The 144179-nt window shown below is 38.3% G+C and overlaps 1 long non-coding RNA gene across 6 annotated transcripts; it reads right to left on the bottom strand.

The window, feature by feature from the left end:
- Window positions 1–29037: 29037 nt before the first annotated feature.
- LOC140641247 (uncharacterized) lies at window positions 29038–133325 on the bottom strand. 6 transcript variants are annotated; one of them, XR_012037793.1, is made up of 10 exons: window positions 132996–133321; window positions 130079–130218; window positions 119893–119946; window positions 96101–96225; window positions 83735–83804; window positions 83328–83626; window positions 81625–81804; window positions 63087–63146; window positions 62764–62892; window positions 58249–60999 (listed from the first exon to the last, which is right to left on the bottom strand). It is a non-coding gene; the product is annotated as an uncharacterized lncRNA (long non-coding RNA). The 6 variants fall into 6 exon arrangements; XR_012037792.1 differs by lacking the exons at window positions 58249–60999; window positions 62764–62892; window positions 63087–63146 and adding exons at window positions 29038–29560; window positions 131330–131487 and having other exon boundaries at window positions 132996–133325; XR_012037794.1 differs by lacking the exons at window positions 58249–60999; window positions 62764–62892; window positions 63087–63146 and adding exons at window positions 29038–29560; window positions 115529–115728 and having other exon boundaries at window positions 132996–133325.
- Window positions 133326–144179: the final 10854 nt, after the last annotated feature.

The following is a 144179-nucleotide window of genomic DNA, read 5'->3' as shown; positions in this document are numbered from 1 at the left end:
AAACTAAAGTTACTTCCGAATGAACGTTCTCCACTGGATTCCGCTTCTGGTTTTGAATAAAGATCACACGCAAGAACTTCCTGTTGATGCTACGGCTCCTGGAGTGGAATCTAAACTTTCCCAAACTGATCCTTTTCTGCCTCCACGTTGTTTCTCTTATAATTTCAGGCTGAGAACCAGCTGGAGAAACAGATGCTATGTGTACTGAGAGGTTTCTGTTCTAAGTCCTGACATATACTGACAGTCCGCCTGTTAGAGTGGTCTACGCTGCTCCCATCTGCAGGCTCCCCCCACCCAAAAGGCTGTCCCCAGGCTTTCTCCGGAAAGGTTAGTTCTGTGCTCTGAGGCGCTCTGTCTTTCATGTCCTGGCTCATCTCTCCCTGCTAGTAGGAACAGATATGTGAAACTCATGGTTCAGCACTGTTCTAAACTTAAAACCACAGTTGCTTTGCACGAAAGACTTATGACTTTTCCCTATTTCTCTTATGCTCGAGATCAACACTTGTGGGTTTATGTTGCTGTGTCTCTGAAATTCTGATTTCATTTTAAGGAGGTATTATTGTGGTTAGTACTCTCAAATAGCATCTGCTTCTTTTATAACTGGTTTTGACTTTACAAGGTGTAACATTGTCAGAGAAAAATTAATATTCCCAGTGTTGTGAAGTTTGTATATGTCTTTCATGTCCACTGTTATGTTCTTGATGATCTCCTTAATAATTAGCAGGAGACAATAGTATTACAGTTACATGAGGCAGTTGAGACTCAGAGGGTCTCAGTGAACTGTCCAGTGTTATTCAGCTAGAAAATGTCTTCTCCAGTCTTAAATTCACCACCGACTGTGATGTCCTTATTTCTGGTTTTGTTACAACAACTCATTTACTGTAGAAGGTGAAGGCAGTATATTTGAAGATATTCGGCTCCATTCTATTTGGATATAAAGTTTTTGTTTCTTTTTTTATCAAGGCCTCCAGAAGTATTTATAGCAAGTGCTCTATTATTTCCAGCAGAACATTCAGGGCATTAGAAAAGACAAAGAGTTGCAGAAAAGGGTTCGTTTGTCTTGCAGGAAGAAGACTTCTCCTTCCTAAGTAGCAGTCTCAGCTCTTTAGGTAATTTATAAATTGGTTTCTTAACTTACTACAAAAAAAAAAAAAAAAAAAGGAAAAGAATGTAGGCTGTCTAATCCTGGGAGCAAAATTCAGAGAATAAACTTTGCAGCCAGTAGGTCACAGTTTTATTTAGCAAAGGCAACAGTTTCCATACCAAATGTCATGACCATGACCTCAACTTAAGGGTACACCATACCCATTAGAACAGCTCCTGCTGTTGAATACAGAACATGGCTCCAGGAAAAATCTCATCTACCTTCTTCCAATGGGAGTCTAAATCTTTTGTTGTTGTTAACTCATGTTTTTGAAAGCAGGTTTGTGAAAACAAACTCAGGAAATGAAGCAACATTTTGTTTTGTGGCATATCCATACATTTGCATTGTTATTTCAAGGTTTGAAAATTATTTCATGTTACAATGCCAGTAACAGAGAAATGCAGAAATGAGGGTCTGACTCTGGGATTGTGGAGATGAAGTAATCTGCCTGAGGAAGAAGCTGTGCTCAAACTTGAATCCAGGCATTCTGCACTCCCCTTGAGCTGCTCGGAAGGGTTAGAGTGTCCGACAGAGAAGACACTGTTAATGAAAGCACAACGTATATTAGCTCCTCACCTAGCAAATGGACAAATCTGAGTGATCTCTTAACTTCATGACTTGCTTTTAAAGATTTTATGTATCATTATAATTCAGTTTAGATCCTCCCCTGAAGTGTCCACATTAGATTGAGGTGAGATCTTTTTAGGATAATCAGGACGTCCTCAGGAAACTTTGCCCTAGGCCAGACTCAAGCATAATATTCTAATAAAAGCTACTACTGGTTGTCGCTTGTTGTGATGGTTACTTATTATGTGTCAATTTGACTAGGCTGTAACAGCCAGTTGTGTAATCAAATGCTAATCTAAGTATTTCTGTGATGGTATTTTGTAGATTTAGTTAACATCTACCTACCTTTCATTCTACCTGTCTACCTAACTATCCTATTGGTTCTGTTTCTCTGGAAACATTGATTTATAAAGATTTTGGTACTAAGAATGGTTCTAGAAGAGCAGAGTGTTAGAGATGAGTTTTCAATAATGGTTATCCAGTTTCTGGAATTGGTTCTCTAATTTGATTAGTTTTGAGAAAGGTATTGACTATTTCCAGTGGTAGAGAGGACACTGATGGCCCATGGTGTAATATAGTAGAGATACACAAAATATCAGTTAGACACTCCTAATCAAACACTCATAAAAAGCAAGGTTCTAAGTGACTGCTGATCTCCTCAGGACCTATCCCCACCAACACCTCCACTCCCACTTTTAGACTTATAATTTGAGTCAAGTCTCAGGAGGTCCCGAAGGGTGAGATGCAATGAGTAGCCCATGAGGCAGTATACTGCACTCCAGAAGAACTGTGTGTGGTTCCAGGTTATGCAGACAGAAATCTGGGGACTATATGAGAAAGGATATGAAGGGTGTAGGATAATGGTGGAAGGAACATAAAGTTGGATCAGGCTGACCTGCTTGCTGTGGGAGCATTAAGCAGAGATTGCATTTAATGTTGCAGCTTGGGAATGCAACATTAGGTCTCTAATTGGTTGGTTGGTTTGTTGTCTAAAACATGCACCAAAAAGTGGCCTCTGGTCAATTGGAGTTGAAAAACTGACTTGCCTTAGTATATTATAGAGAAAGGAATTCAAAGGCTTAGGAAAATTGAATGTTAGAGTGGGATTTATCAGTTTAGGACCTGATCATTCACCATGGGAGAGTCCAAAGGGCACACCTTTCACTTTGTGAGAAATAAATTTATTAAGGGAGTTCACTGTCTTTTGAAGTGCTTGGTGATCACTCTTTTCCACATATAGGAAATTACAGTGGGAGCTGCTGCATTTGATTTGGAAAACCTAAATGCAGTGGGGATAATGGTATCCCAGGGTGGCAGGGCCAGGTGGCAACATTTGATAGCCAGAGGCCAGGTGGGCACAGTGTCTAACTGGAGAGCAAAGTCAAAGCAGCAATGAGAATAGGTCTCACTGACAAAGGCTATGGTATTAGCTAGTTGATCATGGTATTCCTAGAAGCAAAACTGATAACAAGCCTGGTAAATTTTTACTTGATCTTTATCAGTGGAACAGTTCTAGGTCAGGGGAACAAAAGTCTAATGTGAATCACAAAAATGGATTCAGGGTTCTTCAGCCCATCTCCTGACTTGAGCCAGTTCTGAGGTCCAGGCCCCTTGAATGAAGGACAGGGCAGGTCCCCTTGAGGAAGGATCTTGGTGCACTAGTAAAAGTCTTTATCCCAGCCTTCCTGCAGCCTTTTACGAGTGCCTGTGTACTGGGAGAAAGGAAAATAATAATAATCAAACCTCTGAGGTATGACTAATTTGGCTCTGAATGGTCACTAAAAACTGTCACAGTGATCTACCAGTCAGAGGGAGCGTCATGGAGGTCAGGTGCTCAGTGGAGTTTTGGCTCAGGTCCATCTCTCGGTGGGTCCAATGGCTCCTTGAGCCCATCTTGTAGTTACTTCCTCTGTTCTGGAAGGCATCATTGGAAAAGACATACTTAGCAAGAGACAGGATCCCCACCTCGGCTACCTAACCTGTCAGATTAGGGCTGTTAGGTTGGTGAAGGCCAAATGTAAGCCATTTGAGTGTTTAATGTACATTTATAGGTTACTTTTATGAAGGTTATAGCATTTTATTGTTCTTGCCAGCAGAGGATGTAGCCCCATATCCTCACCAGCACTCGATGTTAGTTTTCAGTGGTATGTGTGTAAAAATGAGCTCTCATGTATATTCTATTTCAAATTGTTGCTGAAATGACTGAGCACATTTTCATGTGGTGAAGAGCCAGCTGACATTTCTTTTTGTATCACTTGTTTCTTCATTTCCTGTGTCCATTTTTTAAAATAGCATTACATGCCTTTTTGCACCAAACAGACTCTTTACAAGACTTCGATCATCAGTCTACATAATGTGGCCAGAAGCATGAAGGAGTCAGGTCACTGTGTATATAGATCACTGCAGCTTAATTGCACTGATACGTCCTCCCACCCCCAGGGAAAAACCAAAGGACCGACAGGATGGTGAGGATGTGGTGGACCTTGAAACTTCTGTGGCTGGCATGGCCGCTAAAGAAATTCTAAAGAAAAATCATCTTGTCAGCTTCCTCAAACTAGAAATGCATTTAGGCAGCAATATAGATCTAATGCCCAGCTTGCAGAATAGCAGAATTTTCCAATTTGGTGTTGCTCCAGGTTAAAAAACATACCAGCTGAAAAATGGGAATTGGAATCATTTGCCATCCGTCCGTAATGTAATGACTGATTTCCCACTCCAGATTCAGTGAGCTGCAGGCGGTGGGTTTGAATCGAGTCCAGGTGGAAGGGGGCCAGACATATTAAATTTAAGGCCTCTATTGCACAACTCCCTACAGAAATTGTGCAAATAATGTAGCTGAAGTGCTCTCTGCATGCTGTGTAACCCAGCTCTTTTGGCAAACTGATTAATTCCTTGCCCTTTTCTATAGGATGCACAGTTAGCAAATATACTAAAAGGCGACAGAATCCATAATAGAATCTGTCAACGTCATCCTCTTCATTTTCAGTTGAGAAAGATTTTTTTTTTTTTTAAAGTAGCCCTCGTGAAGGTAGGATAGCACCTGCCAGTACTATTTGCCTTTGGTTAACCCTGTGGATGTCAGTAATATCTAAGTCCAGCCCCAGAGTAGGTGGTCATTCTCCATCCATGTTGCATCCTACAGCGTGCAAGATAAGTAGATACCCAAGCTTATTAAAAACTGGTTTTGTCAATACAAAACAGCTTTTAATGGTACCGCCTGAAATTGGACCATCATGTCAATGTGGATTCCTCAGTTTTGTATAAGTGTGTACACACAGTCTTCAGAGACGGAACTTCCATGGACCCTTCCTCTGCTCTTGGTACCTTTTCTCAAAAGGAGGCTGTGAGGGGATCCCTGGGTGGCGCAGCGGTTTGGCGCCTGCCTTTGGCCCAGGGCGCGATCCTGGAGACCCGGGATCGAGTCCCACGTCGGGCTCCCGGTACATGGAGCCTGCTTCTCCCTCTGCCTGTGTCTCTGCCTCTCTCTCTCTCTCTCTCTCTCTGTGACTATCATAAATAAATAAAAATTAAAAAAAAAAATTTTAAAAAAAAAAAAGGAGGCTGTGAGAGAGAGGTCACTTGTGGGCATGAATAATGAGATAACGTTTAATCCAAGAATTGCGGGAACTCCAGTGTTAGTCTTTACAAAGATGGAGGTGTTGATGTTGTCATGGTTCCAGTGAGAAAGTAAGGCCAAGCTCTATTCAAGTCAGCCAAAGCTAAGGCGTGTCCAAAGTATCTACACGTGTTACGTGGATACTATTTTTTTTCCAAATGGAAACATTTCAGAGGTGACTTCTATACTATTCCTTTTTCACTTGTAAATTCTTCTCTAATTGCACACTATTGGATAACCAAGGGATATCCAATATTTGGCGTACGAATTCTAGCATATGACTTGGAAGTCAATTTGGCAAAAACAGGGGTGCAGTGACTTGGTGCATTGGTGATCAGGGGTAATGAGTGTCTCGGCAGCTTAAGTGAGGATTGTGTTACAAGTGCTGGGAGGATTTAGCACCGTTGGGAGCTGAAGAAATGAGGCAAAATGGATCTTATTAAGGCAACCTAGAGTTAGAGTCCAATTTTGCTTTTGTTTTCTGGATTTGGGTTTCTACATCTTTGCTACAGGCAGATACTTAGGTTTAAATGGGAGTGAACAAACAGCCTCAGCAATTAGTCACCAATTTGCTTTTAAGTGTCATGTTTCATGTTACACTTAACAGGTATCACGTGTTTTTGCTGGTCTTTTCTGTATGCAGACATTGCTTAGGGGGAAAAGGAATGCTAAATACTAAAGCACCGCCATCCTTTGAGATCATATGCATAAATTGTGCTTTGCTGTAACATCACTGTATGTTTGGGATATAACCATATAGCGTGCCATGAAATATTTGTGTGTACCTGTGTATTATGTGTGTACGTGCGTGTGTGTTTCATGTCTGAAAGTTCTTTTTGTGCAGCCGTCTAGCTTTGGCCTGCTGACCTAAGGAAAAACATCTGGCAATTAAATGGAAAAAAATTGTAGGGTTAATTGATAGGGGAAGACTAATAGGATTCTGACTGTGCTTGGGGTCAAAATGTGACCCCTGAGATATCATGAATAAGAAACTAGAAAACATTTTAGTTCTTGCACTTGAAAAAATATTTGACACAGCCTGACATGCCACAGTTAATCAACATCAAAATGTATTGTTCCACATCTTACTCTTAGAGGCAAAAGGTAAAGGAGTGAAAATAAGTCTGGTCTTTTGTTACAGATGGAGTTGTGTCACCCAACACTCCCCCCCTCTTCGCCACCCAGCATTGCTGATACCCAAACTGCCAGTATGATTGTATTTAGAGATAGGACTTTTAAGGTGATATGATGGTCAAATGAGGTCATGAGGGTGGGACCCTATTCAAATAGAACTGGTATCTTCCTAAAAAAAAAAAAAAAAAAAAAAAAAAGAGAGAGAGAGAGAGATGCCAGGGACATACACACATAGAATAATCCATGTGGGCACAGAGAGAGGAGGCAGCCCTGTGTAAGCCAAGGAGAGAAGCCTCAGGAGAACCTAACCCAGCCAACACCTTGATCTTGTGTTCTAGCCTCCAGAACTGTGAAAACAAATTTCTGTCACGTAAGCTACCCAGTCTTATATTTTGTCATGAGAACCCTAGCAGACTAAGCAGACTAATAAACTTTATGTAGTTGCCTGAAAATAGAGGCTAAGGCACTGTGGGTAAAAATACATTCAAGTATCTCTGGTGCCAAAATGATCATCTTGTATTGTTGTGAAATATCTGGGAGCAGGAACAGCTCTAGCATCCAGCTGGAAGTTCTCATTGTGTCTGAAGTGTCTGTAAATGTTGTCAGAGTAGGTTGAGTGGACAGCTCTGGTTTTTGCTTGCTCGCATTTACTCTTCCTTCCCCAATAACACCACCACAGGTTCCCCATGAGGAATGGCTCCTTTTCTCTTAATCCACATGGTTACAGTGCAGGTGCGGCCCACCCCACGTCACCAAGTTGGGCAGATGACTCAGACAAGGGCAGGAATACAGTAGCCTCTTGCCAGGATGATTTTTCAGGAGTGGCTGTATGACAGTCACAGCCATCTCCCATCTACTGGAACGCCTGCAGAAGAGACGTGCACAATCTGCTGGATTTACTGACCTGATGTGTTACCAGCCTGGCCCTGCTGGTGGCCGTTTCTCAGAGAATCAAATCAGGATAGAGGAAGCCCAAGCCAAGGGGAGGAGAAAGATATTTTGGATAGCATTCTTGAAGAAACATTAAGTCATTCCTGACTTAATGGGATTTTCCCATTATTGGAACTGATAAATCAATCTGTTTGTGCACAACCTGCTTGAGTCAGGTTCCTGGCTCTCACCAATTTCTCAGAAAAAAAGAGAACTTTCTGGTCCCCATTAGAGCTGTAGAGTAAAAGAGAGATTTAAAGCTTTTGCCTTAAATGTCCTTGCCCTTTATCCACCTCCTCCAAACATCTCTTGAGCTCCTCGTAAGGTGGAGTTCAGGTTCCATACTTTCTTCGGATGGCCTCTTCTGGTCTTTTATCTCCTGGTCCAACTCCTGAGGTGTCCAGCATATACTCCTTTGCTCAGTTCTTTTGTGTGCATAGAAGTCCTAAAATCTAGAGTCTTAGAAGATAGCCTGGAAAATTAGTAATGAGGCAATTCTCTGTAGTTTAGTGAGTTGGATGGTGGAGGACAGATGGAAAGGGAAAGTCATCCCTGGGCATCCTCAGAGCCTACGCGAACTATCTGGAAGCAAAGGCATTAGAGGCAGATATCCATAAGTGTTGCAGAAAATAAACGGGGTGGAAGTGATGGTGTTGGTAGAATGCATGTAGTCAGCCACCTGGATTTGTGGGGTATAGGAGACAGCAGGAGCTGAAGGACTACTCTTTAGGAATAGACATGTTTACTCATTGTAGGGGGTTGAACGGTGACCCCTCCCAAATTCATGCCTCTTTTGGAACCTCAGAATGTGACCTTAAATGGAAACGAGGTCTTGGTAGAACTAACATGAAGAGTTTCAAGATGAAATCATGCTGGATTTCATTGGGCTCTAAACCCAAGGACTGGTGTCCTTATAAGAGATGAGAAGATGCAGAGACCTGGGGAGAGGGCTGTATGAGGACAGGCGGAGATTGGAGAGATGCCGCCACAAGCAGTGCCAAGAGCCACCAGGAATTGGGAGAGGCAGGGAAGGATTCTCCCCCACAGCTTCTGGAGGAAGCATGACCCTAAACCCCCACCCCCCCTGGATTTTGGACTTGTGGCCTCCAATACTAAGGGACTATAAGTTGCTATCGTTTGAAGACCCCATTTTTTGGTGATTTGCTATGGAATCCGTTGGAAGCGGGTGCACTAATGAACCTATGAGTATGGGAAAGTGGGAAGAAAGTGGAAAATGCTAAGAGGTGGCTTTGCTAGAGAAGTGAGTTTTCGTGTGAAATTTCATTGGGTTGAGATCACAAAGAAAGGAGCTATTCCTCATGTACATTCCACCTCGTGCTTTTAATCCTAATTAATCAGATACCAACTAAGCCTGGTATGTTACCTGCTGGCCATTCCTTGTCCAGAAACGCAGAGATTTTGCTGAGCTTTTTGCACTTTTCTGAGAAGGGGGAGCGATCCAGTGAAAGGGAGCACGGCGATTTTGCCACGGATGTTCTGCAGTGTGCTCTGGCATCGTGACAGTTTGGCCATCTGCTTGGTGGAGGTAGCCCAGCTCCATCAAAGAGACAATATAATTTCTGTCAACTTCTTAGAAAAGCATCCTTGTAACACGACAGTCATTTAGGGGGTTCATTGTCTGGCAGTGTCAATGTGCATGACTCGGGTCACTGTCCCGTTTGCTCCAGACCGTCTCAGTTTACAGGTGTCGTCTCTGCCTAATTAATTACAGCCCTCCTCCCCCTTTCACTGCCCTCTTTGGGGCATAAGCCATCTAGCAACCTGATGTAGGACTCAGTCTTTTATTTCTTTAAAAGCTCTAAAACTTTACAAACTCCTTTGCTTTTGTTTTCTTGCCAACCGCACTAGATTACTGAGTTACGGTGGTTAGAAAGTAGAGCTGGATTTTTATTTTATTTTTTTAATTAAGGGACTCCCGCTCGAGAATGAGGAAAGGGAAGTTTGTGACCGATTTGTTTCCTAAAGGCTGATGGGGGCCCCCAGCCTCCTCCCTTACCTGCTGTTGGCTCTGCAGTCAGAGGAAATTTGGCTGCTTCAGCCTTGTGTCCAAGGACACACAGCCATGTCTGCAGAGCAGGTGTAAGCTGGCATCCTGCCCAAGCTTGGCCAGACAGCTTCATAAATCCTGCCCTTACTGCAGCCCCGAATTACTTTTCATGACACAAAGCCAAGCTGTGTTATTCACCTAATGCCCCGATTTACAGTTCCCAAGACAAAAGAACGTACAGATAGAGTTTCAGGGCTCTGTTTGCCTTCACGTTTATCTAGAGGTTAGTTTCAGGTCAAGCTCAAGGAACCTGACAAATGGTGGTGAATAAACCTAAAAATAAATTAAGTGCAAGTGGGAAACTTATGCATTCCTTGTTCTCGTGCCAAAAGCAAACTCAACCCAATTTACGTTCTTTTAATATCTGAAACAAGCAGCTGTTCTCTTATTTGTGGCATGCTGGGGAATTATTATGCTCCCCGTCAGCTCTCACCAATGTGCTTATGTGCTAATGCATAAGGCACACGTGTGTACACACACACACACACACACACGCACGCACACACACATACCTGCCTGGTCTCCATTTAGGTGGGTGTGCCTGTGTCTTCAAGGAGCAAATGGTTGCCTTAAGTAGTTCAAACCTAGTGAGAAAAGCACCTCTCTGGAAGGGTGCTTTGGGGTCCTGGGGTGCCACCCGCCAACCCGCCAGGTCCAAGAATACTAGGGCTTCAAGTGGGAAACCTCATCACTTTAAACATAAGGGAACCAGACCTAGGTATGCAAGTCCTTGGAGGGAGACACCTGCTCGTCTGTTAGACCCGCATGAAGGTAGAAGCTGATGGGTGAACCTGAAGAATCGGTGAAGAGGCTCAGGCCTGCAGAGCACAACTGCGCTGGGGACAGTCACAGCTCACTGGCCAAACCGAGTTTGCAAATGAATTTCTTTGCTTTTGTTTTGAGTGGTATCTGCATTTGCAGCCACTGTGGGCACTCTCTCACGCCTCACCTTAGTCTCCCTGTATCCCCTTCCTCCTCACCAGCCCTGCTCTCAGGAAGCATTCAGGTGAGAGGATAATGAGAAATAGGATGTGATTATCAATATGGTATTAATTACTGCTTTCTCTGGGCAGGGCTTCTGATTTTATAAAAGTAAATAGATGGGGGATGTCTGGGTGGCTCAGCGGTGGAGTGTCTGCCTTTGGCTCAGGGCGTGATCCCAGGGTCCTGGGATCGAGTCCTGCATCAGTCTCCCCACAGGGAGCCTGCTTCTCCCTCTGCCTGTGTCTCTGCCTCTCTCTGTGTGTCCCTCATAAATAAATAAATAAAATATTTTTTAAAAATGCAAATAGACGGAGACCAGGCAGTGAGTGAGTCTCTTAACACCTGGCCAAGAGCAGCATCGATTGAAAATGTCTCTGCAGTAACCCCAGGATGCCAACAGTATCCTTGACCAGGATGGTCACCCCTGAGAGGGGCTGCCAGGACAGCCCTTAGTTCTCCAGACCTGGGGTAAGGGTATTTCTAAGAAAAACAGCTGCTGGCAAGGAAAGTCCACCTTTCCTCCTTCAGAAACCTACAACCAACTTTGAGATTTACGCTACTCCTGCTAATTTTTTCTAGACACATATTTTCTCTAGGATGTAAAATTCCCCTTATTCCTCTACCACACCCCCCAGCCTGCTTCATTTTTCTATTCATGGGATTGGGATAGAAATCTCACTGAGAGAAATAACATTCCTAAGGGGATAAATACATTGATCCCATCCAAAATTTACAGTGGGTTTGTAGGGTCTAGTGTTCTTTGTTAAAGGGGTTACAGAATAAGCCCAAGATGTTTGCTAAAGACAGAGTCAGGAAACAACAACAACAACAACAACAAACCCACCAAGGTCAATCTTCTGAAGGTCAAGAGGAAATGTGGCAGATAAAGGTGATTCAGTGACCAATCTATAGTATGGCTCATGGAGAGTAGCATTTGGATAATTGAGGTAAAAGGAGCTTGTTGAGTGAAAGATGTGGGGGACAGACATGTCCTATGTCACCATTAATAGCCACATGTGTTCTACTCCTATCTTGTCAGCGCTCACACTCCTACACCTGCTGATGGGGTTCTGCTGCAAGCCCTCCCGTCTGTCCTCCTGACAGCTTTCCTTGATCCACAAATGATACAGTCAATGAAATCCCAGGGGACAGCTTTTGGCCTCTGGCTCATGGGAGTTGGAGGGTAAGTGCCCCAATTGTGGACAACCAAGATACGCTTGCCACGGGCTCCCAACAGACCCCAGTGGGAGTGCATCCTCATTGCCCATGACACAAACTTGCTTTCTTATCTACCTTTGAATGACTTCTCTGCCTTCCCTGTCTTACTCCCCCTCCTTATTTCAGGGACCCCCCCTCACAAATAAAGTTCTGGTACTCAAACCCTTGCCTAGGAGGATCCCAACCTATGAAAACCCAACACAAGGATATTTGTGAAAGGGTGAGGTGAGACCATGGGACTTAGGTGACTTGTTTGTGAAGAGTGATCCTCGTAGTAGATTTGGAAATAGCTCAGAGGACATGGCCCAGAAGCATTCAAATACATGTGTGGGGGTTGTAGCCTTAATTTCCAAATCCAAACGTGTGTGTGTGTGTGTGTGTGTGCACACGCACGTGTGTGTATGTGCAAGCAGGAGTAGGGGGCATCCTTCGGGGAGGAGGGGAGACTAGGTAAGGATTTCTAGTCTTCTGCTATTAGCGTCATGACGGGAAAGACAAAGCATCGCTTTGAGATTTGTCTTTGTGTTTGAAAAGGCAGTTGAACATTATTAATGTATTCCAGGAAGTAGTGAACACCAACTTGAAGCTTTTATCAGCTTTTCTTTGCTCTAATTTCTAAAGCAAAAATGCCTTCCCTCCAAATACTCTATTAAAAGAACATATGAAATTAATGAAACATATCATTACTTTTACAATGGCCAAATTGTAGATTTGTCACAGTACAGAGACAGAAACTCATTAAGTCATTGTGCTTCTGCTTCACATTTTATAGTGTATTAAAAGAAAAAGAATTTTCGAAACCTACCAAACCTTCTTTTTTTCCTATTGTTTCTCTGAAACTTCTTTTTATCGTTGGAGCTGCAAATCATCCAACTTGTCTCTCTGCCTCTCGTGCTGGTGGAACAGAAATTAAGGATGGCCATGCCTGAAAACGAGAATCTCAATTTGGGGTTGTGAATTTCATGGTTTATTTGAGAAGTAGGCTAGAGTTGACAATCCTTTGCCTCCTTTGAAAGCAGATGAGGAGAGCAGCATTCTTCTCTATCAGCCCGTGAGAGCCTTCCCTCACATCCTTCAGGGAAACTGAATTATTTATCCCATCGGGTTTGGGCAATTTTAGCAAACGTCAGCACAGTTGCAGTGGAGCCGAGCTGATCGTTCAGTTCCCCTCTACGTTATATTGAACATTGCTGCATCTTTGGAGTGGATGTTATGAATACCGGGAAGAATGATATGAGAAATCAAGTGTGAATCAAGGTGGAACCAGTCCGTTTTCCTCGGAGACTCCATCCTTACACTTAACTGCCATCCAGCAATTTGGAAGAATGTGAAAAGCCTCTAATACCTATGCAAACCAGTGCTTCTTAGCGACCTTTTATTTGTCACGGTCGATCTGCATTTAGGAAAGTGTATCACAGGAATAGTTTGACATGAATTACTTGTAAATATCCACACATTCTTTTCACTTTGGGGGAAAAAAGGAAGCAAGCAAAATTTCTCAGGAGGCACCTGACAGAAAAAGTATTTTTATGACCCTGGTCATGGAGCTTTGTCCTTCTTGTCTTATTCTAGAAAGTCACCAAGAAAATGATCTGTTGAAGGGAAGAAAGAAATGAACTTTGGTCCTTTCCCAGGTACTCTGGGTGGCCTTGGGTTACTTTTGTATCAGTGAGGGTTCTCCAGATAAACAGTATAAAGACAGATATATAGATATAGTGAAAAAATATATATATGCAGAGATAAATAGAATATATATAGATATGCAGGATATGTCTCTATATATCTTTCTCTCTGGAGAGAGAGATTTAATGCAAATTACTCATATGATTATAGGGGCTGACAAGTCCAAAATCCATAGAGCAGACCAGCAAGTTGAAAACCCAGGCAGGATTTCCATGTAATAGTCTTGGGACAAAGTCCCTTCTCCAGGAAACCTCAGTTTTTGTTTTTGAAGGCCTTCCACTGATTAGATGAGGCCCACCATACACATTAATGCAGGATTATTTACTTTACTCCAAGTCACCTGATTGTAAATGTTAATCATATCCACGAGATACCTTTACATCAGCAACCAGACTAGTACCATAGGCCTGTAGCCTAACCTATTGAAATTAACACATAAAAGTCACCATCACATCTTTCATAAAAAGACTATTGCCTTCACATTTCATGTTGAATTGGAAGAATATGGTATGTTGACTGAGAGAGAGACTTGGATTCAAAAATCCAGATCTGCCACTTACTGTATGTCCTTGAGCAAGTGTAAAATTATCTGGAGCCTTAGTTTTCTAACTTATAAAATCAAGCATTTCAATTAAGGTCCCTTCTTTTGCAAGTTGCAGCAAACCCAGTCTACTCAAACATAAGAAAGGGAGAATGGATTGGGTCAGGTGACTACAGATTTGAGTCAGCATGAATTCAGGATTTAGTTTGATCCAGCCCACATGTGTCATGGTGACTCACTTAGGATCTGGTTCTTCTCTCTTAGATCTCAGCTCCCTTTGCTCTGTGTTAGTTTCCTTCTCGTATAGTTCTCCTGCTCTGGAGGCAAGCCATTACTGGCAGCTTCGATATACAGCCCTTAACGATAAAGATCATTTAAAGAGCACACTTCTGCTCTCCCAAGTCATGCCTGTCCCCAGCCACTTTCTGTGTCCTGTGGCATGAATTGTTTAGCATAGCAGGGCTTGGCTGTGATGTCTATTTCCTGGAGCTGAGTATAGAGCCTTATCCAAACAGATGGACTGAGCATAGGAGATGCGTGGAGACCCGTGAAATTTCAGATCGTGCATGTTCACAAAGGGGGAATAGATGCTAGAAAGTAAAAGCACATGTCTTCTTCATGATGATTGTAGTGCTTAACTCACAGGGTGGTTATCAGAATTTGATGTGTGTTTATACAGCCTAAGGAGTGTAGTAAGAATTAAATGAATGGTTGTTTCAGTTGTTGGTATACTTCTGATAGTATAAGCACGAGGGAACTCTGAACTGTACCTCTCAACGTTTACACTCCCATATCTTTGTCTTCCTTACTCACTGAATGTCTTTCTGTCTTTCAAAGGTCTGGCCTTTGAAGTTCAGACTCTTTCCAGTCAAATCAGCTCTGATTGGTCTACATAAGCCCCTAACTAAATATTCTCAAACATTAGGGCACACTGTGTTAGGACAGGAATGGATTTAAAAAAATATATATCTTAGATGCATTTTTTAAATGATAAGCTATTAGGGGATTTGTCTTAGAGAGTCTTATCTAAAGATGGCCAACATCGTCTTGGTATATCATTTGTGTGTAATCAACCTGTCCTAAAGAGAATGAATAGAACTGATTGGAAGTGAAATTTTGGCAAATTGAAGTGACAGTAGAGGATAATTTTTAGTTGAAATTGAAAGGAAGAGAGTTCAGAGCAAGAAAAAAAAAGAACCATAATGGGATTTCTGAAAGGTTCTGTAATCAGCTTATCTTGAGCAAAAGAATTAAAAGCAATTAATGGAACAGATTGGCTCCTGGGGTAGACTTAAACACAACGCCCACTGCTCTCAGCTCTGTCTTTCGTTCTTTTAGATCTGTGCCCAAAGTTTCTCCCTTCCTCTCCTCTGCAACTTTTTTTTTTTTTTTTTGGCATTTTTCTCTATATTTCACTTCCAGTAACATTTTTGGGCTTGTCAAGTGGCATCTGTGCTTGTGACTTAATCTCATTTTGCCTCAAGGAGAAATGAAGGGTGTGTGTTTGTGTGTGTTTGTTGATGGTGGTGGGGTGATAGTAGACTTGCTGGAACTAGAGATTCTGAAAATAAAAAAATTATTCCTTTGACAGTATTATTTTGAGCACATCGGAATGGGAAAAGATGGGAGCTAAGAGTAATCCTGAAAATCAACTGTTGGCAGGGCAAGCACCCAGTGAAAACCTTAGACCCTAAGATTGACAGAGACCCAGAGGTGTTACTGTTAATGGGAAACAAAACAAGTATCCACTTTTAACAGCCACATCTAAAGGAAAAGAAGGAGGAAGTCACCTTGAGAAGTTAGGGAACAAGATGAGGTGGCAAAAGACAGTTGACTCATGGGAAGAGTTTTACTATAGATACAGAAATTCTTTGCCAAAGTATTTCTGAATACTTTGTCAAATCATTCTTTGTCCCCCCCCCCCTTTTTTTTTTTGCCAGTTTTTGAGACTTGAGGGTATTTGCATAATCAAATGTTTTTCTCTGCTGTGCCAACAGCCTGGTTAGGTAGTCAAGGACTACTCTTGCTTCCTGAGCTGCTGGCATCAGCCTTCAGAGGGTAGGGGCGCAAGTGCACTGAAATACTGACTTGGAAAAACACTGGAGTTTTATGAAGAAATATTTAAAAGTAGATCACATTTCAGTCCTCCCAACCTTGGCAGACTTCCTTATACATGCAACTAAATGAAAACCGAGAATAAATCAAATGAGGGGAAAAGGAAGAAAAAGGTTTCAAGGAAAGAACTGTGTAGCTGCTAGACAAGTCATATTTACTGTGTCGTGTACATCTTGAATCATTAGTAAACAATGATTAGTTCAAATTACGATCTCAAAGTGTTAGTCGGCTAGCAAGCACTTGCAATATTTTATTTTTTTCTAAATCTCTCAGCAGTACTTTTTGTTGACCCATGCTCTTACAGGGCAGCATTATGAACTTGCGCCACCTTGGCCTGGGCACCTTTCATTGGAACAAAGCAGAGAGATTGGTGCTTTGGCAATAATTGAATTTTACCATGATCACAGTGGCCATCCAGGTGGAAAGGCAGAGAAATGGTTTCTTTATACCAGCAGTGACAATATTCATGGTGTGCTTCCTAAGGGCTGTTTTTGTAAATTATTACAATCTATATTTATATCAGCTATCCGAAGTTAGTAGAACTATCCTTATTGTTTTGAGTGAAGAATCTGAGGCTCTGCTGGATGAGGGTGAGCTGGCTCCTAACAGAATTTCATCCCATGACCTTCTGAGTCCAAAGCTCATCTTTTTAACCACTCATGTTATACTTAAGAGTAGACCTTGGCTAATACTTTTTTTTTTTTAAATGTTATTTATTTAATCATGAGAGACACACAGAGAGAGGCAGAGACATAGGCAGAGGGAGAAGCAGGCTCTCCACAGTGAGCCAGATGTAGGACTTGATCCCAGGACCCCAGGATTACACCCTGAGTCAAAGGGAGACACTCAACCCAGGTGTCCCCCAAAAAAGACTTTAAAGTGCCTCTCTGACTCCCATAAATTTTAGCCCTACTCACTAGTGCTATTTTTAGAGGATACCTAGATACAGTCCTCAGGCATAGTTATATATGTACCTAAAATTGGTACGTTCTTTATTATATTCAACTGCAACTAAGGACCCCCCAAAACATGTGAAAGACAGAGCACTACAGCTGTGATGGCTTTCTCATTAGGTTTTCTCAATTATCAGTATAAAGCAACTTACCATGAAGTTTACAAGACTTTAGAAATGGTTTCCACCATGCCTTTCAAGTTACCTAACACTGCTATTCAACTGCCTTGTTTTTATCTTAGGCCATAGGTATGTTTTCCTCTACTCTGTTTAAACTCTGGCTTTCCATTAAGACACATGTCTTAATGGAAAGGCCACAGAGGTGGTCACTATCTCTGCATGGTTAATAGAAACCACCTCTCTAAAGGGAACCCTCTTACACTGTTGGTGGGAATGTGAACTGGTGCAGCCACTCTGGAAAACTGTGGAGGTTCCTCAGAGTTAAAAATAGACCTGCCCTACGACCCAGCAATTGCACTGTTGGGGATTTACCCCAAAGATACAGATGCATGAAACGCCGGGACACCTGCACCCCGATGTTTCTAGCAGCAATGTCCACAATAGCCAAACTGTGGAAGGAGCCGCGGTGTCCATTGAAAGATGAGTGGATAAAGAAGATGTGGTTTATGTATACAATGGAATGTTACTCAGCCGTCAGAAACGACAAATACCCACCATTTGCTTCGACGTGGATGGAACTGGAGGGTATTATGCTGAGTGAAGTAAGTCAATCGGAGAAGGACAAACAGTGTATGTTCTCATTCATTTGGGGATTATAAATAATAGTGAAAGGGAATATAAGGGAAGGGAGAAGAAATGTGTGGGAATATCGGAAAGGGAGACAGAACATAAAGACTCCTAACTCTGGGAAACGAACTAGGGGTGGTGGAAGGGGAGGAGGGTGGGGTGTGGGGGTGACTGGGTGACGGGCACTGAGGGGGGCACTTGACAGGAGCACTGGGTGCTATTCTGTATGTTGGTAAATTGAACACCAATAAAAAATAAATTTATTATTAAAAAAAAAGAAACCACTTCTCTGATGGGGTTAGTGACGTGTAAGTGGAAGAAAAAGTGTAGAATATTTGTTGAAAAATGTCCTTGATCGTGGGAGTCACTGAAGTTCTGTTTAAAGAAAAGCGAACATATATATATATTTTTTGTCCTGGCATTTTGGTCCTATTTTGGATGATTTTTTTAAACATTGCTTTGTAAAGGAAAGAATGATGTGGTACAAAGCAACGCATCAGAGTTCATAAAGGCTTCTGGAAAAGAGACAAGAAAGGAATAAACTGATCAAAAGATAGGAAGGAGGACTAAAAGAAAGGAAGGAAACATGAAATGACAGAAATTACAAAGAAAGGAGAACTATTAATTTTTCTATAAATTGAGAAAAAGGTTCCCATAGCTGATCAAAAAGATAGAGGTGCTAGACAAAGCTGAGTTTGATAGGAAAAAAAAAAAGAGGGGAAAGGAACTTACTGGATTTAATCAAATGCTATTAAAAAATGAAGCTAAAATATTTGGAAATTTAAGATTTATAAATTCAGAGTTTTGTGACTACGGAGTAAACAAGCAGTTAGTAAAAATCTTGTCAAGTAATTTGTTTTAAAGATTTTATTTATTTATTCATGAGAATACACAGAGAGAAGAGAGAGAAGTAGAGACATAGGCAGAGGGAGAAGCAGGCTCCATGCAGGGAGCCCGACGTGGGACTCGATCCAGGGTCTCCAGGATCACACCCTGGGCTGCAGGCGGCTCTACCGCTGAGCCACCAGGGCTGCCCGCCAAGTAATTTTTTTTTAATTCACAGAAAATCAGAGGTTTAATCACATCTAGGCAGGTAACAAAAAAGATGCTGGAATGCAAAATTCAGGGAAAAAGAGAGCAACTCAGACTATTTGGGGGCACTTGGATAGGGGTTCAGGGAAGTCTGCTGATGTCTGCAAACGTATCAGACCCTTGTCTTTGGGAATCCACAAGGTTGCCTTGTGTTGTGATTCTCTTTTGAAATCCATGACTAATGGGACGCCTGGGTGGCTCAGCGGTTGAGCTCAGGGCCTGAATCCCAGGGTCCTGGGATCGAGTCCCACATCAGGCTTCCCATAGGGAGCCTGCTTCTCCCTCTGCCTGTGTCTCTACCTCTCTCTGTGTGTCTCTCATGAATAAATAAATAAAATCTTTTTTTTAAAAGAAATCCACCACTAATACAAGGCATATGAAGGAACCAAATCTGTAACTTAAGAACACAATGGGATTATTGTCAAATGATGGACAACAGTGAGCCAGAATCTCCAAAATGTCAACTGGAAACATACATACAAAATTCATTAATGTTGTAACAGAAGGAGGAGGAAGAGGAGAAAGAGAGTGCTTACTTTTGGCAGGCAACTTTCTTAACCCGGAGGGAGTATTTTTTTTAAATATCTTTCTTTCTTAATATTGATTATTTTGTTAGAAAAAATATTTATATGTCTGTTAGAGAAAACCTAGAAATACCATTTTCTCTCATATGAAAAGAATCCTTTCTAAAAGGTCTGCCTCTTGCCTGATTTTCAAATAACATCTTTAATTGACATGCTCTTAAATATTCTGTAAAATTTAATTGAATTATCTTCCCCTCCTGTTCTTAGGAAATCAGATAATTTTCACTCTGATTTTTTTTTTAATACTATCATGAGCATCTTTTACTAAGATTTTTGTTTTCTTCCTGGATTCTTTCTCAAAGTAGAATTAGTCAAAAATAAGGGCTTAAATGTCCTTAAGACTCTGATTTTTAGTGTGCCTTCAGTTTGCAATCTTAATTTGGGGCCTGATTTAGAAAAGTTCGATTCTTTGTTGACAATTTTCCAAGTAATTTGGACAACATAAAATAACTGGATTATTCAAGTAGTCCATACATCCAACTACACTCCCTCTGCCTCATCTTTATTTCTCTTCCCTCAGATATAGATGGGTTGATTAAGACCTTTTTGTCCATCAGAAAGCATTCCTTCCCAGACAACGAGGGGCTGGTGGGTAAATTTTACTTGGGAATACTATACACACACACACACACACACACACACACACCACCTGTATCTCAGTATTTTGACTTTATTTTACCCATTGGATTCGAGGCTTACCGCAGGTTTTACTCCCCACTTTTAAAAATAGGTTTGTGATCATTTAAATGTAAATCTTGGAAATTGTACTCAAACTCATTAACTTCCTGTAATTTTCTCTAAAAGAAGGTACTCAGAAACACAGGGAATTCAGTGATGTCAATAAAGAATTATGCTATAAAAGGCATGTCCAAAAGCATAGTTACATAACCAGATTGTGGGATATGGGTGATTTAAAATTGTCCGTATCTGTCGCTTGCATCCTGACTTAGACACTTAGGAGAAAAAAAAAGCCAAAAAACAGCATGTGTTTTGGAACTTAGTGTTTCCTAAAATCTGAATTCAAAGATGACTTTGTAGACGGAAGCTTCCATTACCTCCTCCTCTTTGACATATAAAACGCTGGCAGGAAGGCAGGACATTCTAGGATCCATTTTGTTAACTTTGCACGTCTGTTGTCCAGAAGGCTCCTGTCCTCCAGTCTGCTGCCTCTTACTGGGGCTTCTTTTAACCAGTTTGGTTTCCTGCCCTGCTCTCGGCCTTTTCCTACTGTTCAGCTTCTGACCCATGCAACAGGCCCACCTGCACATTCTTCCAGACTCCCCCCTTTGTCCACTCTTCTTTGGAAAGCAGTATGTTTTTCCACTTTGAGTCCTTGTATGTGTCATGGTCTTCCTGGTCTGTGTGAATCTCAAGATTCTTGCAAAAACACTGTACGTTTTTCTGTAAGTGGAGGCAATCATCATTGAGGTGGATGATGTTTGACCTGTCCAGGAGCAATCTAACTCAGGGCAAGAAAAAAAAAAAAATCTCTGAATGCTCTGTCCTTTATTGGTAACTGCATAAGCAATTGTCTGATTTTGGGTTAAAATTAAGTTGTGAATTTACAAGGATGTAGACATAGTGAGTTACAAAAAACAAGATTTCTGCTAAAATTAAAAGAGCATTCCAGCCTGACCTGCTTCTATCAGAAGAGTTGCAGTTGAGCTGGATGTAGTACCGTGGAGCTCTGAGAGCATATTTTCATAGAACACTTTGCATTTTTTATGTCCACCATGGGGGAACTCTTTCAAGAAAGTTGGCTCATGAGGTTACCTCAGTGCTTTTGAAATTCAAGATGCGGAGCAAGCTTTGCCAAATAGAGCAGTATCTAGTTCAGTGATCAAACACTGTGTGTTTGGAAAGCAGAACTGAAAGTCTGCTAATTGTTTGCCTACATTCATGACAACTAGATAGAGTAGGAGCAGAGCCTTTTTTTTCCATATGATTTGTTGCTTTCATTTCTTCTTTTTGAATAATTAATTCTCTGCATATTTACCTATAACATTTATTCCACCAAAAAATGCTTTGATGAAAGTCTTCACAAGCACAAATCCAAAAATTTTAAGTGATTGTGAATTTCAGGGCAAACTCCTTTGGTGATGTTCTGTTCCATGGAAAGCACAGGAGGCCTAGGAAAGGTACATATATTGATTTATTGATTTTATGCCTGACTAGCAATCCCTTTTTGCAAATTAGTTACTATTAATTCCCAGTTCCACTTAATTTACATTCTTTCCCCTGGTTGCTAAGTAGGCATGCAGTTGTCATATTTAAGAAGTAAATAATAAGACTACAGGTCACAAACTGGCAGCCTGTAGGATGAACCCAGCAGATAGATTTGGTTTAATTTGTAACATGTTCAAAATAGGAAATCTCCCAGCTTTCTCTTGAAAAACCCAAAGGTGTATCATTACTCTCCACACTTCTGCACACTGAGTGACAGATGCTTGCAACAGATAGAGGCTGGATTCTACTGGTGACCGTCGTGAGCCCTCACCCTGTTATCCCCAGCCATTAATTGTCCATCTGTCCCTTGAAGTCTTTTTGTTTTTGTTTTGTTTTTTAAGATTTTTAAAAATGTATTTATACATGTTTTGTTTTTTAAGATTTTTTAAAATGTATTTATAAATGGATACATTTATATACACAGAGATATAGGCATAGACATAGGCAGAGGGAGAAGCGGGCTCCCTACAAGGAGGCTGATGCAGGACTTGATCCCAGGACCCCAGGATCATGCCCCCAGCCAAAGACAAATACTCAACTGCTGTGAGCTACCCAGGAGCCCCTGAAGGCTTTGCATAAACTATTTTGATTTTTTTTTTTTAGTTTTGATTTTAAATACTTGAAGAGGCTTGGGTAGAAGCCCAAGCCTTACCCCACAAGGTAAATCCTGGTCTTTTAAATAGTCCAGCCTTTCCCAATACAATAATGCTGATTGAGATCTTCATTTAGGTTAGTTACTGCAGTCGATACCTACAATTCTCTGACCTAAATTTTAAAAACATTACTTACTATTGGTGATTTGCATTACCAGCATTCATAAATACATGGTGTTCAGAGTCATACTTTTTTATACATCGGTTTTCTACAATTAGAAATCAATTTTGTAGGATGGGATACCCACAAAGTTTTAAAACTTTTTCAGATCAGTAAAGAGAAAATTATAAGCCTGTGAAATATGATAATCAGGTAGGTCAAATAGAGCCTCTGGGACCATAGGAAAAAAAATCCCTATTCCCTGTTAAACTGAATCTCAAGTGTGTTTCGTGTGGAATGCTTTACAAAATACATCTGTTTGCTTTGGATAATAAATTGCTAGGGAGCCTATGGAGCATAAATAATTTTGTACTCAGATATCCCCAGTTCATTCAGCAAACTTTCATCTGGCACACCAGCCGTTATTCACGTTAATAATCCTTAGGCAGCCCTATGGCTTTAGTCAGTACATAGTGCTTTTGTTATTTTTTAAATCAGTTTGTGAGTCCTGGAGGATACCCATCAGCAACCAGGAAATATGTGTCTGAGTGATCATATTGGAATGTACTGTATACCTTTAAAAAGGTAAAATAAATGCACCCCAGATCTTATTTTAATAAAAAATTTGCATGTTGAAGTCATTCCAGACTTATTTATAAAAATGTTAAGATTAGGGCAGTCCCGGTAGCCCAGCGGTTTAGAGCCACCTTCAGTCCAGAGTGTGATCCTGGAGACCCGGGATCGAGTCCCATGTCAGGCTCCCTGCATGGAGCTTGCTTCTTCCTCTCTCTCTCTCTCTCTCTTTCTCTCTCTCGTAAATAAATAAATAAAATCTTTTAAAAAAATGTTAAGATTATAAAATAAGCTAAGTGTGCAATAAGAGTTTGGGCACATAAACCATAGTGTATTCATAAGGTGAAACACTTTGTGTGTATTTCTATGTAGCAATATCACTACCAAGTTAATGGCTTAAAACGGCATACTCATAGGGTCTCACAGTTTGTGTGAATCAGAAATCTTGGAATAGCTTGGCTGGGTCTTTCACTTGGGATATCACAAGGCTACTTTCAAGGTGTCCATAGGGTCTACAGTGTCATCTGAGGCTTCACTGGGCAAGGATCTGCTTCCAACCTCACTCAGGCTATTGGCCAAATTCCGGTTGTACTACTGAGAGCCTCAAGTTCTTGCTGGGTGTCACCTGGAATTCCATCCTCAGCCACGAGTATCCACCTGTGGTTCCTTGCCACATGGGACCCCCAGCATGGCCAAGTACTCCCTCAAAGCTAGCAAGGGAGAGAGACCCGGAATGATGGGTGCTACGAACCCAGATTGCTATCTGGGTATAATAGCACACATGTACAAGTAACCTTATACATACACCCTGTCGATTTCACTATATTTTGTGGATTAGAAGCAAATCACAGGTCCCACACAGAGAGCACATGGAGTGTGAGCACCAAGAGATGAAAATAATGTGGGCTATTGTTAGAGTCTGTCCACCACACTCTGCAACATTAAAGTTATGCTTGGGCAGCCCTGGTGGCCCAGTGGTTTAGCGTTGCCTTCGGCCCGGGCTGTGATCCTGAAGACTCGGGATTGAGTCCCGCATTGGGCTCCCTGCATGGAGCCTGCTTCTCCCTCTGCCTGTGTCTCTGCCTCTCTCTCTCTCTCTGTGTCTGTCATGAATAAATAAATAAAATATTTTTAATAATAAAATTATGTTTTTGGGGGGATCCCTGGGTGGCTCTGTGGTTTAGAGCCTGCCTTCGGCCCAGGGCATGATCCTGGAGTCCTGGGATGAGTCCCACATCAGGCTCCCTGCATGGGGCCTGCTTCTCCCTCTGCCTGTGTCTCTGCCTCTCTCTCTCTCTCTCTCTCTCTCTCTCTCTGTCTCTCATGAATAAATAAATAAAATCTTTTTAAAAAAATTATGCTTTTGGAAATTATGATTGAGATTTGGAAAATTGCTCCAAGTATGATGTTAGGATGAAAATCAGACAAAAAGTAGTATGAGTTTTATGTTAAATATATGCATGATTTGTATTAAGTATAAAAATACAAGAAAAGAAAATATACATGCATACATAGCAAAAGCTCTTAATAACACTGCTGATTATTGGATTATAAACACTCTACTTATTTCATATGTTTCAGTGTGTTCCAACTTATCCACAGTCAACATAAATTTCTCTTAGAAATAAATACACTATTTTAAACTCAAGATTTTGAGAATTCAAAATTAAGTTCATTTAATTATAACTTTTCCTTATTTTCATTGCCAAAATGGGCCAAGATTTTTTGTTTTTAAAAGTTCTGGGTTTTTTTAGTTTGCAATAAAACCCAAGGACGTCTTTTAAATGGAATGCTTGCTTGATGGTTGCCATGTGGTTCGTCCGTGAACTGGAGCTGGTTCATCATCAAATCTAGAAGGCTTTATTTGTGACTAACTTTCTAAAAAAAATTTTTAAGAAATAATTTTTTAAAGGAAATTATTTTTTTTTAAAGATTTTATTTATTCATGAGAGACATAGAGAGAGAGACAGAGACACAGGCAAAGGGAGAAGCAGACTCCATGCAGGGAGCCCGATGTGGGACTCGATCCCAGGATCTGGGATCACGCCCTGAGCCAAGGCAGATGCTCAACCACTGAGCCACCCAGGCGTCCCAGGAAATTATTTTCTTTAATATACAATTATGTGTGGATGCTATTATCTCTTCATTCCTTTGGGGGTTTCATCCTTAAAACAGTAATGCTGCCTAACATGAACAGGGTCATGGGTTCCTCAGGTCCCTGTATATGGGACTCAAGTTTTGCTTTGGAGAATATGGTGTCAGGCAGATAAAAACCCCAAGTCATTTTATTTAGCTCGTCTCAGAAAAGATCAGTACTTTTTTAAAAAATTATTTGTTTGTTTGTTTGTTTATGAGAGTACAAGTGAGCAAGAAGAGAAGCAGAAGGAGGGGGTGGGGAAGGGAGAGGATCTCAAGCAGAGTCCCGACTGAGCACAAAACCCTTTGGAGGGCTTGATCCCATAACCTTGAGATCATGACCTGATTCAAAACCAAGAGTGGGATACTTAACCCTCTGATCCACTGAGGTGCCCCAGTACTCTTCTGATAAGCTAATAACCTCAACAAAACCATAAAGCACCGATATAAACAGTGTGTCCTGGGGAAGAGATATTTCAACATCCATGCTGTCTACAATAGACTCTTATCATGTGATAGTGCTTGAGATTAGCTGACTAATACACATGAGCCATAAATATATACCATGATATTTTTATTCACGTTACTACATTTTTTTTAGTGAAAACTTCAGTGTTCTCACTGATAGTTTTGTTTTTGTTTTGTTTTTGTTTTTGTTTTGTTTTTGGTTTTTTTTTTGTCCCTCTAATTGCAAAGACAAAATAACATGTGGTCTTTATTAGGTAATCCTCGTAATCACTCTGAAAATCTTGCAAAGCAAAGAAATTTTCTCTCCATTTTTCAAATTCATTGTTATGGTCCTTAAATCTCAAAATTATTGTCTCATTTCCTGAACCATTAGATTATTCTTTCTGTGCAAATGTGTGGAAAATATAATTGGGTTCCCAAATCAAGACTTTGTAGAAGAAACAGTATTAAGAAAACTTAGAAAATTGGGACACCTGGGTGGTTCAGTGGGTTGAGTGTTTGCTTTTGGCTCAGGTCATGATCCTGGGGTCTTGGGATGGAGTCTCGCATCGGGCTCCCTTTGGGAAGCCTGCTTCTCCCTCTGCCTGTGTCTCTGCCTCTCCCTGTCTCTCATAAATAGATAAATAAAATCTTTTTTTTTAAGAAAACTAAAAAAATTAATAAAGACAAATTCCTCCAATTTTATAGAAGTTTTTAAAAGCCAACTAAAGAAACTCTTTTTTTGGTGATGTGTTGTTTTTGAGATATTAAGTCAAAGGTTGTTATTTTTCCCCATAAGAACCTTATTAGAATGTCTGACCACAGCCCTTAGGAGATGTATTTGGTATTGTTTGGGAACGAATACTTGAGTGTCAGAGCTTTCTGCCAAGTCTAGTTATTCTTGGCAGTAAAACAAACAAAAATCACTTAGGTGTGAATTCAGTTTGAAGCTGGTGTCCTAGGTCAATGGCCAGCATCTTAAAGAGACCTTGTAAAGGAATGAGAGCCCCTCACCAGTAGATCCTGAATCCTATCATTTCCTTTTGAAACTGCAGGCTATTCAAAGAATTGTCCTTGTCGATTTTCCCTATTTTCATAGAGTTCCAATTTTCTGAAATTTGTCACAGCCACTGTACAGGATACTGAATTTCAAAGTGCTCCCATATTGATGTTAAAAGGAAATTATCTCTTTGGTTTAAATAAATTTCCCTATATAATTTTCATCTTATCATGTCTGACTGATGCTCAAGTAATTATCCTTTGCATGTGGTTCACTAGTTTAGTAATTTAGTTTTATGAATTTGAGCAGGGTGTGGGGGAGGGAGGGTGCTAAACAGTAATATTTTGGTAATACATTTGAAAATAAGGGGCACTTTTTTTCTGTTTGACTATCATGTGTTTGTGTTTAACACATAGTAGGCATTCAATAAATATTTGTTAAATGAATTTTGAAAAATGAAGGAATGAATGCAATTGCTGTTTTTGTAGGTCAAAATTTCATATGGTTCTACTCCACAGGGGTATTAGAGGAATTAAATAATATATGAGTTGGAAATTAGATTGGCAACAGAAATTCAAGTGATGGTGGCCTGACAGTTAGGTATTCATTTCTCACAACATGATAAGCGTGGCATTTGGCAGCACAGGACTGGGGCTTCTACTAACATGTTTTTCATGTTTATTGTTGTGAAGTTGCTGTCACTCCTGCTAGTTGAACGAGAAGGAGGTAGCAACTCCTTTTTCAAAAATCTTTTGCGTACGTTCCTACTATGTCTCAGAGACTATTACTGCATCTCATGGCAACCACTTGCTGCAGTGGAAGCTAGAAAATTAGGGGATTTTTGGTTGGTCACATTTCCACTCCGAACAAAATTAGAGAATCCTTACTGAATGGGCACGAGAAATGTTTGCCAGCATGTGAAATGCTCAGTGTCTGCCACGGAATCATCCCTGAGTAAATTGTAGCTCTTATTGCTTATTTATCAACTAATACTATTTCTTTCTTGTGATTCTTTCAGTAACCAAAAAATGGAAGTCTACGGAGAGGTGAACTTTAACGGTTTTGTCTTCTATCCGTGAACTTCTGTGAAACAAATTCTATTTCTTCATTTAGCAAATCTTGATATCTTTCTTTTTTCATTTTAACATTCCAAAGTATTCAAGGTGTTCAATCTTGTCATCATTTCCTTTAAAAAAATGATCATACCCTTATTATGATCCAGACATCACATGAGGTACTAACATGCTTTCATTGTCAAACAAGATGCAGCCCATGTCTTGTGACTATAGTAATCCTGTAATTTATTATCCAAACCAGGACCCTTTGACAGTGAAAGAGGGAATTAAAATAATTATCCACTGTTAACTGTTGTGACCTGGTGTGAAACCATACTCAGTCAAATCTGGAAGTAAAGTCACCCTCCTTAAGGAGTTCGCCGTCTTGGGGAGAGACAGACTTATAAATAATTAATTATGATCCAGTGGGTTAAAATAACAGTATTGGCATATATCAGATGCTACAGAAACACAAGGGAGGAAGTAACTAATCCTCCCTGGGATGATAGGCTTTCTCAGTTTAGATTTCCTCTTTGTCTTGGGTCATTTTGTACACTTTTTGAGATGCCCACATTTGCTTGTCATGCTGGTGCAACCCTGGTGATAACTTGCACTATTTTTGAAGATGTGGATGCAGGTTTAGAAACCCCACACATGTGCATTGGCCAAACTAGAGCCCTGGGACCTCTAGCTCAGGCAATTGTTACCCAGAGCAGCCCAGAGACAGATAAATGTGAGAATATTAACATTCCAAAGGGCCATCTTGGATCAGAGAGATTCAGTGAATGAAAAGGAGCCATCAGATTCCTTCTTTGTCTTCCTTTCCCACAGACAGACAATCTTGAGACACCCTAGTGTGTAAGTCTTCTCAGAGTACCTCTGTCTTGTTTGGGAAATCACCTACATCTGTTATAAGGGTAGACTAGTAATTCTTCCAACACTCCTATCCTTTCCCTCTGCTCCTGTCTCCTTCTCCAAGCCTCTTTGCTTTTGTTCCTTTCCTCTAGTATTGTACCAAAGCTAAAATAAGCTTCTCTATCTTATTCTTTCCATTCTGTCCCTCAGCAGGATAACCCATCTTCACTTTTAAGTCTGCCCAGTACCTGTTTCTCACAGAGGACCTTTGAGAAGTGGTACAAGTATTTCTAGTAAATGAACACATTCTCTTTGCATAATTGGGATAGAGAACTCACCATTCCCGCCCCCCCCCCCCCTTTCCATGGAAACACCAAGCCTGGATATAGGAGTCTCATAATGACATAGATGTACATGTAAAGGCTGCCCACCCAAATGGGTCTGCTCTTATCCTACAATTTTTGATTTTGCAAGCAGAAGAACCCCCAAAACTGGGAAGATATTCTTAAGTCAGTGCATGTTGTTCTGAAGTGTGGTTGATGAAGTTTTAGAATATAAGTAAGGTTTGGTGTGGTGAGGTCTGGAGCTGATGACCAAGAAAGAATTCTTGAGGCATCTTTGGTGCAAAATGGTGGTTTTATTAAAGTACCGGGACAGGACCCATGGGTAGGAAGAGCGGCTGCCCCAGGCCTGTGAGCGGTAGCTGATTATATACCTTGGGGTTGGGAGGGGTTTGGGGATAGTGTACTCTAAGGAATTTTGGAAGCAAGGTTTCTAGGACCTTGAGGAGGCTAGCTGTTGTTGGGAAAAGGTCACTTATTACCATCTAATAAAATCTTAGTCATGAGACTCATCAGATGTGTATCAGTGGCCCTTGTGCTTGGGGGATGATTGCCAACACCTATCTTGGGGGGTAAAGATAAAGGAAATTTCTAAAGGAATCTTTATATGTTAAAGTAGGCTCACAGGACCCTGAGGGTCAGGCTAAGATTGGCTTTTGCCCTTAGCAAAGTACGAACATCGAGGGAGATGAGTCTGTAGAAGAATGTCCTTCTGCCTGTTTCAAGGACTTGTCAATGTGATGCTCCAGGTTTGTGCTTTGTCCTCAGCTAGTCCTCTGTTCCCTCATCATGGTCAGCTCTGGAAGAAGCAAATTCAGGAAGTACCCTTTGACTATTGAAATGTTAATAATGGAGATAGTTTAGTGTCCCCCCACCCCCAGCTCAGCCATAACATTCTTCTTGTTCATAACAAACAGTAGTACTGGCTGAAATGTATTTCAGGGATTGGTAATAATGTAGGACAGCAAGATTATGAAAAGCAGATGTCTAGTGGCTATGTCGATTCAGTGAACATTTCTAAAAATTGTTTTACTCTGTTGGCAAAGATGTCATTACTAGTAATAAATAGCAAACATTCAACATGGGCAGATGATACAAAGGTTATGCAATATTTCATTGCTTTATAGGACATGAAATATATGCTATTTATAGAACTTCAAATGATTTCCATTTTTTAAAAAACAGGATATGGCTTTGAATTATAAGGTTTGATTCCTTGTTTAATGTGTTGTTGAAAGAACCTGTTAAATTTCGAGTTGTAAATCTATTTCCTTTTCTATGAAATATGAATATAGTAGCCCCAAAGCATTTTAAAATTTTAATCGGGAACAATATCATTGGTATAATGTAATCCTCCAAAAACCAGTATGTTGTAGACTTAACACAGGCAAAATTTCTTATCAAATATTTGAGAAGCAGGGAGTTGGTTGATTTTTCTAATGGAGCTAAGCTTTTTTCAGTAGATTCTAAACTCGTGACAACCTGTCTGAAAAAGAGGGAGAAAAAAAAGAGAAGAAATCTTAACGGAAAGAATCAGAAAATTACTTTGAAACTCTAGCTGAGTGAAGAGACAAAGAAATGTAGGAAAAGGAAACTGGGTATTTGCTTTTAATTATGCCTGGATCTTCTTCTTTCTCATTTGGTGTACCTTTTAGATTAGTCACTTAGCTGAACTCTTTTCCTGGTCTTCAGATCTATTTCATTGCTCACCACAAATTTCAAGGTGATTTTAATATGATTTTATATATCTGACATTTCAGGGGTTAACGGTCTCCTCAATTAAATTCCTGAAAGAAGAAAAGAGTCCTTTCAGGGGGCACCTGGGTGGCTCAGTGGTTGAGCATCTGCCTTTGGCTCAGAGCATGATCCTGGGGTCTTGGAATCGAGTCCTGGATCAGGCTCCCCACAAGGAACGTGCTTCTCCCTCTGCCTATATCTCTGCCTCTCTCTATATATATCTCTCCTAAATAAATAAAAATATTAAAAAGAAAAAATAGAGTCCTTTCAGGTAAAATTTGATTTCATTTAAGTGAAACAACTCAGTTTACCTTTTTTTTTTTAAAGGGAAATCTTTGATTCTACAAGGTTCCAGGACTATAGAAACAAAGGTAATAGAAAAATTACCTTCTCTGTGGTTTCTTCCCAATATCCTCTGCCAGAAGTATTTCTATTTTCAGGTGTAATCTAGGATTTGCCCTAGGCTTAGAGTTTCTGTTTTTCATTTACAGTGGTTTACAAGCTAGAAAAAAAGTAGTTCGGGTTCTTTAATGTATAATTTTCATAATGGGAAGGTTTTTTTCCCCCACAAAATATTTGGGAAACTTACCCTAAGAAGGTAGGTGTGGCTTTCCTAAACAGAATTTAGAAGACTTTGGGTCATCAGTGGGTAGAGAAAAAGAATGTATTTGAAATTCTTTCTAGAATTTTCAGTTTCCTTCTCAAGGACATAGAAGCATCACTGATTCTAAGGCAGTACCTGGCACATAAGGGATTCTTCATAAATGCCATATGCCTAGCATAGATACTCAGGAAATATTTATTGAACATATGTCCAATGAATAATAGACGATGAGCAAACATTTAGTAAGTGAATGCCTACAGCTTATTTCTTGCCGCTGTCTCCTAGAGATCTAGTCTCTTGATCAGGGAAAAGAGGGAACTAGACATTCCTGTGGAGGACATTCTTTCTTACTGAAGTAAGGAGTCTCTGATGAACTTTAGTGGGTCCTTCTGTACATGCCCATGATGCTCTGTCTTTGTCTTTATCAAGGCATTTTAGCTTCTGTCTTTGCTGGAATATACAAGGAGGAATAACTTGGAATGAGATATAACCATAAAACCTGGATGGTATAGCGACTCCTCTCTCTTAAAGGCTATTTAATTTTTTTAAAGATTTTTTTATTCCTTAGGGAAAAAGAGAGAGAGGGAGAGAGAACACGTGCATAGGGTACAATTAGCAGGAGAGGGAGAAACAGACCCCTTGCTGAGCAGGGAGCCCAGTGTAGGGCTCTGTCCCAGGACCCCGGGGATCATGATCAGAGCTTACCAAGTGTCATATAGTCATAAACTTTGAATCTATTTTTCTCCCTTGAAAAGTGTACATGCTTTTACACTTAGCTAAAGACCTCATGAGTGTATTTCATAATTTATGTAGCTTCCTATATTTTTCATGGAGGTATAACCATTTCACTGGTACAGTTTGGTAAGTGGATAGGGGATGAGGAGAGGCAAGGGATTGAATTCACTCTGAATCTCCATTTCCAGAACTTCTTGAGGGTGTTTTTATCCTCTGAGTATCTAAAAGCCTGTAACACATTAAGCACTGATAAAATATTTGTTGGATTAATATTAAAAAAAAACAAATTGAAAAGGATTAAAGAAAGAATTTTCTTAATTGAAGACAAGGCCATGTGGCAGCTTTGACCATATTTTTCTACATGCTTGTCTTTGTGAATGAAACCTGATTGATAATTTCCCAGCTTTCTCCATAATTTTACCTGTGAAGACAGAACCAGAATACCCAGGAATATTACAGTGATTATTAATATTTGCTTAAGTCTTTCCACGAAGTATGACATAGGCAATATAGTGGAAATACATGGACGTACTTTTGGTTGGGAAATAGAAAACTGATTCTGCTTTCATGATTTCCCGTGCTGCTGAACTAACCTGTTTTTCTTCTCTCACTGTGAAAATTTTGGGAGTTTGCTTATCAGGGTCAGGTTAAAAGGAAAAGGCATTGCCAGGTTTTTATGCAGGCTAAAAAAAAAAATCATGAAACACTGATGTATTTTTCCACTGCGAGTGGAAAAGTGAATGCAAAACAGAGAAATTCAGTAACTAACATGATAAAGTGGTGAAAACATGAAAAACACCAGATTGGAAAAAATAGCTGAGCTGATGTTTTCAGCTCCCTTAACAACCGAGTAGGCAAGTTGATTAATGGTGCAGATTGCAGGCAATTCAGTGGCCACCTGAATGGAGATAAGCAGATTATAATCACCTGACAAATTGTGGGCCAAACGCTCTGCTTGTGAAATGGGAACAAGAGACATTAGACACCCTGGCTGAACCAAAGCACCCATTAACCTCAAATTAGACACATAGAGAAAGCAGTTTTAAAAACCTCTGTGACACAATCTGGTTAAAATATAGTCCTGATCCACTGCATTATCAGAAGGTAAATTAAGAATATAAATTGACTTATAAATCTGAAACCCCAAGCTGGAAAACATGGATTCTCGTCAAATTGTTGCCTTCTTCCCCAGAAACAGGCAAAGGACTACACTCGTAATTATGAATCGCTAGTTGCATAGTCTGTGGTTGTTGTTGGGTTTGTTCCATTTTTATATTCCCACCCATTCATCAGAAGCTAAGGAGACCTATAAATCATTTTCTCTAACTACCAAATTACATCATGTATCAATTGTAGTCTTGAAATAAAAATAAGATAAATGATTTGACATGAATCGTGGCCCGATGAACCAAGAACAAAGATCGGATACATGGTAGATCTAAAAATGCCAGCCTTGTTTAAAAGGCACATTTACCAGACTCTTCCGATTTGCCATTTCCTTCATATTGGCGGTCTGAAAGAACTACAGATTACTGAATGGAGAAGTTAAATCCAAATTAAATTGCATATTTCTTGTAAAACAAGAATAAAAGTGCTGGGTAACAGTAATACTATTCTTTTTACAGTCTTTTAGTCTTTCATGAAGGAAGTACCCAATCTTGCCTGTACAGAGTACATTACAGTTATTATTGATCTTCTGTTTGAGGCAGGCTCCTCACAAGGTTGCTCAGCACCATGGGATGAATGACACATTTGACTGAGTGACCAAGGACTTTTAGTAAAAGCCTGTGTTTTGTCTGAGTAAGCCCAGAAAAGAACACGTTACTATAAATACCTTTTAGAAGAAAGGTTATTTACCCACTTAGGGTTTATTATAATTGAATGGGCAATAAAAAATGATTGGGAGAGCTTTAAAAATATGAAAGTAAAACATAATGATAAAGCTAATTTACAGCGTCAAACACAAGAACGACATCTTTAATCCCGGTTTGTGCAAAGGGCTCAATAGTTCTCCAATGAAAGTATGACTTTCTAGAAGACCAACCTGGGTCACTGAGGGCTAAACCAGAGTTGTCATTTTATCATTCCCTTAATATTTGAGTACATGACTGATAAATACATTTGCCACTACCTCCTGCTTCTGTACCCTCACACCGTTAATGATACTGCTAGGAGCTTATGACCTTGTTTCTCACTGAGCCTCAGAATTTTCCCCCAGATGCTTCTCCAGTTTAAGCAGAATCAGCATACACTTGAGGGATCAACCCCTGGTCATTTATTGTGATCTAGAGCCACAATTTTTTATGCCTCCATTTTTTCATCTGGTACAAGATTTAGAGAGGTTGTCATAAAATAAAATATCACAGGCAAAGTGCATGTATTCGGGGGATGCTTGGGTGGCTCAGTGGCTGAGCTCTGCCTTCGGCTCAGGGCATGATCCCAGGGTCCTGGGATCGAGTCCTGCATTGGGCTCCCCGCATGGAGCCTGCTTCTTTCTGTACTTATGTCTCTGCCTCTCTCTCTCTCTCTCTGTGTGTGTGTGTGTGTGTGTGTCTCATAAATAAATAAATAAATAAATAAATAAATAAATAAATAAATAAATAAGTAAAATATTTTTTAAAATGCATGTATTCAGGATTTGATCAGGAACTAAGCACCCACTCCATGTGCTCCGGGTATGAAGGGCTTTAATATAACAGTTGCAGGGTTATATTGGAAGAGCCAGGGAAGCAAAGATCAGAAGAGCCACCTCTGATCTCAGTTATAAAGTTTTTTTTAATGTAAAGTTATATATAGAGAGGTTTTTTTATAAAGTTATAAAGCAGTTGGTTCTCAACAGCTCCCTGGTAAGCTCCTGTGAGTCCCATCACTGTCTGTATGTCTGGTTGCGGGTGTCTCAGGAAAGGATGCCCATCCTTCCCTCTCCTGCTCTCTGATTTGAATTTGAATAGGAAGATCAGTGTGGTAGAAGAGGCACTGAATTTCAAGTCAAATAGGACTCTTTTACTATATTGATTTTACTACTCACTACCTCAATAGCTTTGAACAACTGGCATTATCTTTCTAAGTTTCATTTTTCCATTGATTATACTTTTCTGAGGACTAAATGAGATAGTAAATGGAATGCATCTTGATTTTGCTGTGTAAATATGGCCCATTGCTTTTCCATATAGTTGACAATATCATGGTACTTAACATTTACAAAGGCTATTCAAATACTCTATTAGTTTATGGTACTATTCAAATAAACATTTCAGAAAATACTTGGTCACAGAGGTCACTACTACCGTTATTTCTCTTTTGTTTATTCTTCCATTCACTCCACAAGAATCAGCTGAATTTCTTTATGAGGCTTAGGTCAAAGAGGCTATACTGTCATGTGGTGACAAATAAAAGAGGGGCTATTGCAAATCAACTTGCCACCTTTTCCCTGGCTTCTAACTTCTGAAAAGGCAATATTTGAACAGACTTGAATGAAACAAAAACCATGAGGAAATTTATGTGGATCCATTTCCAATCGAGGAGAACAAGTGCAAAGATCCTTAGTGAGTATGAATGTGGAGTGCTTACAGCATCATGACCAGAAATATGAAATATTTAGGATGTTTACTCTAGATATTTATATTCTCTTTGGATAATACATAAATAAATATATACTTTTGTAATTCTTATTATTGGATAAAGCTTACTTTTATATGCTAGAGCTTAGTTTTACCTTTTAAAAATAGTTCTCATTTTAAGTGTCGATAGTTCAATTAACTGATGGATTTTTATCAATTTCAGCTTAACATTTTCTTTTTCACCCAGTAATTTTTCACTTTACTTCTTCTTGCTAAAGTACATTCTTTACAGCCTCTTTAGTTAACTCTTGTTCTCCTTGCTGTTTTTGTTCTGTTTATTTTTTTCTTAAGTGATAGGTTAGCTAGGTATAAAATCTGAAGTTAGTAGTTATTTTCTCTCAGCATTTGGAAGATAGCATTGAATATTATTATATTGTTTTCTTGCTTCAGCTATCACTGCATAAAGATTTTCCCAGTTTAAGGATTATTCTTGGTAGATGCATAGTCTTTTCTCTTTGGCAGTTTAACACTTTTCTTTTTTCACTAATAATCTTCAATTTTGCAGTACATTTCTAGATTTGGAACTTACTGGTATGTATCTTTTTTGGTATTCAGAATACATCCTCCTTCCTTTTCATTTAGAAATCAATTTTGACTTCCAATAGAGCCTCTCAGATTATCCTCCACCTCTTAATGGACCTTCATTTTATTTATCTCTCTGTGATGCACTTGAAGTGAATTCATCAGTTCTTAAAATTCTCTAGTTCTGGGGAGCCTGGGTGGCTTAGTTGGTTAAACATCCGACTTCATTTCAGGTCATGATTTTAGGGTCCTGGGATCAGGCCCTGAATCAGGCTCTTCACTTAGCATGAAGATTCTTTCTCTCTTTCTCTGCCTCTAACCTTTTTTCTCTCTCTCTGTCTCTCTGAAATAAAATCTAAAAAAATTATTTATCTAGTTTTGGTTTTGTGATGATTCAGCATTTATACAATTTATTGAGACTTTTAAGATCATGTTTTTATTCTGAAGGCTTCTAAGAAGCTTTTTACATAGCCACTTTTTTTGTTCTTTATTTCTCCGCATTTTATTGTGTAATTTCTTTTCCATTTTGAAAAAGATGACCGGAGCATAATAAGTATCCTCATTTTAAAGACTGCCAATTGAAATCCCCCAAATTAATTTTACTTGTAATAAGTCAGTGTTCTAGTTGTTGATTTTCTTGGTTGTCAGCAGTGGTTTTCTTTGGCCTCTTTTTGTGATAGGTTTGGAGAGAGTCCTTCCTTCAGTTTCTGGCTTTAGATATTAAGATTGGCTTCTGCCTGCCATTTCACCTAAAGTATTTCCAGCCCTGTTAACCTTGAAGGAGCCACAGTTCTGTCTAACCTGTCCAAGAATACAGTAGGCACTGGGTTTCAGCTCTTCTATTCCTTTGTATTTCTGTACTTGTAGTACATGGAGATATTTATATTGTTCTTTGAGCTGTGTTATTTCTAATTGATTTTATCTGCCATTGCCTTACTTTTTGGAAAAGAGGTTATGTGCTTAAGTGTGAATTTTCAGAGCCATCTTAATGAGACATCTTATTAAAACTTATTTAAATGTCCTATGTTTCCATAATTCATCTTTTTCTTTAGAGATTTTAATAATTTATGTGCTTAGGCTTCCTGTTGAATATATAAGTGAGCTATGCATATTCTGGCACAAGCTTGACTTTAACTCCTTTAGTTCAATAAGAAATACACATGTAGGAATTAAAATTTGTTTATCATGCTTTGTTCCCCCAAAGATTTTAAGTATCATTCAAATATGACTTAAGCTCCATTTCTTTCTTGGAATTTTTCAAATTGCCTCAATTAGTTAAATGCCCAAGTCTTGATTTTTGTCTTAGGTTGTAATCTCAAGGTCTTGGGATCAAGCTCTGTGTCAGGTTCCATGCTCAACCCAGTCTGTTTCTCCTACTTCCTCTGCTCTTCCCCTAGCTCTCTTTCTCTCTCAAATTAACTAAGTAAATTAAAAATTTACTTAATTAAATTAAAAAAAATAATTCAGATATTAGCTATTCTTCTTGGCAGAAAATTAAAAAATATAATTCAGATATTAGCTATTCTTCTTGGCAGAAAATGTAGTATAGTTTTTGGGTTCTGTAAAAAATAACTTTATTTAAAATCCAAAGCCACACTCCAGAGCTCTCCTGCCCCAGACAATTATTTTCTCGTTCATCACTGAAGCTTCAGTCCTTTCCACACCAAAATAACCCATTAAATTGATAATTGGAGTGTCTGTACTTGTAACCTGACTACACTGAAGTCTGCCAATCTTCTCTTTCACCAGCACTGAAGGATTCACCACCATGAATCATGTAATCAGCCAAACATGGCTATAGTATCTGAGTTTGAAGACCTATTTAGGAAAAAATTATTTTCAAAGCAAACCAGGAATTTTTCATACTTAAATTGGGGCATGTAAAGAGGTACTACTTGGGACCTCTTAGTTATTCCCATGTCAGTGTCCTGAAAGAAGCAGATAACACAAACACCTTTAATTTGTGCTAACAAGATGTCTACCTCATTTGGAACAAATCCTCTGCTTTATTTTTTTTTCTATCCTAAATTATTTCAGCTGTTCACAATTTTAAAAAGATAAAAGGTTTTAAAGGCATTGGTATTATTTGGGAGTAAAAAATGGCTACATCAGCAGTTGATTGTGTAGCTGACTTTGACAAGCAAATGCATTGATCTAAAGAGAGGGATGAGTAGATCCTTGAAGTTAATGTGTAATTTAAATTTTTTTTTAAATTGCTGAAAGTCATGATAAATGGAAACATAAGATCTTAATGAGAGAGAGTCAGAGAATATTACCTTGAATTTCTTATAATAAACATTCATCTCAGAACTTTTGGCTTCATTCTTTGGTGTGTAAAATGATTGTGTTGAATATTTTGCCTTTTGAATATGTATTTACGATTCATGAGGGCTTAGGATTTATTATAGGAAACCTAGCTCAAGGCCCTGGATTATATAGAATTTTTTATTTTTTCAGGATGCCTGGGTGGCTCAGCGGTTAAGTATCTGCCTTTAGCTCAGGGTGATCCTGGAGTGCCAGGATCGAGTCCCACATTGGGCTCCCTGCATGGAGCCTGCTTCACTCTCTGCCTATGTCTCTGCCTCTCTCTCTGTGTCTCTCATGAAGAAATAAATAAAACCTTTTAAAAAAAGAATTTTTCATATCTAATTGGTTTGAGTATCTTCAATGTTGAATGAGAGTAGGATCTGCAGTAGAGCAAAACTCTAGGAATCTTGTAGTGTGCATCCATAGACCGTTTCTGACAGTCTGACAGTCCATCATTTATAGGACGAGGGATCCTCATCACTCGACTCAGCAGGCCATAGGAAGCTGCCTGGCTGATAGCATTTCTGTTATCTCTTTTAATAAAAACTTAATTTCCTTTCTTCCTTCTTACACTGTCAGATATCAGCCTGTTATTTATTTTCCTGACAGCTACCGGTCAGCTCGCAAGCACCCAAGACTTGCTGTCCTGAATCTCCCATTTCTTCTCTCCGCCTTCCCATCCTTCTGTCCTGGCCAAGCCATGGGAGGATGTGAGTCTAGGGCTGCTCCCTGGCAGGGCCAGCAGAGTTTCCATAAACATATCACAGCTTGGCACAAAGAAAATGCTGAAGGAGCAGCCACAGCATGTACAGCCAAAAGCACTTGTGGAAATCCTAGGAATGTTAACCAAAAGAATTGCCCCGAGTCCCCAAACACTTTTCTCCCAGAACACTTCACATACTGTGTGGCTGGACAAACAGCTCTTTCAGCTGCGTGGGGCTTTCAGCCTAGGGTTTGAAGCCTGACAGGATGTGGCAGCCCTGACTCTGGATAATGTAGTGCGATGCAACAAAATGCATCAAATTAGAAAATGGAAACTTTTCTTTCCCCGAACTGTAATTTAGCTGTCACTTGGCTTTAAAGCAGCTGAAAACAATTTTTTGGAAGTGAATGTTTATTTCCTGAAGTTTTGTGAATAATTATAGGCCATTCTCTACATGTTCGACATTCCACCCGCCTTTCCCATAACGCTGTTGGCAATGGAGGCTCCTAGCAATGCATATGGCGGTCCTTTGCATTGAGGGGCTGCCATTAAATGTGTGGCACCTTTGATCTGAGGCATGTGGCATGCTTTACCTACAACTCTCTCATCAAACCCAACACGCTCTGTCAACATGTCTATGTATGTAGGTGTGTGTGGGTGTGTGTCTGTGTGTGTGTGTCTGTGTGTGTTCCCAAGTTCATTTTCTCAGCACTGTGAGAAGGATCTACTGGGAAAATTCATGATTTTACATCTGTCTTACCACAGGAAGAGAAGGGCAATATAATGAATTTTTTATGAGCCATGTTTCCAAGTGTTCACTGTGAGAAACCTTTGCCTTTCTGGGGGAAGCTTTTGACCCCACGCGGTGAGGGAGTTTGTAACCCATTGCTATTGTTAGAATAATTATAGTCTAAGATGTTCCTGTCAGCACCCAAGTTAGCTCAAGAAGGTTATATATTTTGAAATTCTTGTACCTTGTCCTCTTAAAATCCATGCTTTGCAAAATCAGGTGCTTGAAGGCCAATGAGGTGGTCATAAAGCAGCTTTTATGTTCCCGAAAGGAAAGACTTAGAGGTATATGTTTGTATCAAGATTTGCAGAGACAAGGGATATATACATTTAATAGAATTATTGAAAGGACATTTATCAGGGTTTCCTGATACAGGAATTCAGTTGAATATTATTTCTGTTGAGTATTAAATTAATATTGGGAAATGAGATTATTATAATTAATAAAACTATTCTTACCTTGGCATTGCATGGCATTTCAGGGAAGGTACACTTTATCAGGATTTTTCATATAATTTCTCTTTTCGCTCATACTTTTCAGGGAAAATGATGTTGTTGTTTTTATTTTCCAGAGGAGGAAACTAGGATTCAGAGAAAATTCCTAGATCTTAAGCTGAACCTGAATATGAGATTTCTAGGATGCTCCTCTTAAAATGCTAAGTTGGCCTCACAGCAAACAACTTTTGCGTATCACCAAATGTTGCATTTGATTCCTGGTGTCGATTTTCTGAACCAGCTATGGTACTTTCCTATTTTCTATTTTGCCATCCCAGGACAGTAAAGATTTGTTGCTCTATGGTGTGTTATTTAGGAACATTTTCTACAGTTCCTAATGATCTCAAGATAAATTTGGTTCCAAACTTCCTGTGCCATAGATATAGAATCAGAACTATTGACAATGAAAATGTGTTGTTTTGTACAACAGTGTGAGACTGCAGATAGTGTGCAGAATTAGCACAGCTGTGCACTGGCTTAAATTTACCAGTACCACATTTAAGCTGGTGAAGTGAACACGTACATATAAGAAAATCACTCTTGGAAGAAAATGCATCCTTACTTTTATTTACTTAACTGTGAATGAGAACAGGGTTTTTAGTTTGTATCGGTCATTTTACTTTTGAATCTGTGGCATGTAAGTTATTGTCTCCAAGACATACATTTGTTCTCTATGTATAACACACACACATATGCACACACATATACATACATACAGCAAATTCTAGTATCTGTACATGAAAACAAACTTCTGACCATTGTTCAAACATATTTACAAAGGAGCAATGGACAGCTGTTTTTCATCCAAATTAGTCTCATAGGACCTACCCCTCAAGTTTTCGGGGAAGTATTTTTCTATGATGCTTCATTTTATGGAACTCATTGCTTTGGAGAAAAATGGAAATTGGGGAGTAGGGGTCAGTGTAAGAGGCAGATTTTTCTATTTAACAGATATTCAGAATATAAGTAGAAGGTGGTGAAAGCAGATCTACGAGCTGTCTCCCCTTATTATCGGCACCCGGATGATTTCACACAGATTAGTGTGGACACCCGAGCTGTCATACGCTAACTACTTCACAGTCACAGAGTGGGTTGCTGTTGGCCACTCTGGTTTGAAGCCATAACTGTGCTCCAGCTCACATCTCACATCCAAAATTCAGACTTGCATATCTAATTGCTTATTCAGTGTCTGTTTAGATACCTAATAGAAATTTTTAATTGAGATGTCCCAAATGGAACGATTAACCTTTCCCCTGCTATTGAGTCTACCTGCAGTGTTCTCGATCTTCATTAAATGGCCCTGTAAACTTCCACCTGTTCAAGCCAAAACCCTTGAAATTATCCTCCTGTCCTTCCATTTCTCCAACCCCAAGTCTCATCCGTCAGAACATTTTCTTGGTTCTACTCCCTAGGTGTACCTAGAATCTATTCTATAAATCTATGATCTCAATAGCCTTATACCATCTGGGCTTCAAGCCACTCCCATCTCTCACCTTTATTATTACAAAATCCTGCTCATTGGTCCCCCTGCTTTGATTTTTGTCTCACATAAAGCAGAGTGAATCTTTTATTTAATTATTTTAAAGATTTATTTATTTATTTTAGAGAGAAAGAGATCAATAGAATGCAAGCTGGGAAGGGCAGAGGAAGAGGCCCAAGCAGACTCCACGCTAAGTGCAGAGCCTGTGGCGGGGCTTTATCCCACCACCCTCAGATTGTGATTTGAGCTGAAATCAAGAGTTGGACGCTTAACCCATAGAACCACCCAGGCACCCCAGCAGAGTGAATTTTTAAGATGAAAGTCACATTATGTCATTCCTCTGCTAAGAACCCTGCATTAGCATTGGTTTTCCCTTTCACATGACTGAAACTTCATTTCTTTCCATAAAATTTCATTTCTTTAATTCCCTAAAAAACCTACATGATGATATTCCACCTAACTCTGCCCCCCACTCCTTATCAGTTCTCTGATCTCTTCCTCTGTTCTTTTCCCCTTTGCTCACTCTGCTCTAGCCACATTGGCCTTGACCTCGACATGTCAGGCATGAGTACACGCCAGGGGCTTCGCACTGGTTTTCCTCTCTGCCTAGAACACACTCATAACAGCATGACTCACTCTCACCTATTTCAGGTCTTTCCAAACTTACCTTCACAATGAGGCTACCCTGACCTAAAATTTCCTGCCACCAACTCTCCAGGACCATTGATCCTGTTCTTTTGTCTTCTTGCCTCTATAATCTTCTGTTATATTTTCTAATGATTTATTATGTTTATCACGTATAGTCTTTCTCATTTTATTTCAAGACAAGCTCCCCAGGAGGAAGACTCTTGCTCTACTTTGTGCACTGATATATTCTACTCATCTAGGGCAGTGTTTGCATGTGGTAGGTGCTGAATAAATGTTAGTTGAATGAAAGAGAGAATAAAAACTAGTGTGGGTTGGACCTGTGTTACTTGCAGTTTGCAAATTCCTGACTAATATGTTCTCTCACTAGTTTGGTCACTACTTTCTACACCACTCCTCCCCACTGGCCAACATGAATTGTTCATAGCATAAGTGAATGCCAATTCACTGCCACATATTTTATAATTGTGCAATATGGTAGAGTTCTAAATTAAAAGATAGAGTCCTCAACCAAAAAGAGGACAGGTGGTTGACAACAACAAACAAAGCAATAGCTCATGCGCTGTGCTGTTCCGTGCAATATTTTAATTTCTGTAAGGGTTCAGAGGCAAAAGACATCAGTAATGGACTAGTTATACAAGGTTTCCTAGAATAGAAAAGGATTTTAAAATTGAATAACCTAGTACATTATAGAACCGTTTTTATAAGGCTCTGTCTTGTGTTGTATTTATTTACTTTGTTATTATACGAAAGTTTGATATTCTGCAAAAGGAATTTGTGACATTAGCTTCCAAACTGGCTGATAAAGGCCTCTCATGAAAAAGGAAGACTTGTTCACAGATTTCACATTCTGCTAAACTTACTTACCTCTAGAATCAGCTGTTGGGAAGAAGTAGAAGAGTATATATGATTTTCATTCTGCACTAAATCAACCAAATTGAAACTCAGGGATATTATATGGCAAGGAATGCAGGAACTTGAGGCATGTCAAGTTTTCCTGGGAGGGAAGCAGTTTAGTCAGGCAAGCACAAAAGCCAGATAATCACCATATTCATGACTTTGAGTTCATCTCCACTGGTATCGATTGGCAAGCGCTTTCAAAGAGAAAGTAGTGAATGTCACTCCCAGAGAAAAGCTTAGATCTATTAGCTAGTTAATTGAAAGGCTTCAACACATACCCGGCTTCAGATGACCGAAGGACAAAACTAGTTTAAATTTATTAAAGATGGAAATGGAAGAGAGTCAAGATCATCCCCCATTGCCTCTGTTTTATGACTTTTACCTTTTAAGTATTCCACCCTATTTTTTGCAACTCTTATCTGGTATATATGCTGGTAACATTTTTGTAGTTCCCTGTGCTTTAGTGATAGAATGAAAATGGGCCTGAATAGTAGTTGCTATTAGTTTACACAAGGATGCAACCATGAACAACCACTCAACTCAACCCTGTATACCAGTAGTAATCACATACTGCAATTTAAGGTTTCATGGCTACTTAATGTAAAGTTTAGTATCTTGGCATATTTAATTATGTATCAAGTGACTCGGTGACCTACCACAGCCAATGGCTATAATTTATTGACATAATAAAGATAGAATGTAACTATGGATTTGATAGAGCAACAAGAATACTTCTTGACCAAAGCATAGACTACACATCCATTCATTTATTTATTCACTCAACAAATTTTATGCCGGCCCTTCTAATGCTACAAGTAATGATACAGTACGTGGGGATGGAAAATATAGGGGGAACTCAAAAGTAAAGGTGAGGAATTAAACATTCTATGTCTTAATGCAGGGAATGTTAATGAAATGAACAGAGAGGTAGCACAAAGGAGCAGTAAAGAACCTAAAGAGAAGGAGGGAGTCTGGATTCAGGGCAGAAAATGGAAAAAGCCAGGCTGGTGGTGAAACAGGGAAGGAGAGGGAAGAGAAATCATGATAGGAGACAGCTCTGAAACATAAATAGGCCATAGTAATGATTGCATGAGTAGGGCGGGGAGGAATTCTTTTCTGCAAAGTGCAGAAAACAGAACCCTGGTTTCAGGGTATGTCAGGGGAAATGGAGGCAGTAGACATGGTCTGCTTATTTGAAAAGTTCAGCAGCAAAAGGGAAAAAAAATTACAGCAGTAGCTGTAGAGGGCACCTGGGTCAAGAGAACATTTTCTAGGAGAGGAGAGAACTATACATGTTTGAAGGCATAGGGGGACAGCTGTGGGGAGGGTTTGAAGGTGCCTGAGAGGGTGGGTGGACAGAAATGGAGAATTAGGATCTTGATGGGACTGGGAAGAGAGGAGCAGCATGGCACAAAGAGGGGCTCTGAGCTTGAGAGGATTTCTTTCTTGTGGAGACAGGGATAAGAAGTGACAAAGTCATGTCTCTGAGTCACTGTAACTAAATGCGCCACAGATGATGGCTTGATCTTACCAGTGATGTAAATGCAGTATCTGAGGGGGCTGATAACTCCCTTCTCTTTTACTACCACTTCTTAGGCCCACTCACAATTAAAATGTGTTTCTTCTTCCCTGGTTTGATTTCCACTGAATTTCTTTATTTTTTCTAAAGATTTTTAAAATTCGTTTGAGAGAGCATGTGCAAAACAGTGACATGAATAGGGCGAGGGGAAGAGGGAAAGGAGGGAGAGAAGCAGACTCCCCACTGAGCCAGGAGCCCAACATGGGACTCTATCCCAGGACCCTGAGATCATGACCTGAGCTATAGGCAGATGCTTAACTAACTGAGCCATGCAGGTGCCCCAGAATTTCTCTCATTTTTATCAAAATTTCTTCTCATCAGCTGTCTTTTCTTCCTCTTCATTTTTATATGCTTGCCCTGCCAGCCACATCAGTGTCCCCCATGCTGCCCATATATCCCTGGGGTCACCTCTCCCTATCCTGTGTTACTTTGTTTCCTTCTCTTCTGGGAAAGGAATCATCCGTGCCTTTGGAAAAGTACCACTAGAAATTAATGTATTTTGATTCTTGCCTGTGTTGTCATCCTTTCTTGATTTTCAGTTTGGTTCTTCCTTGGAGCATGATGTGTTTGAGGATTAATAATAGCACTTTTCCTTCCTTTAACCGTGCTGTTTTTCCACTTTCAAATGTGAGTCATTTTTAAGCCAATGGTCTCCAGAGTGGAGGCACATGGCCCAGGGGGTGAGCACAATGAAATACAGAAAGGAAGTATCATAATGTCCCTCTTTTCTATTTAAAAAATATGAAGGAAATTGACTTTTACTTCTTACCTAGTTTGTATATTACACTATCTTATATCAGACATGCTATACACATGTTCAGTGTTGTGTAGCATATTGCAGTTTATGTGTGCCAGATTTAGTTAGTCTGTGCCTTTTACCACGCACTTCAATGAAAGACCATTCTTCATTAAAAAGTGCAAGTGACTTTAAAAGGTTATGGCAGAAAAACCATGGAGTAAAGGTTATACTCGTAATGCAAGCACAGGCAAACAACTAGACATTGGCAGAGTTGTCACTATTACTTTTCAAGCAAGCTCAACATCAGCCAATATTCATTTAAGAAAAAAACAAACAAACTGTAAAAAGATCTGACACGTACTTAGGCAACAAAATTGAAATTATTAAGAAGACTTTCAAATATCATTTTATGCATATCAGTGTTAGAAGTGGTTATAATCTCAAGTGTATATCCTGCTTTTTGGTACCACTTAATAATGATACTACATGCATATAATTTATAAATAAATAAATATGCATGTATTGGAGGATTTTTGTTCAACATCATTTTACTAATAGGAATGTACCATAAGTTTGGAGACCTCTGATCTAGTGCATTTTTTATTGGAGAATATGAATAGTTTTTTTTTTTCATGAAATGACAAAACATTAAGGTCTCTATAACATTAAAATGTAGCTTTGAGAACAGAAGATTTTCAGGGCTTTTACAAATATACTTGTTTCTCCTTAAGTCACTATACAGCAAAAGTCAAAAGTTTCTTTATTGACCAAGATTTGTAAAATGCCCTACGGATGTGGACAGACACTCTACTGAACTGCCACATAGCACAGGCACTGATGTTTAGGTTGGGTTACTATTTGCTCTGCATATCATAGTATGTCCAAGTAGCCAGTGCAGAATGTGGGCCTTGAGTGAGGGAATGATGAACACTCTTTGGAAACTTAATTTCACTCCTGCCATGTTTTGAATGTCGTAATTCTAAAGTAGCATTTTTAGCTGCTTCAATAATAGATATGCTTATTTGGAACTTCAGTTTTCTCCTTGGAACACTATCAAAAGGAGTCTTCTCAATGGTCTTGCTATGCTGGGTGACAAGCACTCTAATAATCCTGTCCTCAAATCCTTACCAAGACCATCCGGCACACTTCATTTTCTGGGATTACATGATGTTTTCCCATGAGCTATCACTGAGACATAATCGCAAATGCAATTTGATGGACTACCATTGATTCAAATAGACTATTACATCTAATTGGAATCCTGCAAACTGTCTTTCCCTCCAAGATTTTAGAAACTCCATGAGGATTCCCATGTGTACATATCATTATAGTTTAAAATTAAAGTGAACCAGTTTGGTATTTTATTAGTGTTTTGTTTAGAAACTTAGAAGCTAGATCCCTGAATTATTAGCTCATTCACATCTACTTGGTGATGAATACTATACAACTGAAAAGACTAGTATAATTTTTAACTATAAAAATAACTTTTAAAATAGAAGATGTCTGTGGCAATGACTGCTTCAATTTATGTAGTTCTTTTTTAAAAGTTTTCAAGGTACTTTAGAGACTTATTAATTCTCACATTTCTCCCTGGAGTGGATAATGAACAGATTAAGAAAATTGAAGCAATGAAGTCACATGGTACTCCCAAGCTTCATTAGTAAGCGATGAAGAAACAAAGAATATAGTCAAGAATCACCTTGTGAAAGAGTTCCACTAGACCAAAAAGCTTTCTAAACAGTACAGTTAGAGTGTTTAAAATGATGATGTTTTAATAAATTATCTACCTAATAAAACTAATGTCAACTAGCCTATGTACTGTCAAACCATCTTTGTGTGGATTGCATGATTTTTAAAAACAGATGTCTGGTGAGGTAGTAATATGATATCTCTAAATGATGATTCTGAGACACATCCTCTTAGGATAAATATTTACTTAAACAGCTAAGATAAACCTCTTGAGACAATCTAGACTTTTACATTCAGAATATTGTTGGGCTTGTAGGAGAGCTCAGAGAACAAACAGTCTCTCTGCCCAGGAGCTCCAGGCTCTAGTTATCAAAAATTGATGTGGGCTGAAGAGCTAAGAGAAGTGCTCTAAGGCACAGAGTCTCTTCATAAGTGTAAGTCCATCTGCTTTGTAAAGAACAGAAAAGGTGGAAGAAAGATTGCAAAATATCTCTTGAGGTACCCAAAGAAGTTGGTGGTAAGACAAGAAAGGAAAGAGACTCTACAGAGCAATCCCAAAAATCTTGCAACTGGGTAGTAAAATATGGTGATATATAAAACAATTCAGAAAGCTGGTGGCTTGGATGTGAAACGTGGACATACCTCTGGAGTATTTTCAATGCTCAGATCTCAGTTCCTCCTGATGAAGGGACTGTAATCCCACCCTCAAAATATTTCAAGTGAATGGCGAACTGGGTTAAACTAAAGCAGCAACAAAGTCCAGACACAACACAGATACACACACACACACACACACATACACACACACACCTCACCTCCAGTAGGTTGACAGAGAAAGGAGCCTGCACCTCTGAAAGTAAAAATTATTTTAGACTCTTCTGTCCTCTTATATGAAAAGTCTGCTGCATACTTCAAGGTTACAAGACACACAATTAGGCAAGAAAATGGCATCCATGGTCAAGAGAGGAAATAGTCAATAGAAAAAGGTTCAGAGATGGACCAAATGTTGGAGTCATCAGAAAGTGCTTTCAAATATACATGATAGAAAAGATAAAAGATATAGTGGAAATGGTGCACCACATTCATGAAGAAATAGGGAATGTTGGCAGATGTACAAAAAAAGTTTTTAAAATCAAACTAAATGGAAAAGCTAGAAATGAAAAATGTAACATCAGGGAAAATTCATTAGATACACCTGAGAAAAGATTGCACACAGTAGAGGAAGATTTCAATAAATTTGAAATAGTCAATATAAAATACCTAAGTTGAAAAAAAAGAGTTAAAAGAAAAGCAAGGACCATCTAAGATCAGTGGGAAAATAACAAATAGTTCAAGAAGAGGAAAAGGACAATGGTGCAGAAGTAATATTTGATGAAATAATAGTTAAGAACTTTGTAAAATTGATGAAAGATCCAAGCCACTTGCAAATCTAAGGAGGATGAATAAAAAGAAAACCACACTGTAGTCAGTTACTAAAAAACAAACAGAAAAAGCAGCGCTTCAAAGTAGCTGGAGAAAAAAGACACATGTATATAAGTGAACAGCAATAGAGAGGATAGTTATGTTCTTTCTAGTTATAGTGGAAGCCATAAGACTAATGAAAGACGTCTTAAAAATGCCAAAAGAACAAAATAGAACTGTCAACCTAGCATTTTATATCTAGCAAAAATATCCTTTAAAAAAGGAAAACAACAGAATTACATTTTCAAATGGAAGAAAGCTGAAATTATTTATTTCCAGGGGACCTTTACCACTGAAATGCAGAAAGAAATTCTTCAGGGTGAACCAGATAATATCAAATAGAACTCAAGAAATTTTTTAAAAAATCCTTTTATGTTACAGTTATATATATTTGTTTTTTAAAAGACCACGTGTTTAATGCAAAAACAGTACCAATGTATCATGAGGTTTTTAACGTATATCAAAGTAAAGTAGAAGACAAATATAGAAAAAGTAAAATAGAAAAAGTAATGGTGGAGGGGTACATGGAATAATACTATACATTTTTTATACTATTTATGAATGAGTATACTATTATTTGAAAGAAATAAAAATGTACATTATATTCAGATCCTCTATTAAAATTTTGAATAAAATGTTTAACTTAATTAATATACAAAACAAAATAGAATTCTCAGTAATACCCACTTCTTCCCCAACAGGGCAGGAAAGAAGTTACAGAGATACAAAGTACAAATGGAGTAAATAAAAAATTAACACCCAGGGTGCCTGGGTATGTTGAGTGTCCACCTTTGGCTCAGGTCATGATTGAGCCCCACATCAGACTCCCTATTCAGCGGGGATCCTGCTTCTCCCTCCACACCTCTCCCACTTGTGTGCTTTATCTATCTCTCTCTCAAATAAATAAAATCCTTAAAAAGTAGAATAAAAACAAAAAAAGCCACACCAATTGGGGAAAATAAAGCACATTAATAATGCTATCAAATATAAATTGACCAAATGCTTCACTTAAAAGGCAAAGATTTGTAGACAAGATTAAAAAGTAAGACCCAACTAAAAACTATCTACAGAAAACACAGGTTAAAAGTAAAATGGAAAGAATATATATATATATATATATATATATATATATATATATATATAAAATGTATCCATTAAATATAAAAAAATAATAGTTATATTAACATCAGAAAAAGAAAATTACTAGAGATAAAGATATTCCATATTAGCAGAAGATGAATTTGTCAAGACATAAGTTTTCAGGATAAAAATCAGTATATTTCTATATAATTGGTATAAATTGATATATATTGATTCTGTAAAATTGATAAGATGGCAGTAACAATTACATTTATAGTAACATCAAAAAACATCAAATATGTAAAATATACAAAATATGGAAAAGGTCTATTCATTGAAATTAGAAGACATGGATGAATGAAATTAAAGACTTAAGGGCACTTGGGTGGCTCAGTTGCATAAGCATCTGCCTTTGGCTCAGGTCATGATCCTGGCTTCCTGGGATGGAGGCCTGCATTGGGCTCCCGGCTCAGTGGAAAGTCTGTTCTAGCTCTCCCTCTGCCCCTCTCCTCTGTTCTGCTGTCTCTGTCTCTCACTCAGTCTCTCTCAAATAAATAAATAAAATCTTAAAAAAAAAAAAAAAAGAAGACTTACTTAAATGGAAAGATACAAAATGTTCTTGGTTAGGTAGAAACAACATACTCATTTTCTATAAATTGATATATAGATTGAAAGCAGTATCATAATTCCAGCAGATGAATTTTGTTGGAAGAAATTAATAAATTGGTTCTAAAATTCACGTGGGATGCAAAGGATCTAAGATAGCCAAAACAACACTGAGAAGATAATTCCAGAAACTTATCTAATTTTAAGATTTTATAAAGCTATGACAATCAAGACTGTGTGCTTTGGCACAATGTTAGACAATAGTTCAGTGGAGAAGACCTGGAATTCCAGAAACAGACAAGCACACATATGGCAAGTTGGGTTTTGATTGAGATACCAAGTCAATCCTAAAGGGATAGCCAAGTCATGTTGAACAGATGTTGCTGGGATAATTAGAAATGAACAGCAATCCAATTCTCATTCTTTATATGAGCATTAATTTGAAATGGTCATGGGTACAAACATGAAGCTCAGAATCATAAGATTCTTTGAAGTAAGAGAATATCTTCATTGCCTTGAGATAGAGTATTAATCATAAAGACAAAATTAATAGATTGGGCCTCTTCACAATTAAGAATATTTGCTCATCAAAAGATACTATGGAAAATGCATAGGGAAGCCACAGACTGGGGAAAAAATTATTGCAGCAAAATTATCTGAATGGATACCTAGAATAGCTAACAGGCACCTGCAAATCAATGATAGAAAGACAAATATCCCCACCTCCCAAATAAGTGAGAGCAAAGCTTAGGGACTTGATGAAAGAATATGTGAATAGTCACAAAGCTCATGAACAAGGTGCTTACTGTCATCAGTCATCAAGCCTATGCCATTAAAACCATAATAAGTTACCACACAAAGGATCAACAAAGGCTTCTAGAAGGATAGGGCAGTGGGTGAGTGTGGCTCTAATATCTTAAATTTTGATCACATTTTTCAGTTAACTTCAGAATCTGATCCAAAGAGGTCAGTTGTTAAAAAGAAACCACAGGCCACTTAGGCTACAGTCCCAAGTCAGCAAAGGGGAGTTTAATACCTCATCCGATTGCCCTTTTAACATCCCCTTGAAATTTAGTCTTAATGATCAGAAAGCAATTTTATGGTGGGCGCCAATGAGTCTGCCACATGGGCCCTCCTCTACTCCCAAAGGAAGATGAGGTAATCTGCTTTCTAAGATCCTCTACCCCCGCACCCCACCCCAGGGAAATCGACCTTGCCTCAAACAATCCTTTCCTTTTGCTACTGACTTTCTTGTTCCACTCCACTTGTAAAAACCTTCCATCCTTCCACTTTGTATAATGCAATGGAGCTTTCCTCTTGGTAGATGGAATGCTTGCTGTCCAGGTCATGAATCATTTAATAAATCCAATTAGAGATCTTCAAAACATACACACACAATGGTATGCTATTCATAGTCACAAGAATGACCAGAATGAAAAAAGAGATGGACATCTCCAAATGTTGGTCATTAAAGCTAAATTATTTTTTTTTTGTTTTAATCTTTAGGTTCATTAGAAAATATATTGCTCATCTCTGGACTCAGTCAGATTTTTTAGAATTCCTCCTTCATCAACCTCAGAGTTTCTTATCACTGATAAACAGGCCCAGTAAAAAATTACTGGAATTGTTGAGATCATGCCTATACACAAAAGGAAACCACCTCAGCAACAGCAACAAAATATTCTCATTTTATCTGGAGGTTCAAATACGTATACTTTGTCAAATATGAAAACTGAATTTTAAAACCTCACAGAATACTAATTTTACTAGAAGTCATTTAAAATTACGATCTATTTGTGGAAAAAAAATTATCCATGTACTTTAACTGATAATCAGCCCACAACATACAAGGAAAAGGAATGACAGAGTAAAATGGGAAAGAGAGGAAAAATAGTATTAATTCCCTATGGTTTCAAAGAAGAAAATCAGAAAAAATTAAAAATCATTACGAACATAGCGTTTTCATGATTAAGATAAAGATGGAATGAAAGGAGATAAGAAACAAAGGGAAGTCTTTGTTTTTCATTTATTCAGAATAATTGCATTTCTCGTAATGTGTCCCATTCTCATCATTTGAGGGCAGGACCTCTTAATCTGATCCCTAAATTCATATAGACAGTGAATCAAATCAGGATTGGGAAGTTCCTCTCATCTTGCTACTTACAAATAATCTACTACTTGACAAATAATCTGTGTGAGAAATATGAAGTATTTATTAACACAGAGCTATTCAGAGTTATTGATGAAAAGGAAAGATCCATCATATAATTCCCAGGGCACTGAAGGAGATTCTACTTTATTGATTCAGTAGTTAATAGAATCAGTCATTTATATGACCTGTTAAAAATGATTTATATTTGAATGATGAATTTTATTTGGCCACTTTGAATTTTTTGAAGTAGGGAAGGAAAACAATTTGCTAAAATGAATAGTTTGTTCATTTCTTTTTTTTTAAACTTGGAGTTCAATTCACATGACAAGAATGAATTGAGGAGTAGTTAGAACACAGTCATGGAAAAGAAACAAGTGAGTCTTTAGCAAACCATCTTCTTGGCTCGAAATAAAGTGGGGTAACCAGCTGTTGTATTTTGCTTTGATGGTAGCATTCCCTCTTCTTTCCATGCCTTTGTTGTTTTCCATTGTAATAAGTAAATACAAAAACTCAACAGGGTCCCAAGTCCCACAAATACAGTATCATAGTATTCCCTCACCTAAGTGGTTTTATCTGTTTGGTTTCTTGTATTTGAAAAAACAAGGTCATTTTTGGTAGATCTCTCTTACTTCTAAATAAGCATCTATATTTGGGTTCTCAGAACCTCCATAATGTGCTCGAGTGTTCTAAAACAAAATTTAAGAGCATTCCCATTGTGGCTAAGCAGACCTACATCTACCTTTGACAGCTACGCGATCTTGGGCAAATCATTTAACTTCCTAGCTCTTTATTTCCTGTGTTTGTAGAGTATTGCACACAGTGGTCATTGTGGTTGGCCTCCAAACATCATTCCACTTCTGATGATTTGTCTAAGATATTTGTTGCCATGCAAGCTCCTTTCCAGTATTTGTTTCACACATGGACAAGCCCGTGCTACTTGGAGTTTTATTTAGAACAATTGTAATTATAAACAAGACACAGAAGAGTGGCTAGTTCTATTATTGTATGTGGACAAGGAATTACTCAATTGCTGGTGGCAGATATCTCCTGACCATGAGGGTGGTCAAGCTTTAGGATGAAGCCAACACATCCAGGGAGGATGAACACACTGAAAGCTCTTTGATGATGCTCTTGAGGATCTGATAAACCTGAAGCCTTCTATTTAGGCTTCTGCTCATTACATAGTCCGTTTGACTTGCAACAAAAAGTTCAGTAATAAGGGCAGAAACAATAGACCGACTTCATAGAGTTTTTTATAAAACTTGAAAGAAATAATGCATATAAAGCACTTAGCTTTATATAGTGCCTAGGTACATGGAAAGTTCTCAGTTAAATGTAGTTGTTGCTGCTGTTCTAGTGAAAAAACCTGGGAAGATGTGAACTTCTTTTTGTTTGCAGGGAGGGGGTCTCAGAAAAGGAACAAGGTTTGAGCAAGATCTAATCTCTCAGCAACTCTTCCCACTTGTAGTAAGACTTTCTCATGTACCCTCTAACCTCACATTTTAATTCCTAACCTTTTCTCCTCTGTTTGGGTATCTACTGATTTCTATGAGGTTTTCTTCTTCCTAGAGTTTTTATTCTGTTAAATGCCTTCATATGAAATGAAAAGAGTTAGTGATGAGGAAGTCAACTAATGGCTTTTCTTGTTTGCTCCATGTTTCCAAAGAATTACAAGACGATCCTCTCATCCAGGGAATGCAGACCAGGGGTGTGGCTCATAGCTTCTTTGCTTCCTTGTGACAGGAAGGAATGACATCTTTTTGCTTCAGCAGTACAGAAAGTCACATTCCTGGGTACTTATAGAGTATCTACAGGCAAAGTTTGTTTTTGAAAGTGATAGGAAGACTGGGAGCATCAAGGTGGCTTTTCTGAAGGTAAAAAGGCTAACCCCTGAGTCGTGAGAGGAAAGGGGTGCTGTGACTACAAAGATGGCATGAATTGCATTTCTGTGGTCTGAGGGGTAGAGACCATTGACTGGTCTCAGGAGTTGTGCAGTTCTGCTGTTATGTAAGTGGTGGGGATTCCTGCCCTCATTCACATCTCTCTGACCAACATATGTCATGGCCTGGGGAGCTGGGATCAAGTCCTTGTGCCTGAGCCTGTCATGACACCAGTGGAGTCCCTTGCTTTTATGAGAATCACCGAAGCCCAAACAATGAGCAACTCATTAGCAACCAACAAAAAGTGCCATCAGAGGCCTCTTCACAATTTTCCTGAACCACACAAGCCCTGGAAGTCCCGGTGTTTGACTAGGAAGGATATGGAAGCAATAAAATATTAACCTTTGTGTGAACCTTGGCCATTGAAGCTTGGAGGTAGATATGATTTATTTTAGAAATAGGAAGCGATGTTACATTTTATGTACCTAGAATAGCAGAGGCAAATTCCCTCGTGATTCAGACTCCTAAGATGCATGGTTTGCCAGGCTAACTCATGTTTTATGCTCTGATACCTCCAGGCTTAGGCCTTTGCATTTCTGGAAAACTCCAAATACCAATTTTTATCGTTATTAACTTCCTTTGTTATAATGAGCCCCTGACTATTAAAATACTCAAAAGGAAAATATTTATTTTTCTGTCCTTTTTTCTGTTTTCATTTTTCTCTCAACTTATGAACTGGAGTTTAGGGTCAGATATTAGAAAGACAAACCAGTTTTCTGCATGTTATGTAGTAAAACAGTTATTACACCATTAGTAACAGATTCCATCCAGAGCATCTCTCTACCTGACAAAGTGTTTGAAAGAGGAAACACTTAGTGAAAGCTTTAAGAACAAAATGCATTTCAGCTAAGGCAAAGTGGTATACAGCGCATCAAAATACAGAGATTAAAGCATCAATTTTTCTCTATCACAAAACTGTTCTACTTGTCATTTTAAGAAACTAGCCTATCAAGCATATTCTTTGATCACTTATAATAGATTCTTTCTGACTGGTTGTCAACCTGGAAATTAAAATGCCTAGTTGAGAAAGCACAACAAGAACTTTGGTTAAAAAAAAAAAAAGATTAATCATTTGTTCCAAATACTAAAGCCTTCTTTGCTAGGATAAAACAATCTAATATCATTAGGAACTCTTTTTTAGAAATCACATATCACATCTAACATTAAATTAAGGTAAACTAATTATGTTTAATACCTATGATGCGTTTTTTTATCTCTCAATTTGGTCCTTGACCATCCATGCAGTAGATTTTGTAAGGGTATTAAATGACTAGTAAGAGAGCCATCCTTTAAGAGCTAAGTCATTTACATATTTGATTTTTATTGTTAAAAATTATTATATTTTCTATCTTTTGACATGTTAAAGGAAGGACACAAAATCAACAAACACAGCTGGGCATTTATTACATATAGTCCTTCATTGGCAGTAAGCCTTAAGTAATTTAAAAAAAAAAATTGACTTTCTCCCTTCTAGTTCATGCAAGGAGTTTTTTTATTTTTTTAATTCAACAAATTTTTATTCAAACAAATTGTTTTTTATTAATTTATTGAATAAAAATTTGTGCCAGACATTAGGCACTTAGGACAATAGAACAAAGATTCCTGCCCACATGGAGCTTATTTGTTGTGTGTGTGCCAGATGGAATTTTTTTTTATTCCAGTAGAGTTAACATGTGCTCTATTAGCTTTGAGTATGCAATGTAGTGATTCAACACTTCTATCCATTATTCAGAGCTCATCCACATCGAAATTTGGATTTAAAGAAATGGCCTTATGAGGAAAGGAAAAAATCAGTAACATATTCCTAAGGGTTTACTTATAATAATTAAAAAGTAAAACACATGTTAGCTAGTTAATATAATCATCTCCTATATAAATCTGTTTGACATAACTGCATGCATGTTACCTATCACGTCTCTTTTCATTTCATGATTTTAACCTAGTTCAAATGATTCACATCACAGTCCTAACTTAGACACCTGATTCATCAGTGATAGAGACAAATTGAAATTCCTGATGTGAGTATGTGAACATAAAGCATCAAAGTGGTCATTAAAAATAAGGTAGCTATCTATTTGAACAAGAACACAAAAAGACAAGATCAGTCATTGCAGGACATAACCAGATCCATCACTTTCCTTGCCATGGACCAGATAGCGCATTTTCTATTTTATATCTCTACCATGTGTTTTGCTGTGTGTCTCCTTACTAATCAATAAAGAATTTATTTTAACTTATTTATATTGGATATTAAAACAAATGCAGCTAATACAACACCTGACATCTAGTCTTCCCAGACTGGGAAAGGTCAAAGAAGAGGTTTTTTTTTTTTTTAATTTATGTAGTCATGTTTTCCAAACTCTGCTCTCCAAAGCACTAGTTCTCAAGATAAGTGTTGTCTGTTAAGAAATGACATGGTCAAAGATGTTTGAGGAACTATAATGTATGTAATCCTATGGAAATCATATTGTAGTATCAAGAAAAGTTCCAAGTAGAGAAATGAAAATTTTTACAAATAAAATGACACTAGATTGGATTAAGTCTGTGTGTGTATATGTGTGTGTAGCTGAGGGGGTGTATCTTAGACACTGCCTTAGATCTGTTAGCAATCTTAACCAAGTCTTATAGCCACATACTTGAGTGTTTCACTTTGAGAATCTTTTCAGAATAGGAATGAGAAATAGTTTTATTTTTCATTTTTTTTAAAAGATTTTATTTATTTATTCATGATAGTCACAGAGAGAGAGAGAGGCTCAGAGACACAGGCAGAGGGAGAAGCAGGCTCCGTGCACCGGGAGCCCGACGTGGGATTCGATCCCGGGTCTCCAGGATCGCGCCCTGGGCCAAAGGCAGGCGCCAAACCGCTGCGCCACCCAGGGATCCCTAGCTTTATTTTTCAAATCAGCAATTCCTCATCCCTCTCTGGTCCCTTGAAATTTTGCTCAATGATCTGCTATCTCATACACCTTTGCAATTAAAGAAGCCATCTGACCCTTTTCACATTCTACCTAAAAATTGTCTTACTGTGATCTCGAAGATAGTTAGCTTACTTTCTTTCTTCCACCTTCCCACCAGAATCAGTTTTCCACTTGTTTCACTACTAAGTCATCTGGGGCACCATTTTTCCAACTTTCAATAAACATTTTGTCAATGTTTTTCCAGCCTTTGCTAGCAGTTTCCTTGCCATTTTTATAACCATCACTGACAATTTAATTACTGTTATTTCTGCTCCTGCTAATGTTTGCTCTCTGACCATAGGGAGCCATCTTTGGGTGCCTGGAGTGTGGTGGTATTCTCAGCATAGTTCTAGCTTTGCATCTTGCCTGGCCATCTAATGGCTATTCCAGTTCCTTGTGCTTTCTTTCCTTGTCATGAATCCATAGAATGAATCCCATCTATCTATCTATTTACCCTTCCTTCCTTCCTGGTACATGGACTACATAATTTATTACCATAATTTATTGACACCTTTGAAAATGAAAGTAGACACTATAAATATTCTTGGATAACTGGCAAAAAGTGAGACCCTCCTGAGCAGAATGAGATGCATGCCTACCACATTTTTAGGTAATCTGGGTTTCTGTCTCCTATGTAAACATTATAAATAGCTGGAAAGGACATTATGAAGATATATATGTAATAAAAACTATATATATATATATATACATAAAATACATATATTACTTCAGTAAATAAGGCTTCCTGATACGTGGACATAGTTTAGAGCTAATCAAATTGTGAAAAACAGCCCTAGCTCTGAATCTTGAATATCTGGTTGTAGATCTGGTTAGGGTTCCTATACATTTTAAGAAAGTCTTGTATAATATTGTGCCTTGGTATTTGTCAAAAGTTTTGTTTGTATGTCGTTAGGAAAATCAGGCTTTCACCCTTTTTAGATACTATGTTTAATTATGAAATCCAGAGTTGATAATACAGTATGAACAAATTAAGCTCAGTGATTTTAGATAATAATGCATCATTTATTATATTAATGAATGTACTCAAGGGGAACCTGGATCAGTTAACTGTTTGACTCTTGATTTTGTCTCAGGTCATGATCTCAGGGTTCTGGGGTCAAGCCCTGCATTGGGCCCCCTGCCAAGTGGGGAGTCTGCTTGTCTCACTCTCCTGCTGCCCCTACCCGCACACCATCTCTCTCTCTCTCTCTCTTTCAAATAAATAAAAAATCTTTCTAAACAAACAAACTCAAGAAAATTTTATCATTTGGTCAGTCTGGCTGACTTCCTACCAGAAATCTAAAAAGGCAAGAGTAGAAGATTGTTCCATGCAGAAAGAAAGGCATGATTCAATCCAAACCTCATTCTATCAGCATTCAGATGGCTCAGCAGAATATGAGAATTTCCTCTGTTTAGAGTAAAATAAGCCAGCAGAGAGTGAATTCTATCTTCCCAGGCCTTCCATGTGTGTGCTAGGTGCTCTGGAGCATATTAGTTTTTCAGAAATTCTAGAAACTCAGGTGGTTATTGAAGGACCTTAACTTACTGAAAATGTTCCTAAAATTGCTAAATCTCTGATGTATGGGGAATTAGTCTGCATTTCAGTGTTTTATTCTATGCCATTTGAGTATAGTAGCTTCTATCATTTGCCTGTGGCGCTAGGAAACCTGTTTCATGATTTCCTTCTATCAGCGTTTTTGGGTTTGGATCAGTAAATGTGCCAGTTGTCTTTATCTGCTGCAGGAAGCAATTTTGGTGGACAAAACAAACTATTCTTTTAAGAGACTAGTTTCTATCCTAGGAGGTGACCTTGGACACTGGGGAAAAAATAAATATGAAAGACCCTAGATTTAGCTACAAGTTGCATTATCTAAAAACAGAGTTACTCCTGCAGGGTGGTTGAGAATCCAGGCCTTGATAGTCAAGTACAGTCTGTAAAATCAGACTTTACATATAGAACCCTTTGAATTTCATCCTTTGGTATTTCTTTAAGGTTCTTAGCCACACACAATGTGTGGTCAACGTGTAGAGTTTTGGAAATGGGTACCAACATGAGCACATACATCACCTAACTATTTGGGGAACATTTAGTTCAGTGACCAAGTTATATGTAAAATATTGTGTTGGATATAAGTCAGGGGACGTGGGGAACTTCAGAGAGGTGAAATACAGGCAAGTAATGTTAAAGTAGCTTTCCTCTCCAAAAATGACTGTTGGTGTTTGACTATGTGATCTCAAGGTGTCGGCTATATCTGAACTTCTAAACTTTGAATGCATAGGGTAGTATGCTTTCTGAAAATACAGAATTCAAGTCAAACTATTTCATATATATTTTATCTCTGCAAGATATAAATCAGTATTTTCTTTACATTTCCTCCCTAGAAATGTACTATGCATGCCAACACACTCTGCCATTAAGAAATGTAATTATTTGCTCTATTATTTTTTCCTCTAGAAACTCATTTTCTTTTTCCAGTTAACAATGCAGAATTGCTGTGGGAGAGGCCCTAGCTCTGGGGTAAATCTGTTGCATAATTTGAATAAAACGGATGTTGTAGACAGACAGGTGGATGTGTGCTCGTCTGACTTCCCTCCAGGGGTGGGGGGTTCCTTGTGAGCCCTTTCGCTGGACACATTTCATTTTCCTGAGTTTATTCAGGAGTCAATGTTGGCTTATATGGATTCCCTACTAAGGTGGAGCTGTATCCTTTGGGTTTACTCTGTATGAGTTACAGTATTTCAGGCTTTGCTTTTTGCTGTGAACAAGATTGCAGGGGCAGTCTCCAAGGACCCTGAAGTCCTGGAAGGATTTGATAGGGGTTTCAACTTAAACTTGCATGTTAACATACAAATCAGAGGGGCTTTTTGCTGTATGATGAACATGAAGATGATTCTTTCCAGACAGATCATTGTCTATTAAACTGTGAAAATGATTTGGGTCCGCAAGCCCAGAGTCAAAGGGGAATCAGAGCAGTCTCCATAATCATCACTAACATTCCCCCACTTCCAGTTATATATCTGTGCTACATACACACACACACACACACACACACACACACACACACACACACTTGATATGCAGCCTTGTGCTTGACATAATCTCAAAAGCCAAGAGGGATTCAGAGAGCCAACCTAACATCATAGCACAGTGAGTTGTTGAGCTGGGATTCAAGTCCAGGTCTCGCTGATTGAAAAGTCCAGATTTTTCCATTACTCCACGCTCTCTCTCTCAGGACATCATGAAAAGGGAATTGTGAAGTCATCTAAGAAATCGTTTACCCCAAATCCTCATTTCACTTCGAAGTAATGGAAAATGGAAGCTTTGCCCAAGTGTCGCAGAGAGCAAAGTCTAAACTCAGAAATGCTAAGCCTCCGTGTAGTATCCTTTCACTTAGTGTGAGACGCATGCAGAATTTCCAGAGAAATCGACTTTTTCTTGCACAATAATTATTTTCCAAGTTGCTCTGTCATCCGCAGTTGCTTTAACACATCGCAGTTCTGTTCCAACATTAACAGGAAATACAACCACATGCAATTAAAATTATTATCACTCTTGGTGTATGCTGTTAGAAACCCACCCACTGTTATGCACGCACCATTGATGATTTTGCCCTTGGGATGATGGGGAGAACATTCACATTGGAGACTCTTGAGAGAGTCATAGGGAGGCCTCAAGCAAAATCCTCTTGGTGTTGGTGAGGGAGAGAGGCTGGGGGAAGCTCCCTGTGGGCTTCCCTCAAGGGAGGAGTTACTGCTTTGGTTTACCCTTTGATTTTCTGCACCTGTCTCGTGCCCTTGTCACCACATCACCTGTCTTACCTTTAAACTAACTTTGCTTGTTTTTATCTCTGCACAGCCACATCTAAGCCAAACAAAACACAAGTGCACACGTACATAAAGGGGGGAAAACACTGAATAAAAAAAGATAAAGATAAACCATAGGGAAATACAAACACAGTTGATGGCCTGGCTCGAAATCTCAGTGCCATATGATTGCTGATCCTGTTTCCTTGTAGTGGAGAATTTACCCACAGAAAAGCCTCATATTAGAGATGTTCCTTGGACTTGCTTCTAGCTTTCTGGCCTCTCTTTTCAGTAGCCCAGAAACAGCTAGCAGCCTTACTAATAGGATCTCAGGCTTTCATATTCATTCATTCTTTCACTCATTCACTCAATCATTTATTTCTACCAGCTATGGTTAAGACATGTTCCTTTCACATTAAAAAAAATAAATCCTCTAGTAAGGGGCACCTGGGTGGCTCAGTGGTTGGGCATCTGTCTTCTTCTCAGGTCATGATCCCAGGGTCCTGGAATTGAGTCCCATGCCAGGCTCCCCGTAGTAGCCTGCTTCTCCCTCTGCCTGTGTCCCTCTCTCTGTGTGTGTCTCTCACAAATAAATTTAAAAAAAAATCCTCTAGTGTTCTAAAGCAATCTAAAAACACTGTTTTAAGAAGGATGCCTAAGCCTCACCAACCCCTCATGGTTCTACTGCTCCATCTGTGGGTATCACACACGCTGAATCTTATCATGTCCTTTATTAGGTCCTGTCTTTCAGAGGACATTTCATCTTTTTTATATTGGCTTCTTTCTTAAAAAAAAAAAAAAGGAATCCTCACACCTTTATATTACCTAAAGGAGAAGGTCTTCATAAACTTTATTAATAAATGGTATTTATTACCACAGATAATGGGCTACATGCTCCATTCATTTATGACTGAGTCCTTATTGCATTGACAGACTATCTCTTGCTCAGGAGGACTCTTAAAAAGAAAGATTAACCCCCATCCCTACCCCCACCCCTGCACCACCTTGCTGGTTGAGTAATTATTTTAAAAAAATAAAAATCCACACCTCTGCAAGCGGGCACACACTCGCCTCAAGTCCCCATGACACTCGTCCCGAAAGGGCTCCTAAGCCCCTGTCTGCCCTGGATCCTGCCAACTCCAGCCCTCGCCTCCACATTTCCCTTTCTCCTGCCTGTCATTTTCTCCAGACTCTTATTATCTACAATATGAAATGCTGTGCGCTGATAGATATTGGCAGAACCTGGTTAAAATTCATTTCACATAGCTTGCTCTTACTTCAAAGGAACAAAGGTTTTCTTTTCTTTTTTTGCTTTCTTTCTTTCCTTTTTTTTTTTTTTTTTTTTTTTTTTTTTTTAATCCTAAGAACAGAAAACCAAGTTATCTTTGTGGTGTTAAGCATGAAACTGGGTCTTTGTTTGAAAAGCAACATCTGATGTTTCCTCTCTTTTCAACTCACACAACTGGGCCCTTCTGTATTACGCATCCTCAGTCCCCCGGCTTTGGGATTTTTGTCATGTCAGGAGCTGCTGACAGCTGGCAGACTGCTGTGTGAAGAGGGATACTTCTCCTCGCCAAATTCCTGAGCCTACGAGGCAAAGAAAAGGCCTCTGTCTAAAACAAGGGGAGTATGTTTGCCTCGATTCTCTACTGCTTTCATGCAGCTGGTATTTGTCGCAGGGGAGGGTGGCTCTGTGCATCTTAGAGCGGAGCATGATCTGGTCCCTACCTCAGACCCCTCCCAGCCCTCTGCTCCACCGGGCTGCCCTGGAAATCACTAACCTCTTGCGTTTCCCACGTCCCGACAAATTTCCAGTCAATTCTACCTCCCAGGAGTTCAGCCTATAAATAATAATCGAAAATGTGATCTTTGATTAAAACATAAAAGCCCCAACATTTAGCAGCTGAAACATTTAAGCCATGTGTTTTGTACTGATTGATAGGCGTGGGTTGGACAGAGAAACCGGAATGAAGATGATAAAACAAGTCATTGTTTTGGGCAGGATGCTGGGCAGAGTTTTCTGCCTTTTGTTAGCGCGGCGTGCTGCATTAATGTGGGTCAGTAGTTGGGACACCACTAATGTCTAGCACATCAGAAGTGTTGACTCGCTTATCACCATCTGTCATTTAAAGAGATCTTATATGAACTCCGCTGCTGTCAACCTCATAAAAGACTTAATTTTTATACTTAGATTCTGGATAGACCACAGAAGGAGACATTCCCAAAGCATTTTTGATTGAACCCTTTTTTTTTATTTTTTATTTTTTTTGCCTTCCTACAGGAAAAAAGATGGCATTCCGCCCAGATACACTGGTGTTTTGAACATAATGTCCAAGCCACTCTGTAATAGAGCCAGGGCTGGACATTCTTCAAGACAGCACGATTCAGTGTTGATCACTTTCTTTACATTTTGATTCTATGCAAAGCCGCCTGTGAAATCCTTGAAGCCAAATAAACAAACAAAATAAATAACAGGCTGCACTTAACGTGCTTACAGAATTATAGGGTTTTGAGAGATGGCATGGTATCCTGCTAGAAGCCATAAAAATACCCCAGCTGTTTCATAGTGTGGAAGAAATATATTGGTTTTACATTTTATAATTTCAAACTCTGTTGTCAACAGGCAACTTATGTTACTTTATATTCCACTCATCACAACCCACCGTAATTCCTCATGGCAGAGCAAAGTAAAATATATTCCTCTGTGCTGACACTACTTATTGTTTTTTGTCTCCTATAAATGATTTGTGGCCCTGCTTTGAATTTGGGTAAGGAAGTGCATTTCCAGAAGCTTTTATAAGAAACAGCACATTCTGTAGCATAGGACAGTCAGTCTCTAAGGAAACAGGAAAAGGCTATTTGGCTCTTTCTCACGGGGCATTTATGTTTTCTCCCCTTTCTTTCTGGCAGGGTCTGTTAGGCCTCTCTTGTCAGAGAAATTCATCAAGCCGCTGTTGAATCTATTAATCCCTTGGTTTAGAGCCCATCGGCCCACGTCTTCCCCAGGTAATCATTGTAAGCCCTCTACAGCAGCCTCAAAAGGTCCAGGTCAGAAAATCTCTTCCATTTTCATTTCATTGTTGATTCAGAGGCTATCAAGTGATAATCGTCAAGGGCTCAAGAAGAGGAGGTGACACCATTGTCCGGGCACCTCACAATGATGAGGAGCTCTGTCCGTTGGTTTTGAACACCTTACCCACACATTGGCTTACCCCCAAGTCATAAGAGAGGCCACAAGTTTTTCTTGAGAGGAGATTTGTACTTGCCACATCAAGATACAGTATCTTCACGGAATTTTTTCTTTTTGGAGTCATAACCTGTTTTGATAGGGTGGTCCACCCGGGTCTTCTAGGTTTGTGCTAAAGGTGTGGGACTCGAGAATGGTGTTGTGAGCTGTGCCTCCTGGGGGGGAGGCAGAGGCTCTGTCTGCCTCAGAGGGCTACTCTGACAGTGCCCAGGGATCTTCTGTGATGAGGACAACCCTGCTTTCTCGAAATGATTTGAAGTTGAGCCAGCTCAGCGTAGGCCTACTTTATTGTAATTTCAGGCACTCCTGTTTCTCTAATAAAATAAAACCTTATGGCAAAGAGATAATAACACCAACAACCGCCCACATTAGTAATAAAAGCATGAATTACCATTAAAGTTTCCATCGGAAAAACATTTTTAAATGTCCTTAAAACACTTCCATGGATGGAATTACGGTTAAGACGGTTGAAATAATTGAGAATTGTGAAGAGTAACATGGATATTTTAAGCTTTTTTGCAGATTAGTTAAATCTCCATCAGTCCTAATGACGTGGGTACTATTGTATGCCCATAGTTTGCAGGTAAAGAGGTAAGACCCAGAGAGGTCAAGTAACTTGCTGGGGGTTATCCAGCTAGTAGTAGCAGAGTGAGTGAGAATTTAAACCCATGCCCGGGATCCAGTGACTACTCTAACCATCGTGCACGCTCCTCCCAAATGGTTATTGTGACAATTTCAATGTCTCCTTATTTTTTGTCATGTCTTTATTTTTTATAGTAAACTCCTGAGTGTAATACCAAACAAAGTATCTTCCTGAAGTTAAGGGGTGCTTGTCTTTGCAACAGAACAGAAGTGGCCATTCCCTCTTAATGTGTGGGAAGTCACCTGGTATTTATCTACCAGGGGAGGTGAGGCAGCAGAAACGTCAAAGAAACGACAGAGAGACCATGACATTTAGCAAGGGCTCCCATTCATCGTGACTTTATTAAACACTCCGTCAACATTGCTTTTAAAATCTGCCTACAAAGGTTTGGTCTGTATGTGTCTAACTAAGGAAAATGACTCTGATTTTTTTTACCCAGCAGTAGATTCTGGAATGTGGTTTCGAATCCAGATCCATATGCCTGAAGAGGCTTACAGGGCCCTCTGTCCCCGGAGCTCCACATTGCCAGCAGCGAGATGGGACCCCAGATACTCCCCCACCCAATAATCCCAGGTTCACTTTGCAGAAAGGTTGCAGGCTTGAGAATTTGGTTTAAAATGCAATGAAGAAGGGTTGTACTATATATGGCAGCCTTGAATCTCCAGGGTGGGGAGGTATGTAGTCATTTTCTCGAGGGAACATGTTCACATTTATTTCATTAATCTGAAATAAGCAACTCATATTTTCACACAACCTCATTTCCATTCATCCAGCTGCATGGAAGCCGGTTTCTGTGCTTGGCTTCTTCATTGTTCAAGGGAGATTTCATCAACTAATTGAAAAGAACACATCTCTGTCCTCCACAGAGCTAAATACATACAACAATTTCACCACCAATGCCAGACACATTATCAGTGTCCTGATCTTTGGCCTTTGATACTTTCAAGAGATGTCCCAGGGGAAATCTTTCCCTGGAATGTTAATCTGTTGCTTCTCTGACCTTCTACACATGTACCACATTATTATTACAACCCACATGCTTCTCTTTTCATGCTGTCATTTTGACAATAGAACCATCGGGCAATTCATCTTTAGACCAGAGAGCTGTAACAAAGTGCATACCAGTAAGTGAAATCAGATTGGCTAATGGTATTGTTTAAATGCAATAACATTTCTCTCCTGAAATCCACCCAGATTTCAAATGATATGTCATTCCTGAGGGGGATGCTCGGCAACAATTAGCTACTGGTGATTCATCACAGGGTCTCACTGTGGGGATCTCTCTTTCACTTTTTTCTGAACATGCTTAGGAAACATAAATTAGTCCCTGAATTGGAGCGGTGTGGATTTATCAGTCAGGTTTTCTGCCTTTACCTTCTTTCTTCTTTCATCTGGCAGATGTTTATTTCATCTCCAGATTTATTGAAAGCAGTGTGGGGATCTGAGAGCATTTAGCAATACTGAAAAGCCATTTCTTTTAAATTCTCCCCAAATGTCAAATGTCACCTCCTCAGAGAGGCCTTCTTTTGACCACCCCCCATACAATAAACCTCACTCCTATTAGTATCTATCCTCTTTGTCCGGCTGGCTGGCTGGCTGGCTGGCTTGCTTGCTTTTGCAACACCTAGCATCAGCTGTCATAGGATATACTTATTCATTGGTTGGCTACTGCCCATCGTCAGAATGTGAGTTCGGTGAGCACGAGAGTGTGGCTGTTCCACCCACTGCAGTCTTCATTAGCACTAGGATTGTGCCTGGCTCCTCGTAGGGGCTCCAAAGATTAGTATCTGTCAAGTGATAAAGAATCTTCCACCCTAGAGTAGACAGGAGGATGCTTTGGAGGCATATGAGCTGTGAATCTCACTGATACCCAGTAGGCATTTTTTTTCTGTTCCAATGTGATAATGAAGGCAGAGGAGAGACTACTGCACACAAATTACTGCTTGTTTGTAGCCCAGCCTTATCATCTGAAGCATTTGAAAAATATACTGTGGGAAGGCTCTAGTCTGTTTTGTTTTATGGATTCTTTTGTGGTACTAACCATCGTTTTCAAACACAAAGTAACCAAGGTTTATTTGCAAACATTAGTCATGGTTGACGGCAGGAAATTCTGAAGCTCGTATGAATAGAGCTTTTATCTATATACCTGAGCCAAAGAATCATCACTGAAGAATCTTCTAAGGTTGGTGGAGAATATGTGTGGGTGGGTGGGTGTGCGCACATGCGCACAACTGTACCTTCAAGCCCCTCCCTCATTACCGTCCACAGGACTGTAAATTGACCTGCTCTGCTCTGCTTCTGTCCATTTGCAGACAACCAGTAAAAGCCAACAGGGTGAGCCCTACTTACGTAGACTCATGGTAGATTAGGTATTGTTGCAGGGTGCCTCGGTGGCCTGAAAGGGTTCGTTCTCCTCCCCTAATGAGCAAACTTACAAGGAACAGGTTTTGAAGAAGTGCTAGGGAATGCTTCAGGATGTACTTAGATGAGAAGAGTATAAATGATCCATCTTCCTTGGATCCTCCATAGACTGTGGTTCTTTTCTTTCCCTACTGAGAAAATGACCACTCTTCCTTTGTGGATGTGATAATTGCTACCCTGGCATAGTAACAATTAAGGAGAGTTGCCATGGGAATCTGTGCAATCCTGAGTGGTGGAGGAAGTGGGCCGGTGAAGGAGTCACTCACAGGTGCAATTTTTGCTATCTGATAATAATATTTAAAATAATTTTCCATTTCTCTGTCTACCTGTCTACCTACCCACCTATCTGTTCTTCTCTTCCTCTGTATCTCCCAGAACACTCTCTATACTCTCTTCCAAATATTGGCTTGGATTGCTAGTCAGGATTAGTGTCAGATTCTTATTCTCATGGACTGGAAGCAGTTAGAAACAAAGGAAGGTAAAGAATGTCAGGAGAAGTAGAAAGGAGACCGGGGTGGACGAATTGTATTTAAAAAATATAATCTTCTAAAACCCAGGATAAAAGGCTTGGGGGAGAAAAGATGATGTGAAACCACAGTTAGTGAGAGATCAAGCAGCTTCAAACAGCACTCTTTTGGTTGGTGAGACAGGTGTCCAGGTTGGTAGGGGAAAGGAAGCAAATCACATGACTAGATTGAAATCATCAGTCTCAAGAAAGGAAAGGTGGATGCTGACAATGACAGGAATTCTGGGCCCTTCCGGTACTCCTGGAGGAAAGCTCACACATATTTTGGCTTTCTCACGGTGGACTGCAAGGGTAACACTGGTTTCTCTGAATGCTGAATTAAGTGATGCGGTTGTTGCTTTCAAAGCATGTCAGTGGGAGCAAGAGATGAACACACGGGAGCCCAGAACCTCAGCCACAAAGATTTTTCTTTGTGAGCAGGAGCTTGTTGCGCCCTTTCAAATCCAGCTCAAAATATGTACTTTGCAAGGTTATTGCTTTTCATCTTTATCGTTCGCTCCCTCTAAAGAAATTGGTAAAAGCGTAATGACAAATCCCGGAGCTGCTTAAACCTGCAGAGAAAGCTTCTAATTTCTAATTCATCTCAACGGAGATTGAATTGTTCAGATCGGCATTTCATTTAAGGAAGATAGAAATGAGAGAAGGTTAGTCTGAAATAGCTCTTCCACAGGGATGAACGGAGATTCGTCAAGTTTTAGCTCGCACCATCAACTTTCAGGTGACGTGTCCACTTTTGAATAACACTGGGCAAAACACAGGAGATGAAAACAATTTTGAGAGCAGATAGGGCAGCCTTTAAAATTTGGAGCTTCTGAGATGCCTGGGGGCTCAGTGGGTTGAGCCTCAGACTTGATTTCTGGATGTCGGGGCTGTGAAATTGAGCCCCACATGGGCTCCACGTGGATCTTCCCTCTCCCTCTACCTCTCTCCCTGCTCTCTCGTCCTCTGTCTCTGTCTCTCTCAAATAAATAAGTAAAATCTTTAAATAAAAATTAAAATTAAGGGATAAAATTTGGAGCTTTTGTTTGAGCAGCTGAGGAGGTTGGGAAGATAGAAGTGAGGTCAGAGTGCAATTAAAAAAAAACCTGAAAATGCTCTGAAATATTAATTTATTTAGTACATATTAGTTGAGCATCTATGGCACATCAAGGATAGTTCTAGATTCCAGTCACAGCTATGGTGATCAGCCACTTGGTGGTCATCCAGGCAACTGTTTACCATATATGGGCAGTTCAGGCACCTGTCCAAGCCAAGTTGGATCTCTTTACATGGACCCTAGATCTCACCACCCCCACCCTCCACCATGCTCTTAAGGGACTCTATCAGTTTCCTATGGCTGCTGTAACTCATTACTACAACCCACACATTTTTCTTACAGTTGTGCAGGTCAGAGGTCTGCAATGGACCTTATGGGACTTGAACTGAAGGGCCCACAAAGCTCTGTCCCTCCTGGAGACTGCAGAAGGCGGGCTGCTCACATTCCTTAGCTTCTGGCTGCATCAGTCTCATCTCTGCTTCTGTCGTCCCATCTGCTCTGACTCTGAACCTTCTACCCCCTTCTTCTAGGGACCCTTGTGATTATATGGCATTCACCCCATGATCTAAGATAACCTTCCCACTTAGGTTCCTTAACTTAATCCTATCTGTAAAATCTCATTTGCCACACAAGATGACATATTCACAGGTCACAAGGATCGGAGCATGAACAATCTTGAGGGGCTACTATTCTGACTCCTCCGGAGACTAAACATTGTTACTTATTTTTCTATTTATGATCCGATATTCAGGCTCATCCATCTCTTGCTTGCAGTGCCCCTTTTGACACTCTCATAACAGCCTTCAACTCTCCACACAATTATTTCCTCATAGAAACTGCTCTTTGTAAGGTCACCTAGATTCCTCCCACTGCAATATTAACCCGATGCATTTTAGGGCTTCTCTTTCTTCATTGTAAGAGTAACACATTGATGACCATTCCTACCCTCTTTTTAATAACAACAAGGCTGCTCTCATTATTTATTATTTACTAAGCTCCAGGCACTAAACTGAACACTTTATAAATGTTAATTCCCTTGATCTTTTCCATGGTCCCATGAGTTCAGCATTATTTTCCACACTATCAGTGATAATACAGAGACTTAGCACCGCAGGTCCCACCTAGAACTTTCGAGCCTCCATGTCCTAACTCCCACTTCTCTGCCAAATGATAAATCTAGACAACTGAGTGGCTCCTGGGTGTCTTCATGGGTTGTCCCAATTCTCTTCTCAACCTTAACCCACAGAGATACCACCAATCAACTGTGACCAGAAATGTGGCAGTCACCTCAGATTTCTCCTTCTCTTCTACATCCAAGAAGCATCCAAGCCCTGTTGATTCCATGTCCTAAATGTCCTTGAACCCAGCTCCTCATCTCCACTTTGATGGCTACCACCTTAGTTTTGGTTTATCTTGACTCCTGTCTTCTTGTGTCTCTTACTGAGCTAGCTTCTAAGTAACTTTGTACCCTGATGGTTCCCCATGCATTCTCTTCCAGTTTTTGCAAATTTTTTCTGCACCTGGTCTCCATAATAATCTTAGGAAAATAGAATTCTCATGCTGTCATTTCCATACTTAAAAGTCTGTAATTGTTCTCATATGTTGTCAAGTCTTGCCTTCTCCTATCTTGGTACCTCTTCTCCACTTGTTTTTTCTCCTCCACACGTCTCACCACCTCTTTCCCCTCCCTCAGTAAACACTGGACTAAATTAATCAACTTAGAAATCAAACAAATGAACATTTGGATAACTTTTTTCACACTCGGTAAAAAATAAAAAAAAAAAACAATTGCAAGATGAATTTTTTTCATAATTGGAAATTTTGATATAACAATCCTAGGAAAGGTCTGGTAAGCATACAAGCACTTAAATGGTTGAAGGGAGTGTGACTTGGTTTTCTTTTCCTGAAAATAATTATGTTAATATATAATAAGAGCCTTAAAGATGTACAATTGACCTTGTGTTTCCATTTCTGTGGATTTATGCTAAGAAAATAATCAGGCAGTATGTATGCAATTAAAGACTGTATTCTTGAATATAAATCTTCATGTTCAAGAATATTTCAGCATTATTCATTAGGAGAAATCGAGAGACATGTCCAATAATAACCTAATGATTTAAAAATTAAGATCTGTAATAGGCTGGAAATATACCCATTAGAAATCATGTTTTCTAAAATATACCATAAGAAAATATTCACAAGTATTTTAGAATATACCATAAGAAAATATTCATAAATATTCACAAATATTCACAAATATTTTTAAATAGAAAAAGCAGAATTTTCTAGGAAACAAGGCAAATACACCAAATAGGTCAATGTGTTAACATAGTTGTTTGTAGATTTGTGATGGCTTAAAGTACATTTTTTATACTTTAAATTTTCTTTACAGGAGATAGAGATAGGGGATAGATGAATAGAATATGGAGGGGTTTTAGAGCAGCAAAAATACTATCTGTATGAAACTCTAATGGTGGTTGCCTATCCTTATGCATTTATCCAAACCCAAAGGATGTACAGTGAAAGTGAACCCTAATGTAGACTCCAGACTTTGAGGTGATTGTAATGTGTCACTGTAGGTTCATCATTCATCATGGATATTCAGCTGTGATGGGGAAGAGGGGTGTTCTATGTGTAGAAGGCTATGCATGTGTACAGATGGGGGGTCTGTTGGAAATCTCCATACCTTCCTCTCATTTTTGCTGTGAACCTAAAGCTACTCTTATAAAGATGAGTCTTTTCAAGAATTTTTTCTTTATACTTGACAGCATTTGAGTATGACCTCTGGATACAAATGGTCTAGATTCAGATTCCTATCCTAATTTCACTTCTTACTATGGTGACCATGAGCAAGTCACGTAACTTCCCTACAACTCCATTTTCCCATCTGTGAATTGGGAAACATAGAAAGATGGATAATAGCAATAATAAAAGATGTTGAATGTTGATGTAATATAATCATAAAGATCATAGTGTAGTGTCTAACACAGCCTGAGCACTCATTGGACTTCTAGCATTGCCACTCATGGGTTGTGAGACCACAAAAAAAGTTATGTAGCTGCTGTGAATCTTGGCAAGTCCTTCTGGAGTGAATGCAAAATGCACAGTGCAAAGCACAGTCCTCTCACTTGGTCAATAAATGGTAAGATATGAATAACAGTGCAGGGGCTTAGAGCTTGGATTTTGACATCAAAAGTTGACACAGTGGGGGTCAAATCCTAGCTTTACTTCTTACTGTGAAAAAGGCAAATCAAGAAAGAAAAAAGAAAAAAAGAGAAAGAATGAATGAATGCAGGGTGTTTTGGCCTCAGTTTCTTGTCCTGAATGGGTGCAGGATCTCTTTTAGAAGGTGACCGTGAGGATAAAATGTATATTATATAAATGTATAGGGTTCTTAACCTGGTCCCTGAGTAAGTCAGTCCTTAAAAACTATGGTTAGCTTTCAAATGACTGAATGAAACCAAGTTAACTTGATGTAAAATTTTCATGATATTTCTCAGTGGATTATAAATGACAGAAAGGATTCATAATTGATGATGAATTGGAGGTTAGCCAAACAACAAAAAATGTCCTAGAATAAAAGCAAGGAAATCAATCTATAAGCCTATAGAAGTTACTAGTAAAGTGTTGGGAGGAGGGGTAGGTACAGTCAAAAGCATGATTCACTAGAACTAAAGGAGCAGATTATTTAATAAAAAAACATACCTAGTAAGTGGCCATTCAAGGTCAACACTGCTTTTAAATACTTTCCATTTATGGATTGCCTCCTACAATAAAGATGCTGCAAAGCTCATCAAATGGATCTTGTTGTCTCAAGGTTGACATAAGACTTGGGCTTCCTCTGGAGAGATTAATAAATTGACACTTCTTATATCATATTTCCTTTAAATAGTTGTGCCTCCTTGTTTTAGGGAAGGTAGGAGAAACTGATTTTTTTCCATTAACAAAAACTGTATATAAAAAACAATCACTCAACTGATTTCACTGGCTTCACAGAAAAGTGACCAAAAGAAAAACAAGTCCAAAAAAAAAAAAAAAAAAGAAGAAGAAGAAGAAGAAGAAAGAAAAAAGAACCCAAAATATATTTCCCCATTTTCTATAGTTCTCTCAATTTTTTTTCTTGCAATTTTCTAGATGAGACAATATCTTGGGAGGCAAATTAAGGGATTTGACATTTAGATAATTAGACTAAATCACTTATTTTTGGTAAGCAAAACAACATGCATTATTGATTTTTGAACTCAGCTGACAGCAAGCTCATGTGAGATTCACAAAAGTACTCAACCCAGACAGGTTGACACCAGTGAGGAGTTAAACCAATTTACATTTAGCCAATTTATTCCAGTGATATTTCAGTTCCCCTTCTCGATCTACATCCTCAGTGGATACCCAGCGTGCCTTCCCATTAATTTGGCTTTGAATTCTACTCCAAAATCTGTGGGTTGTTGAAACAGGATGAAAAAATATTCCAGGGATGTGACTCTTCTAGGGGAAGTAATTCTGAAGATAACACTTCACAGGAAATTCCTGCCATTGGATGATCAAACTGTGCTGTGGGTTAATTGGCAGGAAGGCATTGGAGAGGCAGTGACTTTTATGGTATGCACAGTAATTAGGCTAGATCGGTTACCCCTCCACTGAGCACTGAGATGGAATCCACTGAATCCATGATGTTTTCTTTCTTTCTCCCAAAGCTGAGTAGCTGAGTGGAAAATCTTCCCAAAATGGAGAAAGGACATTCTTCATTCTTCTGATCATGCACACTTAGATCGGCAGTGTTTCCTTGGACCACTTTGTGTTGCAGAGGTAGTTGGGGATAAGAATGAGAGGGGGTTTTTTGTTGTTTTTTGTTAAGATTTATTTATTATATATAGAAAGAGAATGTGAGTGAGCAGGGGGAGGGGCAGAAGGAGAGAGAGAATCTTCTTCATGCAGACTGCCCACTGAGCATGGAGTCCTATGCAGGGCTCGACCTGGAGATTATGAACTGAGCTGAAATTAGGAGTTGGATGCTTAACTGACTGAGCCACCCAGGTGCCCCAAGAATGAAATGTTTGGCATGAATTTCAGTGATGAAAGATTATCAAGATGGAATATGCTAAACTTGGAAGAAAAATACATCACTAGATAGATTTTCCCCATACACTCTTCCAAATATTTAATAAAAATTAGAACTTATTCTCCAAGGCTTCAGTGCCTATTCCTCTTCATGAATGTGCACCCCTCATGGTTTCAGTTACCAGTTTATGCATAGGGAGAAAAATCAGGTTCGGAAGATTTCATGCTAATCTGTCGCAAACAGTAGAATACCTTCTTGAAATTGGGAAAGAAAGTGAAAGGAAGTGACAACACTATAAAACATGTTTCCTAGTTCCCTGAACACTTGAACCTCAGTGTGCTCTGAGCTAAGGTTAGTCCTCCACAGTATGTTGTTGCTCAGGAAGATTCATCATTCAGAAGGAAAAAAAAAAAAAAAAAGATGCTACCACTAGTTACACAAAAGAGGGAATGGGCACTGGCAAGCCAACTCAATTAAACACATCTTACACCAGTGGATCCCAGCCATGTTGATTTTCCACAGTCCAGTCAGATTCAGTTTTAAAATATACATTTCTAGGGGATCCCTGGGTGGCTCAGGAATTTAGCGCCTGCCTTCGGCCCAGGGCGTGATCCTGGAGTCCCGGGATTGAGTCCCACATCGGGCTCCCTGCATGGAGCCTGTTTCTCCCTCTGTCTGTGTCTCTGCCTCTGTCTCTCTCTCTCTCTCTCTCTCTCTCTTTCTCTCTCTTTCTCTCTATCTCTCTGTCTCATGAATAAATAAATAAAATCTTTAAAAAATAATAAAATAAAATAATAAAAAAAAATATACATTTCTAGAACACCTTTCTGCCTTTCAAAACAGTATGTGAGCTAATATCATCTTGATTTACTTTTAATTGGTAGCCAGCCCTCTCACCCTGTGACCTGGATTGGGGAAACAGTTGACAGAGGGAGTATCAGGACCTGCAATTAACATTTCAGTGTCTTGATAACACTGGCATCGGGAGCCTCGAGCAGTATCTGTTCTTTCTTTGTGAACTAAGTCTAGATTTTTTTGAGTGATTTTTCTTTCATTCTTTACTTTTTCATACGTTCAGGACTGGGGCAAGGTACTGTGAATATGAAACATACAGGATCTCTTTTCTAGCAAGCTTCTTCCAGGGATAAGAGGAGAAAAATTGTGTCCCCAGAGACTACATTCTAGGAGATAATTCCTTTCCAGACAGAAAAGATGAATAAGATAGAGCCTTTGGGTCATCTCCTATGGTTTTCTGATTTTTCCTCCAGTCTGAACAACTAAGGCTCTCTTGCCAGTAAGCAGAATTTTCTCTTTTCTTTCTTTGCTAAATGATGCTGCTGTAGAATGCGGTTTCTTAGTATCTTGCATAGCACTTTGCACGCTGTTCTATCCCACACAGTGCTGCCATTTTGTTGACATCCTGGTACCCATGTCTCTCTCACACCACCACCACTACCCCTCCTTGGTTCTGCCTCTGCTCTGGGAAGAGATTTGGGGTCCAACCAGAGTGTCTCATTGCTCAGTCCTGGGTCAGATCCCCTGAGCTAATGCTCAGGGCTCTGTAGTTCACACTTTATAAGAAGAGTCCTCTTTCCACTGGACCGAGTAGACCCCAAACCCTCCCCAAAGACCTTGGGTAAGAGAGTTAGTTTAAAGGTATCTGTTTGAACATGATTTCTGTGACTCTAGGTCTCTTAACAAAATAGAGTGGGGCATGGTTCACTCATTCTAAATAACTCATAATGACTCATCTCTTTGTTTCTCAACTCCATATTTTAATTCCTGAAGGAGGGGAAGGATTTTCATTTTAGCATCATAAAATTATTACGGGAAAATTATAGTCCTTGAAACCAAACATTTCTGTGGTAAATTATATTTTTAAAGTAGCCACAGAATAGCTCTCCTTGCACATGGTCTTCTAAAACCATAGAGAGGTGGAGCCTAACTACCCTCTCCTTCAAATGCATTAGGTTGTGACTTACTTATGACCAATAGAATGGATGAAAGTAAAGCAATGATTTCTGAGGTTGGGTCATAGAAGACAGTGGCACTTCTGCCTTGTTTTCCAGAATACTAATTCTTGAAAGTTTCATGCAACATGGAAGCAATCTGACAACCCTGAGGTTTCATTCTGTTAGGGAATCCAACAGCCTGTGCAGAAAAACCCCATGGGGAAGGCCCTGAGCCTACTCAAGGAGAGGGGGATGCCAGACCTCAGCTCCTAGTTCCAGTTGGAATTTGGCTATAACCACAAGAACAGCTACCATGGCAGAACTGCCCAATGTAACCCTTTGAGAGTTTCTGATCCACAGAAATCATAAGAAGATTATTGCTATCATTTTAAGACACCAAGTTATAGAATGATTCATTATGTGGCAGTAGCTTAGTAGAATAAGGCCACTAGTCAGATCAGACTGTGATAAAAAAAAAAAAAAACAACCCAGCACAGTTTGGATGGCTTAAATGGCACAAATTTATTTTCTCAAAGTTTTGGAGGCTGAAAGTCCAAGATCAAGTTTCTGGCCAATTTGATGCCAGGTGAGGGCTCTCTTCCTGGCTTGTGGATGGCCACATTGTCACTCTGTCCTCACCATGGCCTTTTCTCAGTATGTGTGCATGGTGGGAGAGGGGGAGACTAGGAGGCAGACAAGGGAGGGGGAGAAAGAGAGAGAAAGAAAAACGCTTATGAGTTCATTAATTAACCTTAATTACTTCCTTAGAGATAGCTTTTCCAAATACAGCCACCCTGGGAGCTGGAGCTTCAACATATGAATTTGCAGGGGAAACCCACATTCAGCTCATAACAATGTCTAAGTTCAGATTACACTTCTACCACTGTAAAATACACTCAAACTGAGCAATTGGACACTGGTAGAAGAGAACATGCTAAGTAGTCTTTTGCCACTTCTCAGCTCAGCCAGAAAAAAAGAGTTTTTTTTCCCTTTCCTAAGCAGGGAGAAAAAGGACAGTCTGCTCTTCTGAGGTGGGAGAACTCGCGGTTTCAAAGCACAGGGGGAAAAAAAGAAAACTATATAGGACAAAGAGTTCTTTTCTCTTTTCAAAGTATGAGAACATGTGTGTGTGTGTGTGTGTGTTGGTAGGGTGTGTGTGCATAGGAGGTGTGTGTGTGTGGTGTATGTGATTGAAAAGGAAACTCACAAATACGTGCAATACATGTTTTTGAGACATAGGTGTAATTATGTTCTACCCCTTTCCTCTGAAAAAAATCGGTTCACACATTTAGTGTCTGATGGACAGAATTGGGAGGTCAGAGAGTTTTGTGTCTGAGATAAGAATTAACCAATATCTTTTTACAGAACAATTAAATGCTGGACCTGTTAAACCATAACACGTCATAACACATTGTATTTTTTTCTTTGGTTACTAATCCATATCATTAAAAAGACAAAACAGGGTAAGGGAGATATGAGGAAACTTTGGGGGTGATGGATATGTTTATTATAAACATATTAGCTTAATAATAAATATTATTTGATGATGATATCACAGGTATAGGCATATGTCCAAATTAATTGTGTATGTTAAGTGTGCAGGGTTTGTTTGTTTGTTTGTTTGTTTTGTTTTTTTTTTGGTATAGCAGTTAAACATCAATAAGGCTGCTAAGGAAGAAGCAGACCAGTATTTCAAAAATAGCTTTCTTATTTCATGTACACATTGAATCCTTTCTCTCTCGCTCTTTTTTTAAGATTTTATTTATTTACTCATGAGAGACACAGAGAGAGAGAAGCAGGCTCCATGCAGGGAGCCCGACGTGGGATCCGACCCCGGGTCTCCAGGATCAGGCCCTGGACCGAAGGCGGCGCTAAACCGCTGAGCCACCTGGGCTGCCCTGCATCCTTTCTCATCAGGATGATTTTTTTTGTTTCTCATGTTTTCTTTAATTCTGTGGAGTGAAAGCATCTTACAAAGTGATACAGAGGACTGCCTAATCGTGGTGTATACAGACGTAGCTACTCACTGAAGTGACTATAATTTATGCATACCAGAAAACTTCACAAACTTAAATAATCCAGTGAAGGAAAGTAGCTGATAATCAGTGTGGTTGCTCACTTAGTAAGTCAAGGTCAGGAGATCTCTTTAACATCTGAATATCCAAGTTCCCATCTGTCAGATGGAAAAATGTTATCTACTCCCTTCATTCCTTCCAGGAAGAGTTTAATAAGTTGCACAAAGAACTTTTTGACCAATAGACTATGCAAGTAAAATGTTTTAGGGTTACTCAATGACCAACCAATAGATGGTTGAGACCTTCATGTGGTGTTCAGGGGAAATTACTCCAGTGAACTGGCATTATCCATGTTTAAGCATTCTTTCTGGTACCCACGGTCAAATGGAGGATGAAGAAGAAAAACTTTAAAATGAAGCAGTAGTTAGGAGAATGAAAAGATGAGACAAAGAATAGAAAATATTTTTTTAAAAAACATTTAATAAAAGACTGTTATCCAAAATATACAAAAAACTCTTACTGCTGAATAGTAAGAAAGTTCAGAGTCCCATTTAAAAGTGAGCAGAAGTTGACTTCGTTAAGCATCTGTCTTGGACTCAGGTTGTGATTCTAGGGTCCTGGGATAGAGCACTGCATCAGACTCCCTGCTCCATGGGGAGTCTACTTCTTCCTCTCTCCCTCTCCTGCCCCACCCCCTGCTTATGTTCTATGTCTCTCAAATAAATAAATAAAATCTTAAAAAAATAATAAATGTAAGCAGAAGATCTGAGCAGACGCCTCACCAACAGTAATACATAAATGGGAAAGAGTAAATGAAAAGATGCTCATTATGCTGTTACTTGGGAATTAGAAATTAAAACAATAATGAGATACCATGATGTATCTATTAAAATGGTTAAAATTCAAAACATTAGAAATATTGACACCACCAAAGGCTGGTGACAATGTACAGCAACAGAAACTCATATTTATATTGGTGGGAGTGCAACATAGGATGGCTACTCTGGAAGATAATTTGACAGTTTCTTACAAAGGTAAACATACCATTTAATCCATCAGTCATTTCCTTGGTATTTCCACAAAAAGTTGAAAACTTAACCTCCACACAAAAACCTATACTAAAATGTTTATAGAAGCTTTATTCAAAATTGCCAAAACTTGGACACAACAAGATGTGCTTTGTTAGGTCAATAGGTTACACATCAATGCAATAGAATATTATTTAGCTCTATAAGGAAGTAAGCTATCAAGGTATGAAAAGACAGGGAGGAAATGTAAATGCATATTGCTCAGTAAAGTAAGTGAATATGAAAGGGTCACAAACTGTGTGCTGCCAACTGTATGACATTCTGGAAAGGATATAACTATGGAGACAATAAAATGACCAGTGGTTGCCAGGGGTTGCTGGGAAAGAGGGGTGAATGGACATAGCACAGAGTATTTTTATGGCAATGAAGCAGTTCTGTATGATACTACAATGGTGGATATATGTCATTATATATTTGTCAAAAGCCACAGAATGCACAATCTCAAGAGTGGACTGTAGTATAAACTATGGACTTTGAGTGATAATGATGTGATAGTCGGGCAGGCTGTGCATGGAAGGAGAGAGAGAGTAAATGAAAAACCTTTGTACTTTCTACTCACTTTTTCTGTGAACTTATAACTGCTTTTATAATAGTCTCTTTATTAAAATGAAGATGAAGCAACACTGACATGATTCCTAATTGCCTTGTTCATTCCTATGGCTGACTTCATGGAAACAGGATGTATGACTATCATTATCAGCCTCACTTGAAAACAAAAGAAGGAAGCATCATTTCATGATCATGAGGTGTTCTCATTTCCTCTCCCCAAAAAGTGCATTCTAAATTTAAATGTTTCCAACTAGTTTAAAAGGCTCACATCACCCTTTCTCTAAACTAGATATTCAAAACACTTTCCCTGATTAAGCCCTTGAATATAGAGCTGCTGCTATATTACACAGAAGTAATCACGGTGGAGGAGTGCCTGGGTAGTACAGTTGATGAAGCATCAGACTCTTGGTTTTGTGATCTCAGGGTTGTGAGATTGAGCCACACGTCAGGCTCTGTGCTCAGTGCAGAGTCTGCTTGGAGTTTCTCTCCCCCTCAGCACCTCCCGCCTCATAAATAAATAAATAAATAAATAATTAATTAATTAATTTTAAAAAAGAATAGTGGTAGAGTGAGGCAAGGAAGAATGAAGGTCGACCCATGAATTAATAGGTTTGCCAGCAGATTGCCACTCTGATCCAAACTGTTCACTTTAGAATAAACTGAGACTCACAGAGTCTTCAGTCATGATGGCACAGTTTGCTTCAACATATTATTCAGCCATGAAATGAAATGAAATCTTGCCATTTGCAACAACACGAATGGATCTAGAGGGTATGATGCTAAGTGAAATAAGTCAGTCAGAGGAAGACAAATACCATATGATTTCAATCATGTGGAAGTTAAGGAACAAAACAAATGAACAATTTAAAAGAGAGAAACAGCCAGACTCTGGGGATGCCTGGGTGGCTCAGCTGATAGAGCGGTGACTCTAGATCTCAGCTCAGGTCATGATCTCAGGGTTGTGGCATTGAGGCCCATGTCAGGCTCTACCCTGGGTGTGGAGCCTACTTAAGATTCTCTCTCTGCCCCTCTCCACCTGCTCACATGCACACTCACTCTCTCTTGTTCTCTCTTGCTCTCTCTTTCTCTCTCTCTCAAAAACAAAACCAAAAAGACCCCAGACTCTTAAATATAGAAAACAAATTCATGGTTGCCAGAGAGGATAGGGGGATAGGAGAGAAATCAGTGAAGAGGATTAAGAGGAGTACACTTACCATGATGAGCACTGAGTAGTGTGTAGAATCGTTGAATCACTATATTGTACACTTAAAATTAATGTAACACTGTATGTTAACTATACTTGAATAAAAAATAATAAAATTCTTAAAAGCTGAAGCCTATTTTATGAAAGGATGTTCCAGCGAGAACTCTTTGTCCTCCAACACATTTGTTTATTTGGGGTAGAGGTAGGAAGGAGGGAATGCTCAGAGAAAATGAGCTTTTAAATATGGAAGATCATATATAAGAGCATATCAAAAGACATCCATATGTATATCAATATGCAGTTGGAAATATTTATATGACTGTGTGTATCTCTGTGACTTCATTGTCTCCATGCCATTCCCTTTTTAAAATTTAAAGCATTTGAGGAAAATTACTTTAAAAAGGGAAAAGTCTACTTACTATAGAGATTCATGTTATGTGTTGATATCTGTCATCTATCTGTTTAGTGGGAGTGTTTACATGCAGAATTAAGTCCTAGAAGAGAGTCATAAATTCTTCTATTGCATTCTCATTTTATAGGGAGGTTTGAGGGCAGAAATGTGTTCAGTCCCATACTTACCGAGTTCTTTGTTCTGATATACACACACGTATCCATCCATCCATTTGGGATGGGCCGTGTGATACCGGCTTTGGGCTTTGCTGAGCTCTTCAGGGCATCCCCATATGACCTTTGTGTAGTTGTGGGAATTCTTGAAAATTTCAAAAGGAATGGCTCCTTAGGCTACAACCTCCATTAGTTCTGAGAGAGAATACAAAGTGGGTTATCCTCAGATCTGAACTCTACCTCTCCTGGTTTGGTAACCAATCTTGAATATGAATTAAATACCAGATAGTGTGACGAGTACATTACTGAACAGAAACTGAAACCTCACAAGAAGCCTCAAGACTGAGCCTTGGCTTGACGTAGGCTTCCCCTCTCAGGTCACCCCAGAAGGTCCTCTGGGCTAGGACCAAGATCTGATCCATTGGTAGGACTAGCTGTTGTCGGTCCAGCTTCCCTACCCCGCTTCTACCTTCTTCAACAGTATGTGCCAAAATGAACTGACCATTTTGCTGCAGAATTCAGGAAAACCCCGGGAGGTGCATGATCAAGAGATGTTGAACTGGCTCAATTTCACTCACTAGCCAGTAACCTCTGAAGCACAAAGCAAATGGCTAGTAACAGTCCGTCTCAAAATTTGATACCACACTGCTTCTTGCAGTGGCCGCTGTGAGCATTTTTGTTCTGTGGTCCTGTCACTGGCTTTCACATGAATGGGAAAATAATGAGGAAGAAAAATAATCTAATGTCGGGTGGCAAGTCTCAGAACAAGGCCATGGAGAATAAGAAATGGCACACCCCCGCCTCAGAGGGCTTGTCTGTAGGGGGGCAGGCTAGCATGTTCTCTTTTAAGGGCAAAGATAAGGGGCCAGCTGTTGAGAAGAGAGAAAAAAAAACAGAGAATTGAAGAAAAGGTTTCAAATTTAAAAAGACCAATTGAAAGAAGGTCTGATAGGCTATTGGAGAAATCCATGAACTGCAGAGTAAGGAAGATAGGTCCACAGCTTTCTTGCTCTGTTTCCAGTTTTTCTTTTTTTTTCATCAGCAAGAAATCATTTCTTCTCCCTAAACACTTCTGCACTAAAATCAAGTTTTCATTCTCATTGGCCATGGGGATACCAACATCTTTGATCTTCAACTTACTGAAGCAGCTGCCTACTGTTCTACTTCAAAGCACGTTTTTATGACTTAAGGGCATTTTAATAAAGAGTTCTTCCAAACCCAGTTGCGTATCATCTGGAATAGTAAGGAGCCCTGTAGCTCATCAGGTGATACAATACTGGAATCATAAGGAAACTTCTGCGAGAAAAAAAAAAAAAAAAAAAACCCTAAATGTTAGAATGGCTTTTGAAACATTTATACTGGCTTTGTAAAGGGACATGCTCCTATAGTGGGTCCCTTCTGCTTATCCACACGTCTGCTGTTTAGAAATCATAGTTACACCCTCAAAATAGGATGGCGTGGGTTTGAAAGGCTTCTATTCTAAAGAATGTGTGAAAATACAACTCAGAAAAATCTCCTTTATGTATATCTAACATGCAAAATGTCTGTAGTGTGGTGAGAAGCTGTTTAGGTCAAAAAAGAATCTCTTCTGTTATGGAATCGTTTGCAAACAAACAAGTCATCAAACCTGTCCATTTGAAAGGAGATAATTTTGCCATAAGGATAGAAATTGCCCATTACTTCTTGACCTGGGCGGAGAAATGAAGACATTTCCTTACCTGTGAAAGACAGAAGCTCTCTCACTGTTCATCTTAACCATCGGCTTATGAAGGAAGCAAAAGTTCTATGGAGTCTTGAAAGAAGCAAAGAGAGAAAGTTTTCTGGCTAGGGAAGCTCACAGTAGCCGGATGATTCAAGTCTCACTTGTGAAGCATTTAAGCCAAGTTGGGAAATCTGGCAAGAGGCACACAATTCCGCACACGTAGATGGAAAAGTTGTAGCTTTTCAGAAGATTGAGGGTTCATTATTTGGCATGTTGGGCCAAATATTCAAGACAAATGAAGTGGTTGTTGGTGCCCTGGGGTGAAACAGACCATGCACATGACAAGCACAAGTGAGAAATCTGGGCCATGAAGTTCCCCTTTCAGTTAGTTTCACTAAATGTTACAATTTTTGTCAAACTCACTTTTGCTCCTTTGCTCTGTGTGCCCTCCCACACGCATCTTACGCACCACCTCTCCTTTCTTCCGGCCAAGCTGTCAGAAAGCACACTGAAGACGTCATGGTGGCTCAACCCAAAATGTCGTCTCTTCAGAGCAAGGACATTGTCTCATGTGACCACAACATCGCGGTCATGGATAAGCTCCGTATGGATCAAGTAATTGTACAGGTTAAACAGACCAGATCTAAAATTCTCGAATTGTTCTAGAAATATTTCTTTTGCTGATTTCCCCCTACAACTCAGGATCTAATCAAGGATAACTCACGGCATTCCCCTGTCACATCTCTTGGGGCTCTCTTAATCTCCAATAGTTGACTTGCTGCTTTTTTCTTTCATGCCATTGCGATTTTTTTAAGAATCTGGGCCAGTTGTTTGTCATAGGCTGTGTGTCTCAGCCTGAATTTGTGGATTTCTTTCCTGTTTTAATTAATATTACATATTTTGGGCAAAAAATTACATGAGTGAGTTAATATTCTTATTGCTTTATACCTGGAGGCTCATTTATCCCATTACTGGTGAAGCTACATTTGAGCCCTTAATTAAGCTAGAACTCTATCTTATAAAGGTACTTTTCATTCCTTTATAAGAATCAAGAATAATCTGGGGTATAAAACTTGGAGACCATGAAAATTTCTGCCCTACTAAGATAGACAGGATAATATCACCTCTATCCCCACATCCTGTAGATGTCCACAGCCTGTAGATGTCCATGGAACTTGTGAATTTGTTAGGTTAAAGGATAGGTAAAGGGAATGAAGGTAGCAGTTGGAATTAAGGTTGTTAACCAGCTGACCGGAATATAGGGAAGTTAGCCTGGGTTATCTAGGTGGGTCCAATAGAATCAGGGGATCCCTGGGTGGCGCAATGGTTTGGCGCCTGCCTTTGGCCCAGGGCGTGATCCTGGAGACCGGGATCGAATCCCACGTCGGGCTCCCGGTGCATGGAGCCTGCTTCTCCCTCTGCCTGTGTCTCTGCCTCCCTCTCTCTCTCTCTATCATAAATAAATAAAAATTAAAAAAAAAAAGATTGTTAACCAGCTGACCTGAATATAGGAAAGTTAGCCTGGGTTATCTAGGTGGGTCCAATATAATCACAAGTGACTTGGAAAGTAGAGGATAGCTAACAGAGTCAGAGGGACATGTGTTGAAGGTAGAATGATCAGGGTTGTAAAATGTGCTTGCTTTGAAGGTGGAGAAAAAGGGCCACAAGCCCAACAATGCAGGCATCTTCTAGAAGCTGGACAGGGCGAGGAACCACATTCATGCCTATGGCTTCCAGAAAGGAACCCAAACCTGCTGATACTATGATGTTGGCACAGCAAGTCCACTTTGAGGCTTCTAACCCCCACATCTGTAAGTTCACAAATTTGTCTTATTTTAAGCTCCTAAATTTTTGGTAGTATGTTACAAAAAAGCAGTAGAAAACTAACACACCCCCTAAAATTGGGTCGGTTCATTTTAGCATTTCTTGATGATCCTTGCCTGAATCATTTCTTATTTGGGGACTTGTAAGTGGTGGTGTTTACTGTGTTGCTTTTTCCTTACTTTTATTGACTGGCATTCTGCTGAAAGAAGAGCAGAAGCCTTCTTGTTTGTTCTTCTCTCTCCCTCTTTGTCTCTTGAATACCGTTATGAACTCATTAGATCTCTTTTTCAAATTCAGTTCCATAATGTAGTACTTTCATTATGTTTCTGATCCTTTGCTTGTCCCAGATTGGACCAATAGTAGCCACTTCTATGCCCACTTGGCATACCCTCAGTAGTTTTTGAGCACTTTCTGCTTTCTAGAATGTAATATTTAGGGTTTACTTAATCATTTTTTTACCACCCCAAACCTGAAAGCCACCATTTTCCCAAGGAGCCTCGAATCATTTAATGGGAAAAGAAGGGATGGCTTTGATTGTGACTTTGATGCCTCAGTTTACTCTTTGGTTTTTAGTGTGTGCTGGAACATCTCTCCATAGTTTCCAAGGCCTCTGTTGGAAATTTTTCTGTGAACCATTAATGTATTTTGCCCATTTTATATCAGTGTGAGATTTTTTTCATTGTAAGTTATTGTAGTAATTAGCCTTTTACTTGATAAACACATTGCAGTTGTATTCTCCCAAATTTATATTCATTCTTTGACATTATTTTGCAATGCGAACTTCCTTTATGTGAATTTATTCCTTTTTTTTTTTTTATTGCTACTGGGTTTTGAATCCGAGTTACAGAAGGCTTCTCCACATCATGGTTGTAAAGAAATTAACCCATGTTTTATTCTAGTATATTTGGATCTCCTATCTGTTTGGTATAAGGTCTGAGTCCAAAATTAATGTTCAGCAGTTGTCTCAGGAACATTTGTTGTCAACCCCACCTTTTCGCCCCAGCCACTTGGTATGCCTTATTTATCACTCACTGAATTTCTACGTTTTGAGGTTCATTTTTGGACTTCCTATTCTGTTCTGTTGGTCATTCTACACATGCACCAATACCACACTATTTTAGTTAGAGTTTTGATAATGTCTTAAATCCTAAGGCTAGGCAACCTTTCAATGTTTTTTTTTTTCTTTTTTTTTTTTTTTTGAGTTTCCTAGCTATGTTCTCATTTTATATGAATGTTAGAAGTACCTATTCTAGCTCCCAGAAAACTTGTTGGTATGTTTTCTGGGACTGCATTAAATTTATATATTATCTTAGGGATGTTTAAAACTTGACCTACCTGCTATTGTGAATATGCTTAATGTAGAAAGAATGTTTTGCTACTTTTCCCATCACTGTGCATCTTTCTCAGTGGTTTTCAGTCAGCTAAGCATATTGGAAATACCTGGCAAGCCTCATTGTCAGGGCTCAACTGTCTCCCACACTGGCTTGGTATCTCTAGATGACATAGCACAGGATCAGTGTAAATGAAGTTCCTCAGGTGATGGCAATGCACAATAAAAGCTGAGAACCCTGATTTATTGGGGGTTGGAGGGAGCTGAGAACCCTGACTTATTGGGGGTTGGAGGGAGTAGGATCCTTGGGAGCCTGGATATGAAGGCAAAGAAAGGGAGAAAAAGTGTTTTAAAGACCCTCGTATTAGTGATTTGCTTCTATTTGGTATTTACTATTTACAGGTATATGTATTGTATATAATGGTATTTACTATATACAAGCATATACTTGCAAAAGCTAAAAGGTCTTTGTCACATTTAGTGCTTTTTGGTCTGAATTCTAGCTTGTTTGCTCTCAGAATTGCTGTCACTAGTGTCTTTTGTTTATTCCAAGTTTTTATTTCAATTCCAGATTGTTAACATAAACTGTAGTGTTAGTTTCAAGTGTAGGATTTAGTGATTCATTGCTTACATAAAACATCCGGTGCTCAACACAAAAAGTATCCTCGTGGTATACATTTCCTCAACCCTTTATTTCTAGCTTTCATGATTTATGTGCTTTAAACAGTTTTTTGCATTTAGTATGTAATAGGGTTTTGTTGGGTGACTGAATTTTTAAAGTAGGTAAAATAAGCCCATTTCATATTATATGAAATAGAATATGTCCTATATGATCCCATCTATATACCTTATTACATAGAGTATTATATAGAAGTGTACTGCAGGCTGGAGACAGAGCTCCCAAGTTCTTTGCAAGCTCGTGATCCCCTGAGGATGCAGAAAAGGGAGTATGGATCGCTGTGTGGTAATTAATGCAGCAGCGTAAGAGAATGCTAGAGGAACCCCAAGTGGAGACTGTTTGTGTCTTGCAGGGAGGGGAGTCCTCTTTGAAGTCTAAACTCCAGCTGGTTATGAAAATTAGTGCTGGGACAGATTTTGAAAATGATGAGACAAGGCAAAGCTAAATGAATAACACCTACCAACCATTGCCCCGTAGGAAATTTGAAGTGAGTTTTCTGGTCTAGTGCCTAAATCAGTGGTTACCATGACAGTGGCACCACAGCTAAATGGGGTACAGCTGGTGGGAAGATATTGGCTCCAGCTGACTCTAGTATTCCAAGCATTCAGGATGATCAATGAGAAGTAGAAGATCTTTCTGTAATAAACTACTGATCTTTACTTTGCATCATGAATGTGTAGATTACTTAAATGATGTGTTTGGTCCCAGCTTCATCCTACCAAGCTGTGTTTACTACTTTTCTTTTTCTCTGTGCTCTATTTTCTTTGCCTCTTTTTCCAGAGCACCCTTGTTTATTAGGAAGAATTGGTTTGTTGTTTGTTTTTGTTTTTTGTTTTTTTTTTGTGATACTGGTTACATTTATGGTAATAATTTGTGTGTTAGTCCTCTTTCCCTTATTTAGATACCTATGCTTTGTTTTAAAAGACTTCCACCTGTTGGATAATCAGTGAGCATATCTAACTTCTCTTAGTGTACTTTTCCTTTATTGAATTACTTTTTATTGAATTATTTCTACTAGGGCAGAATACATAACCTATATGCCCTGTTCTTCCATGTGGACCACGCACATTTCCTTTAACTTTAAATCTGTGATTAAACATATTTAATGCTTATTATTAAGCTGGTGCCCTCACAGATCTTGAGGAATTGTTCATGGGGACCGTGTTCCCCAGGTGTTAGCACATTCCCATTGTTTGTCTGAAGAGGCTAGCTGGATTAAGAGTCCTGGCTCACACTTTGTCTTTAAAGTTTCTTTCAGGGCAGCTCAGGTGGCTCAGCGGTTTAGCGCTGCCTTCAGCCCCGGGACCTGGGATCAAATCCCACATCGGACTCCCTGCATGGAGCCTGCTTCTCCCTCTGCTTGTGTCTCTGCCTCTCTCTCTCTCTCTCTGTGTGTGTCTCTCATGAATAAATAAAATCTTAAACAATAATAAAGTTTCTTTCAAATGTTGCTCTCCATTGTCTTTATATATTTCTGTGTAAAAGTCTGATGCCAACCTGATTTTTCTTTATTTGGAGTAACTTAGTTTTGTTTTTGTTTTTTACTTGGAGGCTCAGGGGATGTTTTTTCCCCCGTATCCTTAATATCTAACAGTTTTACTAGGATATATCTTAGAACCGATGAGCTTGGGTTATATACTTTAGGTTTATAGTGGAGTCTTGGCATATCTAACATCATCGTTTTCTTTCTAGAAAGTTTTCTTAGATGGCATCTTTAAAGACTTAAATATGCCATTGCATTGCTTTGCTTTTCTTCAAACTCTCTAGTTATGTGATTGGTCTTCTATCTTTTATCCGTGTCTTTTATCTCTTTATTTTCCATCTCATGGCTATTTTACCTTTTTCTTCGATGTCATATATATATATGTTTTAGTTGAATCTGATTTGTCATACTTCTACAAATGATTGTGTGAGAATGTTTATTTCAGGTTGTGCTGTTAGGTTTTCACCCGCTTTATCTTTATTGGAGAATTTTTTTCAGCTAACCTCTTCAGATTTTTTTCTCTATTAATAATACCTTTGTGGATGTTGTTTGCCAGTGCATGCTCATTTTGAAATGGCTTCTCTTTCTGTATGAGCAATAATGGGATATGTAGGCAGGGGTAAGCATACGTTTGGCCGACCCCATTTCTAGTTTGCAGGTGCCCTCTCCTCTGTTCATTGCATTGCAGTCTTGAAAAACAATAGTGCTTGATTTTGGTGGAGAGGGGTTACTTTATGTCTCCTGATTTTACTATTATTTTTAAAATTTCAATAGATCCTGTATTTTTTAAGATTTTATTTATTTATTCATGCGAGACACAGAGAAACAGAGACATAGGCAAAGGGAGAACAGGCTCCTTGCAGGGAGCCTGATGCAGAACTCGATCCCAGGACCCCAGGATCACACCCTAGGCCAAAGGCAGATGACCAACCACTGAGCCACTCAAGGTGCCCCTAGACTCTTTAATTTCCAATACTTGCTTCCTTCTTCCTCTTCACCCCTAATCCTAGAAAAAAACCTTTCCAATTCCTATTCCCCAGAATAGTATTTTCTTGAGATTCTGATCCATGCTCCTGCATTGCCAAATCTCTACCTGTGGATTCTTTAGCAGCCAGTGCACAGAACCACTGTGTCTCAGCACTCTTTCAGTTTGACATTTACAGTGTGAGTCTCTCCTCTAAGGAGATGATTTTCATCCATTTTCTGTCCTTAGGCCTCTGATCCTGTCTTGCCCTCCTATAGTTGCCACCCCCTGTGCATTGAGCTCTGGAGCTTGGTCTGCTGCTTCAAAGTTTTGATTTGCCTTGTTGAACAGAGTTGGAAATCTATAGTAGTAGCTGATCCTACCCAGGCTGTAAGTGTGGGTTCTGAAAAACTTTGTGATACTTGTTGATCTGAATTTTTTTCCCATATAATAGATGAAAAGAGATGAATATAAATAACCACCATCTTTCTCTGGAAACTCAAATGTTTCTTAAAGATGCCTAAAGTTTGTATCTTAGCATTTTTTTTCTTAACATGAATGTCTTGGATTAATACAGCATATTTTTCTCATAGTACTTATATGTGGAGTTTTTGTTCAGTGATGCTTTAAAATAAGCACAATTTCAAGTGAGAAAACCAAGCCTCAGAAAGGTTACATAAATTCTTCAATATCACACACCTACATATATTGGAATTCAAATTCTACAGGGGAGTGCTCTTCTAAAATGAAATAGACAGCTTTTTAAGCTGTGACTCTTGACTAGCACCAATCCCTCACACACATTGAAAATGCTTAATCAGAGTTAAGATGATCACCTCTTGAAGTTGTAGGAAAAGTTCCTGCGTTATGGGGATGTTTTCTAAGACAGTTGTGACATGAGAACTATATTTGGTCTCTGTCCCCAGTTCCTTACACAGAGCTTCTAAAAAGAATTACCTGAGTAATAGAGGTGATAGGAGGGTCATTCACAGAGTTCCTAAATCTCTTAGAATTTTTTGAATGATAGGATCATCTTTTGTTCTAATGAGGTGACTCCTGGTGGGCTCCTGGGTAGCTTCAGGGTGAAGGTGGGTCACCAGAAAGAATAAGCCATGACTAGCAGCTTGAAACTTTCAACCCCAGGAGGGGAGAGTGCCATGAGATGGAGTTAATAATTGATCATACTGGGGATCCCTGGGTGGCTCAGCAGTTTAGCGCCTGCCTTCAGCCCAGGGCGTGATCCTGGAGTCCCGGGATCGAGCCCTGCATGGGGCTTCCTGCATGGAGCCTCCTGCATGGAGCCTGCTTCTCCTTCTGCCTGTGTCTCTGCTTCTCTCTCTCTTTCTGTATCTTTCATGAATAAATAAAAATCTTTAAAAAAAAAATAATTGATCATACCTATATGATGAAGCCTCCATAAAAATCCCTAAACTGGAGGCTTCAGAGAATTTGTGCTTTTGGTGAATACTTCCATGTGCCAGAAGAGTGGTATACCCCAACCTTGCAAGAACAGAAGTTCCTGTGCTTGGGACATTTCCAGACCTTATACCATGTACTTCTTCATTTGTCTATTCATCAGTATTTTTTATAATAAATTAGCTATAGTAAATAATTCCTTGAGTTTTTTGAACTGTTTCAGTAACTTATAAAACCTCAAGGTGGGGGTTGGTGGTTGGTGGTTATAGGACACCCTGGTTTTGTAGCCAAGTTGGACAGAAGTGTGGTTACCCTGGGGTCCCATTACTTGAGACTGTCTTCCAAAGTGAGGACAGTCTCGTGGGACTGAGCCTTTGAATCTGTGGAATTGGATTAATTGTAGGACACCCAGTTGATGTCCAGGGAGCTGGTTCCCAGCCATGGGTAAATCAAAATCACACTGAGATACTTTTTTAAAAGAGGGAGTCTAGAAACCTAATCTATAGACTCTTCTTCTGTAAGTCTAAGGCAAAGCCCATAAATTTGTGTCTTAAAATTGTTAATTATTCAGTCAACCTGCTGATGGCTCATATCTGACTCTGACACTCGGGTAGAGTGGTTCCTGAACTTAACAGCTCTTGCGCTTGTGGAGTTGACAGTTTCATGGGAGAGAAAAATAGTAATTTAGAAATCACACTGTTGATATGAAAATGAAATTACAAACTCTCAGGTCATTGATCTAAGGGGGAAAAAAAAGAGGAGAGTATAAGAAATTCATGTGATGTAGCCTGAGAGCCTAGAGAAGGCTTCATTGATAAAGGGACACTTAGCTGAGAAGTGGAATATGAGAGTGCTAGTTACTCAGCAAGACCACAGCATGTGCAAAGGTCCTGTGGCAGAATGAGAGTGGAGTGTTAGAAGAATGGGAGGAAGGGAAAGATGAGTATGGCTGATGATGAGACAGAGCCATGCAGGAGCCGTTACTAGTGTGTTGAGGATTTTGGCCTTGATCATAAAAGCAAAGGAAAATCACTGCAGGGTTATGTGCATTCCATGCAAATAAAGTGTGGATACTCTGATCAGAGTTGCATTGTTAAATGAAAATCCCAGCTTCTTTGTAAAAAGTAGAAGGGGTGTACACTGGAACAAATGTTAGAAATGGCTGAATTACAGACAAGGTTCATGTGGCATTAAAGGGAAAATGTTATGCCTAAGAACAATTTCAGATGTACAATAAAGACGATTGGTGATGGAATTGAGTGGAGGGTTAAGATTTGAAATGTTCTCACACATGCCTGTTTGGGGAGCTTGTGCAGTTGCATGGCGGGAAGTGTGATTCATTGGGATAGAGTCATTGAAATGAGCACCATGTAGTGAAGACATTTTGATTCATTCTCAAACATGTTGAGATTGGAGATGCATTTTGATATCAAAATGGATTTGCTGAATAAGCTCTGGTATATATTAGTCTGGAGGTCTGCGGACAGGCGAGACAGCATGGTTCCTACCACGGCAGGGCATCCCATTAAGAAAAAATGCCCCCAGAAAGAATCCTTGGATAATGGCTTTTGCAACTGAAGAGTATAGTTAAATATCAGGGTTATTGGCATCTATCCTGCTGGTGTCATCTATTCATTAAAGGGAACATAATTTTAAAGAACCCAGATAAGGCTGGAAGCCCTTGGAGTTGTGGTAAGCATGCTTGGCTATGTCTGTAGTTGTACTACAGTATTTTTTTTTTTTATAACGATGTAGCATGTACTCTCATGGGAGCTGAAATGACTTCAAAGAAACCTTCACCCATCTTCATTTCTGCAGAAGAGGAGGCAGGAGCCTGTGGAGTGAGTGAATAGGATGTGGAAGGTGGAGAAACAGCCCAATTAAATTGCAGTGGAATGATAGAAGTGAGTAAAATTTTGAAAAAAAAAAAAAAACTCGCAGTATCTCTGGTAAGCAAGTAAGTTTAAAAAGAATTAGAAAAATATGGGGGGAAAAGGCAGCTCATCAGCTCTGTTAGTTTTGCTCTCTGACCATTTCTCTATTTATTAATTGGTGATCAGTGATAAGACAGAACAATGTTCCATTTGCTCCGTGTCTCGAAAATTTCAGTGGCAAAAACAACATCAAATTCAGAGAAGCATCTTGAATCAGAAAGCTTAGGGGATCTGTTCCACAAGTTTCCTGGGCAATTGGCTTATAGGAAGGAATAAGAAGACTGTTTTATGGAGGTTCGTTGATGGCTCACAGGGACTGATGAGTTGCGAGACCCTTGTCACTTTACCAGGAGAAAAGAGTTGGCTGATGGCAAAGTGAAAGAAATGTGAAAGTTGATGACAACACCTGTTTGTAGGCCACAGATGTCCAAATCTGTTTTCTTTCTCATCTCACAACTTCAAATACTTATATTTTATGGTAGGCATACCTTTGATAATTATCCTCAAGTCTTATTGGGAAGTGACACAAATAAAGTGTATATATACATTTGCACAAATACAATGTACTTGCATACATTGTATACAATGTACAGAAGTGCATTATACAAATAAAATGAATATAAAATGGGACTGTGCTGGTTCCACTCTTAACCACACATGAAGCCAGAATCTGCTATTTGAATGATTACACCTGGCCTTCTCTGCTCGCACCCACTCACACCAGCCTCCTGCTACTCTGGGAAAAAGGATGTAAGGGAAATAAGCAAAGTAGTAGCTCAGCTAAGTCACCAGGAAGTGCCAGCCTACTCTCTCCCTGCTCCTCAGCGTAGCCCCAGGTAAACAGTGAGCCGCTCCAGTGCCACCTCGGTGCTTGTTTGCCTTGCACATCTAGGCTGGTGCCTCCACACACACACACACACCTTGAGTTTCCTCCCTAATCCGCTTTTCTTCTGCACTGAGGGCACCTCTCGCCGTGTTCTCACTAATTATCTGTGACATGCAGTTGGCAACCCTGTTTGTGAGGCTTCGTCTATATTCTGTGTTAGGTTGGCCTTGCCCCTTGGGAGATGAGAAGATGTGTGTCTTTGAATCAAAAGATCAGAGCATGCAGTCAAGATGTACTCCTGTGATCCCTTAATATACTTTCAGCCAAGGCCCCTTTTATTGTCTCTCAGACACCATTTCCCAAATGCACTGCAGTGTCAGCCTCTTCTTCAAAGTGCCCTTACAGAGAGCACCTGATGGCTCTGGCTGGAAGAAAAAGCTAAGGACAGACTCAACCCTGCTGCTCTTCACTCAGGGCCCCAGAATGTGTCAGGAGGAAGCGCTGGTTTTCCCACTGAGATGGGGGTAAATGCAGAATGTTTGAATTTCAGAGTCATCCAGTGCTTCCTAAAGATGATAGTGTATGTGTGTGTGTGTGTGTGTGTGTGTGTGTATTGCGGGGGGGATTTCTGAGTGTAGCACTGATGGCACAGATGAGATCACACATAGAGAATTAAACATAGTGAAACTCAAATGTTCTCTTGCTTGGGAGTTGATGTATTTGATTAGGCGGCTGCCCTCCTGCTCTTCCTTGTAATCTTTGCAAAATTGAAAGGAAATTCTTGAGTCAAGAGTGGTACAGAAAACCCTTTGCAGGCCATACTGGACTCTCAGACTATAGTAGGAAGACCTCAGTTTTAGATTCCCTGGGATTGTAACTGCAGTATTACCTTGGGTTTTCACTGAGAATATGAAAACCAAGCATATGCTTTGAGAGCACCTTAGTCCCTATTACTCATGCCTCCTCCTGTGTTCTTGGTGCTCCGTGCATCCCAACACAGGTGGACTCCCTTTTGCTCCTTTCCTCACTCTGCTTTAGGGAAGGGCAGTTCTGGCAAGATGGTGAATTTGGGCCAAACACCTGAGCATGTTGGGCTCAATTCCCCCCTTCTTCCTCTTAGACATGAGCCAACCATTCGTTCATTCAACAGATAGTATCAAGAGCTTATGAATGTCAGATGGCTTTCTAGCCACTGGAATCGAAGCAAATAAAATAGGCAAATATGAATAAAATAGACAAAGAACCCCTACTCTAATAGGAGGTACAGAAAATAAACATAAGAAACAGAAGTGCTTTTAAAGTGGCAAGTGTTACCATGATGAGCCCTGAGCCATGTCTAGCATTGTTGAATCATTCTATCATACCCCTGGAACTAATAGAACACTGTAGGTTAACTCTCTTGCAATTAAGATTAAAAAATTAATACAACAAATAAAGTGGCAAGTGTTGGAGGAAAAACTGTGGAGCAGAGAGAAGAAATATCAAGGGTTGGGGGCCAGAATTTTAGAAGGGAGTCACAGGGGCTAAAGCAGAGAATTCCTGCAATAATTCCGATTATTGGCAATAATCGGCTGGAGCCCAGAATTCACCTAATTTGACTTGTGTTCTAATGAAATCACTGGTCTCCTGTCCTAAGACTCATCTGAGGAAGGAGGAGGTTGTGACAAGAAGAGGTCATTGCAAAAGTCGAGAAGTGATGTGATGGTGCGAGCAGGGAAGGTGGTGAGGAGGAAAGGGCTACTGAGCATATTTGAAGTAGGCAAGTTTTGCCAACAGGTGATGCACAGTGTGAGGAAAGATAAGCATTAAGGATGGAGATGCACGTCAAAGATTTTGAAGTGAGTAACTAAAGGATGAATTTGCAATTAAGTGAGGTGGAAAGACTGAGGTCAGACATGTTTGGGATGGGGCCGGCAGTAAAAATTCTGAGTTTAGTTTTAGATAAGCTGAGTTTAAGAAGCTTGTTAGACATCTGGTGCAGAGAGTAATCAGGGGATTAGAGATGTGGTTTGGTGCTCAGAGGAGAAGCCCAAACCTGACATCAGCTCAGAAGTGGAATTCAAAGTCACAGGCCTGCCTGAGATCATCCTGGAATGTGAATGTTGTCAGAAAAATAAATGTGGCCCAAGGACTAATCCCTGGTCACTCCAACATTTAGAAGTGCAGACAAAAGGAAGGAGCAACAGTGGAGATCAGGAGAAGGAGGAAAACTAAGTGGGGTGTGTTATGTCCAAGTACAAGATCCAGTGCTCATCCTCTGGGGGATGTCTCCCACACTTGCCTGGGTCTACATGGGGAGTTTGGCCACATTCTGTGTTCTCAACACTACTTACCTAGAAAGCTTGAATGAAGCCACGTCCTTGAATTTGATCCCATGTGCCACTTGAGTTTCTTCTAAAACTGTTCAGACCTGGGTGGGAGAGAATGGTGAGCTACATCAAGGGTCTCCTGGGGCCTCCTAAAAGAAAAACCAAAAATTTGGGTTGGCTAATTCTTTTTTTTAACTCTTGTTTTAAGCCAAGAATCAATGTTCAGGGTACAATATGATTTTCTTGTTTAACAAATAAAGGTAATCTATGTTAAAAACAAACCATAGTATTTTTGCCAATATTTAGTTTTAGTTTTCTTTTGACAAAGCAGTGAGCTGTTCTTCATCTTTGTTCTCCTGTAATTCAGCCTTTTTTGGGTAGTCATGTGCTCTTAGGCCTTGGTAACAAAGTGATCTTGTTTGAATGTTGACATTTTCTTTTTAGCAAGCATATCTGAGCATATTTACAAAGTCAGCTCATAGCCACAGCTGAAGTCACTTGGGACCAGTAATCAACATTGTTTGACAGGATCAAGTCTCATGTGTGGGTTTAGAATATGCCTACGTGTGAAAAGAAAGAAAAAAAAAATGCAGAAGACATCCATACCGAAATGATTACATCTCAAAGCATTCCTTGCTAAACAGAGTCTCACATCTTTGCTATTCAGAGGGAAAGGAAAGAGAGAATCCCAAGAAAGCTTAAACCCAGTGCTGAGCCCAACAGGGGGCTAGCGATTATGAGCAGAAATCATGACCTGAGCCAAAACCAAGAGTCTGACGCTCAATCAAGTGAGCCACCCAGGTGCCCCATGACTTAATGTCTTTAAAAAAAAACAATTTAAAAGATAGGCAGGGATCTCTGGGTGGCGCAGCGGTTTGGCGCCTGCCTTTGGCCCAGGGCGCAATCCTGGAGACCCGGGATCGAATCCCACATCGGGCTCCCGGTGCATGGAGCCTGCTTCTCCCTCTGCCTGTGTCTCTGCCTCTCTCTCTCTCTCTCTCTCTCTCTATGTGACTATCATAAATAAATAAAATTTAAAAAAAATAAAAATAAAAAAAATAAAAGATAGGCAGAGGTCCCGAATAGACATTTTTCCAAAGAACACAATACAGATGGCCAACAGGGACATGAAGGATGCTAAATATTCGTAATTATCAGAGAAATGCAAATTAAAACCACAATGAGATATCACCTCCTACCTGTTAAATTTGCTATTTTTCTTAATAACTAGTGTTGGTGAGACTATGGAGTAAGAGGAACCCTCCTGTGCTTCTGGTGGGCATGTAATTTGGTGTAGCCACTATGGAAAACCAGTATGGAGGCTTCTCAAAAAATTAAAAGTAGCACTATTATATCCACTGATTCTACTTTAGGATGTTTATCAAGCAAATGAAAACACTAATATGAACACCTTTTTGCAACTGTATGTCCCTTGTAGCTTTATTTTCAGTAGACAAGATCCTGAGGCAACGAGTGTCTGTTGGTGAATGAATGGATAAAGAAGTTGTGCTATGTATATACTGTGTATGTGTATTATGTGGAATATCAATCATAAAAAAGAATGAAATCTTAGTATTTATGACAACTTGGATGGACCTAGAGGGCATCCTGCTAAATGAATTAAATCTGAGAGATGAAGACAAATACTGTATGATTTCACTTACATGTGGGCTCTAAAAAACAGCCGAGGAATAAAAACAGAAACAGACTCACAGATACAAGAAACCATAGTTACCAGATGGGGGAGCTTGTATGGGCTCGGTGAAATAGGTGAATGGCACTGGGAGTAACAAATTTTCTGTTAAAAAGTAAGTCCAGGCGTCTGCCTGGGCAGCGCCTGAGCCCTTCCGCTCAGGGCGAGATTCTGGGTCTGGGGATGAGTCCCCCATTGAGCTCCCCCGGGGGAGCCTGCTTCTCACTCTATGTCTCTGCCTCTCTCTCTCTCTCTCTTTCTCTCTCTCTCTCTCTCTCTGTCTCTCATGAATAAATAAATAGAATCTTTTTTAAAAAATAAATAAATGAAAAGTAAGTCATGGGAATGTAATGTACAGCATAGGGAATACAGTCAATTATATTGTGATAACTTTGTATGGCGACAGATCGTAACTAGACTTCTTGTGGAGATGATTTCATATGTAAAAAAATATTGAATGACTGGGACGTACATGTAAAACTAATAGGATATCGTTTGTCAACTGTACTTCAAAAAATTATCCCTTTGAATGGTTTTTATTTTGATTTTCGTTGGATCTGTTATTAATATGGTGACCCTTGGTTTTATATTTCTTTGCATTTTCCTAATGCATTTTACCCATTTTCTGAGTTACTTCCTTCTAAATGTAAATATAACAGCATGAACCATACTTGGATTCTGGAATTCAATCAAGTATCTTTGGTTTTTCTTTCAAATATTTAAGGTCACTCATATTATATAATATGCTTATAAATTTTTATTTTGTTTTCTTTTTGGGGGATACTTTTTGATTGATTTCTTTTTTTCTCATAATTTTCTGTGACACATTGACATTTTTCTCTCTCCACCCTAGCCACTCTTTAATTGTATTGTTTTATTTATGTCTTTAAAAAATGAACACCATCTTTGTACAGTTAATGCTCTAAGTAGTGAAATAATGGCAGTTAATTTTCTAATTAAACTCTTTTTAGAGCAATTTTAGCTTTATCTCAAACTTGAAAGGAAGTACAGAGAGTTCTCTCTACTCCCTCTCCTTATATACATACAACCTTCCCGATTACCAGCATCCCTCACCAGACTGGTACATTTGTTACAGTCAGTGAACCTACACTGGCATGTAATTACCACCCAAAGTCTGTAGTAGTTTGTATGGGACTCTCGATATTGTACATCTTAGGAGTTTTGACAAATGTATCAATTATCGTAGTAACACACTGAATGATTTTTTTATTCTTCTGCTAACCAGTGAACTCTACTGTCTCCGAACTTTTGCCTTTTCCAGAATGTCATAGAGTTGTGATCATACACCTTGAAAAGCTTTTCCGGTTGGTTCTCTTCACACAGTAATAAGCATTTAAGTTTCCTCCACGTCTTTTCATAGCTTGATAGCTCATTTCTCTTTAGCACTGAAAAATACACTATTGTCTGGATGTATCTTAGTTTATTTACCCATTTACCTCCTGAAGGACATCCTGGTTGCTTCCAGGTTTTGGCAATTAAGAATAACACTGCTGTAAATACGTGAGGGCAGGTTTTTGTGTGGATGTAAGGTTTCAGTTCATTTGGGTAAATTCCAAAGAGTGTTACTACTAAATCATATGGTAAACGTGTGCCTAGTGTTCTAAGAAACCACCAAAATGGTTTCACAGTCTTCCAGAGTGGCTGTACAATTTTGCAGTCCAACCAGGAATGAATGAGAGTCTCTATTGCTCCCTATCCTTGCCAGCATTGGGTGTTGTCATTGTTTTGGATTTTGGCCAGTTTAACAGGTATGTAGAGTGGTATCTCATTGTTTTTGAAATTTGTAATTTCCTAACAACATATGATGAAAAAAATATTTTCATATGTTCATTTGGCATCTGTATATCTTCTTTGGTGTCTGTTCAGGTCTTTTGCCTCCTTTTTAAATTTTTGTTTTTGTTGTTGAGTTTTAAGAATCTTCGTATATTTTGTATAACAATCCTTTATCATATATGCCTCTAAAGATATTTTCTGTCATTCTATAGCCTCTCTTCACATTCTCTTGATACCATATTTAATGGAGCAGAAGTTTTTGATGAAATCTGTATTATTAGACATTTCTTTCATGGATTGTGCCTTTGGTGTTGTGTCTAGAAAGTTATAGCCATCCCCAAGGCCGCCAAGATCTTCTTCTATGGTAGCTCCCAGGAGTTTTATGGTTTTTTCATTTTATGTAGAGGTGCCTGATGCATTTTGAGTCATTTTTTGTAAATGGTGTAAGGTCTGTGTATGGATTCATTTCTTTGCACATGTATGTCCATTTGGCCCACCACTGTTTGTTGAAGAGTCTGCCTTTGCCCCATTGCATTGCATTTGCTCCTTTCTTAAAGAAAAATTGACTATTATTTATGTGGGTCTACTTCTAGGCTCTCGATTCTCTTCATTGATTTGTTTTTCCCTTCTTTCACCAGTACACACTGGAGTGCAAGAGGTGAGTAAAAGACACAATAAAAAAATAAGTGAAAATGAAAAATTGTATGAGAAAGTAAACTACTTCAAGACTAACTGTAGAGCTATACAACCAAGACAATGTCACTTTATACTAAGTCTTGAAGTAAGGTAGTGTCAGTCCTCCAATCTTGTGCTTCTCCTTCAATATTGTGTTCACTCTCGTGGGTCTTATGCCTCTACCTAGAAACTTTAGAATTAGTTTGTCATTATCCACAAAATAGCTTGATAGGGTTTTGATTGGGATTGAGTTGAATCTTCAAATCTAGTGGGAAAGAACCAACTACTTTGACCATATTGAGTCTATACATGAACATGGAATGTCTTTCTATGTAGTTCTTCTTTGACATTTTTCATCTGCATCGTCCTCATAGATGTCTTAGACATATTTTGTTGTATGTATACCTAAGTACTTCATTTGGGGGGTTGCTAAATTAATGGTAATGTATTTTTAACATCAAATTCCATTTGTTCATTGTGTTATATAGGAAAGCAATTGACTTCTGTATATTAACCTTGTAGCTTACAATCTTGCCATAGTAACTTAATAGTTACAGGAGATATCATATTGATTCTTTTCAGTTTCTCTACATAGACTATACTTAGTCATATACTACTAAAGACAGTTTTATTTTTTTTCCAGTATGTATACCTTTTGTACACTCTTCTTGTCTTACTAAATGAGCCAGGACTTACAGTACAAGGTTGAAAAGCAGTGCTGAGAGGGAACATCCTCACTTTGTTACTGATATTAGCAGGAGAGCTTTGAGTTTTTCATCATTAAGTACAGTGCTAGCTGTAGGTTATTTTGCTCTGTATCAAGTTGAAGGAATTCCCTTCTAATCCTTGTTCACAGAGAGTTTTTATCATGAATGGGTGTTTGATTTTGTCAAATGACTTTTCTGCATGTATTGATAGGATCATGTGGTTTTCTTTTCTTCTTCAGCCTGTTGATGAGTTGGATTATGTTAACTGATTTTGTAGTGTAAAAGCAGCCTTGCATACCTAGGATAAATCCTTCTTGATTGTGGTGTGTAATTGTCTTTTATTTGTTGTTGGATTCAATTTACAATTTTTTTTTGTTAGAGATTTTTACATTTATGTTCAAGAGAGTGGTCTGTAGCTTTTTGTTTTTGTCTTGTAATGCTTGTTGGATTTTGTACTAGGATAATGCTGGTCTCATAGAATGAGTTATGAAGCATTCCTTATGCTTCTGTCTTCTAAGAGAGATTGTAGAGGATAGCTATAATTCACTTGAAAAAATAGATATAGGCCTATTCAGATTGTCTGTTTCTTCTCATAAGTTTTTTTGCATTCAAGGAATTGGTCCATTTTGTTTATGTTACCAAATTTGTGGGCATACAGTTGTCCATAGTATTTCTTTATTACCTTATTAATCTCCGTGGATCTGTAGTGATGTCCCTTCTTTCTGATTTTAGAAATTTATGTCAGTTCTTTTTGTCTTAGTCTGGTTATAGGCCTATTAATTGTATTGATCTTTTCAGAGAACCAGCTTTGGTTTCATTGGTTTTTCTCTCTTGGTTTGCAATTTTCAATTTCATTAAATTCTGTCTCACTATTTTTTCTTTAGTTTGCATTTAATTTGTGCTTCTTTTATTTTCCTCCAATGGAAGCTTAGATTATTAATTTTAGACATTTCTTCTTTCCTAATATTTTCATTTAATATACAAATATTGAATTTTAAAAATATTTATATATTAAATTTTATTTATAAAATTTATAAATTTTCCTCTAATACTGTTTTCACTCCATCTCAGCAATTTTTGTTAAGTTCTATTTTATTTCCATTTAGTTCAAAATATTTTTAAAATTTCTCTTGAGAATTCTTCATGGACTATGTGTTATTCAGAAGTGTATTGTTAAATTTTGAAACATTTAGGATTTTCCAACTATCTTTCCATTGATTTTTTTAAAAATATTTTATTTATTTATTTGCAAGAAAGAGAAAAAGGGAGAGAGAGAGTGCACAGAGGGAGAGGGAGCAGACTCATCACTGAACAGAGAGCCCAACACAGGACTCAATCCCAAGACACTGAGATCATGACTGGAGCTGAAGACAAACATTCAACTAACTGAACCACCAAAGCACCCCTCCATTATTGATTTCTAATTTAATCCTACTGTGGTCTGAGGACAGACATTTGATGATTTCTATGCCTTTAAATTTATTAGGATATGTTGTATGGTCCAGTATATGGTCTGTGTTGGGGGATGTTCCGTAACAGCTTAAGAAAAATGCATATTCTGCTGTTGCTGAAGTAATCTATAGAAGTAAATTATATCCATCTGATTGATGGTGCTTTAAATTCAACTGTGTTCTTACTAATATTCTGTCTGACTGGTTTGTCCATTTCTGATAGAGGAGTGTTAAAATACGGAATCAAAAGAGTAGATTCATTTATTTTTCCTTGGAATTTTGTTGCTCTGATATTGGGTGCATATGCTTTAATGACTGTTGTGCTTTCTTTGAATATTGACTCCTTTATCATTATGGAATGTCATATTTATCCTTGTATCCCTGATAACTTTCCTTGAAAGTTCTGAAATCTGTTCTGAAATAGTACAATTACTCCTGCTTTCTTTTCATTTAGTGTATTAGAGTTTTCTCTGGGAACACAGAATAGGAGATGAATGGATAGATGGATGAGAAGTTTTACTCTAGGGACAGGCTCACATGATGATTATGGAATTTGAGAAATCTCATGATCTGCTGTCTAGAAGTGAGATACCCAAGGAAGCCAGTGGTGTAATTGAGTCTGAGATAAGGGACTAAGAACCATGAAAGCAGAAGAAGATGGATGTCTCAGCTCAAGCAGAGAGCTGATGAATTAACCTTTCCTCCCTCTACCTTTTTATTCTATTCAGGCCCTCAATAGGTTGGATGATACCTGCCCACATTGTGGGGAGCCATCTGCTTTACTCAGTTCACCAGTTCAAATGCTCATCTTTTCTATAAACAATGTCCCAGACACTCACAGAAATGTTTTGCCAACTATCTAGGCATCCTTTTATTCAATCAAGTTGACATATAAAATTAATGATCTTAATTAGTGTTAGCATGTGTCTATACTTACTTTTAATCCCTGTGTCTATATTTTCCAGTTTTTCCTCTTTTCAGATTTGAAGTTCTCCATTATATACTCAAGCTCAGAGAGTCATTCCTCAACTGTGTCTAGTCTGCTATGAGCCCACTCAAAGTTCTACTAATTTTGATTGCTAGCAGGTTTTTTTGAATTTCCATTTTTCTCTTTATATTATCCATCTGTTCTTACATCTTTTCTACTTGTTCCATTAAAGCCATTTGTATATTAATCACAATTTTAAAAAGTTCCTTGATAATGCCAACATACCTGTAGTATCTGTCTCTGGTTCTGATGCTTTTATAGTCTCTTCAAACTGTGTTTTTGCCTTTTGGTATGACTTGTAATTTTTTTGTGAGAAGTAGACATGAGGTACTAGTGAAAAGGAACTACATTAGTAATGTAGTGAGAAGGTATGGGGAAGAGGATGCTTTCTGTAGTTCTGGGATTAGGTTTTCATTTCCCGGCAAAACCATGCTCCTAACTGTTTTTGTTTCCTGGACCATGCTCCTCACCTTTGCTTTTCATTTCCTTCTGCACTCCCATTAGGTGGAACCAGACAGCCAGTGGGGGCTGGTTTGGATATTTTCCTTCCTCCAGGTTGTTGACACTCTGGTAGGATAAATTCTGTTGAGGTAACAGAGTGCTCTGGCATATTTCAACATGCATCCTTTTTCTGCCCTCCTGCCAAAAGCATAACTGGATTTTCTCTGACATTCACCATGACAATCTGGTAGATTTCCCAGAGTTAGAACTTTAAAAAGTGGGGGATCCTCCATAACTGGTTCCCCTGGAGTTTTTATCACTAAGGCTTGTCCATACTGAAGCTCCAGCAATTCATCAATTACATGTCACATTTCCCTTCTCTGGTATTGTTTTCCTTGAAAGTTTCTACTCCAATTTGGGATTTTCTATATCCTCCTTTCTGTCTTCCCACTCTGTGGTGGTAGTTTGCCCTGTGATTTACCTTCTCTCATGCATCTAAGAAGCATTTTTGATATATCTATTTATAAACATTTCTGCTAGTTGTTAGAATAGAGTAGCAACATCTGAGCTCCTTTCCTGCTGGATGGGAAACCAGAAATCCCTGACAAGTGACCCTTTTCTTTGTAAATTAAAGAATTGGCACATTCAGACTTCCCTCCACCTCCTTTTACATATAGTTTGTTTTTTTTTTTTTCATTGAATTATTGTTTTAGTTATGATGGTTATTTTTCTTGACTGGAAGGAATTAGTTTGAAAATATATTTGCCTTGTTTTTGTTTTGACTTTTTTATTCTATTTATTTAAACAACAACAAACAGTTCACCCATAACCTCCCTCCTGACCAACCCTCAGCCACCAAGGAGAAGGGAAGGAGCCTCATAAGAAATATGAACTAAACAATGAGCAACTCAAATCATCATTAAAAAAAAATTACCTACTGCTGATGACAGCTGAGATAGAACCAGGTGTTGATTTTTTTCTGATTTTTTTTTTTAAATCCCTCTTGGACAAGTACTTCTTCTTGAGCTGAGTAAAAGGAGAGATGGCTGCACCCAGAAGATCACTTGGCCAATGCCCACAGCACATTTCACAGCTCCGTTTCAGAGAAAGGGACTTGAGCTGTTTCTGTTCCCACAAAGCTGCTCCGAGGGTAGTCAGCCAGCCTCAAGTGCCATGCTGGAGGTCCTGGGTGGGCTGCCTACCTTCCACGCAGAAGCCTTCCTCCAGGCACTGACCAGGCCTCCTTCAGAAGGGTTCTAGGTCTTTGAGACTCAGTCTGAGCTTTGAATGTGCAGGCTACTTCTCCAGCTGCCTGGTGAAGTACGTTTCTCCCTAGTATTGGCTTTAGGTGTGTCCGTTTCATTTCCTTTAATTCATTCTCTCTGTGGCTAAAATTCCTTATAGTTTTTTGTGGTTCCTGAGTTAAAGAGTGAGCATGTATTTTTTCACTCTCTGGCTTTTTCAGAATTTGCTTTGTATTTGTAATTGTATTTGGCTTCAGTGGAAAATGGTCTCTAAACCCACTCCTCCATTACCAGCCTTTCCAGAAGTTTTCAATTTCATCTTTAAAAACATGTTGCAGGGATCCCTGGGTGGCGCAGCGGTTTGGCGCCTGCCTTTGGCCCAGGGCGCGATCCTGGAGACCCGGGATCGAATCCCACGTCGGGCTCCCGGTGCATGGAACCTGCTTCTCCCTCTGCCTGTGTCTCTGCGCCTCTCTCTCTCTCTCTCTCTCTCTCTCTGTGACTATCATAAATAAATAAAAATTAAAAAAATAAAAATAAATAAAAAAATAAAAACGTTGCAGGACAGCCAGGATGGCTTAGCTAAGGTTTAGCGCCGCCTTCAGCCCAGGGGGTGATCCTAGAGACCCGGGATGGAGGCCTGTGTCAGGCTCCCTGCATGGAGCCTGCTTCTCCCTCAGCCTATATCTCTGCCTCTCTCTTTTTTTCTCTCTCTCTCTGTCTCTCTGTGTCTCTCATGAATAAATAAATAAAATCTTAAAGAAAATGTTGCAGAAGAACCTTTGCTTTCATTAACACCATTTCATTTTTATCACCCTGAAAAAGATGGGTGAAATATGAAAGGATATTAGTATGAAGGCTAGTTGCAAATATCTAGAAGTGGGTATCTCCTATAGTGGGTCCTTTTTTGATAAGTGTGTATTGTCTATTGCCATTGGAGTGTACATAACTACAGATTAGGAAGGTGCACTCTAAAATCTGTGCTTACTGTCCAAGCAAGTACTACATAAAACAGGTGAATTAAGACATATACCCTGACAGCCTGTTCACTGAACCTTTATAATCCATGTATTTTAATTAACTAGCTTCTTTGGCTCACAGAAAGGTTTCACTGAATAAATTCTTTTTTTTTTCTTTACCCTTTTCTTTTTCTTTTATAAAATCAAATTTACCTAAACACTCCATTTAATGACTGTTAATTAAAAGTAAACAAGTACTTTCTAATTCCCTCTGGAATTTTAAATAGATTATCCAGAACACCATTTCTCCAAAATAGCTTACTAACCTTTAGAGGTTTTGTTGGGTTTTTTTTGTTTTTTTTTTTGTTTGTTTGTTTTTTGTAACCTTTAGAGTTTTGTGTGAAAGACACTCAAGTGGAGGTGCCCAGGTGGCTCAGTCAGTTAGGTGTCTGCCTTTGGCTCAGGTCATGATCCCAGAGTCCTGGGATTGAACCCTGCATCAGGTTCCCTGCTCAGTGAGGAGTCTGCTTCTCCTTCTGACCCTCCCATTTCTTGTGCTCTCACTCACTTTCTCTCTCTCAAATAAATAGACAAAATCTGGAGGGAAAGAAGGATACCCAACTAGCTGCTTTATAAGCTTGTTGGAATTTTAAGATTATGAATTCTTTGCATAGCATTTCATCTTTTAGGGCATATTTATATGCATAATCCTGGACTATCCTAGTTGTTTCATTATTTATAGAAAATTAGAATAACAGTAGGTAGTCTATGCTTGCTTTCTCTTGAAGAATGAATGACTTCTCTAACATTTTATGTTAATGTTACTTTTTAGTTCTCTCATTCTCTTCCATGTTTTCTGGGAAGCATGTGGTGGTAGGATGACTATGCATCTATGACCTCTGCCTCCTGTTGGTTATGTTACCTTATATAAAAAAAGGATATTTTGAAGATGCATTGAAGGCTAAAAATTGTTTGATTTTAAAATAAAGAGATTATTCTGGATTATGTGTACTTTTGGCTCAATTTAATCATCACATGGACTTTTAAAAGCAAAAGAGGGAAGTAAGGGGGAAAAAGGCCAGAGAGATTGGAGGGGTAAGGGGAATTCATTATGTCATCGTGGCTTTGGTGATGGATGGGCCAGATAGGAAGGAATGCAGGTAGCATCTAGGAGCAGACAGCAGACCCTGGCTGACAGCCAGCAAGAAAATGGGGACCTCAGACCTACAAGACCTCCAAAAAAGAACCTAACCTACCTGACATTATAGATTTGTGAGGCCCAGAACAGAGGATCAGGCCAGTCCCAACCAAACTTCTGATCTCCAGAAGATAGGGGATAATAAATCTTAGGCAGGATATGAAGATAATAAATGGGTTACTTGTTTTTCTGTCATTTGTTACAGCAGCAATAGGAAACCAAAACAGGTGCCATTCACACTCCAGAAACTTGGAATTTATGCCGGAGGACAAAGTGGGAAGGAGGTGGTGTGAAGAACTAATTGGCAATGTTAGTCCCTCTCAAAGAGAAGCATGCCCCCCACATTCATGTAAGGACCTTTCTGGGGTTGAGGTTCTATGCCAGGCAAACAGGAAGCCCAATGCACATCTCCCTTTGGGAGCAGAATAACTTGAAGTGGAAAAGGCAAGGTCCAGGCACAGCAATCAATGAGGCCATGGGGAGAGCCTTTGTCCACAATAGGCAAACACAGAGGGAAAAAAAATTTGGGGCCTTTGAAAATCTAGAGAAACCACTTTTGGAAAAAAAAATAATCCTTTTAATTTGATTCATTTCCTCACAAGTCAATAAAGTGCACATGCATTTAGGAGAATAAATTAGAAGGAAGAAATCGCCTGCAATCACAAAAGATTCCCTGGATAATAAAAATTGGACTGCAAATTTTAAAAAGTGATGAGTGTAGTGAATAGCTTGCAGGAGGGAAGGAAAATGAATTCATGCAGTAAAAAGGCAACCTGGCTTACAAAAGCCACAGAAGGAAAAGGGAATAAAATACAGAGAAAAGATAGGAAAGATCAAGAAAGTGCGTCTGTGTAATAAATGTACCATTTGGCTTGAAGTACTAAAGAAAAACTAGAAAATTTTATTGGTTAAAAAAATTAAAAGGCCTGAATATACATACTGCATGGATTTAACAATAACTATAGAAAAAATAATGAAGAAAGGTCAAGAAATATGATGCATATGTTTGGAGATTGAAAATGATTCTGTGCACATCTGAGGAGAAGGGGAAGTTATATCCAAAGAAAGGAAAGTACAAGGCTTCAGAATTTTCTTCTGCAACACCAAACACCAAAAGCCAATAGACGATTAGAGTATTGGAAGTGGCTTTTTTTTTTTTCCTAATTAAAATGTAATGCTTTGGAGAGAGAAAGCATTTGCAGTGGGGGTCAAGAGAACCATGAGAAAAAGAGATGGAAGGAATCACCTATTGCCAAAGTCTCAGAGACTATTATCCTTCTGAATATTTTCAATAAAATTCCCTTAGGCAGTAAGATTTGTTAAAATGTTCAATGAATATTTAAGGTCACGAGGAAGGAAATAAATCCGGTCATCATCCCACCACTCAGGGACAACTACCAATAACACTCTATTTGGGAAGTTACTTATATGTTTCTTCACAATAATTGAACTCACACAGTGCAGACTTTATTGTACTTGGATTTTTTCTGATTTAAAACTATGTTCTGCGAACTTTCCAAGTTAGTGTCAGGCTACACCTGCCCCTCAGCTTCAAATCCAGCATCCTACTTAGCAACCTGCTTTACAAAACAGGTCACGATCTGTGTAAACCACATTTCTTTTTTTTTTTTTTTTTTTTTTTTTTTTACCTCGACTGCTAGGGAGACTCCTATCTAGTCTCTTTACTTGTTATGCTTCTCTTTAATTAACACTCCACTCAAAAAAGATATACTTGTTTAATAACTTAAACTGCCCCATGTTTAAAATCAATTTAAAACAGATTAGAGGATCCCTGGGTGGCGCAGCGGTTTGGCGCCTGCCTTTGGCCCAGGGCGCGATCCTGGAGACCCGGGATCGAATCCCACATCGGGCTCCCTGCATGGAGCCCGCTTCTCTCTCTGCCTGTGTCTCTGCCTCTCTCTCTCTCTCTGTGTGACTATCATGAATAAATAAATTAAAAAAATCTTTAAAAATAAAAAAAAAAAAACAGATTAGAAACACATGTACTAAGAAACAATTCTAAATCCCTTACTTTTAAAACTTTCTAAAGCCTTTAAAGCTGTGAATGTAAAGGTCCCTGGCCACCTTATTCAACCTTTTAACATCGCGACTCCCTCTTTGTGGGGTGTGCTTCAGTCCTGCAACATCTCATTAGCTTGCAAACTGTGCTAAGTTCTGGCTCCTCCTAGACTCCTTAGACATGCTGTTCCCACTGCCTGAACTGCTGTTCCTGCCACTCTTGTGACTGCATCTTTCTCATAAGGCCTTAACTTTGCTAAGAAAAGCTTTTGGACTTGCTGATGCTTGAGATCTGCAGCTTTGCTTTTACCCGCCATTACACCAGAATTTGTGATTCGATGTTTGTTTACTATCTTGTCTCTTCTACATTATATAAGCTCCATGTATATTTTATTTATTTATGCATAATCAGCCCCTGCTGCAGTATTTAATTTTACTGAGTGCTCAAAAGAATCCCTTTTGAAAAAAACTTGACCTTTTTTTTTCATATTACAGAGGCTTCAAAAATGTGATCTTTTTCTTTGCTGCTGTGTATTTCAACACAGGAATAAAAAACAACATATCTCATCATTCATTATTATTAAATACTTAGTCTTTTGCAAAGCTTTGCATAAACATGCTAATGTATTGAAACATTCTTTTTTTTTAAACTTTTTAACATTTTATTGTGGAAAACACAGTTAATAGGAGATGTACCCTCTTAAAGTTTTAAGTGTGCAGTACAGTATTGTTGACTCTTCATACAGTGTTGCTCTTCAGATCTCTAGGAATTAACTAAATTTAGCTGAAAATGTATGCCTGTTAACCAGCTACTGCCCGTTTCTTCTTTCCCCTCAACAACACCTGGCAACCACTTCAGTGAGCCTATTTTCAATACCTCCTAGAAGGAGGATTGTGCAGGACTTGACCTTCTGTGTCTGGCCTGTATGCCTTAGCAGAGTATCCTTGAGGTTTATCATGTTGTGGCATAATTTTTTTTCTTGAGAGGCAGAATAGTATCCCATTGTATATATATGCCATGCCACATTTTCTCTGATGTTTCTTATACCACATTTTATCTGTTGTGTACACTCAGGTGATTTTCACATCTTGGCTATTATGAATAGTGTTGCAGTTAATATGGGAGTGCTCATGTCTCTTCAAGGCACTAATCTGTGTTCCTTCAGATAAATACACAGAAGTGGGACTGTTGGGTCAGTCATATGGGAGTTCTGAATTTTTTATTTTTTGAGAAAAACTTCCATGCGCCATTCTGCATACCTATGAAAAGTGTGTGGGATTCCACTTTGTCCACATCCCTACCAATGTTAGCCATCTTAAGAGGTGCAAGATGAAACCTCATTGTGGTTGTGATTTATGTTTCCCTGATGGTTAATGGTGTTGAGCATTTTTCATAGAACTTTTGGCCATTTATAGGTCTTTTTTTGAAGAACGGTTTCTTCAGGTCTTTTGCACATTTTTAAATGAGGTTATTAGTTTTCTGCTATTCAGTTGTAGGAATTCCTTATATATTTTGGAGATTAATCTCTTACAAGATGAATGATTTGCAAATACATTTCTTTCATTCTCTAACTTGCTTTTTCACTATTTTGTTTCCCTTGCTATACAGAACTTTTTAGTTAGTAGTCCCACTTGTCTAATTTTGCCTTTGTTGTCTGATTTTGTTTTGTTTTTTTTTTTTCTTTTGTTTTGCTGTTTTGGTGTCCTCTACTTGAAAGCACTGGCAAGACCACTGTCATGAGTCTCCTCCATTATGTTGATTTTTCAAGATTTTAACAGTTCCAGGTCATATGTTTAAGTCTTTAATCCATTTTGAATTGACTTTTGTATAAAAGCTTCATTCTTTTGCTGGTGGCTGTCTGATTTTCCCAGCACTATTTTGTCAAAGAGACTGTTCTTCCCTCATTGTGCATTTTTGGCACCCTTGTCAGAGCTCTGTTGACCATATATGCTTAGATTTATGTCTGGGCTCTCTTTTGCGGTCCATTGGTCTTTGTATCTTTATGCCAGTTCCAAATCGTTTTGATTACTGTAGCTTTGTAATAGAATTTGGAAGCAGGAAATGTGATGGCTCTAGCTTTGTAACATATGTTGAAAGGAACTCTGATGTCTCTAGGTTTGTTCTCCTTTTTCCAGATTGATTTGGCTACTCATGGTTTTTCTTTTTGTGACTTCCAGAATTTATTTTCCTGTTTTTGTGAAATATGGCATTAGGATTTTGATGGGGATTGTATTGAATCTGTAGATTATTTTCAATAGGAATATGAGTTCTTCCAATTCATAAACATGGGTTGTCTTTCCATTTGTGTCTTAATATTTTTGAAGATGTGGCTATGAAATTTATTACATTATAATATTTATAATGCATTTGGATTAAATTTGAAAATTATTTTCTGAATTCACATATTGCATCTAATTAACATATCAGGTTAACATATTGATTTTATTTTACTTCTATTTTAATCTTTCCTGGGTCTGAAAGTGCAATCCCATTCTCAGCCTGGTGTTGTTTCATTTTTGTTTTTCTTTTTATTTCCTTTACATTAACATACAGTGTTATATTAGTTTCACATGTACAATCTAGTGATTCAACAATTCTATACATTACTCTGCCCACCATAGTAAGTGACTCTTTAAATCCCCATCACATATTTCACTCATCCTCCCCCACCCACCTCCTCTCTGGTAACCACCAGTTTGTTCTCTGTAGTTAAGAATCTCTTCTTGGTCTGTCTCTCTCTCTTTATTCCCCTTTGCTTATTTATTTTGTTTCTTAAATTCCACATAAGAGTGAAATCATATGGTATTTGTCTTTATCTGACTGACTTAATTCACTTAACATTGTACTCTCTAGATCCATCCATGTTGTTGCAAATAGCAAGATGTCACTTTTTATGGGTAATATTCCATTGTGTATGTATATGACATCTTCTTTATCCATTCATCTGTTGATGGATACTTGGACTTCTTCCATAATTTGGCAATTTAGATAATGTGGCTATAAACATAGAGTGTACATATTCTTTTGAATCAGTGTTTTTTTATAGTTTGGGTAAATATCCTGTAGTACATTCCTGGATTGTAGAGAGGTTTTATTTTTAAGTTTTTGAGGAATCTCCATACAGTCCTCCACAATAACTGCAGCAGTTTTCATTCCCACTAACAGTTCACAAGGGTTTCCCTTTCTCCACATCCTCATCAACACTTGTTATTTCTTGTGTTGCTGGTTTTAGCCATTCTGACAGGTGTGAGGTGGGTATCTCATTGTATGATGTGCAATTTCCTGATAAGTAGTGATGCTGAACATCTTTTCATATGTCTGTTGGCCGTCTGGATGGATGACATCTTTGGAGAAATGTCTGTTAATTTCTTCTTCCCAATGTTTAATTGGATTTATTTATTTTTGGAGTGTTGAGTTGCGTAAGCACTTTATATATTTTGGATACTAACCCTTTCTTGGATACGTTTTTTGCAAATACCTTCCTCCACTCAGCAGGTTGTCTTTTAGTAGTAGTTTTGTTAATTGTTTTCCTTGCTGTGCTTTAGTTCATTTTTGCTTATATCTCCCTTGCCTCCAGAGACATATCTAGAAAAATGTTGCTATGACCAAAGTCAGAAAAATTACTGCCTGTGCTCTCTTCAAAGATTTTTAGGGTGTCAGGTCTGTCTTGTTTAATTTCACAAATCAATATTTTTGTAGTTGTCAGTCGGTAAGTCTTTGACCTCCTTGGTCAAGTTTGCTCCTAAGTATTTATTTACTAGAGCTATTGTAAATGTAATCATCTTCCTAATTTCCCTTTTAGACAATTCATTATTAGTGTATAAAAACATAACTTATTTTGGTATGTTGATTTTGTAACACTGCAACTTTACGGAATTTATTATTTCTCACAGTTTTTAGATAGAGTATCGAGGGTTTTCCATATGAAGATCATGTAATCTGCAAATGGACAATTTTACTTCTTCCACTGCAATTTGAGTATGCATTTTCCTTCTTTCTTTTGTTTTTCCTAATTTGTCTGGCTAGGACTTCCAGTACTATGTTGAATAGAAGTTATGGGACTGGGCATCTGAGCCTTGTTCCTGATCTGTGAGCAAATGTTTTAAGTTCTCATCATGAGTGCAATGTTAGTGGTAGGATATCTTATTATGTTGAGGTAGTTTTCATCTCTTCTGAGTTGGAGAGTTTTTATTATGAAAGGTGTTGGATTTTATCAAAATTCTTTTTTTTTTGCATCTCTTGAAATGACCATATTATTTCAGTCCTTCATTCTACTAATATGGAGTATCACATTAGATGATTTTTGTATGTTGAGCCATTTTTACATACTAGAGATAAATCCTGGTTGGCTGTGGTATATGATTCTTTTAGTCGGCTGTTGAATTTGATTTGCTATTATTTTGTTGAGGATTTTTGCATCTATATTCATCAAGGGCACTATCCTGTGTTTTTCTGTTCTTCTGGTATCTTTGTATGGATTTGGTCTCAGTTGCTGTTGGCCTCATAAAATGACATTGGAAGTGATAAATATTTTTGAAGAATTAGAGTAAAATTGATGTTAATTCCTCTTTGTTTGGTAAAATTTACCACGGAAGCCAGCTGGTCTTGGGTTAGTTGGTTTTTTGTTCTTTGTTTTTAATTTGAGAGGTTTGGGTTCAATCTCCATGTTAGTTATAGATCTATTCAGACTTATGATGCCTTCATGGTTTAGTCTTTATGGGTTGTATGTTTCTTGGGATCTACCTACTAAGTTATCCTGTTGGCTGGCATATAATTATTCATAGTTGTCTTTTATGATCTTTTTTTATTTCTAAGGCATTTGTTATAATGTCCCTCCTTTTATTTCTGACTGGGAGTTTTCGCTTACCCTGGCTAATGGTTTCTCATGTATTCAAATGTTTTCAACTTAAAACACAGTTAAGAATTGTTTCTCTGGGTAAATATTTGAAAGTGGGAACTGTGTAAAAGTATATAAACATTAAATAGAGAAATAGGGTGTATTTCAGGATGGCAAATTTGGTTATGTTGAGTTACCAGTTTTGCCAAATGATTAATTAGCTGAACTATATTTTGCAAGAATTCCAGTAGGGACCCTGCATTACCAATTAAGATATGGAAAGCCACAAAACACTGTTGCTTCTCTCCTAGCAATGAGAATACAAGCTGGATAGGTGGGCAAGATACAGTTTGGTTTTTTAAAAAAAATCAGAGCTTAAGGCACAAAGATAACTAAATGAACTAAATTTTAAAAGCATTGGGCTCATCCAGGGGAGAAAGACCTATGGATATTTTAAGTGTTGTTGGAGCAGTGGGAAGAGAAGAAAACCACCACAGCCAAAGGAATAAGCCTGTTGAAATTTTAATTAACTTTTAATGGTCTTGGGGGCAGACAAGACGGATTACAGTACTAAGGATTCTCAGTCATAAAACAAACCTACATCTAGGCCTATTTCGTAAAGGCCTAAATGAGTGCATGGGAAAGGTATGTTGAAGCTTGTAAGGGAAAAGGAGAGTTGAGAAAATTCTTCTAAATCAATTAGGGGATTCACTGCTATGGCTTGCTGGAGGCAGGGTATAAGGCAGGGGAAACAGAAGTCTCCACTGACCAGGCCCTTCTGATGTTCACAAGTACCCAGCAGTGGCCTGCCAAAGGTTGAGATTAGGGCAAAAGAAGGAATAAAATCTCTCAAAGGTACCCTGGACTTTCACTGATGGGTAAGGCAGTATGTTCCGAATGCTGGAGGCAGAGGAATAGGTTGAACAAAGTCTTTAAAAACCTAGAAAGCCGGTAAGGACTGGAGAGGAAAAAAGAAACTCCTTGGTGAACCACAAAGCTGTCAACCAGGTTGTAAAACAGAGAAAAAACTGGCATTTAGGATGTAAAACATTAAGAGATATCTAAAATCTGGCTAATGCCCAGATTGCAAGCATCGTTAAAGTGAAAATTTTAGTTTCACCTTCAAACCATTTGAGGTCATACTAAATTTATCTAAAACTATCACACAATCTCACCCAAATTCAACTGTAGGTTATATGAATTTATCTGTCTACATTAGCAGTATGACAAAAGAAGGGGGATGACCTTTTCTAGAGGTTGATAATATTTACTAACTAGTATATGATTAAAATTCAGCATTAACTGGATGAATCAGTTATCAAGTTATTTACAAGTATCTATAATAATATTTAAAGGCAAAGTTTGAAAGTAAAGCAGTAAAAAGACTATGCAAACTCAAAGCATAAAAAAGGTAGTGTTTAACAATTTAATTTAAACCTACTCACAGTGTAGGTTTCTAGACAAGAAGGATTATCAGAGGGACGCCTAGGTGGCACGGTGGTGGAGCATCTGCCTTAGCCTCAGGATGTGATCCCAGGGTCCTGGGATTGAATCCCACATTGGGTCCTCACAGGAAGCCTGCTTCTTCCTCTGCCTATATCTCTGCCTCTCTCTCTGTGTCTCTCATGAATAAATAAATGAAAATCTTTAAAGAAAAAAAGAGGATTATCAGAGATAATGAACATTCCATAATGATAAAAGCTCAGTTCACCAATAAAATGTGACCATCTTAGAGCTGAGGTTCAAAGTAACCTGAAACAAACAAAAAGACAGAAAAAATGGAGTAACCCGTGTCCAGTGTCCAATCATAGCTGTAGATCTTGCTCGCCCCTCTGAGTAACTGATAGAAGCACATGATTCCAGATATTATGTTTTTTTTTTTTTTAAGTATAGTAAGGGGACTTTTTAAAAACATTACCATGCCAATAAATTTAACAGCTTAGGTGAAATGGACTTCTTCCTTGAAAAATACTTCTCAAAACTGACACAAGAAGAAAAAAATCTAAAAGGCTCTATATCTCATAAGGAAATGAAACACCTTCTCAAGAAGAAATCCTGTAATTGAAAAACAAGTAAATTCTGTTAAAATTTTAAAAAATAAAAATACTAAACTGCCCAACTTATTTTCAGAATTTAGAGAAACACAAAGCATTTCCCAACTCATGTTTGAGGACTGTACAACTTGAGCTGTAAAATCTTTTCTTTTTTTTTTTTTTTTAAGATTTGACTTATTCATGAGAGACAAAGAGAGGGAGAGAGAGAGAAGGAGAGAGAGGCAGAGACATAGGCAGAGGGTGAAGCAGACTCCATGAAGGGAGCTGGATGTGGGATTTGATCCTGGGACTCCAGGATCATGCCCTGAGCTGAAGGCAGGTGCTAAACCGCTGAGCCACCCAGACATCCCATTGAGCTGTAAAATCTAATGAAGACATTATGAAAAAATTATAGACTGGTATCCCTTATAAACATATACAAAAATTCTTAGCAAAATATGAGCAAATCAAATACAGTCATATGTAAAAAGGATAACACGTCATGACATTTATCCCAGCAAAGCATGAGAAAAATTTTCACATGAGAAAATCTGTCCATGCAATTCACCATGTTAAGAGCATAAAAAAGAAAAAATATATGATTAGAACATTTAATATAGATAGAGAAAAAATGATTTGAGCACGCAACCATAATTTTAAGATATATTCTTAGTAAACTAAGTATAGAATCAAACTTCTTAGAGTTTATAAAAGGTAACTAAAAGCCTTTTAGTTATGACAGTATACACATCTAGAAAAGCCTACAGCTAAATGCTGAAAAGCATTTTTAACTGAAAAGCCTACAGCTAAAATGATACTGAATAGTGAAAATACTGAATACTTCTTTTACTAAAATTGGAAGCAAAACAAAAATAGTCATTTTCATAATGTCAGTGTCACATGGAGATCTTGCCAATGCAATATGCCAAGAAAAGGGATAAATAGCATAAAGAAAGAAAATTGTTAGCATGACAGATACTATGATTGTGTATGTAAAGAACCCTATAAAATCAGACAACAAAAAGCCAGTAGAAATAGTCAATGAATTTATCAAGGGCACAGTATACAAGTAAATATACAAAATTCTATTTTATTTCTAAATTTTAGCAACAAACAATTGGATAATGCAATCGAGAAAACATTATAGCATCATAACATCACCTAGAAATGATCACTATATGTGCAATTTCTATATGTTGAATACTTACATAACATTGCTGAGAGAAATGAAAGAAGACCTAAATAAGTTGAGAAAAAAACATATGAAGTAGCAGACTAAATAGTAAGATGTTCATTATCCCAAAGTTGACATGTAGATTTACCACCAATCAAAATGCAAATTTTTAAAAGAAATTGATGAGTTGATACTAAAAACTAAAAGGAAATATAAAGGAGTTAGAGTCATCAAAATCTTATAGAAGAAATTTGCAGGATTTGTATTACTTGATTTCAAATTTACTATAAAATTTTAAGTAATCAAGACAGTAGAAATAAGGATGGAAATAAGGACAAATGAAACACTGTTGGGTCAAGAAAAAGACCCATTCATGTCCAGTCAAATGAACTTCAATCAAGGCACCAAGTCCATATAATAGAGAAAAGAAAATTTTTGAACAGTTGATGCTGCAACACCAGGATATATTTGTGAGAAAAAAAAAATGAATCTCAGTATCTCATAACAAAGCTTAACTCAAGATGGATCACAGGTCTATACATAAAAGCAAGAACTATAGGTTTTCTAGAAGAAAATGTAAAATGGTACCTATAAGACATTGGCATAGGTAAAAATTTCGTGGAAAACAAAAGCATTATGTGTATATACATGTATATTCACATGGTGGGAGGAGGCAGGGGCTTAAAATGTTCTTTCAATCAAATAATTTACTTCTAATAATTTCTGTTGAAGTTATCAAAGATGTTTGAAAATGCACATGTATTTCTTTCATATGTGAGGTGTAGATAAGAGTATGACAATTTGATAGCAGAATCTATCTGAAATTCAAATTGTTGAAACCAGGAGAATTATAAAAGTATACAGTATCTGGAGGATAAAATAAAATGTGAACTTTTAAGGTCCTGTCTTACCAATTAAAATGTGTCTTCCACAAAATCATATATTCAAATCTTAACCCCCAAGGTGACCCTATTTGCAGATAGGACCTTTAAAGAGATAATCAAGGTTAAACGAGATCATCAGGGTGAGACCCTAACCAGATAGAATTGATGTTCCTGTGAGGAGCAGAAGAGATATCAGGAATAGGTTTTTAAAAGAGAAAAGGCCATGTGGAAACATAGAGACGAGGTGGTCATCTACAAGCCAAGGAGAGAGGCCTCAGGAGAAACCAAACCTACCAACTCCTTGATGTGGGACTTTGAGTTTCCATACCTCGGAAAATAAATTTCTGTTGTTGAGGGAACTTAGGCTGTGGTATTTTGTTGGAGAAGCCGTGGAAAACTAATATATCATGTTTCTAGATGTATATACTGTCATAAGAAAATGTATTTGCTGTCAAATAGACAATATGGAAAGTCAAATTCTCTCTCTCGATCTCACACACACACATACACACAGGAGAAATTTACCCAGATTTGACATTGTTTGGTAGGGGTTCACTTTTATTGTCTTTCTTATAGTTATATTTAAATTCTTCAATGTATTTTTCAGTATTTATGAACAAATAAAACATCTAAAAATTTACTGGGTTCAAATTCTCAATTGTGGCAAATCTTAGAATACTCATGGAAGATTGAAACGTGATCCTCTTGATGTGATCATTGAACTTTTTACTACACAGCGACTTTGCCATAAATTACTTTTGGCTTCCTCAAATACATTTACTGCCACAAAGCAAGAGAGTACACTTACTGCCACAAAGCAATTTCTTATCTCTGCAAAATTTTTTAAAACAATAAAAGGTGAGATAATTATCGGAAAACATTGTAAAGATGAAAAAAATGTGAAAGCAACACTGTGATGCCAGAATAGCTATTCTAAACATTTGTGCTAGCTATGGCTTGCAGTTAAAATTTAAAAATAGCACTTAAATATGCGTGTTAATAACATCCAGAAGGCATTTCTTTCAAGCCTGTTTGGGCTGTTGAAGGGTTTAATTTAACCACAGCCTTCATTTATGTCTAGCAGTTAAGTTTTTTCTTTTAAGCTCAAAGGAACTGTGAGTTGTAACTATGATCTAATTGGTGAGGAATGAAGAATGTTTTTCATGTTTTATAGACAACATGAATCCTGATCATTTTACAGCAGTAAATTATGAAGCACTCCACTTGCTGTGTCTCCCCATGGAAGCCAGGGCCCAGCTCATTAAAGTATTAAAAAAAAAAAAAAAAAAAAAAAAAAGAAAGAAAGAAAGAAAGAAAGAAAAAAAAAAACAACCTTGGTGGGTTCCACTGCTCCTAGAAAGGCCCCCTGACAAGGTGCGTTATTTTTATTTTGCTAATGCACATTCACTAGGCAGTCCAGAGCAAGTGAGATTCTTTACGGTCCCCAACTAAATCAATTTATAACTACATCTACATGTCAGAGGGGACGTGCAAAGAACCTAAACTGCTGTATAGGAAGATAATTTATTATTGATTTTTTTTTCCAACTCTTTTTTAAAAGCCACTACAATTCACTGGTGCCTTGGTTCCTTTTTGTGGCAGAAGTGATCTATACAACACTGGTGGTGCATCACCTGTGGCAGAGGAAAAGGACATAGGAGCCAGGAGTGCCTGGCTTCTTGATGACTTAAAGAGAAATAAAGAATGACTATACCCACCTTTAAAAACAAGGATCAGAAATCAAGTGCCAGCTCCATCCTGTTGGGAAAGACCTTAAAAAAATAAGTGCAAATGATAGATTGTTTAAATATGCATGGTAAATTAGCTCTTACCTAATAAATTGGGTACTTCCCTTAATTTTTACTGGCAGAAAAATTACTGTAAATTTTATATTTTTCTTTTGGCCTCAAAGAGTTGAGTATCCAGTTGCAAGTAATTAGACAGCCATGCCCACAGCTCAGGACCAGAGGGAAGTTAGAAAAAGGTGACCCAAAATCTGTGTCCTGCAGACTTTGCTATGAGCCCTCACCCTATTGATTCTGGTCTCTTTACTCCAGTTCTGCAGCGAGTGCATGCTGGCGTGTGGAATTCCTAATTTCAGCACCAATTTCAACAAAACATGCTTCCTTTTCTGTGATTAGAATCGAAGCCATGTACTAAGAGGACTTCAGTTGTAAGCTTCACCTACCACAGGTTAGGTCACATCTACCCTTGACCTTGATCAAGTCAAATGCCAACAATCTCTATCATCCTACTACTGTTAGAATTTACAGTAATATGTAATATACATATAAATACATGTATATACATACAGTCATAAAATACACAATGACACCATTACTGGAGATTGCTATAATCATCATTATTTTAAAACGATTGTGATATGATAAAAACAACAAAAAGCCTCAGAAACACATTGCAGTCTATTTGGGCAAAAAAATCTACCAGTTTCCCATAGTTCCCGCTCTCACACCCAATGTCAATGTCACTCTTAAACTTGGTAAACTTGTTAAAGGCTGACACTTTCTCCCACAAGGAAATTGTCTGTTTCCTCCCTTAAGTTGAAAAACTTTTAAATTCCAATGCTTTCACAGGTAAATGAGAATTAGGAGATGGAGACCCCCAGTGCAGTATATTTGGATACTGTTGAAATCGAAATATCTGAGTTTGAATCTTTGGATTCACCACTTCATAGGTTTTGTTTGGTTGGTTGTTTGGTGTTTATCTTGGCTATGCCACTTTATATTAGTTTCCTAACCTATGAACTGGTAACAGTAAAAAAAAGTCCACAATTCAGATGTTTTCAAAGAGTAAATAAGGTAAAGTATAGGAAATGTCATGGGAACCACACAGCACTATACAAATAGTAGTTACTAGTGTACTAGTATTTAATATTTTACTTAATAGATGGTCCTACTTTGGCTAACCAAACCTTCTGGAAAAATTATAACACACCTGTGAATAAAGACAGAGTGGGGGTGGTCTCTGTGTATCAAGGAAGATAACCATCAGCAATGTGCTTTTGGCTTATAGAGAAATGTGGGTACACCCAGAGTCTACTGAAAGAAGATGATGACTTGTATAATTAATCTGGTTTCTAAGAATAGTATTGGTAATATCGATCAAGAGAGCAAAGGTAGACTCAGGATTTTCATGACTTGCAAAAGTGATGGTTATCCCAGAGGATGGTGACAGAAGTAGTCTCCCACCTACTGACATTTATACCCATTTGATGGTCACTCCTACAAATATAGATCAAGTGTCTCTACTCCTTGCTCACCCCATCCCAAAACTTGTGCACCTCCCATCCCCTCTATGTTCAAGAAGATGACTGAAGCAATTATTAGGTTTTTTCTGTCTTTCTTCCAAATTTCTGCCAATAGCAATCAAATATGTAAGTCGTTTTCCCATTTAAAGAGCAGTTTGTCTATAAACCTCACTCCCCACTCCCTCCCACCTATCACTCCCTTCATTTGTCTCCTTACCTTGAAAATAAAATTTGAATTTTTGTGTGTGTGTTTGTGCTGGATGTCTCCATTTTTTTCTTTTCTTCTTTTTTTGAGATAAAATTGACATGTAATGTTTGGATATGGCTGTTTGGATATGGCTACAACATGATTCGATATCTGTATACATTGTAAAGTGATCACCACAGTAAGTCTTGTTAACATCTGTCATCATACTTAGTTAAAAATAAAAAATTTGGGGCAGCCCGGGTGGCTTAGCGGTTTAGCACAGCCTTTGGCAGGACGTGATCCTGGAGACCTGGGATCGAGTCCCACATTGGGCTCCCTGCATGGAGCCTGCTTCTCCCTCTGCCTGTGTCTCTGCCTCTCTCTCTCTCTGTATCTCTCATGAATAAATAAATAAAATCTTTAAAAAAATTTTTTTCTTGTGGTGAGGACTTATTCTATGATCTATTCTCCTAGCAATTTTCAAACATGCCATATAGAAAATTCTTTATTTTATAGATTTTATTTTTCGTTCTTTATTTTGCAATTGGAAGTTGTACCTGTTGACACCTGTGCCCATTTCACCTCTCCCCCCATCCTCTGGCAGCCACCAATTCTAATCTCTCTATTTCTGAGCTTGCTGTTTGTGCTTGTTTGCACTTCTACATATAAATGAGGTCCTATGGTAATTTGTCTTTGTCTTCACTTAGCATAATGTCCATAAGTCTGTAAATGTGGTCACAAAAGGCAAGGTTTTAGTCCTTTTTGTGAATGAAAAGAGTCTTTTGTATACCTACCTATACCGTATTTTTTTATCCATGCATCCATCAGTAGATGCTTAGACTGTTTCCATGTCTTAGCTATTATAAATAATGTTGGAATTAACATGGGGGTCAATATATTTTTGGTTTAGTGTTTTAATTTTCTTTGGACAAATACCCAGAAATGAAATTGGTGGATCTTATGGTAGTCCTGTTTTTAATTTTTGAGGAAACTCCATATTGTCTTCCATAGTGGCTGCACCAATTCACATTTCATCATTGCACATCAGTGCACCATCAGTGCAATAAGAATCCTTGCCAGCACTTGTTATTTCTAATCTTTTTGATACTAGCCATTCTGACAGATGCGAGGTGATCTCTCATTGTGATTTTGATTCGCATTTCCCTGAAGGTTAGTGACATTGAGCATCTTTCTATGTGCTTGTTGCCAGCTGTAGGTTGTCTTTGGAAAAAGGTCTATTAAGTTCCTCTGCCCATTTTTTCTAAATCATTTTTTTGCTATTGAGTTGTATGAATTTTTCATACATTTTGGGTATTAGTCCCTTATCAGATATATTATTTCTAAATATTTTCTACTATTCAATAGGTTGCCTCTTCATTTTGTTCATGGCTTCCTTCTCTATGCAGAAGATTTTTAGTTTGATAACATCCCACTTGCTTATTTTTGCTTTTGTTGCCTTTGTGTTTTGGAATCAGATCCAAAATCAGGTCATGGACAAGACAGACATCAAGGAGCTCACTGCCTATGCTTTTTTCCAGGAATGTTAACGTTTAAGTCTTAAGCTCAAGTGTTTCATCCATTTTGAATCAGTTTTTGTGTGTGGTATAAGATAGTGGTCCAGTTTCATTCTTTGGCCTGTGGCTGTCCAATTTTCCCAACACCATTTATTGAAGACTGTCCTTTCCTATTGTATATTCTTGACTCCTTTGTCATAAACTAGTTGACCACATACGAAGGATTTATTACTGGGATCTTGCTTCTATTCCATTGATCTATGTGTCTATTCTTAGCCCAGTATCATACGCTTTTGATTACTATTGCTTTGAAATAGTTTGGAATCATGAAGTGGGGTGCCTCCAGCTTTGCTGTTCTTTTTTTTTTTTAAGATTTATTTATTCATGAGAGACACAGACAGAGAGGCACGCAGGCAGAGGGAGAAGCAGGCTCCTTGCAGGGACCCTGATACGGGACTCGATCCCGGATCCTGGGATCACGACCTGAGCCAAAGGCAGGTGCCCAGCCGCTGAGCCACCCAGGCATCAAGCTTTGCTGCTCTTAAGATTGCTTTTGCTTTTCATGGTCTGTTGTGGTTCCACATACATTTTTGGATCATTTGTTCTAGTTCTGTGAAAAATGCCATTGGTATTTTAATAAGGATTGCATTGTATTTGTGGATTGCTGATAGATAATAGGAACATTATAACAATATCAATACCTCTAAGAGCACAAAATATCTTTGCATTTATTAGTTTCTTCATTTTTAAATCAATGTTATATATTTTTCAGTGTACAGGTCTTTCACCTTCTGGCTAAATTTATTCCTAGACATTTTATTATTCTTGATATACCTGCAAATGGGATTGTTTTCTTAATTTATTTTTCTGATATTCAATATTAGTGTACAGAAACACAACTTATGTATATTGATAGTGTATTTTATAACTTTAGTATATTTTTATAATAGTTCCAACAGATTTTTGGTGCAATCTTTGGAGTTTTCTGCATATAGTGTATCATCTGCAAATAGTGACAGATTTACTTCTCACTTCCCAGTTTGGTTGCCTTTTGTTTCTTTTCCATACCTAATTGCTCAGGTTAGCAGTTACCATACTGTATTTAATAAAAGTGACCAGAGTGGGCATCCTTGTCTTGTTTCTGTTCTTGAAGAAAAGGTTTCATCCTTTCAGCTTTAAGGATATTACATGTGAGCTTGTCACTTCTGATCTTTATTATGTTGAGGCGTATTTCCTCTGCATCTGCTTTGATGAGAATGTTTATCAAAATTGAATTTTGAATTTTGTCCAATGTTTATTCTGCATCTATTGAAACGATCATATGATTCTTAGCCTTCATTTTGTGAATGTGGTCCATCACAGTGATTGATTTAAGGATGTTGCACAATCCTTGCATTCCTGGAATAAATCCTACTTGATTATGGTGTAAGATCTTCTCAGTGTTTTTTTCAATTCACTTTGCCAATATTTTGGTGGGGATTTTTTCATCTATGTTCATCAGGAATGTTGGGATCTTTTTTTTTTTTTTTCTTTTGTGATGTCTTTACCGATTTTGGTATCAAAATAATTGTGGCCTTGTAAAATGAATTTGGAAGTGTTCTCTCCTTTTCTATATTTTGGGATGAGTGCTATTAATTCTTCTTTGAATGTTTGCTAGAATTTTCCAGTGAAGCCATCTGGTCCTGTTAACTTTGTTGGGAAATTTTATTATTACTAATTTCATCTCCTTATTACTAATTTCATCTCCTTATTACTAAATGGTCTATTTCTTTATGATTCAGTCTTGGGAGGTTATATATTTCTAGAAATTTATCCATTTCTTCTAGGTTATCCAGTTTGTTGATGTATAACTGTTCATACTAGTGTCTTATGATCCTTTACATTTCTGTGGTATGTGTTGTATTATCTCCATTCTCATTGATTATTTTACTTGAGTTTTGTTTTATTCTTGGTGAGTTTACTGAAAGACCAATTTTATCTTTCTAAATACACTTTTGGTTTCATTGGCTTTTTAGTCTCTCTTTCATTTATTTCTGCTCTGGTCTCTGTTATTTCCTTATTTCTACTACCTTTGGGTTTTTGGTGTTGTTAGTTTTATTACTTGAGGTGTTTGACATCTTTTTTCTTGATGTAGATATCACTGTAATTTTCCCTTTTAGATTTGCTCTTAACTGCATTGCATAAATTTTGTTATGTTCTATTTCCATTTTCATATGTTTGAGGGTATGTTTTATTTCTCTTTGAATCTCTTCCTTGTCATATTAGTTGTTCAGTAGCATGTGGTTTAATGTGTACATATTTGTGAATTTTCCAATTTTCTTCTTGTAAATGATATTTGATTTAATACCATTGTGGTTGAAGATGCTTGGTAGGATTCCAATCTTCTTTAATTAATTCTTGTTTTGTGTCCTAACATATGATCTATCTTTGAGATATTTCAGGTGCATTATGACGAATGTGTATTCTTTTAGATGGAATGTTCAGTATATGTCTGTTAAGTCCATCTGGTGTAATGTGTCGTTTAAGGCTTATATTTCTCTATTGAGTTTCTGTCTGGATGATTTATCCATTGATTTAAGGAGAGGTTTTTAAGTCCTCTATTATTGTATTATTGCTGTCTTATTTCTCCCTTTCATCTGTTAATGTTTGCTTTCTATATTTGGGGGGTCCTGTTTCAAGTGCCTAATTATTTGCAAATATTAAATCCTTTTGTTGGATTTGACCCCCTTATCATTATATAATGCCCTTCTCTGTCTCTTAATATAGTCTTTGTTTTAAAGCCCTTTTTTTTGTGTGTGTGTGATACCAATATTGCTACCCCAGCTATCTTTGGTTTCCATTTGCGTGGAACATCTTTTCCATGCCTCCACTTTCAGATGTGTGTCAATTGAGATCTGAATTTCAGATCTGAATTGAGTCTCTTGTAAGCAGCATGTAGGTGGGTCTTTTTTCTCATCCATTTGGCCACTCTGTTTTTTGACTGGAAGATTTAGTTAGTTAGTTAGTTAGTTAGTTGAGAGAGCATGAGTTGGGGGGAGAGGCAAAGGGAGAAGGAGAAGCAGGCTCCTCACTGTGCAAGGAGCCCAATGAGGGGCTTGATCCCAGGACTCTGAGATTATGACCTGAACTGAAGGCAGATGCTTAGTCCACTAAGCTACCCAGATGCCCTGGATTTAGTACATTTTAATAATTACTAATAACTATATAGTTATTGCCACTTTATTAATTGTCTTCTGGATGTTTGACACTTCACCTCTATTCCTTTCTTCTCTTCCTTTTTTTCTTTGTGGTTTGATAACTTTCTTTAGTGTATCTTTAGATTCCCTTCTCATTCTCTTTAGTGTATCTACTATAGGTTTTTGCTTTGTGGTTACTATGAGGCTTACATACAACCGCCAATTTAAGATATGTTAACATATTATCTTAAATTGGTAACACCTTAAGTTGGAACACAGTGTAAAGCTCTGTATGTTTACTCCGTTTCTTTTTACCTTCACAATAAGATGTGTAATATTTATTTATACTGGGTATATCCAATTTCTTTTATTCTAGTCTCTCTTAAGCCCACACTATAAATATTTTCCCCCATCAAGCCATAAAACTGCTCTTATTTTGCCAAAGATAACCATATTGCTAAATCTAACAAGCATTCTCAGTTTTCACGCCATGTGATTCCTTAACCAGCTAATCACACCCTCCTTGAAATGTTATTTCCTTGGGTTCAAGGATACACACTCTCTTTATTTTCCACATACTTCTTTGGCAGTTCCTTCCTAATCCATCTTGCTGGCTCCTATTCATTGTTTTGTTCTCTGCATGCTGTAGTGTTCTGGAGCTCAATCCTAGGCCTCCTCTTTATAATGTCACCCACTCTAATGTATTTAAATACCAACAAAATGCTGCTAACACCCTAATTTTTATCTCCAGCTTAAATTCACTCTCTCCTGAAATACAAGTGTGTATGGATTACTTGACATTCTCATTTTTTTTTTTGCATAGCTTAGTTATCATCCATTGAGTGGACAGAGGTGGTCTGCAAGCACATGCAATTAGTGAGACTTCAGTTCTCTCCCATTGGCAGTGCATTTAAAGTTCAGTCTTAAAGACCACCTTGATTTTATCCCCTGCTGGGTTCTTTTGCATTTCTCCATGTCTGCATTGAGATGTGGAAAGGGGATTGAAGAGATTTATAAATTTATATCATTTTGTCAAGTTACTGGGAATTTGCATGTTTGTGTCTGTTGAGATTCTAGAAGGTTGTGTGAGAGGGGAAGAATCTGGAGGCAAGAGTAGCATTTAAGAACATAACCCTCCCACCATCTCATGAAAAGGGAAATTCTTTCAGGGCTGAGCATATGAATGTTGTATCTTCTCATGTATGTAGCACAAAGGACTAAAATGTGAAGATAGATAGGTTCCCCATAAGCATTTATGTTCACATTGATGACAGTAATGATGAGAATAACGTGAAGAATCTCAGATACCATGTGCTAAGTTAAGAGAAGAACTTTATTGAGAAGAGCAGAGTAAGAAAGGAAAACAAATCTTTAATGTTGGAAATAAACAGTTTGAATTGATTCACACTAAACACACTCAAATTTGAGGGGCAATTTTTAAATTAGGGATCATGAAGAAATAAAAAATGCCAAGAATGGTTTTCAACCTTAACAAGAAATCTGTTCAGGAAAGCCTTAGAAAAACTGTATTTATATCTCACACTGGGCCACCAAAAGAAAATTTTCTCTAATTGCCGTTAGCAAACACATATTTTGAAGTTGACCTTTCTCACTGGACAGCATAAAGGGACATGTTCTTGCATTTCAGTTGTACCCCATGTGAAGCTTCATTTATATGTAACTGTTATATGTATATATGTTTTCAACAAACTTTTAATAAGTTCCTATTGTGAGGGTGCCTGGGTGGCTCAGTAGTTGAGCGTCTGCCTTAGGCTCAGGCCATGATCCCAGGGTCCTGGGACTGAGTCCTGCATCGGGTTCTCCACAGGGAGCCTGCTTCTCCCTCTGCTTATGTCTCTGTCTGTGTGTGTGTCTCATGAATAAATCAAATCTTTAAAAAAAAGATTTTTTTTTAAGTAGTTCCTACTATGTCTACAAGTCACTCACTTCCCTTTGCATTAACCACAGACTTCCACGTGGCTTTCTTAGATATCAAACGAGACATGCCCAAGTTGGTAAAAGCCATCAAATGAAATCTCTCTGAAATAAAAAATTTCACAGAGAACTACTATAGCCTTTCTAAAGATTTTAAGTATGCATTGGTACTTGCAAAGATAACTTTACAGGAACTGAAAAAGATTTGCAAAGCAACTATAAATTATTTTACTGTGTTAGTTTTAAATCTAATGACATTCTTAAGACTATGACCCTAATGTATTTCAGGGTACTTGTAGACAGTATTTCCCATAATTCACATGTTTTATTCTTTAGGCTATTTCCAAGGACCACTTTTTTACTAAAAACTCTTTTTTGAAATGTGCAAAAGGCATAGAGACTACTTTATTTCAGATTTTTAAATTGCAAAGAAACCACTTTGCTTTTGCTTGGTACCACAAGCAATTTAGGTCTCACTTCTCTAGTCCCCAGTGGTATATAAGCAATACAGCTACCCTTCAAAGACATATCAATAACCATCTTCTTGGCAAAGTTGTATTGAACACATCTTTCTTCTGCAACAAAATGCAATCTGTTTTTGATGAGTAGGTAGGATTGTGGACAGAAAGGTTAAAGTATCACTCAGTAACAAGTATTGGCCAAAAGGAAAAAAAAAAAGAAAGGGTATTTGAAACTCTGGTCTGAATACTCTAAATTGGATGAAAGCTATGGGACTAAGGGAGTGGTATCCAACCACATAATAAAAGCAATAGATGAGTATAATTATCCAAAGCACATAAGCAGTAACATGACATACAGGGAATGAGATATAAATTTAGGAAATCTTGATTAATATTGGCTCAGTATTACAAAGCATAACCATCAAGCATGAGCCAATGTAATTATGGTTTGCAAAACTGTAATTTACTCAAATTTGAAAAGGCAATGACACAGTATGACATAAAAATATGCAGATGCACTCACCGAAATAATCTTTTAGCACCTTAACCACTTATAAAGTGTATTTTAATTAATTTTGTGCATACCCATATACTTGTAATCTATCTGAGATTTTGGTATGTGTGAGTCTGAAATAAGTTCAGTTCCAGCTGAGCGAGATGTCTGCTGAATGTTAATGAGACAGATTGTCTATTCTAATGTGTGTGTTTTTGTATAAACTGATTATATTAAAGTATGTTGTAATTGAATTATTTTCTAGGCTATTATTTAGGAATATATTTTTTAGCAGACCAATAGCAATCTTGAAGTATTTAAAGTAACATGGTTTCAAAGAGAAAGAAGAGCCTATTACCAGTAAAGGTTACTTGTATAACAGGTAAAAATAAATTTCGAGGGGGATTTTGTATTTCTCCTTGGAGGTTGTTTGCTCTATGCTTTTCCATTGCAGCAAAATTGATTCAGATTCAAACCAGGCACTCTCTTCAATCTACCAAGCACCAAGCATTTTAAATTAGTTAAATCTGTGGTCACATAAAAAGCGATCATGTCATTAAAGTTCTTATTTTATTCACCTACCAAATTCTCCCACATGGGCAGTATTCTGAATTATAAAACCATCTGCATACATATAATTGAAGCCAGTTGTTTCCCCACAATTGGCTCCCTTAATATGTGAAAGTTGAGTTTGAAGCTAGTAAAATCAATTATATTTGCTTCTGGAGAGTCAACAGAGTTGTGGAGACCTTTCTAATTTACTTCTTAGAATAATGTTTCTAATGTATGCACTTCAAAACACATAAACATATGTAATATAAGAAAAACAGTAGCAGTAACGACAATAGGTGTTATTTAATGAATACTTACCATGTTGTAGGGACTTGGTAAGTACATTATAAATATTATTTCACTTAATCTTTAGAGCACCATTAATATCTGTTTTTACCATGAGAAAATAGGCTTAGAAAAGTTTGATGACATATCTGGTTAAAACAAGTAGATAGAGCCTGTTGGTGACAAAAAGAAAAAAAAAAGGCAAGCATATGTGAATTTTGGAAGAAATATTGATCAGCTAATAAGGAAACATTCTAGCCTCAATATATATCACGATCAGAGATTTTCCAACAGTATTCTACAAATACTTAAGATGTCCCACAAAGCGTCTGATTTAAACTTCTCTATATAACATAGTAATCCATATTAAACCTGTAAAAAAAGTAGTTCATGTCATAATGCATATTAACATAGGGGTTGCCTTGCACTTTGATTTTTAACTCAATTTTGGGAAAAAGCTTCAACGACCCTACCGGGAACATGTTTGGACTTGTTATAAGTGTGTTATTTATTGAGAGGTTTATAGCTCAGGACTGGCCCTTTTGAAATTTCAGTTCAAGGAATGGTTGTGCTAATAAAATGGAATATCACATCGACCATTCCCATTCTTCAGGCTACTCAATGCCTAAAAAGGTTCAAGTAAGATCTGCTTGTAGAACAAGTCCATACTATGTAATAGTCTGCAGGCAAGAATGTTTCAGATTTTAATCATCATGACATTACTTTTATATATTATTTATAGTTTGTACAACTTCTATATTATAATATATTACATAATATTTCTACCTAAAAACAATAGCTAATATCTTTGAAGCTCTAACATTTTACTGATAAGAAAGTGGGGTTTTACTGATTTTTTTTACTGATAAGAAAGTGGGTTTTAAGTCATTTGCCCAAGGCCAGTCTCTTAGAAGAGTTAATATTTGAAAACCAGCAGTATGATTGCAGAACCCCTCTGGCCCCTCCCATGACTCAAGGATAAGCAATGTGAGTACTTCTCAGTCTTAATGACTGCACTTTGAACAAAATTGTGCTCCTCTTCCACTTTGAAGCTACTGAATCAGTTTAATTGAAACATTATCTGTAGGCACATATGTAAAACATAGAAAAGAAATTTGATATGTTGATATGCTATGACTATAAATAATATTTATAGCCACAAACTAAAAGCTTGTATTCAGCATCCAAGAAGCCTCATTGTCTTGTTAATTGATTTTGGAGTGAGTAAACGTTTTAAATCTAACTCAGAACTCAGCATTATTTACTGTTAAATGGCATATTCACCTTTTTTAGACATTGAGCTTCACGTATGACTTCATTCAAGAAAATGATTCAGAGTTGAAAAAGTGTATCTCATAGAAAGTAAAGAGGTTTTGGAATCCAAAGAACTGGTATTGAGTCTTGGATTCCATGGTGTTGGCCATTTGCATAATTGCTCTCAACTGCAGGTTAGAATGGGAAAAAGAAAGGGGAGGAACTTTTATTCAGGGCTTATTGTAGGCTGTTTTCTTATTTAATGGGAGTGGTAACATCTACTTGAGAGGATTGTTGCATGAAATAAAGGGGAAGATGCAGGAGGGATGGGCCTTCTGCTCCAGTCCAGCAGCCCCAGAATCATTCACTCACAGTGGTTGGAATGCGAACCAAGGCAGCACACTGATTCCTAAAGGTGTGCTTGCTCTGCCAGTGATGTTCTAACTCATGATAAATAGAGCCAGTGAGATCAACTTGGGGTGAAATCTGGAGAGGTTTGGAGATCGAAGAAAAACCACAAGTCTGATCCTGGAAAAGTGGACCCTTTAAAAGTGTTGGCCTCATCTCTACCTTCCAGGGGCGTGGGGTGGGGGGGGGATAAGTTTTGTTCATTGGAGCCAAGTAAACAACCAATGATCTGAAAAGTTTTTTACAGAGAACAAAATAGCACAAAATATAACTGCCTTAAAATATTGGAAGCTACTCAAATAGAAGTAAAATAGGATTTCCAAAAGATACATATAGACAGATGGTTAGAAATTGGGTATAAAGACAGCTTTCAACTTAATACCTAAAATCATTATCTTACATTTAGTTTCCTCAAGAGTAGAATGCATTGGAAATAAACTCATTTCTAATGACATCGGGCTCTTAAGGTATTATTCAAATCTATAGAGTTACAAACATGTGAAAGACACCTGTAGAGAATCACAGTGTATTTTTGATGATTGGCAAAGGGTAAATGAGGTCTCTTAAATGCATTTTTCAAAAGGAAAATTGCTGATGTAGGAATAAAGGCCATTGCTCACTGGAAAGCAGAATTTTATTATGGTTTTGAACCTAGGACTTAGAGTCACTCAACTTGAAACCAGTCCGTGCTCTGCCAACACTTGTTTCTCATTAACTGAGATGGAAGGGAGTTAATGTTTACCATTTAGTGTCATTTTGCTCATCTGTTAAATAAGAATAAGGATAAAATAAGAAAATAAATGTAAAAACACTATAGTGTCTGGCAGAGAAAAAGCACAAAAATCATTGAAATTGGCACAGGATGAAGAAAGCAAAAAGGCTCTGATACTAGTCATTTTGGGAGTAACAAATAGAAAAGGACATTGTTTCTGTTATGTTTTCGAATTATCTTTTCTTCATTAGGCAGATGACATCACCCAAAACAGACAGACCATGTTTTCCAGGTAGGATATAGCTATCTTAAAATTCTCTTCCCTGACTGGGAATGAAATTTATATCAGGCACTCTTCTAACTGTTGCATAATCGAGGGCAAATAGATAACATTTTACAATGTATAATTGAGGCCATATTCTAAGTGATCTTTCATCTTTCCAGAAGAAGAAATGGAGACTTTTCTACATTTGACACCTGACAGCTTATTGAGGTTATACAATCTCCACCCCCTACACACATACACACAAAGAAATGAAACTGAATGTCACAAAGATAGAAATATAAAGGACTTACACTATTGGTAGCAACAAACTATAAGTTGTCATCTTTCATCTGTTTCTGACAGGGCCAACACGGTATTTTTAGACTTCTAAAAAGAATGCATATGAACTGCCAGCAGTTGTTTCAAATATCAAGTTCTACTGACCCCCAACTGTCAAAATAGCCTCACTCTATTTGGAACTCCTTTCTCCAATGTGACTAGTTAACACTGATGTTTTGACTTCTCATTTCTACTGTGCCTCTATCACCAGTAGGAGAGTCACTGGTATTGTTTACCCATCATCCCTCTTCCAGGAGTCGATTCACTCTGCATCTTTCCACATGGCTTTCACAGGGGTCTCTCTGTTAATTACAGCATCCACACATCCTTTTGGTTTGAGTCAGTCCTGTTCACAACTGCTACATCTTCAGCTTCAGCCATTTGTCCAGGATCTCCTACTTGTTTTGAGGCATCATGAGGAGTTGTATTAAAATAAGCCAAGATGGGTTTGGAGGACTCCACTAGATACATTGACTTCTGCCCTGACCACATCCAGCAGCCAGTGAGATGCCCAGGCAGTGAACCAACTTCTCAGCCCTGGGCATGTGACTAAATCACACAGATGATCAGAATGACAATTCTACAAAGGAAAAGAGAAATTCTTAACTGAGATCGTGAGAGCTCAAGCACCATAGGAGACTTAATTTTCAAGTGCTGTACCTACATTATACAATGTGTTGATTGGAGTAAAATATAATTTTTTGAACTTTAATTTTGAAAAAGCTTCAAACTTAGAAAAGTTGCTAAAATAAAACTGTCACACACACAAAAACCCATATACCCTTTCCTCACATTATTTTTCCCATTTTTGCCTCACCAATTTTCTTGTCCCTTCCCCTTCTTCTATCTTAACGCTTTTCAAAGTTTGTTCCTACATTGTAACCCTTCACCCTAAATATTATGTATTTCCTAAGATCAGTGATACTCTCTTGTATAACTCTCTACTGATATATAAATTTATATCTGTAGAATAATCCCCGGGCATGTTCCAAGTTTGTCAGTTTATCTAATAACCTTCTTGAGAGCGTTTTCCTCACCTAGTACAAAATCTGCTCTTCAGAGTCATATGTTACACTTTGTTGTCATTGGGCTTATCCCTTTAGTTTCCTTTAATGTGGAACATTGAACATTTTCACAGCTTTTCTTTGTTTTATGATATTGGGGTTTCTTTAGATTTTTTGTTATTTCTGTTGTTTTTTTAAGAATCTAGTCCCCCTCCCTTCTTTGATTTTAATCCAGTATTGGGAAGAGTATTTTAGTGGATTTGTTTTTAGATGAATAAATATATACTCTACACTAAAAAAGAATGGAATTAAGAAGGCCCATTATTTTAGGACATCCAAGTTTGGAAAAATCTTCAAGAGATCATAGCAGTATCTTTATGGAATTTTGTGTTTTAGAGTCATTTCTCAGGGTAAGGTACTTTGCATGTAGGAAAAAAAAAATAGGACCTCTAAAAGTATTGTATCTGAAGTATTTTTGGGCAGCCTAGGTGTCTCAGTGGTTTAGCACCGCCTTCAGCCCAGAGCATGATCCCGGAGACCCAGGATTGTGTCCCACATCAGGTTCCCTGCATGGAGCCTGCTTCTCCCTCTGCATGTGTCTCTGCCTCTCTCTCTCTCTCTCTCTCTCTCTCTCTCTCTCTCTCCTCTCTGTATATTCTCATGAATAAATAAATAAAATCTTTAAAAAAGAAGTATTTTTATTTGTCAACAAAAAAATTTAAATCAGAATATCTAAATCGATAACCACGATTTAGCAGAATTTTCTTTCTGTCCTTCAAGATCTATAGAGAGAATATTTTTAAAAATATTTTACTTATTTATGAGAGATGCAGAAAGAGTTAGAGGCAGAGGTGGTGCCTGACCCCTTAGGAAGGTTATTTAAACCAGTGGATTGCAGGATGGAAGTCCTTGAGGAAGCACTGCTGGCAAGAGAAGCGTGGTTATCTCTGATACCAAGAAGTCCCTGTCTCGCTCAGTTGGTCACAGGGAATGTTTCAAAGAGATGTCATCTCTCCTCCAAGGATCTCTGAAATGCTCACAGATTCTCAGGGTAGCTGAGCTGTGGTCTGAATCCAGACCTACTCAAATAGAGGGTTTAATAACAGTTGTAGAATTTCTCTAGTTAGCATCTCAGAGCAATAAAAGGTCATTGAAATCCTCAAGTCTCCTTCATCTCTTTATCTGTCAAATATTTACTGAGTACCTACTCTTATTTGGTCCTAAAACCCTATGTTATTTTTTTAACGTTCTGATAATTGACATAAGGAAGCAATTTTCTATTTTGCTTTATTGTAGATGGATTTAAATCATCTCATTCTTGTGGAAAGAAAATTTTCTTGGGATAGTTCTGAGTAAGATTTTTTTTTTAAAACAGTATAATTATAATAAAACCTATTTGTGGCTCAATAAACAGTATTTCAAAAACTACATAGTTATTGTCACGCCCATTTGGGGAGGCTATTTGATCATCCTATTGTTAATACAGTGTGACTCTGTCCATTGAATATAGTTAATCTTCCACAGGTGGTCATTTGGTCCAATTTGAATGAAGCAGAGGTCTTCCCTAGGAATATTGGAATCAGAACTTAAAGACAAAAATCCAATCTGTTTTTAGGTAGTGGGACTAGAATATTTTAGTGGCCTGTTACCTATCATAGGTATTGGAGAAGCAAGGGAATCAAGGGTATAGAACATGAAGCAGAAACTTAAGCAGAGAAGAACCCTCGCCCATGTTAAGGCTCATGGACCCAGGCAAGGGAAGAGGAAGTCATTTGTACTCAAAGGATTTCTGCTTCACACTATCAGTCCCCGGATAGTCCTCTGTACTCTTAGACAGTGGACTGATATTTCCCTTGTCCCTTGGTAATTCAAATACCTTCTGTGTCACAGGTTGTTGCTCACTTGGCAGGCCCATCACCTTCCCCCCCACCCCACCCCCATTCCTGTGGCTTTAGATGAAAACTGATAAAAACTCTGCCTATACATTTGCATTTCCACTTCTAAGATAAGTAGATACTTGAGTAGGGACTTGAGTATTTTTGGAAAGACAGCTCTTGAAAAGTCAGCAGCTTCTTCCTCCTCTCATTCAATGAGTATTTATTGAGCCCCCTACTGGGTGTCATGGTGCTTCTGGTTTGGAGATTAAACATTGAACAAAACAAACACCTCTGACCTCCGTTTAGCAGAGACCATAATTAAACATATAGCGTGTTACATGGTAACAAAGCCAATGAACAACAAGTCAAGAGAGGATAACATGAGCAATATCCTGAATAAGAGAAGAGGAAGAGCCAAGGCCCCGGCTTTGCCAGGCAGGAGTTCCTCAAGCCTGCATTGCTCCCAACAGCTGCTTTTTTTCCTGCAAAAAATAAAATCTTGCAATTTATGTTTTTGCTAAACAGACATACATATACATATAAACTCAGCAGAAAATTGCCTTCAGCAAAGAATTGCTATCATTTAGGCTGATGTTGATTGGAAAGTAAGATTCACCGTGCATCTTTCAAAACAGTGTCTGAAATGCTTGAGCTTTCAGAAGGATTGTCATCTTGGAACGTTTGTGTATTTAACATGATTAATCCATTGTAGGTTGTCTCGTTGTCTGGGGCTTTCTACTTGTTAACAGTGACTATCAAAAATATTATTATAAAATCAATCTCCACAGTGCAAGTGAGGATAACTCAAGATGGCTTCCATGTCTTAAAAACCCATGGTTAACATTGTAGAGACTGTACCTTTGAAGTTGTAACTATTTACTGGTCTTCATAAGCTGTATAAGCCTAATACAAAAAAATTTCTAATTACTGTGATTGGTGTGTGACCTTTCTAATGAAAAGTGGCTGGAAATCAACTCCGTGGCTGTCAAGTCAAACCAAGTCACAATTGTAGCTCTGTTTAGTTGACATTAAATATATTGTGACCTCTATTGAGTTTCTCTAATGGCACCTGGAGCTCTGCATTGCTTCCTGGAATTCCAAATATTTTTTTTAGTTTCTTATTTTATAAAAATTAGACCTTGGGGGCAGCCCAGGTGGCTCAGCGGTTTAGCGCCGCCTTCAGCCTAGGGTGTCATCCTGGAGACTTGGGATTGAGTCACACGTCAGGCTCCCTGCACAGAACCTGCTTCTCCCTCTGCCTGTGTCTCTGCCCCTCTCCCTCCCTCCCTCCCTCTCTCTCTCTCTTTCTCTGTGTGTGTGTGTGTCTCATGAATAAATAAATAAATAAAATCTTTTTTAAAAAGCCATTCTCTTAAAAAAAATTAGACCTTGGTTATGGAATATGATGAAGAACTGAGTGAATATTAAAAAAAAAAAAACTGGCCAATTTCCATAACCCTCCATACAGCAAATGGATTAGGACCAGAGGAAATCTAAAATCCCATGAACATTTTGCCTTAATTTTATAACTAGAGAATCCTGCCAGTCAAGACTTCCCTTTAACCCAGTGTGTGACCCAAGTACAAGAGAAATATTTCACTGAAATTTTGAAGAACCAAACATCCCTACCTCTCAGTCTTCCTACTGCTCTCCCCAATGCCATACATCCATGGCCAGAGTCCATCTGTTAAGGGACTTCACATACTTCAGTTTGCACTCTGTTGAGATCAACTCTCAATTGCTCTAGGATTCTTGATTTCTCCTTTATTAAACCCACAGTTAATACCTGCAACACTATTTTGACATATTCTAATTATTATATCCTTAGCTACTGGTTTGCAAGTTTATTCTTTTTTTTTCTTTTTTAACTTATTTAAATTCACTTAGTCAACATATAGTGTGTCATTAGTTTCAGATTTAGAGTTCAGTCATTCATGTGTTGCATATAACTAACTCAGTGCTCATTACATCGTATGCTCTCCTCAATGCCCATCACCCACCCTATCCACCTCCCCTCCAGCAACCTTCGGTTTGTTTCCTAAAGTTGAGTCTCTCTTATGATTTGTCTCCCTCTGATTTCACTTATTTGATTTTCCCCTCCCTTCACCTATGATCCTCTGTATTGTTTATTAAATTCCACATATGATTGAAACTCTATGGTAATGGTGTTTCTCTGATTGACTTATTTCACTCAGCATAATACCACCCAGTTCCATCCATGTCATTGCAAATAGTAAGATTTCATCCTTTTTGATAGCTGAGTATGATTCCATCATTTGTGTGTGTGTGTGTGTGTGTGTGTGTGTGTGTATGTGTATCTCCCAGTTTTTCTTTACCCATTGATCTGTCAGTAGCATCTGGGGTCTTTCTGTAATTTGGCTATTGTGGACATTGCTGCTATACACATTGGGGCACAAGTGGCCTTTCAGATCACGGTGTTTGTATCCCTTGGGTAAATACCTATAAGTGCAGTTTCTGGGTCATAGGGTAGCTCTATTTTTTTTTTTTTAATTTTTATTTATTTATGATAGTCACAGAGAGAGAGAGAGAGAGAGAGAGAGGCAGAGACACAGGCAGAGGGAGAAGCAGGCTCCATGCACCGGGAGCCCGATGTGGGACTCGATCCCGGGTCTCCAGGATCGCGCCCTGGGCCAAATGCAGGCGCCAAACCGCTGCGCCACCCAGGGATCCCGGGTAGCTCTATTTTTAACTTCTTGAGAAATCTCCATACTGTTTTCCAGAGTGGCTGTACCAGCTTGCATTCCCACCAACAGTATAAGAGGGTTCCCTTTTTTCTATATCCTTGCCAACACTTGTTGTTTCCTGAGTCATTAATTTTAGCCATTTTAATTGTTGTAAGGTGGTATCTCATTGTGGTTTTGATTTGTATTTCCCTGATTCACAAGTTTATTCTAAGTTCTTGGATGACACTCTCTGTCCTGTCAAGTTTTTTTTTTTTTTTTTTTTTTTTTTTTTTTTTTTTTGGTCCTGTCAAGTTTTGAGATGGATTACTAAATGGCCTAATGAAATGGTATTTCACAAGAACAGAGGAGAGTCATCAGTAATGAGCAAACATGTTCTAAAAGAAGTTACTAGCTTCTCTCATAGAGTCATTGCATGCCCTGTGTGGAAACAGTGCAATATACATTCACTGTCATATACATTTCATTGCTAATCATTATATCTTTATCAGGTATGTTTTTCACAAACTAGAAATTAGGGTTAGTAGATGAGGCACTTTTTTATTTTTTTATTTTTTATTTATTTTTTTTTAAAGAGAATAGGCTATTACCCCAAGGAGGGGGCCCAAGGAGCTGTGTCTGGAGAACATGGGTCAAGTGTCAGGACCTCACGTATCCCCAGGGTGCTGAGGACTATGACATTCAGTTCCCAGACAAATCCCACAGCTGGTTACCCACAAGGTGGAGCAGGCTCTGACTTTGTCAGATATCTGATTTTTTTTTTTTTCAAGTAGGCTCCTTGCCCAAGGTGGGACTTGAACTCATGACCATGAGATCAAGATTCTGACAGTTCAGGGCATTTTACCAACTGAGCCAGCCAGCATCCCGATGAGGCACTTTTTTAGAGTGGAAATACCAAAACCACTTGTAACAAGGTATATGTTGATTCTGAGATGATGTACCACAAGGCTCTATTATCCTCAGATTTACTTTTGCACACATGTCCCTGTGATGCAGATCACAAGAGTTTCAAGATCCTCTTTGGAGTGTTAGTACAGCTTTCTATGCTGTTTTCCCTGAGAGTGCTCACAGCTGTCTGTCATTGGTAAAGGTATTTCAAGGACGGCTTATACATTTCCTCGAGACATTTCATTTATTAGCAGTGACACTAGTGTCAAGATAAGGTAAATTTATATTTGAGAATCAAGAGTCTTACTCACGTTTTCGATTCATTCAACAAATATTTATTGAATACTCAGTATATGTTGTTATATTCCCATGTAATTAAATGCAAGTTACTTATATCAGTAAGGTTCTTATTTGCAACCAAGAGGACTAATTCGGACTTATTCTGGGGAAAAGAAAATTACTGAACTTTAAAAAATAGGTCACAGGCTGACTGAGAATATGGGCCAACCTAGCTCAGAACAGAGGGAAGCCATACAGCCAGTACCACAGCCAAACATGCTTCTAACCCAGTGCAATGAGAACACCACAACTGGCTACCATTCCCTACAACTTGCCGTAGCATGCTCCACCTGGGTAACGCCATCCCAGGGAATGGGTGTCAATGCCTTCAGCGACATCAACCAAAACATTTGGTCCTGTCCATCACTGTTTATGTCCTTAGTTTCAGAAGTAAAATGAAGGATCCTGTGTGTGAGTAACTAAATCCTGTCCAAATGAGTGTTGGGTATTTTGAAGCCTCTGTGTTTTGGAAAAAAGCAGTGTGCTAAAACCATCATTCATTGGGATGATCTTTCATTCCTATCATATGGTAATCCTAATGGTGCTAATAGGAAAATAGCATTCTGAAGCATAATTATCTGAGCTTCATAGGGACTTAATCTTCATAGTAAGACCACAGCCGGCATTTGGATGATCAGTGGTTACTTTTTTGTCTTCTTTGGGGTAATCTACCTACATATACGTATAGAATGACTCTGTAACCATAGATTAAACATTGAGAGTACTTCAATATTTTAGTCAGTAAACATCTGAGGCTTTATTTTTTAGTGTGATGCTCATAAAACCTGAGAAACAAAGAGCACAAAACTGACTAGTCACTAAAATTGTTCTCTTAAATCATGCCTGTTGAAAATAATATCCCATTTCTGTTTCCTCTTGAAGGAACTTTTCTATAAACTACTTTTTTCCAAAACATGATGATAATCAGCTTTCAAAAGCTGTGGTTTATAAAAAAAATTTTTCTCTGGGCAATTGAACAGACCCTCCATTTTTATTTCTTTGCTAAGCAGTTTGTGCTATTTCTTTAACTACCTCATTAACAAAAATCAAGTCTTTTCTCTTGAAGCTGATGCCATTTCTAGCAGTTTCTTCCCTGCTCACTGAGTTTCTTTCATTTCGAGGCAGCCAGACATCTTTTCCCCCATGCCTACTATTATCAAGTTCATTTAATATCAACTCTATTAATGGAAATTCCCACTAATGGGAAAGTTCTTTTCTCATACTCCAAACTATTTTTTATTAATTTAATGTAAATGTTAATCTAATATCATTTCACAAACTTTTTCTGTTTAATGTCAATTAAGAAGTCACTGGTTTGCTACTCAAAACAGCACTTAATGTCAATTATTGCAATCAGCCTTTCATTTGAAAACTGAATTTTTTAAGTGAAACTGATTTTAATATATCTTTAAATTTTCTCAGTTGAGCAGATTAGAGAAGATAATTTTTTAAACTTTTTATTATTTTAAGGAACTGTAAATGGCTACTGGAGTTTTCTGAGGAGAATCGTACATTAAAAAAATATTGTAAAACTGCTAGCATTAACTCAGGTGGCTGTTCAATGGATAATTCATTTATCATATTTCTATCAAATACAGTTTTTCCATTTTCTTAGTTCTGTTTTTGTCATGCTTTATCAGACTCTAGCCATCATTTATAGTTTGGTTTGATGGAAAAGTTAAAGTATCTTTGGCCTTTGATCATGGAAGCTAGTAATGGATATGTTGATTTGCATCAAGTTTGAAAACAAACTACAATTCTGTCACACACAGAGATGAAATAGTAGGCAGCATACCAAACCTATAGGATGGCAAATATCTAAAAATTAGAGTGGAAATGTAGTAGGGAACATATTTGTACCAAGAATGGAATATTTCTTCTCTTTTACCTATTGACCCCTCATTAACACCAAAATAAATATTAATGATTACTCTAACAGCTGATTAGCATAATCAATTTTGATGCTTGATCTTTCAAAGAGACATAATTTCATATTATATAGAGGTCATGTCTTTCTCATATATGAACTTCTTAGCCTTAATACAATGATATATACCAAATTTTAATTTTTCTTTAATATTATCTGACCTTTTTTTATTTGGTTATCATAGATAGCTTCAAACTCAAATCATGTTAAAAGTGGCTTTTGATTATTAGATTCAGTCATTGCTATTAAAGAGCTAGGAGGTGGTCAGATAGTCTCAGAAATTACATGTGATAGTTACTTTGCTTGCATTCAACGTTTGCCTATGATATTTCTAAATTCAAGTATTTTTTGTTCCTCAAAAGTATACATGAATCTCATATATCATAGCATTCAAAAACATGAAAGAATCCTGTAATTTTAGTGAGTCTTGACAAATGTCAGAGAACTGTCAAAACTGTTGACATCAGGGCAACCATTGGATGAGTGTTACCCTTTTAATGTCCTCCAAGTTATCCTTCTTAGTAAAAAAAGGAATTGCCATAAGTCATAGCAGCAAGGAATATTTTGAACTTACCAGTAAGTGGTCTTTTTAAAAAAATAATTGCAAAGGGAGGCAACCATGAAACTTAAGTGTTGGCTAAATCAACATGGAGTGTCTGCCTCATGACTGGTCCTCTTCCTCAGTCATCAGAAAATGAAGAGACAGAAAAAATGATGGGCTGAAAAGATACCTTGGCTTGCCAAAGTTATTGTTTTAAATCTTTATGGCCCTTTATAGGACTGATCAACATGATTATCAAACTAGAAGGAAAAGTGTGAAGATATGGATCCTAGTTCCAATTGCTTAACCTTTATGGGACTCAATTTCGTTCTTTGCAAAATGGAAAAAATATATTCATGTGAGTAATGGAAAATTTTAAAGCTGAGAAGTTCCAGTGAAGTAATGTAAGAGAATGTGATTGTAATATTAAGAACTGCACACATGGAATAGTAGATGGTATCAAAGCCCAATGCGAGATGGGAAATTATAAACCTGTATAAATTTATAAGTATTCAAGGACACCTACAATACGTTATGTATTAAAAATGGACATGATATTGATAGAACATCAATTATTATACCCATTCAGTACAACATACTGATTCCATAAATATACTCGACCAAGTTCAAAATTCCAATTCAGTGTCATCAAGCTCTTTATTGGTGATTCATTAGGCAGTTTAGGAAGAGAATTAGGTTTGGAGTCAGGTAATGCAATCAAATCTTACTTTGCTTCAAATTACCCATTTTGGCCTTGCAGGATTTCCTTCATCTTCTGGGATGCTGCTTCCTCATCTGTAAAATTAGGGAATTTCAATTACATAATCTCTGAAATCCTTTTTAATGCCACCATTGGAAGATTTTTAGGACTTTCTGTTGAATTTGACCAATTCAAACTAATTCATAGATATTGATGCATTTAATTCAGAAATACGGCTTTCTTTAAACGTTCTGTCACTTACCTAACCTGGAGGACTGGGATAAAAAGGGTAAAACCAGCTTGGAGCCTTTGTATCAGTCATTTTCCTTGAAAATTGCTATAGTTTTCCTGTCATGGAAAACACAGTTTCAGGGCTCAGATGGTGAGAATATTTTAGCTGAAAGTGTTAGACAGATTTGTACTGGGACATGTGTCACAGCCAGAGACTAATTTGGATTATTAATTTTATCTCTTTCAACATAATTAGATCCCCTTTTCTATGGTGGGGTTGTAGGAGGCTATAAGCCAAAATGATTAGACTCTCAAGGTCAGTCTAACAACTTTGGATGAGAGAATTGCAAGACATGGTCTCTCTCTGGTGGACCGAAGCTGGGTCATCGAGAAGCTGTATGGACTTGGGTGGAGAAAGCATGATACAAGTTTGAGTTATAGTCAGATTGAAGCAGGTGCAGTTCGCATTAATTGCCTCAGGGAAATATCAGTCCCATGTGTATTCTAATACTTTAATTCTGAGGGGAAGGGTCCTAAAACTTAGACAGTGTTAACCCTTAAAACAAAGGATGAACATTTGGAATTGGTGTTTATTTGTTCTCCTTTCTTTGTACACACCAATAGAGAGGCCTTTGTTCCTGTTTAAGTTTCTGATACTAAAAAATAAAAATATTGGTTATTACCTTCTGGTAACTAAGGAAAACTAATATAGACTTGATATAAATTATCAGAAGCCATCACTCAATAGTTATAGAGTAGGATGCTTTCATTTATATTATCCATACAGTTTATAGCACTATTAGTTAGTATTCTTGGTATGATTTTATGAGGTTACTTAGATAACAAAGTTATGAACTCTTGTCATGTCTTCCTGAAAATCCCAGCTCAATATTAACTGGCTGAGTACATAGAGGAAGAATTATTTTGGTTTGATGGCCCAAGTTAAT

The sequence above is a fragment of the Canis lupus genome, chromosome 10 (genome assembly GCF_048164855.1).
Source record: "Canis lupus baileyi chromosome 10, mCanLup2.hap1, whole genome shotgun sequence".
NCBI lineage: Eukaryota > Metazoa > Chordata > Mammalia > Carnivora > Canidae > Canis > Canis lupus.
Note: the sequence above shows the minus strand (reverse complement) of the source record. Positions and strands in the feature narration are given on the sequence as shown.